The sequence below is a fragment of the Malus domestica genome, chromosome 16, assembly GCF_042453785.1.
Source record: "Malus domestica chromosome 16, GDT2T_hap1".
Taxonomy (NCBI): Eukaryota; Viridiplantae; Streptophyta; class Magnoliopsida; order Rosales; family Rosaceae; genus Malus; species Malus domestica.
In genome coordinates this window covers 21,690,444-21,831,855 of record NC_091676.1, presented here as the reverse complement: position 1 = coordinate 21,831,855, position 141,412 = coordinate 21,690,444, and the positions used below count along the sequence as shown (strand labels likewise).

At 38.6% G+C, this 141,412-nt stretch overlaps 14 protein-coding genes and 2 long non-coding RNA genes across 34 annotated transcripts in view; 7 read left to right on the top strand and 9 right to left on the bottom strand.

Moving 5' to 3' along the window:
* Positions 1-443, bottom strand: part of LOC114821916 (uncharacterized) — a 1,841-nt gene extending 1,398 nt beyond the window's left edge. For both annotated transcript variants that reach the window (XR_003769764.2, XR_011577522.1), the window contains exons 1-3: positions 306-443; positions 142-227; positions 1-41 (exon numbers count right to left, since the gene is read on the bottom strand). The exon at positions 1-41 is cut by the window's left edge. This is a non-coding gene — a long non-coding RNA (uncharacterized lncRNA). The remainder of the gene's footprint in view (positions 42-141; positions 228-305) is intronic.
* Positions 444-4,272: 3,829 nt separating this feature from the next.
* LOC103403586 (uncharacterized) lies at positions 4,273-8,360 on the top strand. 5 transcript variants are annotated; one of them, XM_029095593.2, is made up of 5 exons: positions 4,374-4,549; positions 4,708-4,782; positions 5,241-5,331; positions 5,512-7,385; positions 7,886-8,360. In XM_029095593.2, the coding sequence occupies exons 4-5, from the start codon at positions 5,652-5,654 to the stop codon at positions 8,081-8,083; spliced, it is 1,932 nt and encodes a 643-aa protein (XP_028951426.2). In that variant the 5' UTR covers positions 4,374-4,549; positions 4,708-4,782; positions 5,241-5,331; positions 5,512-5,651; the 3' UTR covers positions 8,084-8,360. The 5 variants fall into 5 exon arrangements, with proteins under 5 accessions (XP_008340654.3, XP_008340657.3, XP_008340655.3 ...); XM_008342433.4 differs by lacking the exon at positions 5,241-5,331 and having other exon boundaries at positions 4,335-4,549; XM_070815848.1 differs by having other exon boundaries at positions 4,361-4,782.
* Positions 8,361-49,711: 41,351 nt separating this feature from the next.
* On the bottom strand, positions 49,712-55,137 carry LOC139192930 (uncharacterized). Of its 2 annotated transcripts, XM_070815847.1 has the most exons (6): positions 54,963-55,137; positions 52,545-52,593; positions 51,950-52,461; positions 51,630-51,855; positions 50,541-50,899; positions 49,712-50,443 (listed from the first exon to the last, which is right to left on the bottom strand). In XM_070815847.1, the coding sequence occupies exons 3-6, from the start codon at positions 52,457-52,459 to the stop codon at positions 49,907-49,909; spliced, it is 1,632 nt and encodes a 543-aa protein (XP_070671948.1). In that variant the 5' UTR covers positions 52,460-52,461; positions 52,545-52,593; positions 54,963-55,137; the 3' UTR covers positions 49,712-49,906. The 2 variants fall into 2 exon arrangements, 1 of the variants encoding a protein (XP_070671948.1); XR_011577491.1 differs by lacking the exons at positions 49,712-50,443; positions 50,541-50,899 and adding an exon at positions 51,044-51,535 and having other exon boundaries at positions 54,963-55,103.
* Positions 55,138-56,238: 1,101 nt separating this feature from the next.
* On the top strand, positions 56,239-58,792 carry LOC103403582 (large ribosomal subunit protein uL14x/uL14z/uL14y). The gene is made up of 4 exons (XM_008342429.4): positions 56,239-56,361; positions 56,763-57,047; positions 58,366-58,407; positions 58,520-58,792. Exons 1-4 carry the CDS (start codon positions 56,349-56,351, stop codon positions 58,600-58,602), a joined length of 423 nt encoding a protein of 140 aa, XP_008340651.1. The 5' UTR covers positions 56,239-56,348; the 3' UTR covers positions 58,603-58,792.
* Positions 58,793-60,033: 1,241 nt separating this feature from the next.
* LOC103403581 (peroxygenase) lies at positions 60,034-62,407 on the bottom strand. The gene is made up of 6 exons (XM_008342428.4): positions 62,183-62,407; positions 61,540-61,689; positions 61,160-61,245; positions 60,652-60,746; positions 60,434-60,559; positions 60,034-60,341 (listed from the first exon to the last, which is right to left on the bottom strand). Exons 1-6 carry the CDS (start codon positions 62,295-62,297, stop codon positions 60,188-60,190), a joined length of 726 nt encoding a protein of 241 aa, XP_008340650.3. The 5' UTR covers positions 62,298-62,407; the 3' UTR covers positions 60,034-60,187.
* A 10,884-nt stretch (positions 62,408-73,291) lies between these two features.
* On the top strand, positions 73,292-75,757 carry LOC103403580 (eukaryotic translation initiation factor). Its single transcript, XM_008342427.4, has 5 exons — positions 73,292-73,671; positions 74,227-74,395; positions 74,769-74,894; positions 75,276-75,341; positions 75,413-75,757. Exons 1-5 carry the CDS (start codon positions 73,439-73,441, stop codon positions 75,458-75,460), a joined length of 642 nt encoding a protein of 213 aa, XP_008340649.3. The 5' UTR covers positions 73,292-73,438; the 3' UTR covers positions 75,461-75,757.
* A 453-nt stretch (positions 75,758-76,210) lies between these two features.
* On the bottom strand, positions 76,211-77,553 carry LOC103403579 (protein PROTON GRADIENT REGULATION 5, chloroplastic). Of its 2 annotated transcripts, XM_070815846.1 has the most exons (3): positions 77,128-77,502; positions 76,393-76,508; positions 76,211-76,338 (listed from the first exon to the last, which is right to left on the bottom strand). In XM_070815846.1, the coding sequence occupies exons 1-2, from the start codon at positions 77,389-77,391 to the stop codon at positions 76,404-76,406; spliced, it is 369 nt and encodes a 122-aa protein (XP_070671947.1). In that variant the 5' UTR covers positions 77,392-77,502; the 3' UTR covers positions 76,211-76,338; positions 76,393-76,403. The 2 variants fall into 2 exon arrangements, with proteins under 2 accessions (XP_070671947.1, XP_008340648.2); XM_008342426.4 differs by having other exon boundaries at positions 76,211-76,508; positions 77,128-77,553.
* An 891-nt stretch (positions 77,554-78,444) lies between these two features.
* Positions 78,445-80,584, bottom strand: LOC103403578 (pentatricopeptide repeat-containing protein At1g80550, mitochondrial). Its single transcript, XM_008342425.4, has one exon. The coding sequence runs from the start codon at positions 80,390-80,392 to the stop codon at positions 79,034-79,036; it is 1,359 nt and encodes a 452-aa protein (XP_008340647.3). The 5' UTR covers positions 80,393-80,584; the 3' UTR covers positions 78,445-79,033.
* A 3,224-nt stretch (positions 80,585-83,808) lies between these two features.
* LOC108169778 (uncharacterized) lies at positions 83,809-84,675 on the top strand. Its single transcript, XM_029096603.1, has one exon. It carries the CDS (start codon positions 83,809-83,811, stop codon positions 84,673-84,675), a length of 867 nt encoding a protein of 288 aa, XP_028952436.1.
* A 1,734-nt stretch (positions 84,676-86,409) lies between these two features.
* On the bottom strand, positions 86,410-90,149 carry LOC103403577 (actin-related protein 2/3 complex subunit 2B). Of its 5 annotated transcripts, none has more exons than XM_017323799.3 (10): positions 89,946-90,149; positions 89,129-89,195; positions 88,771-88,978; positions 88,186-88,352; positions 88,004-88,081; positions 87,670-87,802; positions 87,453-87,544; positions 87,271-87,327; positions 87,047-87,125; positions 86,410-86,833 (listed from the first exon to the last, which is right to left on the bottom strand). In XM_017323799.3, the coding sequence occupies exons 1-10, from the start codon at positions 90,032-90,034 to the stop codon at positions 86,634-86,636; spliced, it is 1,170 nt and encodes a 389-aa protein (XP_017179288.3). In that variant the 5' UTR covers positions 90,035-90,149; the 3' UTR covers positions 86,410-86,633. The 5 variants fall into 5 exon arrangements, 4 of the variants coding, with proteins under 4 accessions (XP_017179288.3, XP_008340646.3, XP_028951819.2 ...); XM_008342424.4 differs by having other exon boundaries at positions 86,410-86,824; XM_029095986.2 differs by having other exon boundaries at positions 88,004-88,075.
* Positions 90,150-99,505: 9,356 nt separating this feature from the next.
* LOC139192929 (uncharacterized) lies at positions 99,506-100,229 on the bottom strand. Its single transcript, XR_011577489.1, has 2 exons — positions 99,972-100,229; positions 99,506-99,701 (listed from the first exon to the last, which is right to left on the bottom strand). It is a non-coding gene; the product is annotated as an uncharacterized lncRNA (long non-coding RNA).
* A 1,038-nt stretch (positions 100,230-101,267) lies between these two features.
* On the top strand, positions 101,268-104,977 carry LOC103403575 (uncharacterized). The gene is made up of 2 exons (XM_008342422.4): positions 101,268-101,952; positions 104,560-104,977. Exons 1-2 carry the CDS (start codon positions 101,711-101,713, stop codon positions 104,615-104,617), a joined length of 300 nt encoding a protein of 99 aa, XP_008340644.3. The 5' UTR covers positions 101,268-101,710; the 3' UTR covers positions 104,618-104,977.
* A 531-nt stretch (positions 104,978-105,508) lies between these two features.
* On the bottom strand, positions 105,509-106,878 carry LOC103403574 (uncharacterized). Its single transcript, XM_008342421.4, has 3 exons — positions 106,602-106,878; positions 106,386-106,474; positions 105,509-106,285 (listed from the first exon to the last, which is right to left on the bottom strand). Exons 1-3 carry the CDS (start codon positions 106,683-106,685, stop codon positions 105,631-105,633), a joined length of 828 nt encoding a protein of 275 aa, XP_008340643.3. The 5' UTR covers positions 106,686-106,878; the 3' UTR covers positions 105,509-105,630.
* Positions 106,879-108,264: 1,386 nt separating this feature from the next.
* Positions 108,265-109,541, top strand: LOC103403655 (uncharacterized). Its single transcript, XM_070816013.1, has 2 exons — positions 108,265-109,138; positions 109,498-109,541. Exons 1-2 carry the CDS (start codon positions 108,265-108,267, stop codon positions 109,539-109,541), a joined length of 918 nt encoding a protein of 305 aa, XP_070672114.1.
* An 8,333-nt stretch (positions 109,542-117,874) lies between these two features.
* LOC103403573 (heterogeneous nuclear ribonucleoprotein 1) lies at positions 117,875-121,554 on the top strand. The gene is made up of 2 exons (XM_008342420.4): positions 117,875-118,515; positions 120,026-121,554. Exons 1-2 carry the CDS (start codon positions 117,919-117,921, stop codon positions 121,205-121,207), a joined length of 1,779 nt encoding a protein of 592 aa, XP_008340642.2. The 5' UTR covers positions 117,875-117,918; the 3' UTR covers positions 121,208-121,554.
* Positions 121,555-122,531: 977 nt separating this feature from the next.
* On the bottom strand, positions 122,532-132,320 carry LOC103403572 (uncharacterized). 8 transcript variants are annotated; one of them, XM_070816156.1, is made up of 26 exons: positions 132,152-132,320; positions 131,582-131,789; positions 128,884-129,101; positions 128,510-128,615; positions 128,082-128,183; positions 127,673-127,732; positions 127,495-127,573; positions 126,922-127,069; positions 126,625-126,748; positions 126,280-126,460; positions 125,972-126,000; positions 125,629-125,777; positions 125,411-125,513; positions 125,182-125,277; positions 125,038-125,093; positions 124,808-124,931; positions 124,619-124,681; positions 124,458-124,517; positions 124,210-124,371; positions 124,032-124,102; positions 123,861-123,954; positions 123,615-123,751; positions 123,440-123,520; positions 123,237-123,342; positions 123,103-123,154; positions 122,532-122,937 (listed from the first exon to the last, which is right to left on the bottom strand). In XM_070816156.1, the coding sequence occupies exons 2-26, from the start codon at positions 131,753-131,755 to the stop codon at positions 122,921-122,923; spliced, it is 2,592 nt and encodes an 863-aa protein (XP_070672257.1). In that variant the 5' UTR covers positions 131,756-131,789; positions 132,152-132,320; the 3' UTR covers positions 122,532-122,920. The 8 variants fall into 8 exon arrangements, with proteins under 8 accessions (XP_070672257.1, XP_070672258.1, XP_070672262.1 ...); XM_070816157.1 differs by having other exon boundaries at positions 131,582-131,907; positions 132,152-132,317; XM_070816161.1 differs by having other exon boundaries at positions 132,253-132,317.
* Positions 132,321-141,412: the final 9,092 nt, after the last annotated feature.

The window sequence follows — 141,412 nt, the reverse complement described above, 5'->3', positions numbered from 1 at the left end:
CGCCGGAGTCCGGCGCCGATGACCTCTGCGATTGCCGGATTCTGGAAAAACTTTAAACTTCAATATCTTATTCATTTCTTAACCAAAATTCACGAAATTTGTACCAAATTGAAGCTTAGGATGAGAGGAACAATTCCTTACCATTTTAGGAACCCAAAACCAACAGAAACTCGCCGGGAAAAGTCACGATGATCTGGCCACCCTGCAACTTGTCAAACCCGAGCTTCCTAACGTCCAAAACCTTCCAAAATTATTCCAAAGTACTAGAAGAGCAAGAATAGAGCCTTCTTAAGTCTCAAAACTACCTGAAACCTTCGCGATCACGTTGAGTCATTGTGCACCTCTTTGGGGGTTTCCTGGTTCCCGAGTTCCCGACGTCCTCACGTTCCAACCAAAAGTATTGCTCGACTCCTGAGCTTGAAATGAGCACGAAAACAACTACCAAAACCCTGATTTGTGATTAGTGAGCTAGGTTTGAGGTTGTCCGTACAGTTGTATTGAAATGGAAGAAAATTCGAGAGGGAGGAAAGAGAGAGAGGGTCAACAGGATTGGTTGGTGTGTGTGTGTGTGTGTGGTCCAGTTTGCAACCAATCAACCAAAAACTTAGGCCTTTTAGTTCTAATTAGGTCCAATTAATTAGGAATATAACTAATTGGTCCAAAACCTTAGTCTATACACACACACAACTCAACAATTAAAAGGCATAATAGAAATTTCCACGCTGTCGAGGATAAAATAATATATACGTTCGGGACGGGCTGTCACAATTTGAGTTTTTAAGGTAGGAATGAAGATTAATGCAAGCTAAATGAATTCTATTACAAATTTTTACGATTCCAAAAAGCACCAAATATGTCGATATTCTTCTTGGTTTAGGGAATCGGATTGGTAAAACCAGTACATGAATTGAAACTAAAAGATGTCGATATTATTGTGTGTGATCTAAATCTTTATACATTCAATTATTCTTTTCAAATGCTTTTGTGAGTATTCCCGAGTTCAAAATGGTGGACTGTCATTGTGAAGTCATCAGTTAGCTCATTTTTAGAAAAAAATATATTATTTTTTTCAAATTTAACGTATCATTTACTAAATATCATTATATTTAGACTTATAAAAACACTTGTTATAAGTTACATATGCATGATCATTAATAATTTGTTTAGTTTCCATGATCAATTATACAAACAAACAACCACATTAAATCGATTCAAGTTAAAACAAAGTATCATCATATATTAGAGGGAAATTTGTAACCCAATTTCCTAGTGGTGGAACCCTTAGGTCAAATTGCCATCATATATCAAGAAAAGCATACCTACATGAAAAGCTTTTTTTTTGCAAATAGGATAGGGGATAGATGCCATCCCAAATGCTTTGTGTTAGTGGGGATGCCATAAAAATCTCTTTCAAAAGATGGACTATTCATAGACTCTCTACCATCTTATGTTTTTAGTACAATGTTTTATAATGTTAACACGGAAATTAATGTTAAACTATCAAATTTCAAAGAGTTTCTGGACAATCCTACTTTAAGAGAGTCTCTTTAGCAGTTCTCTTTTATTTATTATAAGTCACTAATTCCCTTGGGAAATTAGGCATAGAGACCAACAATCACGATGTTCAATTTCAAACAACCTATGTTCAATTTGTTACATATGTAGTTATAGATATTCAATTTTTCTTTGGTTGTTATGTGAACCAGCTTTTTCTTTGTGTAGTTGGTAGTTACTAAATTATTATTGAGCACGGGGAAAACAGAGATTCAAAAGAGGGTGGTCAGAAAAATTCTGGACTCAAATTGTTTTAGTAAAATAAACTTTATTTACTTGTTTAATTCCCTTAACTTGCCTTGAAAATATTGTTTTATTTTATTCCAACCTAATATTCTATACTAAACGAGGCCTTAAGGTTGCGTTTGGTAGGTGAAGTGGGACAAAACACAGTGGGATAGAACTAGTTCGTCCCACTTTTGGTGCGACAAATAGAGTGGGACGCGCCTGTCCCTGGAACCGATTTTAAACTTCAATGCATATGGTAGAGCACAATATTCTCTACAACTTGACTAAGCTTACGTACAGTTGCATAAAATTAGAGTGTATAGACGTCTAACAATAGAAATAGGTTAATGACATTTCTTTTCAAAATGTTGAAAAAATATTATAAGTTTGAACTCGTCCCATGTTTGGAAAAATACCAAAAACATATTAATGTGTGTTAGAATAAGTTTGACCTTCACCACCTTCGTTGCTTGCATCGCCGGAATGATGCAGGTGACTGTCATGGTGGTGGCTGATGAGAGAGGAACAATAAAGATTGTGGACGGTGGATGTAAGTGTTTAGTTTTTTAAATTTTAATTGGGTATATATTCATAAGATAAGATTGTTGGGGTAGAATAAGAAGCACATATAAATTTAAAAAGTGGGTGTATTTATAAAATTGTAGGAAGTCAATAAAATAATAATTTTTGGGAATTAAGTAACCATAATTTATATTTTTGATTGCAACATCATAACCATTGAATGCTGGAAATAAATCCATTGAGGTGATAGCCGATCTAATCATTAGATTAATAAATATTATCCACCGCCTGAATAATAAATAAGTAGGGAAGGATAACATGAACACATTAAATAAACTAATATGAGTAATAAATACACAAATATATAAAAATAGAAACAAAAAAATAATATAACGGGAAAGAATGTAGTAATGCAAAGGTAGGTGGTCACTAGGAAGATCGAACCCATAGGTATGTATGTACTTAACCATCTCCTACGTTATTCTTATTTTGTATTCTTGTCAATTATATTGTTTATCTGTGTTATAACACGATACAACGATAATTTTTTATGCGAATACTCTTACAATAAATTTATTATCTTAATGGCACAATTGATGATATAAATCATTGTCTGTTAAATAGTGATCACATAGTGTCACTGATTGAAAGAAGAATTCCTTCTCTAATACATATAACAATTTTCATGGCACGAATACATAACCACTCAGCATTTTGTGTCAATTAATTGGGTAATGCTAGAAAGACTAAATTTATAAACAAAGTTTTGGAAACTAAAGAACATGGAAGTTGATAATTAATTAATTATTTAAACGTTGATAAACATGTTTATTCTTACTGATGACACATCATTTAAATTGCAAACTTAATCTCTCTAGCATTATCCATAAAATAAAAACATGTGAATAAAAAACATACACACATATTTATCTTATTGTTACAAAACATCAGCGTGACAAAGCATTCGTAGAGTGTACGCATAAATCTCTTCTTCACATGTGGACGTCCAACGCATAAAAAATGATAGCCAAAATTCGAAGCAAGCAGAGGCAATTTGCTGATGTGGCGTCTTCTTAGTTGGTTAGGAGTAGTTGGGCCCACTATGACCTACGCAGCGGAGTTCTTTGGCTTTCTCAGTATCATGCGCACCAGCTCACCCACTAAACTCCCTTTTCCCTCTCTCTATCCAACTCTCTCTTTATTTTTGAACCATACCAAACAGTAAAGGGATAAGCTCGTACCAATATTAAAAATTCAAATTGTAATGTACCAAATTCAGATTCCCACAAAATATAATATTTCAATTGACTCGTTACTGGGTAATTGCGAATTGTAATTTTGTTTGTTGGGTCTCACATAAGTGTAAATGTAATTATTCAATCCATCACACAATGATTTTTTTAATATACGCACATAAGAGAGTATAAAATATTTACGATAATTGTTTATAAAGTGAAATTATCAAACCAGACTGGTCACTAAACCAAATGTTTCATTAAACGCAATAATTTTGTTCTGTTATACCACTCTCTAATTCTTAAACTAAACAAATCAAAATCATAGGTTAGGTAAGTGATTTAACAATAACCCTCTCTTAGTTTGGAATTTGTTTGATCATGGAGCTGTATATTCACAATCTAACAAGAATAGTTGACAAATTTCAACCCTAGAACATAACAATATGATATGTTCCTCTTCAACAAAAACTCATCCGTAAACACTAAAGCAATCTTCTTCCTAAGATAGAATCAACCATGACACACAAAACTCATAAACATTTTATTATTTTTCGAACAAACGATATTATTTACACAATAATTAGCAATAATTGATTCAAATTCTCATTTGATGAAAATCTAACCTAAAATTTCTCACTTACAAACGAAGATGAATACTACTAAACTAAGTCATGAACGTTTTCTTAAGCAGCTATTTTTGTCAATGTAGTGGCTTAGAAAAATATGAAGTGGGTCCCCGCCCACATTGATGAAACCCGGGACTTTGCGAAACCCATTTCAGACCCCAAAACCAGAACATGGAAGTTCTGTTTTTTCCCCCCACGCCCGCCATTTCCTTCTTCTTTCTTCAATGGCTGCCTAGAACCGTTGCGCCATTTTCTTGAAAAAAAACCAGAGAATTCGAAACCTAGTATTGTGAGACGTGTGAGAGCATTAGTGGCGGTGGAGGTGGTAGTGGTGGTGGTGGAGGCGGCTATGTTGCTTGTCTCTGCTTTTCCATGTGCTTGGTTGGTTATTCTTTCACCTTTTTTCTTTCCCTTCCTTTATTGACCTTTCTTTCAGTCTTCTTGGTGCTTAAAGTTTGCGGTTGGGAGAATAAGCTCAAAGTTTGAAGAGCAAAACTGTGTTCATGTGTTGCAAATAAGCTGCTTTTTTTTTTTATCAGTGCTTGTGGGTGTTTGCTAATCTGTGAGCATTTGATTTCTGTGCTGCTTGCTTCTCCTCGGATCCAATTCATCTGGTAAGAGAAAACAATTGGTCCTCTAGTATTTTTTTTATTGTATATTTTATATATGGGTTGAACTGTTTTTCAGGGTGTCAGGACTCAGTGTTGCATGTTTTATGGCCACTTTGTGGCTTTTTTATTTTAATAATAGGCAACTTTGAGGCTTTAATTGTGAGTTTTATAAATATTATTTTGAATTTCCTTTCTGGGTTTTGTTTGTATGGAGGTAAGATGTGTAAAGATTGAATCTTTAGTCTTTCTGTCATCTTCCTCCTCAGTTGTTAGAGAAATTGTACTGTTCTGGGCAGAGAAAAAGAGAAATTGTAAGATGAACAGCTACAAATTAGGAGTTAAGTATTTTTGTTTTTATTGAATTAGAAGGTAAATTGTTTTGTTGGTCAGACTAAGTGGGGGGATTTTTGTTTTTTGTTTTTCCATATTAGGTGTTTCTTCTTTTTCTTGTTTTGGATTAGGGTAAGTTTAGAGCTTCTGAAGATATTTTGAAGATTGTGCTGGAGCCTTATGCTTCAAACTTCAGATTATGCAAACAGTCTCAGAAGCATGGTATTTGGCAACTTTCTTCAATTTCTGGATTTATTTCCAAAGTTTCTGAGTTGATAGATAGTTTCATTGATATTCGGATATATTCGCTTTAGAAAAACTACCAAATTCCCAATTGATATCTACTTACTTCTGCAAATTGATAGCTTACACTTACCGCTTGGAGTATGTGTTTATGTTCAGGTTACTTGTAAGATAAGACTTGGATGGTGGGAACTTATATAAGGCGGTCTACGAGCCAATCTATGTAATTCAGTTTGAGGCAGAACATAGATAAAAAAATTATCTGTCATTGATGTGTGCTATTTGGTTGGGGTCAGCAGATGGATGATAAGTTTGTTGATGCTCAGAAAGACCACCAGGGGCAAGAGGATTCGTTGCATAGATTGAACGAGGAGCGGGAATTATCAGGAGAAGGTACTTTAAGTTCTTCTGGCTCAAAATTGAAAAGGTTGGTCACATGGTCAAATCCACAGCATGCACTAATTTCAAATGTTAAGCGTTTGCAAATTAGTAAATGTTGCATAAAAGGTTCCTTGTTTCAAAGTGGTATTGGCTTGGACAGTAGTATTCCAAAGCACATACTGAGCTTAGATGAAAAATTTCGTCAAAAATGCATGGAATTGATTCATATTAGTGCATCCAAAGTAGCTCATTGTAATACAGCTGTGAAATTGAGCTCTTCAACGATCAGTGCTTTGCCCGAGTGCTTGAATGTGGCTGAAAGTAGAAGTGGAGATACGTGTAGTTCTGCTAGATTCGTGATTGAATGTCCATTGGCAACTGGTGGTGGGAGTGTAGTAATAAGCCCTGCCGGACAGTGGATTGTGGGTAGAGTTATGGGGAGCAAGAGTATGACGAATATATTAAAGAGCCCTTTGTTTCACCAATTTTGGCCCTTGGGTAGCAATACAGACTTAAGAAGAATAGACTGCAATAATGACAAAGGCTCGATATGCTATGATTTCACAGACTCACCTGGAGGATTTAGTTTCTCTTCTTCACCGATGCTAGAAAAGGAAACACCAATTAAGGGAAGCCATAAAAGTGAATCTAATGCCGGCCACAAAAGACTTATTTCTATCTGCAGCACAAACTCAGCATTGTCCGATCAATCTTCTGCTTCCACTCTTGCCACTGTTTCTCGGGGAATGCTTCAATGCACGTGGAAGGGAGGGAATCCTCATTTTGTTTTCTCCACGGATGAACAAAGGGAGGTCTATGTAGCCAACATGTGGAAAGTCGAGTCTGAAGAGGATAAGACTCTAGACTATATTTATTTGTTTCATTCAGGAAAGGGTGGGCAAAAGGACCATGAGATTCGTGATGGTGAGTCACACCTTGTCGGTAAGATGAAGGTCAATAATTTGGTCTCCCTCTGCCCAAGCAATTCAAAGATCATGGAGACTGAATTTATTTTGTTTGGTGGTGGTATTGAGATGCACACTTGTAGCCATAACCTCAGGCAGAGCAAGGGGTTATCAAAAAAAGTGGTCGAGGCGTTCAGGACAACTCACTCATCCAAACAAAGAACCATCTCCAAATTGAGTGGACCATGTTTCATAGTTGAAAATCCTTCTCAGGAGCCATGCCTTGATACAGGCAACAATCAAGATGCTCTACGTGTGCCCAATTTGTTAGAAGATCATCTCCCTCCAAATTTCGAATTGGCTTCCATTGTTGTGAAAGACCATCTCCCTGATGATCGAAAGGAGGAAGCTGGAGGTTGGGGATTGAAATTTCTAAAGAAAGTTGGGAATAAGAAAATCAGTAACTCAGTGGAGGCTTCAGTGCCTGTCGAATGTTGTCGAAATAATGGTGATTGCTCTACCAGTACGGATGTTCTAATCCCAGCAGGAATTCACGGTGGGCCAGGAACCAGAAATGGCGGTCCTTCAAGTCTTACCGAAAGATGGAGATCTGGTGGACAATGTGACTGTGGAGGTTGGGATCTGGGGTGCCCACTCACGGTACTCAAAACCAAATCAAGCAGAGAAGACATTTTGCCTCAATCCGACACTCAGGGGGAGTGCAAATCATTTGAATTAAATAGAACGGTACGCCAATCTCCTACCTCCTCACCTCTCCCTCCTCCCCCCTTTTTGTTTATTACAACGTGACATAGATCATTTATTGAGCACGTATTAAAATTGACTTCATCCACACATGTTGATAATTTTTGTGAAGCTGGTGTTTGATATGATAAGTTACTTCTCCGGTTCTAGTTGTCGAAAACTTCTCATGAGTCATGATAGACCTAATAATTTGAAAAGGTTATGTAATTCCTGAAAAAGATATTGTTTTGGACATAAAATAGATCATGCGATATTGTATTCTGAGTTGAAAGAGAAGAATGAAATGCTTTTACGACTTACATGACGGGAACTGAAACTTGGTATTTAATATTTCCCGCATATTTCCGTGTTGTGATTGTTTTTGAAGTTACTTCATGTTACCAACATCTATTCATGCTATTTCTGTTGTGCTTAACTTTTGAGCAACTATGTAATAATCTGAATTTGCACTGAGATGCTTATCTTTCATTTCAATTCCTCAGGGTTCAGAGCATGGTCCTCCTGCATGGAGGATGTTGAATGTCCACGATGATTTGTATTTTGTTCATTTTCAACCATCTCTGTCAGTTCTGCAGTCTTTCGCAATTGCAGTAGCAATTATCCATACACAGAGTCCAGCCCTCCGACCCAAATGTACAGGCATTTTAAGTACCAAAATCCAGGGTTTGAAAATTATGTAGTTTTTGTAACTTTTACTTTATACAGCAGCTGGTAATTTTACAATACATATGTTTTTATATCTTGGAACTGAGATGATTTCTGTTGAGTTTTATGGTTTTCAGTTTCCATGATATAGTGATACCACAGTTTTCTGATACTAGGTTAGTTGGTATTGGTTGGGATTTAGTCCCTTGGTTTGTAGGCTTTAAACCCTTGTAACCTGCTCCTTTCTATTGAATGTACGAGATTGTGCTATTAGATTAAGTGATGGCAAAACATCAAGCCAATTGAACAAAATTTTCATTTTATGTATACCTCCGTTCTTAACATGCTTGCTGTGGTCACCATTAGTTCGTTCAAGACCATCTTCTTACATGGAATGCATCATTCTGGTGCTCACAAAGTAAGTTTCTCTCATGCTTTCTTCCTTCTGGTGCTTGTTTTCATCAGGACATGTTTTAGTTAAAGAGCTTCCGTTTGACGTATTAGATTCTCTTGTAAAGCAGACTTTCACCCACTAAGAGTGCATCATAATCAAAAGTTAAAAGTGAAAAACATGCCAATAGAAGCAGGTCAAGAGTTCTGGATTGCTGTGATATGTCTGGATTGTTGATCTAATACGAGTTTAATAGCGTGGATATTAATTAATCTAGCATATGCGTTTAAAGTGTGGTTTTATGGTTGGAAATTTCCTTGAGACATTTTCCCTCTGAGGTATTATATCATTTATTACTGAGAAAGTTCATGTTCTGCAGTACTAGTGAGAAGTCAATAACAGGCATGATAAATTGTCATTGAACATATTCACTTACAGTCTGTTTGGTGACATTGTTGCTTATGGCTTATGGGTTTCCCTTTCGATTTAATGAGAAAAGGAGACGGAAAAGAGTGATGATGGTGTCGCACAAGTGCATTGAAACCACTGTTGGAAAGGAATGCTTTTTTTCTTTTTCACTGCACAATTTTAGAGTTTAGCGTTTTAAGTTGTATCAGACCAATCTGTCCGGCTGCTGGCTTCTAATTGTTTTGGCTTGAAAACTATAAGTGTCCTGTTTTCCACAAGTTTTGGTTTTAAGAGAAACATTTAGCTAACATCTGAGGTTTTTACATAATATTATTAGACCATCTTTGTCCAAAATGAACATCAAGTTTCTTCTGGTGATGTGGAAGTACGGCTACATCACAATCATTTAGAATTGCTTTCAATGTAGAAAGCACTGTTCCTCATTTTGTTAGAATCACATTAACATCTTTCTACCAAACACTGCCAAAAGCACTTTTAGCCATTCAATAAGCACAAGCACAGGTGCCCGCGAGCGATGTTGCGGGTTTACAATTCTATTTACACACATTTATAACTATGTTTACAACTCTATTTACATATATGTCCAACAATATTTACAATCATCTTTACGGGTTTAAAACTCTATTTACACATGTTTACAACTCTATTTATACATATATGTCTTCCATTGGAGACAGGATGGATGTCCATCTCATACACATCAACTTCATGTAACACAAGAACCCCATCCTCGTTTGCTCTTCCGAATATGACCAACTGCTTGCACCATATTAAATAAAATTGAACAACCCTAAAATTTAATTTGTAGCCTAAAAAACCAGAGGAACAGTATTCATGACATTTGATGAGTACCTATTTGAAAAATGTACCTGAAGATTGAAACTTTCATCAAATAAATCATAAAAAAGCAGAAAATTAGTAAACCCAAAAGTATAAATTGCATAAAATTACATCATCCATTTCAGTCATGCGTAAATACACCATCACACATAACAAATTTGCCTATATGACAGTGATACACAAAGTTATTGTTCAGATTCATGCGTAAATACCTGTATCACGTTCTGATGTTTGCTTGTTGAATTTGCCCCTGGAGTCCTGACTAATGTGATCTTCTTCAGTGGTGCATGAGCTCTTTTCTCCAAAGTTGCTTCCTTAAGCATCCCTCTTTCCTTACAAAATAAAACCCAAAACATATCATAAAACATCAACGCTATTACTGCTCATTAAAGAAATTAGTCACAACAGGTATCACATACATATGTTCTAAACCTAAAAGGCTTCGGATTTGTAGGCTTTGGTTTCCTATACTTCTCCCATTAAGCATTGCTGGCAACAGATGTGGAGTTTTCTTTCTGAATCTTATCTACTTGATTGACCTGCATCATTGTTCAAGCGTTAAAAGGCATAAAAAAACTATAAGGGAGAAATGAACAAACATTAACACTCTGAAGATACGTCATTCTCATATATTTGTAGCCTTCTTCAAGGCTTGGAATTATACAACTATTTTTTCCCTAATAGTTCTTATTTATACTTTTACTGGATTTGCATCACTTCTTTTACATTAATAAAATTAGAGGATTGCACATACTTCTTTTCGGACTCCAAAGACAACAATTTTTTTTAGTTATTCTAGTTCTTTGTGGTTGAATGGGATTCTAAGCTTCAGATTTTCAAAAACGGAGAGTTTTGAAAAACCTCAGAGCCAGCACCAATGAGCTTAAACATAACAGATAAGAGCTAATGAGATAGAGCTAAGCTACTTCACCTCTTCCATAATTCCACGTCTCCACCCAAGCCTAAACATTCAGACACTACCCAGATAGGTGTCCCATCTTGACCTGCAAGAGTTACACAGAATTGCAAAATTGGAAGAGGTTTAAGCATGAACAAATTGTAAAACGCAAAACTTTATAGCACCAAATTGGGTTGCAAGCAAGCAACAACCAAAAACATTACACCCAGCAGCATCTGGTTGAAAAAATTCAAATCTTTAAATAACTGAAAATTCAGTTTTATGGAATAAGATGGGAAAAACAGAAATCTCCACAGATAATGCCCACTTTATTCTCTGCTGTTTGGTGCAATCTACAGAACAACAACAACAAAGCCTTTTCCCACTAAGTGGGGTCGGCTATATGAATCCTAGAACGCCATTGCGCTCGGTTTTGTGTCATGTCCTCCGTCAGATCCAAGTACTCTAAGTCTTTTCTTAGGGTCTCTTCCAAAGTTTTCCTAGGTCTTCCTCTACCCCTTCGGCCCTGAACCTCTGTCCCGTAGTCACATCTTCAAACCGGAGCGTCAATAGGCCTTCTTTGCACATGTCCAAACCACCGTAACTGAGTTTCTCTCCTCTTTCCTTCAATTTCGGCTACTCCTACTTTACCTCAAATATCCTCATTCCTAATCTTATCCTTTCTCGTGTGCCCACACATCCAACGAAGCATCCTTATCTCCACTACACCTACTTGTTGATGCTTCACCGCCCAACATTCTGTGCCATACAGCATTGCCGGCTTTATTGCCGTCCTATAAAATTTTCCCTTGAGCTTCAGTGGCCTATGACGGTCACACAACACGCCGGATGCACTCTTCCACTTCATCCATCCAGCTTGTATTCTATGGGTGAGATCTCCATCAAATTCTCCGTTCTTTTGCAAGATAGATCCTAGGTAGCGAAAACGGTCGCTCTTTGGTATTTCCTGATCTCTGATCCTCACCCCTAACTCATTTTGGCCTGCGTTTGCACTGAACTTGCACTCCATATATTCTGTCTTTGATCGGCTTAGGCGAAGACCTTTAGATTCCAACACTTCTCTCCAAAGGTTAAGCTTCGCGTTTACCCCTAACTGCGTTTCATCTATCAACACTATATCGTTTGCGAAAAGCATACACCAAAGAATATCATCTTAAATATTAATTTTGTGATCTTCGCTAGATTGCTCAGGTCATTAGTGTGGATAAGTATGTAAATGGATAGAGACAGGAAGCAAACACAAGATGTACGTGGTTCACCCAGATTGGCTACGTCCACGGAGTAAAGGAGTTCTCATTAATTGTGAAGGGTTTACACAGTACATAGGTTCAAGCTCTCCTTTAGTGAGTACAAGTGAATGATTTAGTACAAATGACATTAGGAAATATTGTGGGAGAATGATCTCGTAATCACGAAACTTTTAAGTACTGAAGTGTGGTATCGTCTTCACTTGCCTTATCTGTCTCATAGGTAGATGTGGCATCTTCTTTGGAAGTACTCTTCCTCCCTCCAGGGGTGGTATCTTTAACTGGTGGAGATGCACAAGGTAATGTATCAATTTCACTTGACGCTTACTTGTAGTTTCAGGCTTGATCAAGCGCGATACAAACCATGTAGTAGGAGTCCCCCAAGTCACCGAGCTAGGGGATCTGCTGAAAGAGGTGACAGACAAGGTAAGCAATCAGAGCTCCAAGCAATCAGTCCCAGATCAGAAGTTTGATTTCGAGTTCCGGTTGATTGTTATCCTTCTCCTTATCTTGCGGGCAGCATGAAGGATAAAGAGAAGAAAATGAGAAAATGTGATATGAGATACTTTTGCTTTTGAAGAAGTAACTTTCCACAGGCTTATTCTTGAACTGGGCTAGAAGGTTTTCTAGTTTCCGCCAGAGTATAAGGCCGACTGAAGAATTTGAGGGTCAAAACAAGTCTATCAAATCTAGAGTACGTTCGACCCTGCTGATATGGGATACTTTTGTTGTTGACAAAGTAGTGGATGTATCGGCACGTGTTCTGTTGCGCTTGTCTCCACATGCTTCCTTGTATCATTCTCACTTGCCCTATTTGTTCTTCAGGCAGATGTGGTATCTTCTCGGGGAGCATAAGATGTTGAAGATGAGTACTCGAGAGCAATGCCAGGTAAGTAATCAGGTAAGGGGTTCCAGGCAGTCAGTTTCGAACTGGAAGCTTGATTCCAAGTGCTGACTGATTGCTCTCTTTCTCCTTGTCTTGCAGGTAAGAACAAGGCCAAAGGAAAAGACAGGGAAAAAGCATGATATGAGATACTCTTGCTTTTAACCCTGATGATATGAGATATTCTTGCTCTGGTGTAGCTTGTTTGTAGAGGTATTCTCGGGGGGAAAGAAAGCTGAGTATTTCGAGAGGTTTCGTTGGGAGTGCCCTCTCAGATATGAGGAAGGGTTGAGCATTTTTGCAGGTCTGCCTGTCCGTTGAGGATGGAGGTCGACATATATAGGAGTCTCCCTAACAACAAGGAGTAATGCTATTCTTTTACCCTGCTTGGTCATAGCACGGTAGTGGGAGCTGCCAGCTTCACGTGTTTTAACTATGTCAGAGCACTTTGAAAAAGTGGTCTGTGGTATCTGGAAAACTGATGTTACGTGTGAAGATTACAGACAAGCTTTATCCAAAGAGATCTGGCTCTCGAAGTTGAGAAAGCGGTGTGAGGATTACAAACAAGCTTTATCTAAGGGGCTTTCGAAGTTGAGAAAGCGGTGCCTCTTCGGTTTTCGAACAAGCAATCCTGTCGGGGATCTATCTCTCGAGATTCGGAGAACGATGCCTCTTCAATTTTTGAGAAAGCAATCCTGCTAGGAGTCTGGCTCTCGAGATTCGGAGAACGGTGTCTCGTCGCTTTTTGAGAAAGTAATCATGTTGGGAGTCTGGCTCTCGAGATTCGGAGGACGGTGCCTCTTCGATCTTGAAGCAAGCAATCTTGTTGGGAGTGTATTCTCGAATGTGAGTAAAGGTTAAGCCTGTTTGCTAGTCTACCTTGCCACGGAGCACAGAGGTTGACACACAGGGACTTTCCAATTATCCAGCTGTGGTCCTGTTCCTTTACCCTTGTGGGTAATAATATGGTAGCTAGACCTTCAAAATTTATGTGTCTAAACTTTGTTAGTGCTGTTTCTTTGCTATTCTTTTACCCTTCTTGGTCATAGCGATGTAATGGGAGCTGCAAGCTTCACGTGTCTAAACTTTGTCAGAGATTTTTGGCAAAGTTATCTGTGGTACCCGTGAGCTAATGTTGCGTGTGGAAAGTGGATGATTGAACAGTAACATTCACGTGCTTTCTACTTCACCAGAAATCTTCGACAGAATGCCCGTACTTTCCGCAAAGTTGAGTGTGCATGTGACAGGTGCTGACAAGGTTGAAAAAGCAGGTGCCTCTTCGATTTTTGAGATCGGCCCTCATGGTCTCTGAGCAGCCCAGCTTTTGAGAAAGCAAGCGCCTCTTCGATTTCTGCGATCGACCTTCGTGGTCTTTGAGCAGCCCAGCCTTTGGGAAAGCAAACGCCTCTTCGATTCCTGAGATCGGCCCTCGTGGTCTCTGAGCAACCCAGCTTTTGAGAAAGCAAACCCTTTTCGATTTCTGAGCAGACGCCTCTTCGATTTCTGAAGCTCCATCGAGTGCAGATTTTTATAAAGGCTGGTATTAAGTTCCAAAGCACACTTGAATCTCCACCAGTAGAAGCTCCCTTCTTACATTTCTAAGATCTTGATTTGTCCGACCTTTTCTCTCTTCAACACCTTTGAAAATGTCTGGTCCCTCCGACCGTCGTTTTGACTTGAACCTTGTTGAAGAGGCAGCCACGCCTTCTCCAGACAACATATGACGCCCATCCTTCTTATCCCCTACTGATCCTCTTACTGTTGGGGATTTCGTGATGAAGAACGATATGACCGCTGCGGTGGTGGCCAGGAACCTTCTCACTCCTAAAGATAACAGACTACTTTCCAAACGGTCTAATGAGTTGGCTGTTAAGGATTCTCTGGCTCTCAGTGTCCAGTGTGCAGGTTCTGTCTCTAATATGGCCCAACGCCTATTTGCTCGAACCCGCCAAGTTGAATCATTAGCGGCTGAAGTGATGAGTCTCAAACAGGAGATGAGAGGACTCAAGCATGAGAATAAACAGTTGCACCGGCTCGCACATGACTATGCTACAAACATGAAGAGGAAGCTTGACTAGATGAATGAATCTGATGGTCAGATTTTACATGATCATCAGAGGTTTGTGGGTTTGTTCCAAAGGCATTTATTGCCTTCGTCTTCTGGAGCTGTACAGCGTAATGAAGCTCCAAATGATCAACCTCCGATGCCTCCTCCTTCTAGGGTGCTGTCCAGTACTGAGGCTCCGAATGATCCCCCTCCGGTGCCTTCTCTTTCTGGGGCTCTACCGACTACTGAGACTTCTCCTAAGCAACCTTTGTGAAAGCTCCCTCTTGTTTGTTTATTTTGACTCATGTATATGTACATATTTGTAACTTATTGGAGATATCAATAAATAAGCTTTGTTTCATTTCAACGTATTGTGTTAAATACACCAAAGTCTTCTTCACTAAGTTCTTTGAATTTTTCTTTTGTTGAAGCTTGTATGTTGAATCTTTGTGAGTGGAGCATGTAGGTTGAGGTAGTGTTCCCTTAATTTCCCGAGTGAGGAAAACTTCTCAATTGGAGACTTGAAAAATCCAAGTCACTGAGTGGGGTCGGCTATATGAATCTTAGAACGCCATTGTGCTCGATCCTGTGTCATGTCCTCCGTTAAATCCAAGTACTCTAAGTCTTTTCTTAGAGTCTCTTCCAAAGTTTTCCTAGGTCTTCCTCTACCCCTTCGGCCCTGAACCTCTGTCCCGTAGTCGCATTTTCTAACCGGAGCGTCAGTAGGCCTTCTTTGCACATGTCCAAACCACCGTAACCGATTTTCTCTCAGCTTTCCTTCAATTTTAGCTACTCTTACTTTACCTCGGATATCCTCATTCCTAATCTTATCCTTTCTCGTGTGCCCACACATCTAACGAAGCATCCTCATCTCCGCTACACCCATTTTGTGTACGTGTTGATGCTTCACCGCCCAACATTCTGTGCCATACAGCATCGCCGGCCTTATTGTCGTCCTATAAAAATTTCCCTTAAGCTTCAGTGGCATACGACGATCACACAACACTCCGGATGCACTCTTCCACTTCATCTATCCAGCTTGTATTCTATGGTTGAGATCTCCATCTAATTCTCTGTTCTTTTGCAAGATAGATCCTAGGTAGCGAAAACGGTCGCTCTTTGGTATTTCCTGATCTCCGATCCTTACCCCTAACTCATTTTGGCCTCCATTTGCACTGAACTTACACTCCATATATTCTGTCTTTGATCGGCTTAAGCGAAGACCTTTAGATTCCAACACTTCTCTCCAAAGGTTAAGCTTCGCATTTACCCCTTCCTGAGTTTCATCTATCAACACTATATCGTCTGCGAAAAGCATACACCAAGGAATATCATCTTGAATATGTCCTGTTAACTCATCCATTACCAACGTAAAAAGGTAAGGACTTAAGGATGAGCCTTGATGTAATCCTACAGTTATGGGGAAGCTTTCGGTTTATCCTTTATGAGTTCTTACGGCAGTCTTTGCTCCTTCATACATATCCTTTATAGCTTGAATATATACTACTCGTACTCCTTTCTTCTCTAAAATCCTCCAAAGAATGTCTCTTGGGACCCTATCATACGCTTTTTCCAAATCTATAAAGACCATGTGTAAATCCTTTTTCCCATCTCTATATCTTTCCATCAATCTTCGTAAGAGATAGATTGCCTCCATGGTTGAGCGCCCTGGCATGAACCCGAATTGGTTGTCCGAAACCCGTGTCTCTTGCCTCAATCTATGCTCAATGACTCTCTCCCAGAGCTTCATTGTATGACTCATTAGCTTAATACCCCTATAGTTCATGCAATTTTGTACGTCACCTTTATTCTTGTAAATAGGCACCAAGGTGCTCTTTCGCCACTCGTTTGGCATCTTCTTCGTTTTCAAAATCCTATTGAAAAGGTCAGTGAGCCATGTTATACTTGTCTCTCCCAAGGATTTCCACACTTCAATCGATATATCGTCTAGGATCATTGCTTTTCTATGCTTCATCTTCTTCAAAGCTACAACCACTTCTTCCTTCCTGATTCGACGATAAAAGGAGTAGTTTCTACACTCTTCTGAGTTACTCAACTCCCCTAAAGAAGTACTCTTTTCATGTCATTCATTGAAAAGATTATGAAAATAACCTCTCCATCTGTCTTTGACCGCGTTCTTTGTAGCAAGAACCTTTCCATCCTCATCCTTAATGCACCTCACTTGGTTTAGGTCCATTGTCTTCTTTTCCCTTGCTCTAGCTAGTTTATAGATATCTAACTCTCCTTCTTTGGTATCTAGTCGCTTATACATATCGTCATAAGCCGCTAACTTAGCTTCTCTCACAGCTTTCTTCGCTTCTTGCTTCACTCTTCTATACCTTTCACCATTTTCATCAGTCATATCCTTGTATAAGGCTTTACAACATTCCTTCTTAGCCTTCACCTTTGTTTGTACCTCCTCATTCCACCACCAAGATTCCTTTTGGTGTGGAGCAAAGCCTTTGGACTCTCCTAATACCTCTTTTGCTACTTTTCGGATACAGCTAGCCATGGAATCCCACCTTTGGCTAGCTTCCCCCTCTCTATCCCACACACACTGGGTGATTACTTGCTCTTTGAAAATGACTTGTTTTTCTCCTTTTAGATTCCACCATCTAGTCCTTGGGCACTTCCAAGTCTTGTTCTTTTTTCTCACTCTTTTGATATGTACATCCATCACCAACAAGCGATGTTAATTAGCCAAGCTCCCCCACGGTATAACTTTGCAATCCTTACAAGTTATACGATCCCCTTTCCTCATTAGAAGAAAATCTATTTGTGTTTTTGACAATCCACTCTTGTAGGTGATCACATGTTCTTCTCTCTTCTTAAAGAAGGTGTTGGCTAAGAAGAGATCATATGCCATTGCAAAATCCAAGATAGCTTCCCCATCCTCGTTTCTCTCCCCAAAACCATGGCCACCATGAAAACCTCCATAGTTGCCTGTCTCCCTGCCCACGTGTCCATTTAAATCTCCTCCTATAAATAACTTCTCCGTCTGAGCAATTCCTTGCACCAAGTCTCCAAGGTCTTCCCAAAATTTCTCCTTCGAACTCGTATCCAACCCTACTTGAGGTGCGTACGCACTAATCACATTGATGAGTTCTTGTCCTATTACAATCTTGATTGCCATGATTCTATCTCCTACCCTCTTGACATCTACAACATCTTGTGTCAAGGTCTTGTCCACAATGATGCCAACACCGTTTCTCGTTCTATTTGTGCCCGAATACCAAAGCTTAAACCCTGAGTTTTCTAGATCCTTTGCCTTAAGACCAACCCACTTAGTTTCTTGTAGGCACATAATATTTATCCTTCTCCTCACCATAACTTCCACTACTTCCATAGATTTTCCCGTTAAGGTTCCTATATTCCACGTTCCTAAACGCATTCTACTCTCTTGAACTATACCCTTCTGTCCTAGCTTCTGCACCATCCCCCGTCTAATAGGATCAAAGTACTTCTTTTGTGTGTCCTGTGTAAAGTTGATAGGAGCATATGCTCCCAAACAACTTTGAGTGGAGTCGTTCGAAAAGAAATTTCTATGGCCCCCTTACTCATTTAACACTGCATCCGGGTGCCGATGGAGATACAGCGACCCTTGCTCACTTATCACTGTGCTCGGGCCACACAGCGCGCCCGAGAGGATTTATAGAGCTACCCTGAATTTAAGTGACTGCCCAGATGTCATTCAACTCTCAGAAGGAATCGAAAATGGTGAAAAGTTATTGAGCAAGGGAATGAGAGAAATATGAAGAGAACATTATAGCTTCTATTAATTATCGTCATGCAAAAGAAAGCTTATTAGTCATCTCAATTACTCGGCTGGTCTCTCACATACCATAGTGCAGGGTCCCATCTAAGAGAAACTGTGTTTCCTTTTATATGCCCAATATTGGACAGGGATAATACTATGATAAAACATACAAGTTTGATTAGTGAATTATCGATTGTTTAGTATCAATGTTTTAAAAGGCTCGCCTCAGGGATTTTTTTTATTTTTTTTATTTTTATAACTCCCAAACCCAAATTTTGGGTAGGGTTTTAACTGCCTCATACCTTTTCCTTGCACTATCATCTCTCTGCCTTTTTTCTAATTTTTATTTTTTTATATAATGGATGTGTGTTGTCTGCGTGCATTGTTATATGTGTGCTCATTGTGCTTTTCATGCTCTATTTTATATATATATATATATATATATGTGTGTGTGTGTGTGCTCATTGTGCTTTTCATCCTCTATTTTATATATATATATATATATATATATATATGTGTGTGTGTGTGTGTGTGTGTGTGTGTGTGTGTGTGTGTGTGTATTTATAATATATGTGTGTGCTCAGGGTGATTATTGATTAATAATCTTCTTCTTTTTTTTAATATAATATATGTGTACGCTTAGTGTATATATTAAAAAATATAGGTCCCGTGAGGCTTCGCCTCACTCCTAGGCTAGGCTATCCCTCGGACACCTCACCCATACCTCACGCTTTTAATAAATTGTTTAGTATTTCCATAATTTTTGAATTTTAGTGAAACATAGTGCCTAATAATTGTGGCATAAATTAATTTTAAATTTTCAACTGCTCGTAAATTGTAATTAAATCAAGCGAATACATAGTAATTATATCCCAATCACAGAATTAAGGATTTTCAAATGTAATAATATGTAACAACTACTATGCATAGTTCTTAAAAAAAATATATATATAAAACTAACCTATAAGTACAACAGCTATGAGTGTAAACTAATGAACATTTCCTTTAAAGACATAGTGCAGTATAAATTATGTCACATAACATCACTTCGGAGTTTACCAAAAAAAAAAAAAAACATCACTTCGGAATGGGATTTAGTTTTAGAGGCAAACCTTCCCATATCAAATCCATTCATACTGATCACATGACGTTAAGAAAGTTTGACATTAAGAGTATATAATTCAGTCAATTATATAGATGATATGTCAGTTCTATTCATGAAATACATTATACAGAAACCCACTTTGGTTAGATCAATGATTCCAACCACCATTAAATCTTCATAGTTTCCCAGTGTCGACCAAATTTGCAAACACTTGAAAGTTAAATTTTTTTGTGTGTAGTGGGTGATGGCTTACCCAACTTCCGTGTCTTGAATACCTAAGTCTGAGCAGAAATGATCTCGAAGTCAGAGTTGAAACTCAGTTTAGTGTTCAGCCCAGTAGCTCATGCTGCAGACCTGCATGACTGATAATCTGAAGAAAAACATTTTATTATTATTAGTAGTGACAGGCAGATACAAGGGTAAAACAAAAGATGGAAGACAAAATTTTGGATGGCAAAAGAATAGCAAATATGATAAACATACAAAAAAAAGCGAGAGGTAGAGTGATAGAACCTTACAACTTTGTATAGAATAGGCAGGCAATTAAAGTTACTATTCAAACAATAAAAAGATAAAGCTTGCCCTCTTCTGCTAACAAACAAAACAAAATCAAAATGTCGGTTGTCCACTCTGAATTACTGAAAAATTAGTAGATTACTGAAAGCTCAAGCTTGCCAATTGCATATGCAGATTACTGAAAGATTCAAAATTTAAGCAACTTCGACCAATTTCCCACTGACCCAGAAAATCAAAATTGGATTACTGCCAATAACAAATCGAGATCACAATAATTAACAGACGAAGCAAGAGGTGAGTTGGAAAAAGCATACCTTCACAAAGCTAACAGCTTTCGATATTCCACGACTTTCTTCTTCTTCTTCTTCCTCCTTCCGAGTATCTTCTGATTCAGGGATGGCAGTGCTGCAGCACTCATCGAGCATGACTATTTCAGTAACCCCAAATCAGTTTAAAAAAAAATTAGGTTTAAATACAAAATTGGGCATAATGAAAACTGAACCAAAAGTCTGAATTGCCTACCTAAGTGAAGAGGATTTTGGAAAACGGCGCAAGGCAGCTGCGGCGTTTGGATGTGGCCAGAAATTAGTTAATTACCCAGATGAAAAAAGAAATGAAGAGTGAATAAGAAGATTTACCAGAGAGCTTACCTCTGCAGTTGTTGCCAACTTGAACAAATCAAACTTCCGTAGCAGTCCACAGATCACAAAGCTGAGAGATGAGGTCTGCGTGAACTGGTGGCAGCGGTGATCGAACTAGCCGACGACCCGGCACCGGAATCTCTATTTTCAGCACCAGCTCCGACTCCCTTCCGCCATTGGGCAAGTGGGTCTGTCGCCCAAAGCACCTGCAGCTGCGGCAAAAGCCCAAATTTTAGCAAAAATTCGAAAACCCAGAACTTAAATAGTAAAAAGAAAGCTTCTTTGGGTCAATTGAAGAGGAAAGATCAGTACTTTTTTGGATTCGATGGTGATACCGAATGATGGGTCGAGAGAGGCAGCGATGGAGCAATCTTTCTTCAATTAATCTACCTTCGTTGGGTAACTATGATTGAGTTTTGGGTTGTGGATTTCATATTTCTCATTCGGGGAAACAAGGAGGATTCTAGGTTGGGGAAAGCAAGGAGCAGGGAGAAAAATGAGGATGCCCAAAAAAGCAAAACGATTTTTAGGGTTTGATGGAGTCTGCAGCCAGTTGGAGGAAAATTGAAGCGGTGGAAAGGAAGTAACGAAACCGTGTGAGAAGAAAATCATAAGGGAATGAAACCGTGAGAGCAAGATTTAAGCAGTGGAAATGATAAACACTGAGTCGAGGAGAGAGAGGGAAAAAGCAACAAAAACCCACGCGTCCCATTTTGTCCTCCCTTGACAACAAAGCAAACTAGCAAAATTGAAATAACAGCAAAATAGGTGGGGGTCAAATCAGAAATCCCTGTACAAGTAACACTGATCTGAGTCTAAAAGGACACAGCGGGAATTATTTTGATAGGAAGTGTGACCCGCACGTTACTTATTTGTACCATACTTGACCAATCCCGAAACTACTGAGCACCGGTCAACATTATACCGTCAAGGACCCAGAAGAGTTTCCCTCAAACCAAAAGGCCAATCATAGCGCGACACATGTTAACATCAGAAGCCAATCATAGTGCGACACGTGTCAACATCAAAAGCCAATCATAACACGACACGTGTCAATGTCAGAATGAAACTAGAAACTCTCTTCTATAAATAGAGATCATTCTCTCACAATACTTCCTAATGTCATTTGTACTAAATCATTCACTTGTGCTCACTAAAGGAGAGCTTGAACCTATGTACTTGTGTAAACCCTTCACAATTAATGAGAACTCATCTACTCCGTGGACTTAACCAATCTGGGTGAACCACGTACATCTTGTGTTTCTTTCCCTGTCTCTATCCATTTACATACTTATCCATATTAGTGACTAGAGCAATCTAGCGAAGGTCACAAACTTAACACTTTCTGTTGTACTAAAGTCCTGCATCAACATTTGGCGCCGTTTGTGGAAAACGACACTTATTCGTACTCTCTTCAGCTTTGCCAAGCTGGTTTCCACCATTCGTACACTCTTTTTTTACCAGACATCCCTCTCCAAAATGGGGAGCGAAGGAAGCCATAGCACGCAGAATGACACCCCTCTTGCACTTGGTGCGAGACAACGAAAGAAGGAAGGCAAGAGGGTTGCTCTTCAAGCTAAAGTCAATGAGCTAGAAGCTCAGAACAACAAGATAGCAATGAAGAATGAGGTCCTTCAGGAGCAGTATAAGAAGCTCTTTGAGATGCTCAATGAAACTAGGCGTACTCAAACACGCAAGCACGTTACCCCTGTGGACATTAACCATTATCTGGGTGCCCCCCAACATGGAGGGTCACCTTCCTTCGACATGAGTATCCCTGATGAGGAGCGAGCTAATCATCAAAACATTGATCAACATGAGACTTCTCTCAACCCAGCTGCTTCGACCCGAAGTAGGAGAAGTGGAGGAAGACACATCCTTACAGAAAGAGTGGAAGGATCGAAAGTCGTCTTTCACGACTGTCGAGATTTCCTAAAGCAACGTCGAGACAATCTCATCCATGTAAGCTCGAAGATCAATGACCCAAAGGTCTCTGAAAGACTCGGTCCCCTCCCATGTCTCAGACCGGCTACCAATTTGGGGAAAGGGCAACAAGTCCTAGAGAAACACGAAGGTATAGAGGACTCAGAGATATTCCGACAGACATACCTTGGAAGTCAGTACGGCGAGTCTAGGGAAAAACCATATGCTCTTGATCAAACCTTCCTACTTCCAAAAGGAGATGGAGATTTACAAAAGAAAGCTTTAGTGGTACATGACTCCACTCATGACCCTCTTGTCCTATAACTCCTTAAGGAAGTAAACAAGTTGAAGGCCGAACGACAAGCTGAGATACTTGATTGGAACCAACCTAGGCCTGGCCCTCTTACAATGAGGATCCTCGACACCCCCCTCCAAGCAAAGACAAAGCAGAAGCTTAGCTTGCAACTCTATACTGGAAAAGAGGATTCGATTGAACACCTTAACCTTTTTTAGTCCACCATGGCATACCGGATGCACACCGACAAAAAACGATGTCTTCTCTTCCCCTACACCCTCTCTGGCGGAGCTCTAAACTGGTATTGTCGTCTTCCACTTGAGACGATAGACTCATTTGAGGAATTGAGGAAACTGTTTGTTTCTCAACATTTTCCAGACTGATCGCTTGCATTATGCGAATGACTTGTACACTATTCGTCAGAAGCCAGACGAGTCATTATGTATGTATGCTGGCCGCTTCAGCCATGAGTATTCCCGTTGTGCCGAGGCAGACAACAAGGCTGCCCTCAAAGCCTTCACGGTAGGCTTACATGACTGTTTCTTCAAGTACATGATCAATGCCAACACTTGGAAGACTTACTATGAGGTGATGGCATAGGCTTACAACCATGCCTCCACCGAGGCAAGGACATATCAAGGGAAACCCCCCCACAGCCACCCTTTATCAGCAAGTAGGGAGTGAAAGCTAGATCTAACCAAATGAGAAGACCTCGACCTTCCAAACGGTAGCGGTGCCTCCCTCTGCCTTACTTAATATTTTGCCAAGTCAACAGACATATCAATCTCAGGGAAAAAGGAAAGATTTCCATCCTCACCAATCTCACTTTAGTAAAATGAGTAAGGGACACTACCGCGATAACCAAGGGTATCGCTATGATAATCCCCTACCTCGAGGTATGAGGCATACACACCTTTGAACGCCACATGCGTGGCCATTTACCCCAGCATAGCACACTTGATACCGAAGCCAAAGCCGAGACACCCGGATTACAAGCCCACGAAGAACACGGGCACATTTTGCTGTTACCACGAGCATACCGATCATGACGGCGAGAAGTGTATCACCCTTTGTGATCATATTGAAGCTTTGGCACGTGAAGGAAAAATTGATCAATTCCTCCTTCACCCTCCAAGGGGTAACCGTATCCAACGCCAGGTGAATGTGATATATTCCATAAATGGTGGCACGCCCATATCTAAATCTTTCAACAGGGCCATGAAAAATAGTGAACGAGCTTTAAGGTCTGGCCACCAAGTGTTTCACGTGGAAGACATCAGGGGAGGTAAGTATGAAAAGCCTAATTGGGATCCAATATGTTTCTACCCTGAGGAAGAAAGAGGTATCATCTACCCTTACAACGACCCACTGATCGTGGAAGCTCACATAGCCAACTTTGAAGTACGATGAATCCTTGTAGACACTGGGGCTTCCGTCAATATCATGTTTGCTGAAGCTTTCAAGGCACTTAATATAGCTGAACACTTGCTCGATCGCTCGATTTCCCCTCTGATAAGCTTTTCCGGTGATATCGTGCAACATTTGGAGAGCATACACTTACCTTTCACCATTGGTACAGGCCCTTACACAGCTACCATTACCACTAACTTCATGGTGGTTGATTGCCCAACGGCATACAATGTCATCTTCGGACGCACAGGTATCAATGATCTCAAGGCCATGGTATCCACACATATGTTGTTGATGAAATTTCCAACCTCCTATGGAAATGGTTACATCAGAGGAGATCAACTTAGTGCACGATCATATTACAACACTTCGGTCAAGCAACATCACTTAACTGTGCTTAAGGAAACCTTTTCTATACATGACCAAGTTATAAAGACCAGCCTAGACGAAGCTAACTTGGATCTTCACGGTGGCAACAGGTAACCCGACGATCCTCAAGATGACTCTTTCACCCAGCAAGCACAACCCGCTGAAAAGTTGGAGAAGGTCTCTATCTCAAAAGATTATCCGGATCACAGGGTGAAGATTGGCACCATCTTGTCACCACCAATTCGGTTGGCATTGATCTTTTTTTTTGCAAGAGAACACTGAGGTCTTCACCTGGTCATACGAGGACATGCTAGACATCTCTCCAGATATCATCTGTCATAGCTTAAGTATTGACCCCAAGACCAAGCCAGTGAGACAGAAGCGAAGATCTTATGACGCTGAACGGTACGAGGCAATGAAGGCAGAAGTTGAAAAACTCAAAGGCATAGGCTTCGTCCGCGAAGTCAATTATCCAACGTGGGTAGTAAATGTTGTCCTTGTTAAGAAGAATTCGACCAAGGAAAGTCTCCTGCTCCAAAAGGTCTTGTAGAGAATATGTGTCAATTACACCGACCTAAACAAAGGATGCTCGAATGATAGCTTTCCTCTTCCTCTCATAGACAGACTTATAGACTCTATGACAGGGTGTGAACTCCTCGGCTTCATGGATGCTTACTTAGGATACAACCAAATCCTCATGAACCCTCCGGACCAAGAACACACAGCATTCACTACTAACAGGAGATTATATTGCTATAAAGTCATGGCCTTCGGCCTAAAGAATGCAAGAGCAACTTATCAGAGACTGGTTAATTCAATGTTCGTTGAACAGATTAGGAAGAGCAAGGAAGTTTACGTTGATGATATGTTAGTCAAGAGCAAACATGCTGACCAACACATCACCAACCTATCTGAAACTTTCACCATTTTGAAGAGGTATCGAATGAGGTTGAACCCCAACAAATGTGCTTTTGGGGTAGACTCTGGCAAATTCTTAGGCTTCATGATAAGCCAACGAGGCATTGAGGCTAATCCCAAGAAGATCAAAGCAATCTTCGACATGAAGGAACCGGTAACTTCAAAAGACATCCAGAGCCTTACTGGTAAGGTGGCAACCTTAACTAGGTTTATCTCTAAGGCCACAGACAGATGTGCTCATTTCTTCAAAGCACTTAAAGGAAGTAAGAAGTGCATTACATGGACTGATGAATGTGCTGAGGCATTCAAGAACCTCAAAGACTACATGAGTAAAGCCCTTCTACTCTTCAAACTTGAGGTTGGTGACACTCTCATTATCTATTTGTCGGTATCGGCTTCAGCAGTAAGTTTCGTTCTCATTTGAAATGATGGTAATGTCCAACAGCTTGTCTGCTACGCTAGCAAAGCCTTACAAGATGTGGAGACACGATACTCTAACATTGAGAAACTGGCTCTAGCATTGGTCATGTCTACTCGAAAACTTTGCCCTTACTTCCAAACACACTCCATTATTGCACTTACCAATCATCATCTTTGACAGATACTCTAAAGTCCTGACACTTTTGGGCAAATGATCAAAAGGGCGATAGCATTGGGTGAGTTTAACATCTCCTACCAACAAAAGCCAGCTGAAAAGGGCCAAGCAGTAGCAAACTTCATCGCCAACTTCACATATCATGTTGACATTGTTTCTACGCCTAAAGAAGCGATTTCATTACCCTCCTAGCAAGTGGCGATGAAGTATGCTCTTCGTTTCAAATTCAAGGCGTCGAACAATGAGGCCGAATATGAAGCCCTCCTAGCATGGAGTTTATATATTGATGGCTCGTCCAACCAACAAGTTTGTGGAGCAGGACTAGTCCTTACGACCCCTGACAAAGTGGCGATGAAGTATGCTCTTCGTTTCAAATTCAAGGCGTCGAACAATGAGGCCGAATATGAAGCCCTCCTAGCAAGCTTACTTTTGGCTAAACACCTTGGGGTTAAACGAACTGATATCTTCAGTGACTCCCAATTGGTGGTTAACCAGGTCATCAACAACTTTGACGTTAAGGATAGCTCCATGGCAACATATCTGGCATAAACACAATTGTTGCTCAAGCACTTCCACTACCAGATCACCCAAATTCCTCGAGCGGCAAACAGTCATGCAGATGCTTTGGCTCGCCTCGCCTCAGCAGTGAAAGACAAGATTGGGAGAAAAATTCAGGTCAAATTGTTAGCAGCACCAACCACCATGGCTGCGGAAGTGTGCAACTTACAACAGGGGGATAGTTGGATTACCCCGATTTATAGATTCCTTACTCATGGCACCCTTCCAAATGACAAAGTCCAAGCTAAGCATATTCGATACAAGACTACTCGTTACTTGATCATTAATGACTAACTCTACAAGCAGGGTTTTAACCTACCATATCTAAGATGCCTTACGCCCGCAGAGGCGGAAACTGTCCTTCGGGAAATACATGAAGGAGTCTACAGAGATCATGCTGGATCTCGATCCCTAGCACACAAGGCTTTTCGCCAAGGATATTATTGGCCAACACTCCACCAAGATGCCATCAGAATATCCCGCTCATGTGATAAGTGTCAACGCTACATAACTATTCCTCACTCTCCTCCTGAGCCACTCACTTCTATGATCAGCCCTTGGCCTTTCGCCCAATGGGGACTTGATTTGATCTGCCCAATGCCTGCAGGGAAGGGCAAGGTTCGCTATGCAATCGTTGCAGTTGACTACTTCACAAAGTGGGCAGAAGTAGAACCCATGGCAACCATTACTGAGGCAAAAATAGAAGACTTCGTATGGAAGAACATCCTTTGCAGATTCGGCATTCCCAATGCGATAGTCACTGACAACGGGCGACAGTTCGACAACAATAAGTTCAGGATGTTCTGCTCTAAGTTCAACATCAACTTATGTTTTGCCTCCCCAACTCATCCCCAGTCTAATGGACAAGTTGAAGCCATCAACAAAATAATCAAGCGAACTTTGAAAACCAGCTTAGACAAGGCTAAAGGTTGTTGGCCAGAATTTGTACCCCAAGTTCTTTGGTCATACCGTACTTCGTATCGAACATCAACAGGAGAAACCCCATTCTCACTTGCCTTTGGTATAGAGGCAGTTGTCCCAGTTGAGCTTGAGCAAGCAACGTTCCGAGTCTAGAACTACATGCAAAGCGAAAATGTCAACATCATAAGCCAATCACAACACGACACGTGTCAATGTCAGAATGAAACTAGAAACTCTCTTCTATAAATAGAGATCATTCTCTCACAATACTTCCTAATGTCATTTGTACTAAATCATTCACTTGTACTCGCTAAAGGAGAGCTTGAACCTATGTACTTGTGTAAACCCTTCACAATTAATAAGAACTCCTCTACTCCGTGGACGTAGCCAATCTAGGTGAACCACGTACATCTTGTGTTTGCTTCCCTGTCTCTATCCATTTACATACTTATCCACACTAGTGACCGGAGCAATCTAGCGAAGGTCACAAACTTAACACTTTCTGTTGTACCAAAGTCCTCACTGATTTTGTGCATCAACATTACGGGATCAAAAAATTTATGACATATCATAGGTAAAACATATAAAAGATCATATATCCAATGATTGTGGACCTAATAATCATGGACTCAACACCTAACACCTAAATGTCATCAAACCAAAGTAAACTTTTATTTAACTAAGTTCTTAGCACTTCAGTAAAATCTGAAGTAAAAAAAAGTTGTTTAATTTGACTAATATTACACAGTGGAAGGGAGATAGATAGAACAAACAGTTATGGAAAGGTGTACAATGATTCTAATCCTGCAAGTCAAATATGAAAAATGTTCAAAAAAATGTAAAAGCTCAAATTATCCATAGCTTCAGTAGATTAACAATAAAGAAACAAATTTCATATGTTTATATTGTTTGTCGCTTGACAATTCAACGTGGGAAAAAATGCAAGATAAAAAATATAGTTAAATATCTGGTGAATAGGTGAATATCAGTGAACATTAAATTTAGTATAACATGAATATGCATGTGCATACTATGGAAAAAAAACTGTACAAACCCAAATCAACTAAGTTACAAAATGACTACATATGCAAACAATGCAAACGACTAAATTAGACGCAAGCCAACTAACTTCGAATTTAACCAAATCAGAAAAGCAATCACAATCAAACTAACCTCATCGTCGCATATGAGTAGACGATGTCTCATGTTTTGCCTCTGTGAATAGCACATTTTTCACCCTTTACGCACAAAAAGAACACACTAAAAATGCCTAACAACATTATAAAAACTATACATACAACAGTATATATGTATTTGGACATAAAGTATAAAGATTTACAAATAGATTCAAGCTTAAATTTAACAAAATGAGTGAATTGAAATCAAACTATATCATAGTTTAAAATAAAAAAATAAAAAATAAAGGTTTTTGAGTAAATTTTACAAATAGCATCATAAATTATTCAAAAATTTGCACCACTGAAAAAAGTCATTACTCTAAAAAATAATAGAGAATATTGTTTCATTTACATTGATAAAATATGATAAAAGTTGTCCACGGATTACCAAAAGTTTCCCTGCATATCCACCATCACACATTAGTTAAAAACCAAGACAAAACACAAAATTACACACACATAACAGAATTAAATAAAAGACCAATAAAAAACCAATACTTTACGTAAAAGAATTGCGGCAGTTAACCCAATTTACAATGAAAACGTTAAGTGGACAGTTTTGTCGAAAAGATTAGATTGACACATTCCACCTACGTAGTTCTTGTGGCTTTGGATCGATAATGGTATTTGCATACAAAAGATTTAATAAACATTGTCCTATTTACATGCAAAAAATGACAAAAATATTGTTCTATTTAGTTACCTATCAGAAAATTATAATGATAGTGAAAATGCTTATGCTATTCGGTAATATGCCAACTTGAAATCGTTGTGAGAAAAAAAAATCCTTCAAAAACTGATAGGTAACTTTGGCAGATATTTGACGACATATTACACACCAACAATAGAAGGATTTCCATCATTGTGAGAAAAAAAATCCTTCAAAAACTTGTTCATATCACTATAATTTTATTCCTAATGGCATATAGGTTGAAGAAACCGATGACATTTCTCCAAAGTATTTTGAACCAAGAAATGAGAATGACAAATAAGTGCTATGATGAGCGAGTTTATATGACTATTGAAATTTTGGATTGAAAGAAATACGGTACTTGCATAGAGAAAAGGGTCCATCTCGAACACACCATATGCAGTGGATGAGAAACTAAGAAAGTAGCAAAAGAACAATTAAATGGCATGAACTCTGCTAAATTGATACATAACCAAACCCATTTGAGTCTTACCTCGTGATCATTCACCCAAGTAACTACCACGCACCTTAAGTTTTGTTGCATAAATGCCCTTTGCAAGCAACCCAAATGGAGTGTTATGCTCTTCCAAAGTGTTGATCTATGGTTCTTCGTCAGAAGCAAATGTACCCAACATTTGCTCTAATCGACTGACACATAAGAAAGTAAAAAAAATTGGTATAATGGTTAGCATAGTACTTACATACAGAAAAATGGTCCATCTTGAACACTCAATATGCAGTGGATGAGATACTAAGAAAATAGCAAAAGAAAAGTTAAATGGCATGAACTCTATGTTGAATGAACACATAACCAAACTCATTTTAGTCTTACCTTGTGACGCGATCGTTTGCCCAAATAATTACCAGATTTCTACGTGATAAATCAAATATATAACTATTACTATCATGCACTACCATTCCAAATTACCATATCAAGAGAAGGGAAAGGAACATTGTGAGGTGAAAAATATAGCTGAGGGCAAAGTAGAATTAACCATTTTGATGTTCCTGTTAATTATGTCTAAAAGAATGTCCATATCCAATGTATTCTTTCTAATAATTGACACAATAGAAATAAATATACAGCCATGTTCATGTAATTCGAAGAGGAACAACCATATACCTGAGTTTTTTCAGATGATGGACCACCCTCTCCCCAAATCCCATGAACATAAAATTCTCATGCGCTCATTTGTTCCATGTTGTGCCTTGCTCCCATTCGAGTCCTTCTCTTTCTCCTATTTAGAGACTTTGATTCAAGTAAAATCAAACATTCAAACAACTCATCTTTCACTTGATTGACTGGTACCAAATAAAGGCCATTAATACTCCTTTGTGATTTATTTATCAAAAATATTAAAAACGCTTGAATGAATTTAACAAATCAATGAGCAGCAGTATGTTATTAATTAGTAATATTGGCAAGCAAATATATGACTGCTACTTATCCAAGATATAATTTAATGTCGAAGTTGTGGAGCCAAAAATAATCACAAATCGACATGTGGGTTTTTGGGTGAAGATGACAAATTTACCCTCGAGGCATACCGGGTCTCCTACACGCGAGCAATGAAGAATCATCCATCAACCAAATCAGGAGTATCCAAAATAGGTAACAAGTTCAAATTTGTCTCATCCATCCTCATTCCATAACCTCCAAAAACCTCCCAAAACATTTCTTTTATTATGATAATTAGCCAATTAATATATTTATACCTAATTAATATATTAATTGCTAATTGAATCACCAAATAACACCCCATTCCCTATATATATGACCCTATTTCTTCTAAAAAGCTAAGTTGATACTCTTGCAAAACTCCCAAAAATCCTCTAAACACATTTTCTCTCTAAATTCTAACTTTAGTATCGGAGGTTCTTCGGCCAAAACCCCCCCATTCAGTGTGGGCGCGTAAGGTTCTTGGCCTTGACCAAAGGTGTTGATTGTTTTGTAGGTGCAATTTCATCCAAGAAGAAGAAGACGAAAATTTGCATCCACAAATTGGTGCTTTCATTGAGAGTTGAGATTCACACTCGTAGAAGACTATCGCACAAAAAGGTTTTTTCTCTATTTTCTCTATTTACTAGTCCATTATTATTTTTCGTACGTTCTTATTATTAGAAATTTTTATTTGCAAAGATTCTTTGATAAAATGTGAAAGAGAAATACAATGGCTAGAAATTTAGAAAATTCCACAAGTGAAAATTCCAATATTCAAGAAATGGGACCGCGGCGATCCACAAGACTAAATGTAATCTTATGGGGAGCGGCACCGCCACCACAAGGCTCAACCGTGGCAACCACCGCGGTGGCCACCATGGCAATCACTCACGGCGAGGTCCATGACTCCACCACCACGGCCCGAGCCATGTCACTCCATGCCCAACGCGTGCCCTATGCGTTGCCAAGCCGAGCTCAACCCTCGCATTCATAATCATCACACGCCAAGCAGCCTGCTCTCGACGATCATCCCACTCCCGTGGCCTAGCCTGCTCTCACCGAGCAGCCCACTCTCGTGGCCCAGCCTACTCCCGACGAGCAGCCCACTCTCGTGGCCCAGCCTGTTCCCACCGAGCTGCCCACTCTCGTGGCTTAGCCTACTCCCGACGAGCAGTCCACTTCCATGGCCCAGCCTGCTCTCGTGGCCTAGCCTGCTATAGCCAAGCAGCCTACTTTCGTGGCCCAGTCTACTCCCGACGAGCAGCCCACTCCCGTGGCCTAGCCTACTCCTGACAAGTAGTCCATTTCCATGGCCCAGCCTGCTCTCGTGGCCCAGCCAGCTACAGCCAAGCAGCCCACTCTCGTGGCCCAGCCTGCTCCCGATGAACAGCCCATTCCCGTGGCCTAGCCTGCTCCCGACAAGCAGTCCACTCTCATGGCCCAGCTTGCTCTCGTGACCCAGCCTGCTCCAGCTGAGCAGCCCACTCTCGTAGCTCAAATCGGTCCAAGATTAGTTCAACCATCTTTGTTTCAAATTTTTGGGCTTACGATCGAACCGGGGGCATTTTCACCATATTTCTCCGCGGATTTGACATTTCCCAACTCAAATCTCGCGCCCGGAGTCTACCACATTTCCACTACCTAAGGAGGCACATTCCTTCCAAGTTCTTCCAATCCAAATGGTGAACAACACTTGTCTCAACAAGTCATAAAGTTGACAAGCACCCTAGCACAGTAAACGACCGTGGTGAACCAGCTCTTGCAGCGCACCAAGATGCAACGTGCCCCAAACGAGGTGTCCCAAAGTAGGACAAAGGCAGATGAAGAACCTCTCCAGCAGCATCCCGGCAAACAGCCACTCGACCATCCACGAACCGAGCATTTGGGAAGAGTACACTCCCGATTTGGCCCCCGAGATAGCGTATACTCTGGTCTTAGCGCGCGGAGGAGCATGCACTATTGACTAGGCCCACGGACGAGCATACACTCACGGTTGAGGACGCACTCCGATAATCAACATGAACAACCTTCCAAGCAAAGTATTCATTCACAGCTAGGCTCGCAATGAGTATCCTCAACATTACATTGGAGCAGGCAGCACAGCAGACGGAAAGAAGCAATCACTCAATCCAGCTTAAGTTCAACCAGTAGCCAGTGAGTTACATGCTCGCCTGCAAGTAACATACCACACCCACCGCAGCTGCGGCATAAACGAGCCGAACATATGGAATAACAGCTTAGACCAGCACATCACGATCGAGGGCAGTCGAGAGCTCTGCCACCCCAACAAAGGAAAATTCAGGAAGAAGTATAAAGGCTCCTAACCAAGCGATTGCGCAATTTCTCGTGCCAACTAACCCTCAAAAGGGTCTAGTCTCTAGTGCGAGAGGATAAACTAATTGCTCTCCAGTGCGAGTGGGTAAACCAATTCCCCAACACCAAAAAGATAAACTAATTGCTCTCTAGTGCGAGAGGGTAAACCAATTCCCCGACACCCAAAAGGGTTTGCTCTCCAGTGTGAGAGGATAAACTAATTGCTCTCCAGTGCGAGAGGGTAAACCAATTTTCTGACACCCATATGGGTTTGCTCTCCAGTGCGAGAGGGTAAACTAATTGCTCTTCAACGCGAGAGGGTAAACTAATTGCTTTCCAGCGCGAGAGGCTAAACTAATTGCTCTCCAGTGCAAGAGGGTAAACTAATTCCCTAACACCCATCTGGGTAAGCTATTCAGTGCGAGAATGCCACATAGCTTAAAAGATCAAATGCTTGAAGATCAACTAGGCAGCAGATGGTCAAGGGCAGCAGCCACTTTTTCACTTAACAGTTCACTCATCTGACATTTTATCTTCAGCAGCTCCGATCTTGGCAGCTTTATCCTTGACTGCTCCATCTACGGCAGCTAAGAAATCAAACTCAAGCAGTTTCCTTATTTTTAGCAAGCAGCCCATATATGGCAGCCTAAACCGTTGCCCATGCCGCACCACTTCTTCGGCCTATGCCGAGCTAATCCTTGGCTTTAATCAAGTCAAGCAGCACAAGCAATGGCCCCTGCCACACCACCTCATTGGCACATGCCGAGCCGACTCCTGGCATATGCTAGCCAACTTGCTGCACCACCCCGATTGCTACCTCGCAATAGCACTATCCAATAAGAAGGCAAGAAAAAATTAAGTTTTTATTACATTGGTGCTGCACGGAGAAGACGAAGAAAACTACGAAAGACAGTCATTTGCACGGGCAAGATGTAGAAGATTGCTAGAGGATAGGGAACAAATATCCTCTAAGCTCTCTCCCTCTTGTAGGGTAGAATAAATCACTCTCCAAAGTTGATTTAATAACTCACTTAAGGTGGACTTAAATAGGCTTTGAGAGAAATTTATTTCCTTTTCCTAGAATGATCTAATTTCATATTAAAGAGGGAATCTACATCAAAACAGGAAGCAGTCCTAAGTTTCCTAGAGCAAGAAGATCTCTACACCTGCTACACTTTCCTACGAGCAGCCCAGTAGGTGTGGGGGCATTTGTGGAGCCAAAATAAATCACAAAGCGACACGTGGATTTTTGGGTGAAGATGACAAATTTACCCTCAAGGCATACCGGATCTCCTACACGCGAGCAATGGAGAATCATCCATCAACCAAATCAAGAGTACCCAAAATAGGTAACAAGTTCAAATTTGTCTCATCCATTCTCATTCCATAACCTCCAAAAACCTCCCAAAACATTTCTTTTATTATGATAATTAGCCAATTAATATATTTATACTAATTAATATATTAATTGCTAATTGAATCACCAAATAACACCCCATTCCCTATATATATGACCCTATTTCTTCTAAAAAGCTAAGTTGATACTCTTGCAAAACTCCCAAAAATCCTCTAAACACTTTTCTCTCTAAATTCTAACTTTGGCATCGGAGGTTCTTTGGTCAAAGCCCCCCCATTCATTGTGGGCGCGTGAGGTTCTTGGCCTTGACCAAAGGTGTTGATTATTTTGTAAGTGCAATTTTGTCCAAGAAGAAGAAAGCGAAAATTTGCATCCACAGAAGTGAAATCAATATTGATATGAACTAATTTAAATAAGCGCAAGCATTCATAGCTCAATTGAATTTTCGGCTTATTTTTCTTGCCAAAAAACCTTGACCTACAAAACCAAATTACCTTTATCAACAAAAATGAATCAATTTAAGAAAGAAAATACAATGTAGAAAAATAGCCATTCAATTCAACTATATTTAGATTATACAAAGGTCCATTCACACAACCATAAAGACAAAATTGGAAAATTGAACAACCAACTTTTTTCAAAAACCACTGGTTACACCCTTCTAACCTCCTTGATTGATCCAGTAAGAACCAAATTAATCTGAAATGAAAAGGAATCATATTAATTAAATCAATCCATAATGTAAAACCAATACAGAACAACAGAGAAAAATTGTGACATCCCGTCCCAAATTTTATATTTTTATAAATTTTAAAAGTGTGATTTTACGAAAATACCATTAGAGGCGAGGGTTTTGACTTCCGTTGACCAATATATAACGAGGTGTATGAATTAATCCTTTAGCGTTTTCTTGAAGTACTCGACGTTACGAAACTATAAACCCAAGAAGTACTTTTGTTTAGTTACTATTTATATATTTTATACATTTTTATAATTATTATATTTTGTTATCTTTTAGTGATTTTTAAAAAGGGGAAGAAGAAGAGAAAGAAGAAGGGCGGAACAGGAGAGAGAGCAGAAAAGAAGGGTTGCTACCCAATCGAAGGAGGGGAAGAGAGAAGACTGACCAACCAAAGAGAAAAGAAAGGGGGGAAAGGATGGAAGGTGAGAATGAGGGAGAAACCGGGTTTCCCCCTTGACCCACTTGACCCGACAAGCACACGGCCAAATTCAGCCATTTTTTCGGCGATTCAAACCTTCCCACTACCTACTCTTGTATTGTTTTCACCCTTCAAGTTTTATTAGCGGAGCTTTCTTATCGTTGAAGATTGGTGGCGATTCTTAGTATTGGAGATTCTTTCAAGGGTACGATTCTTAATTCACTCTACTATACTTACTTATGCTCTAACGTCATGTGTGAAGTGGGTTCATTCCCGTTCACTAGTGCACTATGGTATTTAGGCACTCTTAGGTTTAAATTTATAAACATTTTTCCATATCATCATATTTTATGGCTTCGTCACCTTCCAGATGTCGGCCAGCGCAACTCGATTTGGAGTCCTAGTGGACATTCCGGGTTAGGATGTGTCAAAAACCAAGAACAAAAACTCTCTAAAACAATGAAAACCTTGCTTTCTATCAACTAATCAATAGTCTGAACTGTGAAAAAAAAAATTGATTTCAAAGCCTCCTTTACCAACTTAATGACACATAAAATCATTAATTCCAAAATAAGCCAACTTTCAAAAACCCAAACACGATATCACATTGCAAAAAAACCTTAAACCCTTTACTACAACAAACCTCAAATACCCAATAACTGTTTCAGATGGCACACACCAATTTTTATCATGAGAAAAAAGCAACCCAAATTAAGCATTTCATAAATCCTTTATAGTGAAAAGAATTTTTTTTTTTTTTTGAATGGGAAGCTCACCAGTGCTATCATAGGGCATGAGCAGAGAGCGGTTCCAAAACTACAAACAAAAGCCCCCAAAAGCAAAATCAAAACCAAACACCCACATACACAATCGGAGGCTACAAATTAAAAACAAAAACAAAACAAAAAGAAAATTTGAACAGAAAACCCATTTGTAATTCCAAAGAATGTCCAGGTCCAGTGCATTCTTTCTAATAATTAACAAAAGAAATAAATATATAGCCATGTTCATGTAATTCGAAGAGGAACAACCATATACCTAAGTTTTTTCAGATGATTGGTCACCCTCTCCCCAAATCCTGTGAACATAAAATTCTCATGTGCTCGTTTGTTCCATGTTGTGGCTTGCTCCCATTCGGATCCTTCTCCTTCTCCTAGTTGGAGACTCTAATTCAAGTAAAATCAAACATTCAAACAACTCATCTCTCACTTGATTGATTGCTACCAAATGAGGGCCATTAATACTTATTTGTAAGTTAATTATCACAAAAATTAAAAACGCTTGAATGTATTTAGAGCAGCAGTATGTAATTAATTAGTACTCTTGACATATATATACTTGCTGCTTATCTAAGATAGAATTCAATGTCGAATCAAAATCAATATTCACATGAACTAATTTAAACAACAAAAATAACAAACTAAATTATTTACCCAAGATATACATTAACATCACTAACTCGCCTAAATTAAAAACTTACATTGGTGAAATACACAATCCAATGGCAAAGTATTCCCTGCAGTTAATTCAAAAGACATTGACAAAAAATTCCCAAAAAATCAATATTCTTACAGCCACTTCTATCATATTTTATAAACACACAAAACTCATCAAATAAAAAGACAGGTTAAGAAAAATACCCACTAATCTCATGAATCTGCTCCAGAATGATTTCTCCAAGCATCGTAGTAGCAACAAATGGCTCCACATTGTCTGCTTCATGGCTCAAAGTAGCAACAAAAACCTACAAAAAAGTTGTATAAGGCAATTAACAACTAAAAATATAAAAAAATAAAATAAAATCAGAGAATCACCATATCCAATTTTCAATCACTTAAAATTAGATCGAGAGAAAGTATACTGTCGAGAAAAGACTCACCAGGAAACCCTAGCTTTTCAGGGTAACATTTCTTCAAACTAAACTGAAATTTTGAAGAACCTTATATTGCTTCGATGGCTACGGGGAAGTCAGATAGCGACAACGGACGACGTTTGAGAGCAAAAGAAACCTAGCATGGACAACGACAGAATGTGAGAATCGTGATAGAAAGCGAAAGAGAAAAGCGAAAGGAAAAGAAAAACGGAAAAGAAGTGGAAGCATAAGCTCCAACGTTGATCGAAATACAATCAAAACAAAAGGTGAGAGAAAGAGAGTGAGATATGAACCTGATTCGTTTACGGAGGCTAGGGTTCCGGGCTTGAGAGAGAGCTCGAGAAATTTGTGGAAGCAAATGGAAGAGCTCTACTTTTCCACCTTTCTTCCTTTCCCAAACGACTAACACGCGTAAAGTCAGCCTCTTTCCCTTACCAACACGCATAAAAAACAAAATCAGATCAAACAACCACACATAAAACACCAAAAAAAAAAAAAAAACTTGAAATAATTTGGAAACTTTCTTCTTAACCAAACAGAAGATCATGAAGTAAATAAAGCAAAGCACTTGAAACACTGTGAACGGTTTCTAGAAAACGGCGGAAAAAAAAAAACAGAGCAACTAAGTTTTTAGATAATCGGATTGAATTTGAGGCACATAGAGAAGGAAAGAAAGGGGGACGAAGAGAAGTGGAAAAGTGTTGGAACAAAATGGAAGACGTTGGAAGGGGGTCTTCCTTACCAACGACGACGACACACGGAGACCAAGTGCAAGATGACGAACGCGTGGAATCGAAAGGGCAAAACTGCCCTTCCACTATACAATAGCCGAGAGAAACCGATCTGAGACAAATATTTAAGGGCATTTTCGCCACTCCATTGTCTGTGAACAGTAACCGAGAGTTTGGGTTTTAGTATAGGAATAATATATAATATAATTTCCAAACATGCAACCATTGCTTGTTTTGTAGACATATATGGATTGGTATAAAAGCTTTTTAAATTCTTACATATGCTTAACTTGTTCAAGGTGTATGGCGTATAAAAGGATGAGTACTGATGTTTTGAGGAGTCCTTGAACGACGGTGACATAGATGACAAGGACAACACCGGTTCAGTTCCTATCGATAACAATGAGAATGGGAACGATAACGAAGTTCGTGTTCAGAATCGAGAACTAGTTAGTTCATTTTCTCAACCAATCAAATGGCTTAGCAAGTTCAAAAAGAACGGTGCTTGGAGTTCTCAAACATTTCTTAACAAAGATTTCCACAAACTTTATTGTAGGTGGACAAAAAACAATTATGCACATTTAAATCAACACGCCATAGAGCCCTTCGTGGATCCTCCGAAAAGGCACACATCCACGTTTGTTCAGAATTGTTTTGCTTATAAGCCACCCACTCATTTCCACCCTACCTCTCTGGGTGTGTTTTAGACTAGCAGCCGATGTTAGAAACTGAAAGCTACGAAAGCTTTGCTTAATATGTGATGAAGGAAATTATGTGAAAAACTGCATACAATTCATTGGAAAAAAAAGTCTGACTTAAATAGAATTACAAATAATCAAATTGTAAAAAAATAGCAACGACTATCCCATGACTAACAATCTCCTATTCAACTGGGATTCTCTTAAGGAATGGGTAAAAGCAACTGACTTCCTAGTAAATAGGAGTTTATTTGAAATAAAAAAAACAACTAAAAACTTAACACCCTCCCTTAAACTAATTTCTATGAAAACAGTTTAGGGTTTAGACACCATCATGAAGGCTTCATCATCGAGCTCGTCAGCTTCTACCATCATAAAACATGTCAATACTGCCAACCTTTCTTGCTCAAGATGTTTAAATGAACACACTCCAAGCAAACCACGCAGCTTCTCAAATGCATCCAACTTGAGTGGCTTGGTCATGATATCTGCAACCTGATCTTCACTTCTATAATAAACTAAATCAATGGTCCCTTCATTTGTAAGATCACGAAGAAAGTGGTATCTCACGTCTATGTGTTTGCTTCTTTCATGTAGAACTAGATTTTTAGAGAGCATAATTGCCGAACTGTTGTCATAATAGATTATTGTAGGTTCATGTTGCTGAAAGTGTAACTCTTCAAGAATTCTTCTCAGCCATATAGCTTGACATGTAGATGTTGTTGTAGCTATAAACTCTGCTTCAATTGTGGACAAAGTAACCACTTGCTACTTTCTTGTTGACCATGACACAGCTCCTGAACTCATCATAAAAACACTACTAGAAGTACTTCTTCTATCATCTAAGTCACCCGCATAATCATTATCAGTGAATCCAATAAGTCTTGAAACTTCTCATTTCTTATAAAAGACTCCAGAATCAGTTGTACCTTGTAGATAGCGAAACACCCTTTTTGCAGCTTGAAAATGAAGATTTGTTGGAAATTCCATGTACTTGCTTAGGAAACTTACTACATACATGACATCCGGCCTAATGGTTGTTAAGTACATCAAACTTCCAACCATCTATTTGTAATAGACTAGTAGGTGTTATCCATTCTCTGGCCACCAAGATCCTTATGCAACTTCAAACCTGGTTCAATTAGATTTTTGACCGGATTTCAATTCTAATAATTAAACATTTCCAAAATTTCTTTTGCATACTTCTTTTGTGTAATGAAAATTCATGTTGATGATTGCACCACTTCAATTCCAAGAAAATAACACATCATTCCCAAATCAGTCATCTCGAATTCAGCATTCATGGAATTTTTGAACTTTTGAAACATTGTGCAATCATTCCCTGTGTACATAAGATCATCTACATATAGACATACAATTACAAATTTACCTCCATCCTCAGACTTGACAAACAAAGCATGCTCATGTGGACATTTCTGGAATTCTGCTTTAGAGAAATAGGCATCTATACGACTAAACCAAGCTCTGGGCGCTTGTTTCAGTTCGTATAAAGCCTTCTTCAATTTGTAAACTTTCTCCTCACTTCCTTGTTGCACATATCCAAAAGACTGCTCAACATAAACTTGTTCCTGAAGATCCCCATTCAAGAAGGCTAATTTCACGTCCATTTGAAAAATAAGCCAAGAATTTTGTGCTGCCAATGAAACAACAAGACAAATATTGTCATGCCTGGCTACTGGAGCAAACACTTCTCTGTAATTAACTTCATACTGCTGCTTGTAGCCCTTTGCCACTAGTCGAGCTTTGTGCTTGTCAATTTCACCATTCTCATTCAGCTTGGTTCTATAAACCCGTTTTACACTAATAGTATTTTGCCCTTTTGGAAGATCAGTAAGCTCCCAAGTATCATTTCTTTTTATAGCTTGAATTTCTATATCCATGGCTTTCTTCCATTTTTTTTTCCTTCACTGCATCTTCGAATTTAATAGGGTCGAAGTCTGCAAATAAAGCAAACTATGCTATGGTATCCTCATCAGATATTTCATCTTCACTAACATAATCATTCATCCAGGAAGGTATCTTCCTTTGGCTTTGATTTATTGGTCTTGCTAACTGATCTTCATGTGGATTAAAAACACTTGATGAAGTATTTGATGGACCTTTATTAGATAACTGAATTGGAGGTTCAATTCTCTCACCACCAATAGGGGATTGCAGATGTTCTTCTACCTCATTATCATTATCAAATGACTAAATTGGAGGTTCAATCATCTGACCACTAGTGGGCTACTCTTCTATCTCGTCATAAACTTCATCATGATTAACTGAATTTTGATGAGTTTCTATGCTCCTCCAATCCCATGTGTTTTCTTCATCAAACTGAACATCACGACTGATGACTGTCTTCTTGGTGATGGGATTATATAGCTTGTATGCCACCAATAGGGGATTATAGTTGCTCTTCTACCTTATTATCAATTATTAGATGACTGAATTGGAGGTTCAATCCTCTGACCACTAATGGGCTACTTTTCTATCTCTTCATAAACTTCATCATGATTAACTAAATTTTAATGAGTTTCTATGCTCCTCCAATCCCATGTGCTTTCTTCATCGAACTGAACATCACGACTGATGACTATCTTCCTAGTGATGGGATTATATAGCTTGTATGCCTTAGAGTCCTCACTAACTCCAGGAAGCACACACTTCACTCCCTTGTCATCCAACTTTGTTCTTTTTATATTTGGAATATGTGCATATGTTATGCACCCAAAAATTCTGAAATGATCAACCACTGGTCTGGCTTCACTCCAAGCTTCTTCAGATGTAATATTTTGACAACAGATGTAGGACTCCGATTCAGTACATGGACATTTCGATTGATTGCTTCTGGCCAAAAAATCTTTGAAATGTTTCTTTTCACCAACATACTTCGAACCATGTTCATAATTGTGCGATTCTTTTTTCTCGCCATGCCATTTTGTTGTGGTGTATATGCATTTGTAAGTTGCCTTTGTATTCCATGCATTTCATAGAAACTTGCAAAATCATGTGAGTTGAACTCGCCACCACGATATGTTCTAAGGACTTTAATGGAGTTTCCAGATTCTTTTTCAACTTGAGCTTTAAATCTTTTCAAAAAAAAAAAAACAAAAGCTTCAGATTTTTCTTGCAAGAAATAAACCCATGTCTATAATCATCAATAAAGGTGATGAAGTACCCTTTGTTGCCATTTGATGCTGGATTGATTGGTCCACAAATGTCATAATTGAACCAATTGTAGTGTTTACTCAGCCTTCCATGCTTTTCCATTAGGAAAGGAAACCCGATGTTGTTTGCCAACAACACATTCTTCTCATACTTATGTGGGACAATGAATCTGAGGAAGGCTTGTCACCATATTTTTCTCTTGCAAAGTCTTCAAGCCATTGAAATTGAGATGTCCATAACGGAAATGCCATAACCATGTTGAATCATGCACTTTTGTAGAGAAACATTTTTGAACATTTGTCCTGCATGTATAGTGGAAACATGAGATTGCTTGTCATTCTTGCTTCCACAATTAGGCCTTTCTCTAGATGATGAATTTTGCAATAACCTGCTTGAATGATTATTGTATATCCCTTCTCTTGCAATTAGCCCATGCTAATAAGATTACTCTTCAATTCTGGAATATAAAATACACTAGAAATTGTTTACACTATGTTGTCTTTCATGTAAAATTTGATATTCCCCTTCCCCATGATAGAGATGCAAGAATCATTCCCAAGCTGCACAGTATCTTTGTAAGTTTCATCCAAGTCGGAAAATAGTGCCTTATTTCCACACTTATCTTATTGGAGTTCCTTTTTGCCAGATATGCCATTAAGAGCATTTCTTCTTCTACCTCTGCAAGATTTGCCTTCTCCTTTTCTGTGCACTCATATTGATAATGACCATATTTGTGACAGCAATAGCACTTAACTTTGGACTTGTCAAATGGTTTTTGGTCATTTGCACATTTTCTGCCTCAACCTCCGCTTCCTCGACCCCAACCACAGCCTCTGCCATATTTCTTTGAAGATTCACCACCATGCGTTGTCACCTTCAGAGCTTGTTCATCAGGTGTGGTGCTCATCATCCGCTGCTCATGCACCAACAATGAGCTCTGCAACTCCTCAATTGAACAAACTACATAATTGAACTTCGCAGACATCGACCGAAGAATCTTTTCAATTATTGTGACGTGCCCCATTTTGTCACCATGGATTCACATCTTATTTGCAATTGCAAGAGTTCTTGAAAAATAGTCATTGACTGACTCTCCCGTTTTCATGTGAAAAGTCTCAAACTCCTTACGAAGAGCTTGAAGCTGTGCCCTTTTCACCTTTGTTGAGCCTTGATACTTTTTCTTCATGGAATCCCAGATTGACTTAGAAGTATCTTTGTGAAAAATAGTCTCTAAAATTGCACGATGAATAACTTAGAACAAATCATTTTTGGCCTTGAGATACTTCAACCTCTGATTGTCCAATGTTTTTCGTTGTGCTTCTATCATCACAGCACCACTGGATGGTTCAACAACGCTAGTTTCTTCGAGACTCCAATACTCTTTCAACCTCAGAAAATTCTCCATCAACATACTCCAATGGTCATAGTAACCATCAAAGCGTGGAATTGCAGGTTACACATAGTTGTTCTCAGAAGCCATCAAATCATGTTGTTGCAAGAAGAAAAAAGTTGCTGCTTTCTCAAATTAGGCCCCCAATGGTGGCTCTGATGCCACTTGTTAGAAACTGAAAGCTATGAAAGATTTGCTTAATATGTGATGAAGGAAATTATGTGAAAAAACTGCATACAATTCATTGAAAAAGAGTGACTTGAATAGAATTACAAATAATCAAATTGCAAAAAAATAGAAACGACTATCCCATAACTAACAATCTCCTATTCAACTAGGATTCTCCTAAGGAATGGGTAAAAGCAACTGACTTCCTAATAAATAGGAATTTATTTAAAATAAAAAACATCTAAAAACTTAACAGCCGGCTGATGATCATCAAATGCTTCGATCCATTAGATTGAATGTTGTCATGATTTTATGTTTGCCAAACAGATGTATTAGAATAAGTGAATGTTTGCAGCCTTTGAAAGCATTTTCGTGGGTTTTTTGAAGTCAGAGAGCAGCGATGCCTTCGTAAAACTCCAAGTATTTGTGTAAGATCTGCACCTATAACTCTATCTTCAAACACTTTTATGTAAACTTTTCAAATGACTGTCTGCCATTTTTAAAACAAAGTGAAAAATGAAATGAGGGCTCAAACTTTGCCAACTGGCCCATATAGCCCCCCCCCCCCATTTTTTATACCCTTCGATAGGCCATTACCGAAGACGAGTGTAAGTATGGACCAGTTAGATTTTAGAATGTTATGGCAAGAAGATTATGTTGCTGGAATTCTTGACTGATCCATCAGTCATATGATATTCATCCATTTAAAAACCAAGGGTTGATGGGGGCAAGCACATGAAGGTCCCCACACCTCCTCAAGAGCCTTCTACTTTACATATTATTGATTCCTTTGAAGATGATTGTGTAGATGATTGGATTGATTTAAGTAGTGGGAGATGAGGTGGATTCATATTTGTTAGATCCTTTGGAGAAGGTCGACAAAAAAACCAAGGGCGCTTTTAAAATTCTTTCATGGTGGAAGACTAGTGGTTGCAAGTATTATATATTAACGGCGATTGCAAAAAATATATTTGCTATTCAAGTATCAATCGTGGCTTTGGAGAGTGCATTTAGTATTTGGGAGAGTAGTTTCGGATTTTAGGAGTTCTTTAACTCCTAAATCAGTGGAGGCATTAATTTGCATGCATAATTAGATGAGGGGTGATGGTCATGGGCGAAGCTACATAGGGGCAAGGAAGGGTGGACACCCTTCCCCTCGCCGGAAATCAAACTTAGATGCGGTGGTTCCGCCCCTCCGATCTTGTTGGAAGTGATGAAGTTGGTCTATTTTTCTGGGTTCTATTGCTACTATGCAGCTCTGCTGCACAAGAGTTCTATTTTTGTTCCCTTAAAAACCAGGTCAACGACGTCGTTTGGTCTTGGTTAAAAAAAATAAAAAATTCCCTTTAGTGGGACGACATCGTTTTAGTTAATGAAATATAAATAATAATTAATTAAAGGGAACCACATGTCCCCCCATTGCCTTCACTCTTTGCGACCCCGTTCCATTCACTCCTTTCCCACTTTGAAAACCAATTAGACAGGAAACCCCAGCAGCGCAACCGCCCGTTTGGCCTTCCTTGCTTAAAGACTTCAAGCTAACCCAGCCCAACCGCCATCTTCGGCCCCTTTTCTCCAAATTTTTAGGTAAAATTTTTAATTTCTAAATTTATGCCATCCCTAACCCTAATTGATTATATAATACGACATTTTATTTAATTGATATAGAACTACAAAGTAATTAGCTAACATGGTTATTGATTATTGATATGAAATCTTATAATTATTGATGAATGAAATTGTTATTTACGGTAAACTTTGAATTATTGATTATTGATATTGAATTGAATTGAATTTTAGCTACTTAATATTTATATGATTATTACTATTGATTAATGAATTGTTGGTTTAATTAGTTATTAGTCATATAGTATATGAAGATGCATAGTGAATTTTCATCATTGAAAAAAATTAGTGAACTTGTAAAGGAGTCGGTGAAGACCGAAAGATGTGCAAGCTACAAGTTAGTGTATAAGCTTCTTAAATTGACTTTGGTGTTATCGGTTGCAACCGCTTAGTGGATAGAGCTTTTTTTGCTATGAAGATTGTGAAAAGACCATTGCGTAACAAAATATGAGATCAATGGTTGGGTGATAGTATGGTTGTTTACATTGAGAGATATGTGTTTATTTTTATTGATAATGAGCTTATTTTGCAACGTTTTTATGACATGAAACCTCACCAACAACAATTGTAACTTATTTATATTGATAAATTATGAACAATACTACTATATAAAAAGATAAGAAAACTAATGAAAAGGGCTTGAAAACTTTGAGTTTTAATGATAAGGACAAAATAAAGGGTAAAGTGAATAGTGCTTGGATTGACTTTTTAGTGTAAAAATGTGGTTTTTCGTTAAAGTGAACAGTACCGGATGCTTTTCGTTAAAGTTCCCTAAAAAGATTTGGTTGTTGCCATTTTTTCTTAACCTGACACTCTTTTAAATTCATCTATCCCCCTGAAAATTCCTGACTTCGCCACTGGTGATGGTATTATCACCTTAGAGGATGATGCACCTTCGTTGGAGCACCTAGAGTTCTACGAAGGTATTGAAGCATGTAAGATAAGATTCTTATTTCTTCTTAGTTCTTATTTGTTATAATTTTTTTCTAAATTTTATTCTTTTGTATTTACAAGTTGTGTATATTTTTGTATTATGTACAGTTGTTGACATCTAGCATCTCTTCTCTCTCTATTAATAATCCGAAACAACAAGCGTCATTTTCACATCCTCCTACCCTACCTTCTCAAGCATCCGCTTCACAAGCTCCTACCCAACCTCCTCGAGCTTCAAAAAGTGCTCAACCAAAGGCCCCTTCTCCCAAACCTCCAACCACTAGAGTGTCAAATGTAAGGGTCCTAAGGTGTAATTGCTTTTATTTTAAATGAATTGAACTTATTAAGGCATTAAGTCGAACTTTGCTATTACATTTGGGTTGTATTACTACCATAAGGCTTTGACATATATTTTGATTTTTCATTTGGGTTTGTACTAATTTCATAAGGCATTTACTTGAACTTTGTTATCGGATTGAATTTGTATATGTTTGATGTTGTTACAAAAATTTGAACTTGACACTAGCTAGAGTCATGAAATTGGATGTTTGAATTTTGATGTCCGTTGGATTGAGAAATAGGATACTCGTGTTGTGCACTGTGCATTTGGACCAATCATACAGAACCTTTTGTTTGATATTTGCAAACAATGACTCATGCTGTGCTTTGTGCATTTGGACCAACCAAAGCTGATTTGGTCCTATTTTTTTAATTTGTAATAATTTGGGCCAAAACTGATTTGGGCCTCTTTTTTTTTTTTTACAATAGCAGGCCTTGGTCGAAACAAATTGTTCCTTAAAGGTTCAGAACCAAATTGGACCTGCAATTGGAACCGTATCGAATTTTTGTTACAAGTTTGGTTTTGGTACCACCCTTGTACCGAACCGTGCCCAGGCCTAAATTGGCCCAATTTAATGAATGTACTAAACCCAAGTAAAACTTGAAAAATGAAACATTGGCCTTAGGGATGGGCAAAATACCCGCGGTTACCCGCCCATTTAAACCTCATGGTTACAGTTATAGGTAACCGTTTAGATAAATAAACGGTTATGGGTATAACCATTTACCCGTGAAATTTAAATGGGTGGTTTTGGGTATTAACCGCGGTTATAAACGGGTAACTGTTTACCCATTTATTTTATAGAGTAAATTACATAGTAACCCCTCATGTTTGAGGTCTATTACAACCTCATACAACATCTTTAAAACATTTCACTTTCATATCTCACGTACTGTTTTATTTCAAAATAATACCTCCGTTACATTTTCCATCCATTGATCCGTTAAGTGCTGACGTGGCTGCCGCATTTGTGCCACATGGCTGCCAAGTGTGTGCCATGTGGCAAAAAAAAATTTTAATTTTTTTTAAAAACTTGAATCTTCTAAATTAAATTTTTTTTTTTTTTAAAAAAGAAGCTAAAACCTTATCCCCCTCTTCCTCCTCTCTTCTCCCCACAACCCCCAAACCCAAAAACCTTATCTCCCCTCCTCCTCCTCCTCTCATCTCTTCTCCCCCATCTTCATCTTCTTCCCCCTGCAACCCAGAAAAAAAAAAAAAAAAAAAAGTCCTTCAGTTCGTCTTCCCCACCCCTCCTCCTCCTCCTGTCTTCTCCCCCATCTTCATCTTCTTCCCCCTGCAACCTAGAAAAAAAAAACAAAAAAAAAACCCCATCAGTTCATCTTTCCCCCCTTCCTCCTCCCTTCCTCCTCCCCCATCTTCATCTTCTTCCCCCAACCCCCCACCTACAACCTAGAAAAAAAAATAAAAAAAAAAAAACTCAGATCTCGTTTACTCCGAGTTCGTGAGGTGAAGATGGGAGGAATGGGTGTTAGATTTAAGGAGTGGGGTGTGTAGAGGAGGGAAGAGGGTGGGTGCGGAGGGAGAGATGTGGGTTTCTGAGTGTGGAGGGGGGATAATCGGGAATGGAGGTGGGGTGAGGGGGTAGGGGTCAGTCGCAGCAGGAGGAGGAGGGGGGAGGGTGGGGTTCAGTCGCTACAGCAGGAAGGGGAGAGGGGAGAGGGGAGAGGGGAGGGTGGGGGGAATAATCGACAGGGAGGTTTTTTTCTTCCTGGGTTTGGGGGGGTTGCGGGCATTTGTTTCAACTTTTGCTTTTTTTTTTTTAAGAAAATTCAGTTTTAAAAAAAATTAAAAAATTAATTTTTTTTTGCCACGTGGCACACATTTGGCAGCCACGTGGCACAAATATAGCAGCCACGTCAGCATTTAACGGATTAATTGATGAAAAATCTAACGGATGTATTATATTGAAATAAAATAGTACTTGATGTATGAAAGTGAAATGTTTTAAAGTTGTTGTATGGGGTTGTAATAGACCTTAAAACATGAGGGGCTACTGTGTAATTTACCCTATTTTATATATGTAAAATTAACACAAACCATATTCTTTAGGGGTGGGAAAAAATACTGAAAATTCCAAACTGAACTGAAAAAAATCCGAAACCAAACCGAAAATCCCAAAAATTTCGATACCTAATCCCTGAACCGATCCCGAAATTTTGGTACAGGTCTCACATTTTCATTCGTTTGATAATTCCAAACTAAACCGAAAAAAAATATATTATTTAATTTTAAATATATATTTAGAATTGTAATAACCATCAGATTTGGTTGAGATTTAATCTCAACCGTTGAATTCAAATAAAACCCTCACTTAGCCGTCCTTAGATCAATGTCTGCACCTAAGACTATTAAATCCAACATACTGAACACTTAGAGTGCGTTTGTTGTGCCGGACTGTCTCGGACTGGACTAGCTGCCGGGACTAAGCTGGACTGGCTTAGACTGGACTAAGCTGGACTAACTTAGTGAAGCGTTTGGTGCAGTCTCGGACTAAGAAGCAGGATAAGAAAAACAGTACTGTTCACCAGATTTGTGTTTGCTTAGACTAGGACTACAAATTTTTGCCATTGTGTAATAGAGTAATGCTACAAATCTCATGATATGGGTTAATTGGAGCATATTTTTACCATGTATATTATGAATCTTAAAAAAAATTGACAATTGTTTTGTTTCTATTACCTGCTAATAGAATTGGGTTTAATTTGCAAATGTAGCTTGATTTAAACTCTATCACCCAACAGAAGAAAAATAATAGTGGCCAATACATGCAACTTCAACAAATACAAGTACATAAGATCTCCATAATTTAGAAAATCCTAGTTAACATTAGTTAACATTAGCCAAAATAGATCTCCATAATTTACAAAATGGCTAGTTAACATAAGCCAAAATACTAGTGCAAAGCTAAGTTATAAGTCATAACATAAGATTGTATGATTAATAAAATACATCCATGTTAACGTTAATAAAATACATCCATGTTAACATTAGCCAAAATCCTCATCCGCTTGCGTTGTCGCTTAAAAGCCTTTGGACGAACACTTTCTTGAGTTCCGGTTTGATTGCCCTGAACACTCCCACATTTTTTGGTTTATCCAAAATAAGAGACAATGCATCAATTTGATCCATAGGAGAGAGACCCATTGCTTCAAGTTCATTAGCTATGTCAGTATGATCTGCAGTACCTTGAACTAAAGCTTCAGTTACCATTTGCATCCTCTTCCCACTTTCAACATAAAAATCTTTCAGTCCACTGATAATTGCCTCGGTTCCATCACTTGAACTTCCCACAGCTCTTTTCCTCTTTCTTTGGCTATTTTCAGATGGGGTGCTTTGTTGGCTTTGTTGGTTCATTGAAGAAACAAAATTATCACCTCCAATATCACTTTCACCAACATGATCATGACTTTGTTCATCCACCATTTGAGCAGGGGTTTCGGCTACATTACCCGTAGCCCGATCTTTTCCAAATATATATGCAAATCTATCAAACAGTGGAAAAGGTTTGCTTCTCCATCCATCGGCTTCTTTATTTCTCTAAGATTATATCAACATAGCAAAACTAAAATTTAGCATGCGTAACAAATATAGCAGCAAGAATATAACTAATGCATAAATAAAATAGGATATGAACCTGCACATAAGTTTGCCATGCGTCATCACTATCAACTTCAACGCACTTTTTGACATCATTCCATGCAAATCCACTTGTGTTTATCATGTCAACGACCATACTATATGTTTTTTTCCATTTCTTCAACTTGGACTCAATATGTGGATTTGCCTTTATATTTGAATGAGGACATAAAACATTGACAGCTTTTGCTATTTCAACCAAAGTACCTTGTTTGAAAGCACCGGTGTCACACCGTTGCTTCCGAGCAACAAAATCCTCAAGAACTCCTAGTAATACTTCTTCCTCAAATGCTTCCCATTTACGCCTTCTTCCTTTTGGCTCTTGAGTAGCATTCAAAAAATTTTCGTTATCCATACCTAAACAAAAAATATTTTAATGAAGGAAAATACCATACAAATAATCAATTTGCATAATATCCAATCAACTTGCATAATATCCAATTAATTTGCATACCATCCAATCATTGTGCTAATATCTAACAAATGCATGATAAAAAGGAATACTAAAATAAAATGTTATCATTAACACATATAGCTAGTTCGGTTGCTGGTTCCTAATTGCTCTCCACTCATTATACATTTCCTGAGCCATATCATTCCTCATTGCAGTCCACTGGTCCGATGTTTGAACACTACCAACATATTCACCTTCTTCTGTATTTTGTCCATCTTCTATTATTGGCAAATTCTCCATTGGATCTACAGACATCTCTTACCTAATAAGATTGTGTAGTAGGCAACAAGCGGTAATTATTCGACCTTGTGTCCTTATCGGATAGAAAGATGGACTCCTTAGTATCGACCACCTTCCTTTTAGCAAGCCAAAACAGCGTTCAATTACATTCCTTGCCTTAGAATGCTTCATGTTAAAATATTCTTCCTTATTAGAAGGTGTTCGTCCCTTCCATTCAGATAAATGATAAGGTATTCCTCTATAGGGTGCAAGGAATCCTTCACCATTTGTATAACCACCATCTACAAGGTAATAACAACCTAATGAAAAAAAAAACAGACCTTATTAGTGTTTTGTAGTTGACAAACAGAACTAAACCTAACTTACAAAGTTGAGACTAAGTAATAGTCTTACCCGCTGGTACCTTAAAACCATTAGGCCTACTAATTGCATCATGTAGCACTCTAGAGTCTGATGCGGAACCCTCCCACCCCGGAAACACATATATGAACTGCATATCTCCTGAACACACACCTAACACATTAGTTGCGACTCGACCCTTTCTTGTTCGGTATCTTGGTTTGTCAATTTCAGGTACATGCACATCAATGTGTGTTCCATCCAATGCTCCCAAGCAATTCTTAAAAATAAAAAATAAAAAAGTTTTTGTTAATTTATACAAAGGGAATGAAGAGTTAAAGCTTAGGGAAAATGAAAAAAAATTCTCATCATACCTTAAAACATCGCCACCTAGGATCTGTAGAATCAATAGGCACAGGCTGGGGGACTTTTAGTAGGATACCTTGTAATCGCAAAATTCCTTGCAATACGCTATTGAAATACCTACTTATAGTCTCTCCCGACCTATAAAATCTACCGCCAACACTACGATTCTTAGTATGATGTGCTAATATTTGTAAAGTCATACACACCTGTTCCTCTACAGACACCAAACCATCAGTTTTTACCCTCCCATCTTGACGAAGTAAGTCGCATAATATGCCAAAAGTCCTTCTATCCATTCTCAATTCGTTGACACATTCAGTATCAGTATTCCCTATTATACCATTCAGATAACACAAACTAATCTCTCGTCTAATAAGTGAACGGTTAGTCAATGTGGGTCGTTCAACATGTCTCTGTTTGCCACGTAGCATCATCACCACAAGAATCGTACAAATACAAATTGTCTCCAAATAAGACATCTCTAACAATAAGATCAATAAAAGCTTCCTTCGATCCATATCTATCCAAACAAAAAAAAAACAATAGTATGAGGATTGCTATCATTCCTAGGCATTGCATGTGAAGAGGGAAATTAAAGGACACCTGTAATGCAGTAGCCTTAGCCTTAGCCTTCTGTTTATGCTCCTCTTCTCTGCAACAAACAACCACAAAAAATTGCAATTCAGCATCAACCCCACACCATACAAAACATTCACATTGTAATATCATGGTTATAAACCAAGTACATACACACACACTCATGGACAAATGTGCAAAATACACATACATACTCACACTCACACTCACACTAACACACACACACGGACATACACACTCTCACACACTGACATAGACTCACACACACCCTGCATACATACATACACACACACACACACACACTGCACACACACACACACTGCATACATACATACACACACACACACACTGCACACACACACACACTGCATACACACTCACACACACACACTGCACACACACACACACTGCACACACACACACACTGCATATATACACTGCACACACACACACTGCATACATACTTATACACACACTGCACACACACACACACTGCACACTGCATACATACACACACACACACACTGCACACACACACTGCATACATACACACACTGCATACATACTGCATACATACACACACACACATTGCACACACACACACACACTGCATACATACACACACACACACACACTGCATACACACTCACACACACACTGCACACACACACACACACTGCACACACACTGCACACACACTGCACACTGCATACATACACACACTGCATACATACTGCATACATACACACACACACACACACTGCACACACACACACACACTGCATACATACACACACACACACTGCATACACACACACACCATACATACACACACACACACTGCACACACACACACACTATACATACACACACACACACTTCACACACACACACACTGCATACACTCTTACCCTCACACACACACTCTGTTTGTATACTCACACACACACACACACACACACACACACTGCATGCATACATACTCACACACACACACACTGCACACACACACACTGCATACATACACACACTGCATACATACACACACTGCATACATACTGCATACATACACACACACACACACACTGCACACACACACACTGCATACATACTGCATACATACATACACACACACACACACACTGCACACACACACACACACTGCACACACACACTGCATACATACACACACTGCATACATACTGCATACATACACACACACACACACACACACACACTGCACACACACACACTGCATACATACACACACACACACACACACTGCACACACACACACACTGCATACATACACACACACACACACACACTGCATACACACTCACACACACACTGCACACACACACACACACTGCACACACACTGCACACACACTGCACACTGCACACACACTGCACACTGCATACATACACATACTGCATACATACACACACACACACACTGCATACATACACACACACACACACACACTGCATACACACACACACCATACATACACACACACACTGCACACACACACACACACACTTCACACACACACACACACACTGCATACACACACACACTGCACACACACTGCACACACACTGCACACTGCATACATACACACACACACACACTGCATACATACACACACACACACACTGCACACACACACACACACTGCATACATACACACACTGCACACACACACACACACTGCATACATACTGCATACATACTGCATACATACATACATACACACACACACTACATACACACACACACACACACTGCACACACACATTGCGCACACACACACACACACTGCATACATACTGCATACACACACACACACACACTGCATACACACACACACACTGCACACACACACTGCACACACACACACACACTGCATACATACTGCATACACACACACACACACTGCATACATACATACACACACACACACACTACATACATACACACACACACACTGCATACATACACACACACACACACACATTGCATACACACACACACACACACACACTACATACATACACACACACACACACTGCATACATACACACACACACACATTGCATACACACACACACACACATTGCACACACACACACACTACATACATACATACACACACACACTGCATACATACACACACACACACACATTGCATACACACACACACACACTGCATACATACACATACACACACACACACATTGCATACACACACACACACACATTGCATACACACACACACACACACACTGCATACATACATACACACACACACACTGCATACATACATACACACACACTGCATACATACACACACACACACACATTACTGCAAATTCAAAAGAACCAGAGTAAGAGTGAGAGACAGAGAGAGAGGGTTACTTTGACTGGGATCGAACAGGGGAGGAGGAGGGGCGATTTGGTTGGAGTGTTCCTGAGAGGTCGCCTGAGAAGAAGGTGGAGGAGCAGGGCGAGCAGGATCTGCAATTTGACCCTAAAAATCAAAACTCTAATTTGTTCAACTACAGAGGTATATTATTGAAAATTTCTCAAACCCAAAACAATTAAATCAAATAAAGCTTAGTAATATCACGATCTGCAAAACAAATTGAAGAAATAAATCGAAGATTCGAAGTTTACCAAGCAAGAGGAGCAGATAAGGGCGAGCAAGATGCAGATGAAGGCAAGCAAGACGCAGAAATGAGGGTGAAGAGGACGAGGATGAGGGAGCAAAGCAAGCAGGGAGCGATGGCGACAACTCTCTCTCTCGCAAGATGAGCGAGGTTTTCTCTCGCGGAAGGTCTTGCGAGTCCGGCCGAATTTGGGGTTCTCGGCTAAGAACTCCTAGCGAACCCATTAATCCGAGCGAGTCCCATTTAATCCCATTAAACCTAATCCTGGTGCAGAACAAACAAGGGACTACAATCTAGTCCAATCCAGTCCCCCCTAATCCGGTCAAACAAACGGGTCCTTAGAGTTTCAAGAAGTTCTCCAAAGTTGAAAGATGTAGAGATTGTAGCTGCTTACAAGTCTTTATCCTTTGAAATATACAAGATATTTTGGGAGCACCATGGAGCACCCCAAAGTATGTTTTGTAGTCTTTTATGATCGTTTTATCATTAACTAACTTCATCTTCTACCTTCAAGATCTAACTTCTAGTAAAGATTGTGGGGAACTGGGGATTCTGATTTGAAGAACAATTCATAATTTCATATTTTAATTTGGGATTTCCGATTTGTCTTGAAATCCTATAAATATTTGAGATTCTTGAAAATTAAGTTTGGGGTTGGCAAAAAAAAAAAACATGTAGACGGGTGAAAAATGAGTAATAGTAAAAAAAGGAGATAAATGGGTTAAAAAGGGTAAATGGGTAAACAACAGTTATGAGTATGGTTAACCGTTTATAAATGGTTATGGGTATGGGTATAACCGTTTAGGTAATTACCCAACGGGTAAACGGTTATGCGAGTATGAGCATAAACGGTTATGGGTAAATAATCACGGTTACCCGCCCGCCATAACCGTTGCCCATCCCTAGTTGGGCTTCTTGTGGATATCTTCAACAAGGATGAAGAAAGAAGGCCTGTAAAATTCCCAAAAGCCCACTACACATCGAGGCCACAATGTTAAAGAGGCCCACGATCTATTTGGTATTTTAACAAAAGTTTTACCCGGCAGAAAACCCTACGCCGCTCTCCCTCAGTCCCTCTATATATACATATGCTAAACCCTAACGCTCCCTCAGTCTCCATTTCGCCGCAGCTAAGATGTCGAAGCGAGGTCAGTTCTTCGCCGCCCCACCTTCGTTGATACTCTCTGTGCTTAATTTTCTGCTTGGTTCCTAGGATTTTCGCTCTTTTTGTCTGTCATTGATCAATTTTAGCTTCTTACTTGCTGATTCCTTTGATTTCTCTAGGAAAATGAAATGTTTATTGCTTCGATTGAACGTTTTCCATGTTGATTTAACAAATCAGATTTTAGCCATGAAAACGTTATAAACTCCATCTGTGCATTTTGTCTAATAAGATTTAGATTGTGGGGTATGATTATTTGAAGTGAAATTTTGATTTTTGGGTCTTTGATTTCTTTCCGTATAGCAAAACATATGAATCTGAGGTTAAAAATTGTGGGTGTTTGATTGTATAGTATGATATGGTTCTGATGTTGGTTTTCTGGCCCAGGGCGTGGAGGGTCCGCTGGAAACAAGTTTAGGATGTCACTGGGTCTTCCAGTGGCAGCCACTGTGAACTGTGCCGATAACACCGGAGCTAAGAATCTTTACATCATATCCGTGAAGGGAATCAAGGGTCGTTTGAATAGGTTGCCATCTGCCTGCGTTGGTGACATGGTCATGGCCACTGTCAAGAAGGGAAAGCCTGACCTCAGGAAGAAGGTCCTACCTGCTGTCATCGTGAGGCAGCGCAAGCCATGGCGCCGAAAGGATGGTGTCTTCATGTACTTTGAAGGTCAATATTATTACCTTTGTTCATTAATTTGTCATAATGTTTCTGATTGTGTTATTATCCAATAGGTGTTGCAGTCTAATTGTCTTGTTGGTTTGTTCTCTTGTTTAGATGATATGATATGTATCTTGGGATGTGTACTCTGTTTTTTGAGCGGATCATCTTGCATAATTGTTGATCTTGATATTGAGTTGACTAATTGTAAATTTGATGACTGTATGGAATGAGAAACAGAATGCTGGTTAAGCAGTGTCATGATGGGCACATAACTCCATTAGTGGAGTTATGTGTGCACAATGATTTGGTACATCCTAATACCAGCTACACTAATGAAACTTATCTGTCGAATAATTTTCGATTGGATTCTATTCTGTATGGAATCTTATCTTTCGCCATTCGATACATGTCTTTTATTTTGTTCGAATGCACCTTTAGGACCAGACATAAGTCAAGTGTCCTCTTTTTTAGTAGTTGATGCCGTTACATTTCTGGAAAATCAATAGTGCCCATCGTTACAGGTGTGCTTGCATTTATGCTCACATCTGCTCCATTTGGGGACTACATTTTTGTTTTGGAATTGATATGGATTAATGTTTGTAGAATTTGTCTGGTTATAGTGTAGTAAGACTATCATACGTATTGTATTGTGTTGGGCATTGTTCGTTTATTACCAATAGTGTTTTAAACATAACTGTAAGATAACCACACAGAAGTCCAGCATTCCCTTTATTTGGTGGTTGATGCTGTTACATTTCTGGCCTCGTATTTAGTTCCAATGCATCTTTAGGATGACCAGACATAAGTCAAGTGTCCTCTTTATCCAATGGTTGATGCTGTTACACGTCTGGGAAATCAATAGTGCCCATCGTTACAGGCGTGCTTGCCCTTATGCTCACATCTGCTCCATTTGGTCACTACATACTTGTTTTGGCATTGAAATTGATTAATCTTTGTAGGATTTGACCGGTTATAGTGTAGTATAATTATTCTTACATATTGTGTGTGGTATTATTTGATTAGTTCCAAGTGTTCTAAACATAGCTGTAAGATAACCAGACAGAAGTCAAGTATCCTCTTTATTTGATGGTTGATGCTGTTACACGTCTGGAAAATCGACAGTGCCCATCGTTACAGGCGTACCTTGCTTTACATGCTCACATCTGTTACATCTGGTCCCTACATATTTGTTATTGCTAATACACATTTGATTGATTTCATTTGTTGTGAGATTTTTAATACATACTGTGTCACAAAACATTGTCTTGTATGCATTTCATTGTTAATCACTGTATCTTACTGAGACTGTTTGCTTTATCTGCAGATAATGCTGGTGTTATTGTGAATCCGAAGGGAGAAATGAAAGGTACATCCCAAATCGTATCCATTTACTGTTTCCTCAGCTGTAAAGTTTGGTAACACTTTGATAGGTTAATTGAGTCACCCTTTCTTATCGGTTGCTCTGCGTGTTTGTTTAGGGTCTGCTATTACCGGTCCAATCGGGAAGGAGTGCGCTGATCTCTGGCCTAGGATTGCAAGTGCTGCCAATGCCATCGTCTAAACGTTACTCGCCGCGCTCTTGAATAGGACAGATATATGATTGAGTTATGGTTGTTTTTGTTATTAGAAGGGAGGTCGTTCCTGAAATATGACTAAATTTTGTTTCATCTTGTTGATGTGTTGTGCAAACTTAAATGGATGTTGTTTTGTTCTAGACATTACTATTATGCTTATTTTTCAGAGTTTAGAAATTGCATTTTGTTAATCTCTTGAAATATTACCTTCCTACTGATCTATAAGAGGGTGCAAAATCGATTTGTCAAAATTGTGTCGACATGAGTCATGTTAAAATGACTATTGTTACCATTGGGTTAAAGCTGGATAATTATTGTTTCAATTGGATTAAAGTTAAGGGATCATTTCACAATCGGGCTAAGGTTAGGGACATTGCTACAATTTTTTTCATTTGTTTTTCATACTAGTCCCTTGATTCACTCTCGCGTGCGTGGCCATGCACGCGGCTAATTTTAATGCAAGTTCTAACAAAGTTGATGAAAAAGATCATAGCTACAAGTTTTGATGAGTTAAATGAAGATTTTTAGTTGATGAACCATTACTCTAATTTAGTTAAAGTTGATAAATTATTACTACAATTTCTTCAATTCTAAAATTGGTTAAAATTATAACCGCTCGCTTGTGAAAACAATGTGCAAGGAAGAATTTCCTAACGACAGGCGTGAATGATTAGTGCAATTTGACTTTAATCTAGTGCAAATTGTTGTTAGTACAGCGAAGGTTTTTTTTTTTTTTTCTTTTTCATCTGAAGCAAAGGTTTCTAGTGAGTCGTAATGTATGTGCTGACAGAATAATCAAAATAATTATGTATAAAATTTCAAAACAAACAACGAAAGCATGGAATATATAATAAAAATTATATCAAACATAAAGCATTTGCCAGCCCGACCACCATGTGATTTGTACAAGATGCCAAACAAACCACAACTAGTCGTTCCAAAACCCATGTTACCAAGTCACATTTTCTTGCTCCAATTTCCCCATACAATTCCTACTAAAACCCACTTTCCATCTCCCTCTCCTTGTACTTCAAGCCATTGAAAATGGATAGAAATCAAGGCTTCTTCTTTTGTTTTTTGATTCTTTCTGTTGCGATTGCAGCCGCGGAGTCTTGCGGTGGAACATATTGGATCACAGAACCAAGAACGGACGGGACATCAGCTTGAGAAACTAGTGCCAGAGTTGGAGGATGAATGTCGAGCTCCACAACATCAGAGAGTTCGAAACTGTGCCTCAAGAGTGCATTGGATACGTTGGAAGACCAATACAGCAGCATCAATGGACTTCCTACCGCCCAAAGGACATTCAAACTCCCAAACCCAATGTACTACACTTTCTGAAGATTTACCACATTTTACTTTATGTCCCTTCAATTTTATTGGAATTTCATGCAACTAAATAGGCTTTAAATGAAGAATTATAAATGAAAAGGTGAAATTATGATCATTTCATCATGTACGAAACAGTGAAGGATCCTCCCTCAATTTATTACAGTTCCAACATCTCAAACAAAGGCTGAATCGTTACACGCACACATCTACTGCATTTTGGTACATAGCTTCCATATTGTTCTAGCCCATCTTGGCTCTACCGACGGTATTCATCCCAGCGCAATACTCGAACAAGCTTCCATCGAAGCAGCGTCTAACGGCTTCTTTTGACAGCATACCCTCTTCATCCCTAGCAAGCACATACAATAGCCCCCATTCCAACTTATTCGCGATCCTGCCCGAACCACACTCCGTAAGTCAGCCAAGTGAAGAAGAAAAACTAATTTGTACCATAGAGTAGTGTCTTAGGGACCCGAAAGGGCTTACCATCCAATGAAGTCATATCCAAGTCTGTTCCCCTCGGTCATGTTCCAAAGCTCCCCCAGCGTGAACTTGTCAGGCGCGGTATGGGCATACTTGCTAAACATGTTCTCCAAGTTGGCTGGGCTAAACCTGCAAAATGATTGAACATGAATTCTAGTGATTTCTTTACGAGCCATTATCGAAGATCGTTACTTTGTCGCATTTAATTTATAATTACATACCTTCCTTCTGTGTCATAAGTCCCGGAATCACTACCATGCTTTGCCTTGTGAATGTTGTAAATGTGTATGGGAAAGAAAGGAGAAGGAATCCACCCCTGTGTAAATTAGAAATTCAAGAGATGCAAAGCAGCTTTGATTAGTCACGCTTTTCACTCAAGTAGCTTTTCTTCTCTACCACATTTACTCACTTTCACCGCGCTTTGAGACACACTGATCATCGCATAATGCAGGTAAACGGATTGCAGTAACTAAGCACATGATATGGCAGTTAACAACATCATCTGGTGTGTGGTCTAAAATGTGAGCACTGCTCAGCCAACTATCTATCGAAAATTGTCTTTTTGTGACGGCATCAGAGCAGCGCGTTGATACTTTAGGATATAGTAGTGATACTCATAACCGTCGGGATTGGCGGCACAAGTTAATTACTCATAAAACGCCTATTAGTAATTAAATAATTAACATCTCCTTTCTTATAAAGAAGTTTGGAAATCAATATGCAACTTACAGGCAGAGTGGGATAACTCAAAGCCCCATTGATAAGAACAGTCATAACAACGGAGGCGATAAGATTGAAACCGATGGCTCGCAATCCTGATTATTTAAGGGAAAGAAATAAAGAATACATTAGAACCAATTAAATCCACTACAATGGTGCTTAATGTACAATTGAGGAAGGAAAGATTGAAGCCAGTAGACAAAATGTTGTAAACTAAATGACTTGAAAGTCGATGATTAGATTATCACTTAAGTGTTAATAAATGTGCTCATTTGCTATTGGTGACACATCATTTGGTTTGCAAATTTTGTCTACAAATTTAGTATCTCTAGCATTACTCTTAAGGAAAGGTAAGTTGAAGGCAGCAGACACATAACATGAAGATTTACCAGCAAAAGTTTCCCAAGGATAGACAATGCCATTATAGTCGTGGTCGAAGAAAGCGACATGCTGCTGAAGAACACTCATGTCACGGTGCTGATGGCCGACCGTTCCCGTTGGATGGTCTGTGTCTGGAGCAACCAATGCTCTGGGCATATCTGCAGTTGGATATGTGTTAAAGTCTTAAAGATGATTAAATATGAATTAGTGTGCTGGAGGGCTGTATTAGCATTTTATTTTCTAGCCACCAGAACATGTCACAACTACCATCATTTTTGTCATGGAAAGTTTCGAATAGTAAGAAATTAAAAATTTATCAAAGTAAAAAAATAAAATAAATGAAACACACCTTTACCTCAGCCTCCACACCTCTGTTAAATTTTGTTCTTTGTTTTCGTTTCATTAATTTATTCAATTCAATTACTAAAAATAAAGAGCGGTGCATAAAAGCAAACAAAACAAAAAAATGGTGTGCAACTAGTCCTCTCATCGAGATCATTGATTCCTGTTATGGAATCTCCGTGTGCATATTGGTATTGGAAGAAGAATAAAGAGTAATAAGCTTATAAATATATACAAAAGTGAAAGAGAGGGATATATTTATATATATATATAGCAAGAAAGAAAGAAAATGAAATTGGTCTGACATACATGGTTTAGGAAGTTTGGTTTCCAAGTTACTCCTGACTCTCCTCTCAATAGTGACAGGTGCATATGGAGCTTGTGTGGCCAGTGCTTCATTCTCCGTCACAGCACTCGCAGCCATAATCGATACGGTTTTGTGCGATCTTCTCTGACCTTCTTGCTCTCTCTTTCTCTCTCTCACTCTCTTTCTCTCGCATATGGAGGAGGTGCAGAAATATACAAGACTAGCTAGGTGATGAATATTTTGGTTATAAAGAGCCGTGGTAGAGAGAGAAAATTACTATGGGAAAGGCAAATAAGGAGGAAAAGTCGTCCTCCCCAGTCAGCAGCAAGTATATGCGTGGCAAGAAATGCAAACACCACCTGATTTTGGAGGGTAAGTTGTGGCTCAATGTGAGAAGTGCATGCAAACCTTGTTTCACTCCCTTCTTACACTTGGACACCATGCACGTATCTCTTTCTCTTTGTGCTATTATCTTATGCTTAACTTCATCAGCCATGCCTGCCCTTCTGCACAAATCATAATTAAAGCTACAGAGTTGATGAGTAGATTTTATATTATATATTTTACCCTAATCTTAGTATATTTTGGTTAATATATTGGAAGAATTTTGATACTTTGAATTGTATTTTCAATATAGGATTTTCGACTTCCTCTGGAGCAAAACAGGATCAAATGGACGAATTTTGGAGTAATTCCAGTTGGAGGACGTTCGTGAGTCACTTAGCTTGATCGTATCAAAATTTGGGATTTTTCCACCAAGCGGTTATTTTCTGGCGATGAAATAAAGAAGCAGTGCGCAATGCTGGAAAGTGACGTTTTTGGGCTTTAATTGCGTTTTTGGAGCCCAAAATGACCTCGGATGGGTTCGTGGCCTTCTGGAAAAGTGTTCAGAATATTCCAAACATTAAATCCAGCTATATTGGGCCAGTTTTGGAGCAGCTTATGGGCCAAAACGTGGCTGTTCAGATTTTAGACGAATTTTACTATTTTTATTTTAGGGTTTTTATTAATTTTAGTTTGCTAGGGTTTGTGTGGGGGCTTAGCAAATATATTGCTTAGCTGTCTACAGTTTTAGGGAACGCTTTATTTTGTGCAATATTGGAGACAGAGAGAAGTGCTAGGGTTTTGAAGATTTTCCACTTGAAGGTGTTTTCAATCCTTTTCTTAAGAGATATTTCTATGATTTCAATTATGAATATGCGGAACTAATTTCTTTTGCTAGGGCGAAGCCTTGAGCCTTAGCAGGAATATGTGATTTTTATTTAATTGCTTATGATTGATTGCATGCATACTTTGAATTGTTAATCACCGGGATAAAAACTATCTAATTGTTTTAATGCCTGATCACCATTGGGATTTTTAGAAAAGTAATTTGATGCAATTTTGGTCGGAAGGTTCCCTGAAATTGACGCTGGCTTCTTGTGATTAATAATTGTAATTTCTCTTAGGATGAATATCACGTCTTAAGGATTGCATGGTTTTTCAAAGGATTTTCATAAAGCATAATGAGTCTTTCATGTTTAGATTTGATCCGAACGTCCGGATGGGTTGCATGTTAGATATACGTTCTATGTTGGAGGTTCCAAGTAGAATATGAATTAGGAAAATCTAACCTTCAAAATGGCATGTGTAGATCATAAGTAATTGGTAAAAATTCATAGGATTGCTAGGTGATGGTGGAACCCTAGTGCTTTCTTAATTTTATTCTCCCAAAACGGTTTTCTTTCTCTCTAGCTCTAATATTGCAGATTGTTTATTTTAATTCATTAAATTCGTTTTTTATTTTAATTAGGTTATAAAATCAATCACTTCAATTTCTACTTTACAATAATTAAATGTGTTGATGCACAAAACCGGAGGTCTTGGAACAACGTAAATCCGACCGTGAATCTGCAAGTAATGTAAATAACACAAGAGTTATCGTGGTTCACCCCAAGATTTGGGCTACGTCCACACTAATTGTATTGTATTTCTCTGTTGAAGAGGGAGAGAGAGCTTAGAGCTTAGGGGATGTGAGGAGGCTCTGAGGGTGAGAGAGGGGATCTCAGGCCTAGGAATTGGCCTCCTCTAGAATGAGGGTAGGAGTCCCCTTTTATAGAATAAGGGGCTCCTCCTCTTTTACAAAGTATGGGCTTTAGTGTGAGGCCCAAATACAAGGCCCAAGGCCCAAATATACGAGGCCCTAAATATGGTATAAACAGTAGTCCCCCAAGTCTTCAGTCAAGAGAGTCTTTTGGCTGGAGACTTGAAATTCAGTCCATGTGTGGGCCGAAGTAACTAAATGTCGTCTAGAACTGATGCTCGATATGAGGCGGTGCCCAATCTGAAATGATGCTCAACTAGAAGTAGCACATGTTGTGAGGCCGCTTTGCTTGTAGCTTATGTTGCCTTGGTTGGCTTGGCTTGTGGCGTTTGAAGGTGAGGGAGTCCCTTTTATAGAATAAGGGTTCACTCCTCAGTACATGAATAATGGGTGCTCTTTAATGAAAGTGAGGGATTCCCTTTTATAGAATAAGGGCTCACTCCTCAATACATAAGTGATGGGCTAGAGTCCCCCAAGTATTTTTCATGAGTGCTCTCTAAAAGTGAAGGAGTCCCTTTTATAGAATAAGGGCTCGCTCCTCAATACATAAGTGATGGGCTAGAGTCCCCCAAGTATTTTTCATGAGTGCTCTCTAAAAGTGAAGGAGTCCCTTTTATAGAATAAGGGCTCGCTCCTCAATACATAAGTGATGGGCTAGAGTCTCCCAAGTATTTTTTATGAGGCCCAGTTGAGGCCCAATATATGGTACATAATGTAGTCCCTCAAGTCTTCGGTCAATAGAGTCTGTTGGCTGGAGACTTCAAATTGAATCCATGTATGGGCCGAAGTGGTGGTTGTTCAGATGCGGTATTTGTATACCCTGCACTGAAGCTTTGTAGGTGAAGCTTTGCAAGTGAAGCTTTGAAGCTAGAGCTCTGTAAATGAAGCTTTTAAAGCTAGAGCTTTTGTAAATGAAGCTTTTGAAGCTAGAGCTCTGTAAATGAAGTCTTTGAAAGCTAGAGCTTTTGTAAATGAAGCTTTTGAAGCTAGAGCTCTGTAAATGAAGTCTTTGAAGCTAGAGCTCTGTAAATGAAGCTTTTAAAGCTAGAGCTTTTGTAAATGAAGCTTTTGAAGCTAGAGCTCTTGTAAATGAAGCTTTTGAAGCTAGAGCTCTGTAAATGAAGTCTTTGAAGCTGATTTGACATGAGTGATGCTCATGCATGTTTATGTTGATTGACATGAGTGATGCTCATGGATGTTGACATGAGTGATGCTTATGGATGTTGACATGAGTGATGCTCATGAATGTTTATGTATGATTGGATGAGTGATGCTTATGGATGTTGACATGAGTAGTGTTCATGTATAATTTGGAGTACTAGGCGTACTTTTGATCGCCTGGTTGGAGCTTTTTTTGGGCTTATGGGCCTTCGCCCTCCACAACATGCCAGCCCATTTATTTTGGGCTTTGCCTTTTTTTTTTTTTTTTTTTTTATACCCTCTGATGGGGTTTATACAGATGTCTCCAACAGATAAGAAAAATAAATTACATCATATAAAAACAAGAGAAGTAAATCACATCATTCTGTTGAGGTGTTTTATTTCTTGCTTTTGCTTTTGCTTTCTTGGAGGACCACTTTTTTTAGGAATAATGGTGCTCGGTGTCTTGTCAATCCAACGTCCCAAGGCACTGACACAATGAGATGCTGGGACCTTGTAGTGGGATGGCAACAGCTTGGCATCATTTGATGTTTGAATTCCTTTATGATTGTGGTTGTGGGACCATTTTCCAGCTTTGTGTTTAAAGAAACCTGCTCTACTTTTACTGCTTTTGTTTCTGTTTCTTTTGACAAGCTGATGGACGAACAGGATGGCATGGGTCAGATTTAGCACATGCAAAAAGTTATTCCCTTTGTCCAAGTGGGTTGTTGAAGATAACCCATTACTGCATTATTCTCAAGGTTATGATGATGATGCAGTTGAAGATTGTGCAGAGATACGGAAGACCAAGAAGAAGACGTGGCTCTTAGCTTTGTACAAAATGGGATTATCACTGCAATAGGCAAGCTTTGCAGTAGAAACATATAAAACTCCCATGACTGGACTGATGTGGACAAGTAACATGCAAATGAATTTGGAAGTTGCTCATCGGGAGTTGCCTCAAAGGTTGATCGAAAAATCTTCTCGTAACCGCCTTCTGCTAGAACCTTTGTTCCTTGTGCAATTTTTTCCATGGCAGCATCAGCAAAACTGGGGCTTGTTTTTAAGTGCTGCCACGTGTTTTCGACGAGATCATCCCCCTTCTTTGTAGGTTCCCTCACTAATTTCCTTCACTTCCCAAACATGTTCTGCACAGTTTCCACCGAATCATTGAATGAGAGAGATTGTGAGAGCGTAAAGGAGGATACAATCTGGGTGGTATATGTGCTTGCACGATATTTCTTTGGCCTCCGACCCGAGTTCGAATGCTTCTCTGCAAACGGCGCACTGTGAGTCCGACCCGACGTGGGTATCGGTGATTTGAATATCGGGCATAGATTTCACAGCGGATTTAGACGCAGATGGGTTTTCAAGTCGGCCCAAACCGTTAATTTCAATCTGGGAGAGCTGTTCAAAGAAGTGGTTGAAGCCCTAACCCATTAAAAGGTCGGACATGGTGGGCGGAAGTGGTCGGAGCCCCCGACCTTGCGGCGTCATTATAGTACAGTTAGGCTGCAGTAGTGGCTGTGGCATCGTCTCGATCTCTTCGAGGAAGCTGGTTTCGCAGTGGGGGCATGAGAGGACGGAGTCCAGAGAAAACACGCCGACGAAGCGAGTGCATCTGTAATACTAATGCGACGTCGTTGGTGGCGATGAAGGCATGGCCATGAGGTTTAGAGATCTGAAGGGGAAGAGAGAGAATTTTCATGAGGCTTTTCTGTTTTCCCTGCTTCAAGTCAATCAAATCAGTCTTCAAAGCAATATGCCACCGCCAAAGCCTTACAGAGAAAAGGCGCGTCGGGAGGGTATCGGGAATCGGCTTCATGCAGCCTTACTGATGTGAATCTCCTTCCCGCGATCGACCTGACTTCGACGGTGGAAGGTGTCGGGAAGTGTAGCAAGCCGGAGGTAGAGGTTGGGGTACAACACGTGACAAATCCCAGATCTCAAAGTGCCTAAATTAAGCTGCTTTTGGTGGCGAAAACGCATGACAGATGACTGAGCCGGCTGAGTCGACGCCGACGACGACGTCGTTGTGGAGGCAGAAGCTGATACGGTGGATGGGTCAGCTGTGATCAGATCCATCAACTTCATCCCTCACGAGTCTGCCATAGCTAAAGTTGAGATGGGGTTCTATCCCTGGGCTCACGTATGGGACTCTGAGCACGAAACGCTCTGCAATTGTGACCTCGTGGCTCCGTATCTGCTTGAAGAGGCCGGGTTTGAGGGTTTGGTTTTCTCAGATAGGTCGTAAGCTCGAGCCTCCTTGTCGTGAGCTCGGGCCGTCTCAATCAAATTTTGAAACAGCAGCACTTGGGTTATGAGCTCCAGACTCTGACGTATCCATTGCTTGAGGCAGATCTGAGATGGGATCTTCGATGATGTCCATTGAAGCGGCGCCGGTTCTCTTTCCCACTCGAAATCGCCTTTACTCTGCTGTTCATCTCTTTCCCCCATAGCTTCGGGGTCGGACTGGATGTGAACATCTGCAGGGAATAATTTGCACTCCTCGGAGAATATTTGAGCTTGTTTTTCAGCTATGGAATCAATTGGACTGGGATTCAAAATCGTCGCAAAAACTGAAAAATGTTTTGGTGAATTTTCAGGTTTTAGTTGGGGCGTTTGAATCAATCAACAATTTGAGATGTTGGATTTTGATGGGATGTGATGTGATGGGATGGGATCGAGGAGATGGAGTGTGGGTGGTGGTTCTGTCACTGTTCTCTGAAATGTGCCCAAATTGAGGAGAGAGGAACTGGGTTGTGGAGGAGAGAAGTGGGCATCCAGGAGAGGCGGTGCTGTTTTCTGCAGATTCACGGTGGAGGTTGTGAGGTTTGATGAAAAAAATGAAAGAGAACCGACATAGCTTTTCGTGTCGTTTCCCACAGACGGCGCCAAATGTTGATGCACAAAACCGGAGGTCTTGGAACAACGTAAATCCGACCGTGAATCTGCAAGTAATGTAAATAACACAAGAGTTATCGTGGTTCACCCCAAGATTTGGGCTACGTCCACACTAATTGTATTGTATTTCTCTGTTGAAGAGGGAGAGAGAGCTTAGAGCTTAGGGGATGTGAGGAGGCTCTGAGGGTGAGAGAGGGGATCTCAGGCCTAGGAATCGGCCTCCTCTAGAATGAGGGTAGGAGTCCCCTTTTATAGAATAAGGGGCTCCTCCTCTTTTACAAAGTATGGGCTTTAGTGTGAGGCCCAAATACAAGGCCCAAGGCCCAAATATACGAGGCCCTAAATATGGTATAAACAAAATGGAATCTGATTAGTTCGAATTATTTAATAATCCCTGTGGAGATGACCTTGCGAAATCCGTTTATACTACAATAACCTTGTGATTCTTGCAAGTAAAATAGGAGATTTAAACCCGTTCATCAGCCATGCCTGCCCTTCTGCACAAATCATAATTAAAGCTACAGAGTCTTATACTAAATATAACAATAGATACTGCAAAATTTTTGACATGTGTGAGAGAAGGTTTTCAGTTAACATTTCAAAGTTTGAATCTAACGTATTTTTATACTAATAATGCTAGAGAAATCAAAATTTTCAAATTAAATTTACAAACCAAATGATGTGGTTGTTGATGATTGAATTATTACTTAAACGTTGATTAACATATTTATTTTATATTGGTGATATATCATTTGATTTGTAAACTTGGTTTAAAATTTTGGTCTCCCTCATTACTCATTCTTATACACCCTCACTATTAGTGACGAAGTCAAAAATTATAAGAGAAATGGGCAAAACGTTTAGGTTTTATTGTCATTTTAAATACATTGGACAATTCAGAAAAAGTTAAAAAATAGACAGTGTAGTCAATGAAGAGATTGAAACAAGAGTGGCTCAAGTGAATAGAAGGTGAAAAAATTGAACACGAAATCACAAGCATAAGTATCACTTCTAATGCAAGATTCACATTGTTCAGCATAAAATCTCGATGCACATTACACTTAGTAGTACTAAACAGTATAAAACCTATCTATCCACCATAACGCACATAAGAAGATATTAAAAAACTCCAAAAAAAAAAAACTATGATAACTAAAAGAAAATCTTTTGTTATTAAATATTTTTAACCTCATGCTTAAGGGTTTTAACATTTCAAAAGTAGTTTCAAAACACGCGTCCAGTCTAAAGACGATAAATTTAGCCAAAGTTATACAATTAGGTATAATTATATTATTTGGTACAAAGCTTGATAAAAGAACTGAATTGACGTGGTCTTAAAAAGATAAAGAAACTAATACAACATCACTCAAAAATGAAAAAACAAAAGTCAGAAGATTGATTAAGAGAAAAAAAAAAGTAGTATAAAAGTGAGGAAAGAAAAGATGGTGGGACCATTTTAAAGAGGAAAAAAGGTATACGGGATTAGTTAAAGATAAAAAATAAAAAAAGATAAAAAAAAAAGGAAGATAAAAAAAGGTTACCATCTTCTTTCCCACGCACACCAACTTTGCAACAAAAACATTTTCAAATTCTGGCCTTCTCCACAAACTGTCCCCTAGCACCTGCCCAACCCTGTCCAGACTTGCGTAGCTCCATCTAGAACAATGGCCGCATAAGTGCAACAACAGTCTAGCAGAGAGGCGAATTCTCGCACTTAGAGTCAATTTCCGATGATCTAAAGCAGTGGCGGATCTAGAATTTTAGTATGGGATGGTCCTAACTTTAAAGCTCAAAAAAAAAAGACCAAAATAATATTGAAAAAAAAATAAAAACGACAAAGTCACTATCTGTCTATCAAAATAAAATAAATATTTTTGTTGTCTTAAGTATAACTACATAATGTGTAACTCTTATTGTGAATGCGAGACTATCAAAACTCTTGTTGTTAATACAAGGACAAACACTATGTTCGATCACTTGAGTGACAAGTCCTCACAACATGCACTAATAAATAAACTAGGCATCAAAAACTTGCATAACTAAACTCTAATTAGGGTTTTGGGATCGAAGAGAAGAATGGAAGATGTATGCAAACTAAAGGCTAAACCCAAATGCCAACAAAGATTATAGGCCCACTGCCACTGGGCAGCAGTCAGCAATAAGCATAGAGGAGGAGGGTAAGTTTAAAGTTTTTACTGGTTGGAAGAGTTGAGGAATCCCAAGGACAAAACGAAATGATTACTTAATGAGATTACGACTCCCTTGATATAATCTTTTTATTTTTCAAGGTCTTTAAATTGATTTTTACTTTGAAGTGGGTCCCACCTCGGCCACCAGTGTGCATGGCCATGGATTGATGAACCTCATGTGGAGTCTAAACCAAAGGGATGTGACCGGATGTCCAATCACAATAAAAAATGTACGCTTTCCTTTTTTTTTAATGGTTTGGCCCAAAACAGTCGTTTTGGCGAAGTAATTTGAAAGAAAATGAGTCTTCTTCTTTCTCCTTCTATTTTGCAGAAGGTGCTCAGCAACCATGGCTGCTTTTCTCCCCCACCACAGCCCAGATTTAGGTGGTCTTTAGAGATTTTCATAGCTACTTTTCTGAGTTTTTGGGTGGTCCTGGGACCATCTTAGTCCCTTAATAGATCCGCCTCTGACCTAAGATATGGTCGCACTTCCTTGCACTAAGTGATATAAAGGTTTCCAAGCTGTACTCTTCTTTTTCATATGCAAGAGTGTTCATGGAATACCGATGAAATAGTTTGTTACTTTACAATTAAAGTAGTTAAAATAAGTTTGTTTTGAATTATTCAGGACAAACCTCCCCTTACTGAAGCAAAGACGAGGCGATCTTTACCAGTTGGTACATGTTGAGAGGTTAAATTCTCAATGATTAGATACGGGTAGAAGATTCATATTGTGCCTCAAGGAAGGAAAGTGTCAAAGAAAATATAGAAAGTTTGGTGTGTGAAATGAGATTTTAAGTGTTAATAACAATTCCCAAAAAAAAAGGATATCATCTTCTTTCTTACGCACACTGGCTCTGCAACAAAAACATTTTCACATTCTGGCTTCTCTACATACCCCTTAGTGCTTGTCTAACCCTGTCCAGACTTGCATAGCTCAGCCTAGAACAATGGTCGCATAAGCGCAACAACAGTCCAATAGAGGGGTGAATTCTCGCTCTTAAGGTCAATTTCTGACGAAAGGTGTGCTCGGAACAATAGTCACATGAGCGCAACAATAGTCTAGTAGAAGGGTGAATTCTCTATCTCAATTTTCGACGGAAGGTGTGCTCGCACCTTCTTGCACCTCAGTAGCTTCGCCACTGCTCACCACTATGTTATCCCAATAACTAAATAGTATATATTTTCGAATGGGTATTTTAATTTTTTATGGTCAGAAAGCTCTTAGTGGTGGAATATAAATTATTCATTTTGCCAAAAGATGTAAATAAAAACATGTTCTTCTACGGTGATGGTTTTGATGATCAGAACAAGCTGCCATGTTTTCTGTGTGAAGATGAGTTGTCGGTGGTTTCCTTCTCGGCTTAGTTGAAGTTTGTGTTTATTTGTGCCGCCCAAAGGTTGTGTGGCCTCATTTTCGTGATGGTTTTGTGTATTCCTCAATTTGGGATCTGTCACTACTGATCTATTGCGGAAGATTTACACCACTGATTCTTGTGTATTGTGTTGTTTGTGGTGGTTACGTAGAGAATGTACTATGTTTGTTTGTTGTGCTTTACTCTTTTCAGATCAAGGATTTGATCATTGAAAAAATACACCCAGTTTAACGTACACCCAGCTGAACGTACCTTTTAAAATCATGTTATAATCTTTAATGAAATATCGCCATTGCTTCGGATAAAAAAAAACCCCCCAATTTTCTCATTCAGTAACATGGACGAATGTCAACACCACGACAAGTGACAGACACCTCATCTATTCATAAACGAAAGAGAAGAAAAAGAGACTCTATGCGAGTCACGATCGTCCAATACTATGGCCATCACGCTGCATCCAACACCTGCCACCAGATGCAAAATGGGTTTGATTTGAACGGGGTCGATAACCATCGGAAGAACGTTAATTAAGGGTGCGTTTGGTACGTGGGACAGGACGGGACGGAACGGGACGAGGCGTTCCGTCCCGCGTTTGGTGCGCCAAAAATGGGTGGAACGGGCTGTTCCACGGGACAGATTTTGGATGTTTTTGCGTTCCACCTCCCCCCCCTGGAACGGGTTTGTTCCACGTCTGTGGAACACAATGTTTTACCATTTTAAGACAAATATACCCCATGTCTTTTTAAAAAATTACACATTCGTTCCGTCCCGTCCCGTTCCGTCCCGTCCCGTCTGCGTACCAAACGCACCTGCGAGGGTTATGTGATGAGGATGAAAATTTTCAACCGTGATAAGAGTTGAGAGATTTAAGTGTCATTTTGCTCCATGTGCCTTTAATCTAGAAATTTCATCAACTATCAAATTTATACTTCAATTTGCGTAGTATTTTTATGCCACGAATGTTTGATTAGCATCTTCTTAAAAGACTAATGCTAGGCAGATTGAACCTTTAGGAAGATTCTAATCAAACAATCACGACATATCAAACATATTGAAGTACTAAATTTAAGAAAATATGATAATTTTTTTATTTCAAATTTGGGAGAGAGATTGTACATACACCATCTTCCAAGCTTTATTTACCCGCTCATTTTGTAAGAATTTAACTAAATCTCAACTGTTGCCGCATTCCACTCCTTTAGGCTTTTGTTTGGGATAAGAATCTTCTTTCTTTGTACTAAATTGTAAGATGTGTAGTTTGAATTTGATGATTTGGAGAGTAATTTATAGGTACGTTACTACGGCGATATTTTGCCTAATAATACAATGACGTGTGTTACAAATTTCTTCAAACAACATTGGATTGTTGTCGGCCCACCTAGTTGGGCTCATGCGAGCCTACCCATCGGGTCAGACCAGGGGAACATAACGTAACACCGGCCCGGCGGATCCTCCAAATATAAGGACCCGATTCCAAATCCGTATGCTCTCTCCTTTCTCCTCCTCCTTCCAATCAACAAAACCCAGACACACAGACGGCTCAAAAGGTTTCCACAAGTGACAACAATGGCGACAGAGGTAGCAGCAGCGGTGCCGCGACCAGAGGTGGACACACAGGAGAATATTGCGGCTGAGGCGGCGGCCTCTGATACCAAGATACAGGCAAGCAGCGGCCCCCACAAGCTGGAGAGAAAGTGGACCTTTTGGTTCGATAACCAATCCAAGCCCAAGCAAGGTGCTGCGTGGGGCTCCTCGCTCCGCAAAGCCTACACCTTCGAAACCGTCCAGGAGTTTTGGTGGTAAGAATTAGATTACATGACCTAAACCTAATGCCCCATTTCTTCCCCTTTGTTAATTTGGGATTTTCAATTTTGGGTTTGAATATTAATTAATTTTATTTCTCTGTATTTTTTTCCATTCGGTTTTGTTTTCGTATTTGTGATATGTGGGTGTTTGCTGACTTTTGCTTGTTTGTTGATTGTATGTGATTTGTAATTAGATCGTGTTTGTTTGAAGAGAAAATTTAGTGGATTTTTTCTGTAAATCCAAGTATTGTACCAGAGTATTTGGTCTTTTTGTTTCAACAAATTGAGCTTTAACGTTTCTAACTTTGTAATTAGACTATGCTTGGCTGATGACAAAATTTAGTGGAGAATTCTTTAAGTCCAGACAATTAAGTTACCCAGCTGCATTTAGTTAATTTTTTAATATTTTCGGTTCTTTTCCTTCCGAATTATAGTTTCATTGTGGACCTACAAACTCTGATTATATGCAACTTCACTTGATTCAAGTTCTGAATGTTAATCTGATTCCAATCCGGAAATTTGATGTTGAGATGCAAAATCTGTTTGCAGTCTGTATGATCACGTATTCAAACCCAGCAAGTTGACGGTTCATGCAGACTTCCACTTGTTCCGGGCTGGGGTTGAACCAAAGTGGGAGGATCCTGAGTGTGCTAATGGAGGGAAGTGGACTGTCACCAGCAGCAGGAAGGCTAACCTTGATACCATGTGGCTAGAGACTGTGAGATTTCGATTTCCATATAGTTAAACATCATACTGATTCACGCACACACGCGCACTTACACAATACACATATAGAGGAATCATAGTTTAGGATACTTTTTTCGAGACGTTGAATCAAGACATACAATTAGACTTGATTTCACCTAATTAACGGTTTTGATTGATATTGCCACATAGCATGTGCTAAACTATATGGACACTGAATATTGTTCTATGTATAATCTTGATCTCCTCAGCAGTAAGAATGGTTGGTTCTTGCTCACTGTGGCAGAAGATTATTGTGTGCATTGGACTAGTCACTTAGGTTGATTCATGTTACGTTAGGGTTTACTTGAAAATTGATACTAAGGGGTTTCTATTTTATTGGACAGTTGATGGCACTGATTGGAGAGCAATTTGATGAGGCTGATGAGATATGCGGAGTGGTAGCAAGTGTGCGCCAGAGGCAGGACAAACTTGCACTATGGACTAGGAATGCTGCAAACGAGGCTGCACAGGTGTCATTCAAACTTGCACTTTAAATAGGATGTTTTAAGCTTTGTGGGTTTGCTTTATCTATATTCCTGTTTGGGTGAATTTTAATCTGCTCTGATGTTAACAATGATATAGTTAAAGCCCCAGCTTATCTGTGAACTATTTTATAGATATCTGCATATCCTAAGAAGCGAAAGCATCCATGAAAAATTGTTGATCTTTATTAATCAACTGAACTATGATTCTTAATACGAGATTGACTTTATATCATATACTCGATTGACCTCTGCCCCATCAGCAATAGGTGGATCCATTAATTATTGATTATATTTCCTTGAATTTTTGCATGTGATCTGTTGCAACTTTGTGGACAAGTGGCTGAATTTTTTTATCTTGTCATGCAGATGAGCATTGGGAGAAAGTGGAAGGAGGTAATCGATGTTACCGATAAGATCACCTACAGCTTCCATGTAAGTTTCAGTCGGTATTATTTGTGTTGGAGTTATCTTAATTCTATTTCTCACTTCTTCTGTCATTGCAGGACGATTCTAAAAGGGAAAGATCAGCAAAGCCTCGATACTATGTGTAATTGATTTGGTGCCGGGTCTTCACTCTTCATTACCAAAGTTGTGAACACCATCACAAATTTTCTGTTGAGAAAAGCTAGAGGAGATGTTTGTCTACTTGCATTTATTAGCATAGTATGATCTTGTTCTTTATGTTACGATTTGGAAAATTTTCTCAAGTACGCAGAAACTAAGATTTGTTTGTAACATTCAAAATTTCTCAGAGTACACCTAAAATTAAGTTTTGTTTGTAATACACCCATGATTTACTTGAGTTGACAATCAAATGATTCAAATCTGCATGATTGCTAGATTTCTTATTTCTCGCTCCTGTAGATGGATATTGTGTATCTGATTAGCCATAGCGTTTGATTTCACGAATGGTTAATCGAGGTTCAATTACAAGGTTAACTTGCAGATTTATAGCAGTTTCAGTTTGGGAAGATGTTACTTGTAGGGTTCTGTTGTTGTTCCAGCTTCTATCAAGTAGGCCAGGCAGATAATATTGGGGTGGATATCGTGACTGCCAATTTCCGATACTGGTGGTATCGGTGGCTGCCAGTTTTAATGTTGAGGTTTGTAGTTGCCCTTCCTCTTTCTTTATATTTCAAATCGATGTTGTAGGAAATTCGGCATTTATGCTCTATTGAAGGCCGATATTGGGGAAATTTCGAGGATACGGGGGGCGGACACACAATCCTAGCCAACCGGCCCAGCTCAGATTTGCGTTTTCTGATGATTTAGAAATGAAACAGTGCAACTAGACTGAAGAATGATCACGAAAAGTGCATATATTATGGAGAGCAGACATCAAATTATACATTGTGGTGATGTTGAAGGAATCCCAGCTGGTGGGGAGTATATGCATGTGGAAGTCGTTTTAGAATGAAGTATGAAAATTACACTATAGCATCAAATTTCTACTTGTGACAACAAAATGGAGGTGTCCATGCTCTACTGATTCTATCATGCCAGGAACCCCAGCCGTTCTCCGTTCTTCTTCGCCAGCCGGATCAGTCCTTGCCTTTGTTTCGCGTCTGCTCCGATCGATTTGCAGAATTCGGTAATCACCTGCAGGGAAACTAGAGTTTCTTAATAATTCAACAACATCTATATACTACCACCCTTTTTCTTTTGGTTCAAATGAAGGCTATGATCCTGGAGAGGAAAAACTTTATATGCTTATCAAGGTATACAATTCCGTAATTCCATAATTTGAGGAAACCGAACATGAAACTATCACAGTCTTAACTCGTTACTATACTTTGTCTCTCTCACCACTTGGTTTTGTGAGGTAAAAAGAGAAGGTGAACAAAAAGAAAATAAGTGAAATTACTTTCAAACAAAAAGCCTCATGTTTTCAACGATTTGTCTTTTTACCTACCAATAATGTTTTCATCTTAAAATTTTGAAAAAGAAACTGAAAATTTGATGGTTACTAATTTAAAGCATTTTCAAAGTGGTATATGTGACTTTTTTTCTCTTGCTTCAAGCGGAATTCTAATTATTTTTAAAGTAAACTATGAGAAAGGGTATTCAAACTTGAGTTCGTATAGAGACGCACACTGATATAAATAATTATACCCAGAATTGAATATCAACAACGCTAATGGTTGATCAAGAATGACACATAACTTAAACAAAGTTTAATCATGGATAGACACAAAGAGAAGATTTACATATTAATTACCTGCGAGTGCAAAGCAATAGCTTTGCCTCTAATCTGATTGAACCTCTTCTTGCCAACAATGTTACGTGTGACAACAACAAGAGGTGCAAAGACACCTTTGCCTTCATTGATGTTCTTCATCATCGGCTGCGCTCTCACTGCCTTCCCAACTCTCACTTGGTTCGGGACCGCCTTCACCAGCGTCCCATAATCTTCTCCGACAACCGAACTCCCCCAGCTTCCATGGAACGACGAACTCAAACTTGCAGAAACTGAGGTTGCCATTGAAACAACACAAAAGAAACAGAAACCGTGGCTCTAGTTTCTGAGAAAGTTGCGGACTTTAATGTTTGTGACTCAACTTGTGATACTTGTGAGCCTTTGGTTTCCTTTATTGGATAGCAGTTAGGAGCCACATATATTTATGGCCTTAGATTTTTGTTCAATTGTTTTATTTTAAAATTTTTTTTCCACAATATGTGTATGATTTGTAGTCTTTTTGGGCACTGACGGTCCCTGTTTGTTTGGAGGATCTGAATCTGAATTGGGTTTGGTCCACTTGTCACCTTCTTGGAAGCCACTCTGTCATGCGTGGGATGATCCTAGCCGTTGGTTTGAGAAACCCTTTTTTGAAACTTTTCATACAGGGACATTTTAGAAAGCAAACTTTGAATTAAATAGAATGGTGCATAATAACCACGAACTTCATCGGTTTGAACTAGACTGTTGAAATTTGTAAAGGTAGGTGACGGGTTGGCGCGGACTATGCGTCCGGCTCCAACACTCAAGTTCGGATTTCCTTCTTCATAATGTAGAGTAGGTTAGACTACTGTATTGTTAAAAAGAACTAGTCTGTTGAAATTTGACATACGACACAAGATTTTTGTTGTTTTTGTGATTCAATGAGTTGCTTTTGCCCGTGACTGATTGACTCTCCTTACATGTAAAGAATGAGACGATGTTTATTACAAAATTGTATGTCAACAATTCAACTAGTTCCCAGTACGTGCATGTGAAGAGCATGAATTTTCAACTTTCCATGGTTGAAGTCATAAGAAGAAGAAGATTCTGGAGAAAGGTTTCAGAGTTGCTTCCTTCGGACGGTGCTTGATGCACATCAGAAGTGTCCCTATAGGTAAAAAGTGGCAAAAGCTTTAACAATGAGGAAAATTAGAATTTGGAAGCCATAAACAAAAACAGCATGATTCAAAAACTACGAAAAGTATTTCTTCCACACATGTTTTTATTCGATTAAAATGAAGTTTCGGAAGCCTAGTTCTCTAATTTCGATTCTTCGAAACACGAAAATCTACAAGCAAAGAAGAATTTCTAAAACAGTTGGTAATGACATGAATTTTTATTATTTCTTTTAGGAACTCTAATTGTATGCCTGAAAGGCTGAAAAGAGAAGAAAAGGACTGAAGAAGAAATTAGACTTGCAGGAAGGAGAATCAAGAAAATTAAACAGTTCGAATAAATAACACTTCCGGCATGAGATGAACACTGAACTTCTGGAACTCGGTAAACCATGGAAGATATAACCGATGGCATTTCACAAGATGAGTTCTTCCAGCTCGTCCAGCATGTTGAAGAACATGTACCGATCATATGTATCTTTATTTACTAGAATTCAGTTTGCAACCAAAGATAATCTCAGGGGATAACACCACAAAGACATGATATCTTGCCCATCTCTTTAGAACGGACACGCAATGGTTTAAAGTTATCACTAGTTCCTTAGGTGAGAACTACACATTTTGGTAGCTGAAGCTGCTAATACTGATTCCTCAGGTGGTATTCCTTGGCTTCCATTTGCATTTCGATAGAAAGATGCAGGTGGAAAACTGTGTATTCCAGATACTCATGTCAGTAATTTAGATGCTGAAGAAATCATATTGGGATTGCTGGTGTAGAAATCATATTGCAACTACCCATCACTGGTCACGAGTTTCGTTCCCAACTCCTTCCTTGGCTTAGCTGAAAGCCCCCTTGCTAGCATCTCTTCCTCATAATGCCTAGCCATGTCTAACATACCTTTCTCCACCAGAGCATCAATTAAAGCATTGTAAGCAGACCCATCAGGACTACACCCAAGTTTATCCATCCTATCCCACACAAGAAACATTGGTCTGAGGAATCCCCATCTCCCAAACTTCCTCATAAGCATCACAAAAGTGTCCATCCTTGGTTGAACCCCACTTTCAATCATCCTGTCAAATAGTCTAAGAATCTCATTTGGCTTCTCTAGATGCTTAAAAATGCAATGATAAGTGATCACGTCCGGAACACAACCCAACTTAGGCATTTGATAAAGCATCGAGAACGCCTCCTTATATCTCCCATTCTCGCACAAAAGCTTTACAACTGTATTATACGTCCCAACATTGGGTTCACACCCCAGTTCCTTCATCTCCCTCAACAGCCTCTTTGAAAAATCAACACCGTCAGAAAGACCAATGGCACGAATAACCGTATTATACGCCACCACATCCAGTTTGATCCCTTTGCTCTTCATCTCCTTATACAACTTCACAGCCTTCCACGGCTTTCCACTCTTGCACAATATATCCATATATACTGAATACGAATGCAAATCTTTACACACACCTCTCCGATCCATCTCCTCCCAAAAGTCCCTACACTTGCGCCACCACCCCATTCGAAACCACCCGCGAAGAAGTAAATTATGTATCTTAGTACTCTTATCAAAACCCAAATCTTTGTTCTTCCAAAAACACAATTCTTGGGCCTCAATCACATGCTTATACTCGCAAAGCGCATCAATAAGAATACAATAAGAAGTCTCATCCTTCAAACCAAACTCTTCCAATCTATTATAAACATCTATAGCTTCATTCACAAGGTGGGCAGACACATATCTCTTAAACAATACACGAAATGTAGTATAATTCGGAACAGTTTCTGGGTTGTGCTTCATTTTGTTAATCAAGTTCCATGAAAGCTCGAATTCGAAGAACTTACCGAGAATGTCGAGCATCCGATTGTATGTCTCGGTGGTGTGCTGGAAGTGGCAGTCAGTTTCCAGCCAGGTGAAGAAGTCCAGGGCTTTCTTCCAGTCGTTGCAGTATGAAGAAAGCGTCTCGCGGACGGCGGTGTGGTCGTATATAGTGGGTTGTGATTGGGGTTCCGGGTCGGTGGGGGTGTGAGTTGAAAAGGGTTTGGAGGAAACAGGGTGAGGAACCGAGGAATGCAAGAGGATTTGAGCTTGGCGGAGACGGAGGAGAAGGAAAGGTCTCAGGAGTCGAGAGGTTGCTGAAGAGAGCATTTCTGTAGTTTTCGGCTCCAAAGGTCCGAACTTTGTAGAGGGATTTGAATGGAAAATACAAAAAAATAATAATAATAATCAGGGTTTTAGGAAATTTTGAGCCGTTTGTTCGTCAGGGAAAAGAGTGACCCGGAGTGAGAAATTGCAGACTGACTTGGGGTTGACGATGAGTATGTGGGCCGAACATGGGCTTTTTATGTTGAGGTCAGTAATACATTGTCGTCTTATGTAGTATTGGAGTTGGATGAGGAGGGACATTAATTTGCCATTGATTTTGGTGAGATATTAAATAATAAGCACTTCCAATTCAACCAAAAAAAAAAAATTGAGAGAATGCTAAGAGGGTTCTCTCAAAAGTGGGACTCTCTACAGACTCTGACATGTCCCGACCCCGATATTCTCTGAATACCCATAGGCACGTGCTGGTCGACACTTGACGAAAGCCATTTATTGATTACAAGAGTAATGATTAGGAGGAAATATTCATGAATAAACATTAAAATCTAGAAGGAATAAACAAAGTTTAAGGAAATGTCTAGAGTGCCCAGAACACGTTCTAAAACAAGATCACAAAAAGAAAGATCATTACAGGATATCACACAAGTGGGTGATAGATTGCTACTGGTAGGGGAATGCCTCGTACATCGTGTCGTAGTCCTCATTTCTAAGACCTGAATGGGGGCGCAAAATAAAGGTGAGTGAACCAAGTTCATATATACAATAATAATAAAACAGTTATCAAGATACTAACTCCAACAGTTTATATAAAGAAAACTACTAGCATAATAAGTGATGGTTTTACTGAAAACCCTAGCATGCAAAAAATATCTCAAAAGTCATCATGAAAAATAAAATATCAAACGTCTCACAGATCATCTCGTCGTGTGATGTACTACTAGTAAGATCATTGAAATAAATATATCTCCCGGCCTTATGCCAGCACCGTGGTCTCTGCGCCCGTAGCCAGAGATTACCAACTCTCGGCCCAATGCCTGCTCCGTGTCCCTCAGCCCGTAGCTAGAGATTATTTCTCCCGACCTATCTACCAACACCCGATCCTCGCCCCAAGCGGCATAGTGTCCACTAGGTACGCACAAGTAGTTACGCCTCTCATAAATAACCACTTCATAATATAAAGTCATCAATCGTCTATACTATAAAGAGGGGTTTCTAAAACATGTTTTAGCATCCTATCGTCATCCATTCGATAGTCTACAAGTTCATGGTTTTTATAGAAAATATGATATTTTAAAAATATAGCTCAATATAGGCCAACAATTAATTTCTTACAAAATAACGAGATGATAATCAATATTTCAGTAAATATGCTTAACATACAATCAGCTCATAAACTCGCAAGGCATGCATTTCATTTATGCAAATAAACTATAAAATTATGCAAATTTTAGAAGGGGTCCACTCACAGATACTCCGTAGCAGCAGAGTTGTGCGGAAAATGATTAAGGAAATCCCCACTAGCAACTTCACCTAAGCACAAAAATGTACAATTTATTCAAAATTCCCAACTATAGAATTTTAAGAAATGGAAATGGGTCTTGGGTTTGGATTTGGATTTGGATTAGGGTTTAGGTTTAGGTTAAATAGGGTTAGAACCTAATGGGTTTAGGTAAAGGGTTTTGGTTTTGGATATGTCTAGGAATAAAAAGGGTGGTTTGGGCTTGAGCCCAAATCCACACAACACACACATACTCACGCTAGCACACACACACACACATGTATGCACAACACATGCATGCACAACACACATGCACACACACACGCACACACATACGTACAACACACACACACACGTACACACGTGCACCACACACATGTGCACCACACTCACCATACACACACACCCACACGGACACACACGCACAACATAACACACACATCACACATACAATCAGCCCAACACACACAAACACAATCCACACACATGCACGGCCCAAAACACACACACACACACACACTCCATGCACATGCACGGGCCGCATGCCAACTAACCAAAAGGGAAGAAAATGGGCTGGTCCAAGAATGGGCTAAGGCCCGTGGGTGTTTGAGAAGGCCTGGTGGCCAGGGTGTTGTCGGGGAAGAACACAGGAGCTGTTATAGCTCCGGTCGACGGCGAACAAATAAATCATTACTCAAACCAAGTACTAAAATGAAGAGGGAAGAGAGTGGAGTATTTTTCATACCCTAGCTTCGCCGTGAGAGCTCAGAAAGAATCCTCGAAAGTCACGGTTTCGTCAGAAAATGCGGGTGAGTTTCCCCCGTGCCGTTGCCTTCCTTAAAACCTTGGAAAAACAACATAACTTTCAATACCCAACGTCCCACAACAACAATGGGAAATTAAAAAGGTAAACAAACTTACCTAGCCGGAAGGAATTGAGAGATCCGTTGGAGATCCTTTCTCTAGGTTCCCCGACCTTGCTGCAACGGAGAGAGATAGAAACGGCGCAAGGAAGATGATGATGATGATGATGATGATAATGGTCTACAACAGGAGCTGCATGCAGATTTGCTAGGTTAGTCACGGTGCATGGAATGAAGGGAGAGAGAGGAAAGTTCCCGTTCTCGTGAGAGAGAGAGAGAGAGAGAGAGATATATATATATATATATATATATATATATATATATATATATATATATATATGTGCAAGGGAACACTCGCGATGAGAGGGAAGAGAAGAGAGCATGAGAACCTGCCACTTGGCAGTTTAGGAGATGTGGAATCTAGATCAACGGCTAGGATTAAAAGAGATAAGGGATTAAATTGATAGATTTAAATATGTTCTAGTTCTAGGGGAAAATAGAAATAAAATAAAAATATAGGGGTGTTTGTAACAGACTCTATGTCACATCATGCTTTTGACACAACATTTTCTAATGTTGGCATATGAACTGACGTTAAACTGCAAGGTGGTAGAGAGTTCCACTTTCTAATGTATAACTAAAAGGTAATTAAATTTTTAGTTTTAGGTGCTAGCAGAGTACACGTGATATGAGTAGAAGTGAGAATATTAAAATAAGAAGTTAAGTGAAAAAGTTGGTAGCATTCTCCTTTAATATAAACCAACTTTCACTGAAATAAAGAAAACGAGGAAAGCTAAAGTGAAAAGTGTTATTTGGCAGTGTGATTTATTAAGACGCAACTTTAGTTCTTAATATTAACGTTTAAATTTTGGATGGTTCGAACTTGGATAGTTTAATAAAGCATCCAACTGAATAAAAAAAATCTTCTGTGAGAGTGAAGGACAAAGGGCAAAAGATGTGTCTCTGAATTTCACAGTTTTCCTCACAAGTTCACAAGAATCACAACGTCAACGAACGAAACGAAACCAAAGAAGGCAGGAAGAGCAGAAACAAACACATACCAGAAGAAGCAAACATCAGAAAATTCATAAATTCACATGGCATCACTAGCAACCCATTTCTCCGCCTTCGCCCTCCTCTTCCCCATAGGCCTCCGCCGCCTCATCTGCTCCTCCGCCCTCTACCTCAAGAACCCATCTCTCTACCGATCCAAAGCTTGGTACTTTTCAGAACCCAAATGGAAAAACTTCGATTTGTACTCTCTCACCATCGCCCTCCCCATCGCCTCCTTCTCCGAAATCTTCATCTTTCTGGCCTTTTCCGGCCACCCCACCTACCGCTTCGCCTTCTTCCAGCAATCAGCCGCCATTTTCATGTTCTGGGCACTCGTCCTTCTGATCATCTTCCGTGAAAACATCGACCCTTTGAATTTCAATGAAGGGTTCGTCTTCGTTTTTGCAGCGGTTTCCTTTTTCGTTGAGTACTCTGTGATCGGCAAGGGAATTTCGGGTCTTGGTGGCGCTGTGTATGATATGCTAGCTGCATTGACTCTAATTTGTGCATTTTCTTGCCTGTATTTGTCGATTAGGCCATGTTCGTTTTTCGCCGAGTTTTTCTTGTCCTCTGGATTGGTTTTTAAGGGCACTTGGATTTTGCAACTGGGGTTGTCCTTGTACACTGATGCATTTGGGTTAAACGGGTGTAAGAAAATGTCAGTGTGGCCTAACCAGGACAATGCTGAGTGGAAATGTAACCTTGAGGAGGACGGGTTAAGGGGTGTTGCTGTGATGAAGCTCTTGTTCATCGGGCATGCGATTGCGGTCTTGGTATTGAGTTTTGTGTTGTTTGCTTTGCTGGCAAGTAACTGGAACTTGCAGGTTGGCAAGGGCAGTGGTCAGTTGCTAGCACAGCTAGATTCGGAGCATGTGTTGATGCCTCCTGGCGGTGAGATTGGGCTTGAATGAAATGCTTGTTCTGTTTTCGTTAACTGTCAATTTTGGTACAAAGTTTCAGATATAATGGAGATTTTATTCATTTGTTCATTCTTTCACTTCAGTTTGTAGTGTTTTCCTATTTTTTATATGGCATGCCGTCATTTAGTTTTTAGATTGTCTCCAGTTGAGATTAATTATTATATGGATAACTTGGTTTTTTTCGATGTATCAGTAATCCTCATAAAGAGTTTACGACCTGTGTTTGTGTGCATTTTCACAAATTAGCGCTAGTTGTGTAGCTACAACTCTAAGGTTCCCTTACTTTCGATATGCCTTTTATCTTCATTAGTGATGCTTTAATAAACTTAGAAATGGTAAAATACTCGGGCACATTTGGAACCACCTTCAAGATCTTCCTTTCTGCAAGTGCCAATTGCAGTGTACAAATTGGTTTTTCTCTTTGATGATTGGAAATAAAACTGCTTCAATTTAAGAGCATGATCAAAGTGAATTCATTGATGACAGCTACCTCTTGTTCCATTTATCAAATTTGAATTGGTTTTTCTAAACAATATATCAAGCTTTTCAGTGTTTGGATATTCACACTCAGGCTGCAATTTTTAAGTAACAGAGAACCAAACAGAAATATTTTGTCAACGAGGACCAGATACAAGTGAAGATCTCACATTTGTTCAATGGTAAGGGAATAGTATCAGTCTATGTTGTATTTTTCCATATCCATAAAAAATGAGATTTCCTCGATTCTGGTTGCATCGTCTATTTATCTGTTCAACATACCATGTTTTGGTTGATCTTCAAGCTTTAGGAATTAGGATCTAGAAAAAAAGGATAGGTGAAGGCTAAAAACAGAAAACGTTTGACTCTAATGGTTATCTTCTGAAAGTTAACAATTGGAGAGCTCAATGACAATGGCATCAAATGGATTTAAAACAGCAGCTTTTCATAAACATAACAAGCACTGTAATCTGTCTTTGTTGATACTGTTTACCTTGTGGCTTCAATTTTGTTTGCTTCTCTTTATAAGGTAGCTTACCCAGACATGTTTTAGGATGAAATAAGTATTGGCAATGCATTTGGTGGACTGGTTGCCTAATGTTTAAACTTTTATAATCTGCACTGTTGCATCTTGGCTACATATGCGCCTTGGTACAGAAATCAGTTGTTTCCATAGTTTATCAATAATTTACTATCCACATACAATGTTCTTCCCCTCCTTCAAAATGTACAGTGAACCACATGCATTTTATGGGAGGAGAATCAAAGTTGAAATTTGAAAGGATTCCTTAGAATTTGGAGATGCAATTAACAACTGACAGTTTAAAGGCCTCCTATGATCAGGATTCATTGTGGAAGCTGGTAAATTAAGTCAATCCTCAACCTCTTAATAGTATCTCAGTAATCCAGCACAAAATAACGTATTACTATTTTTCTTGCTATTTATTTTCACATCTTTCTGTTTAAATGTTCAGAACACACAAATTACTTATTTCCGCAGCAAGTAAACCAGCTACACCAAACTTATCTAGCTATCGTCTCACTGGTTGATTCTAATTTTCAAATTTATGACTATACTATTAATGTTTCAAGTTTCGAATTTATACATAACTGCTGTCTTGGTGCTCGTTGTTTATTTTTCCTTTCACGGATGTTGCCATAACTTTGTACAGCAAATGTCTGTGAGTATTGTCTTATTTTCTTAAATTTTAAAACAAACTGAATCATTTGATTGTTTTGGACAACATGTTATCAATCTGGTCTGTTTATCTGACTTTCACAGAATTACATATCAAGACATACAAATTAAGCTACGATAGGGTTCCAGTTTAAAACACATGAAGGTTTATAAACAGTACTCACTTGGTATCTACAGTCTTTGTATTGTTTCTGCATAAGTAGCAGTAACGGGGGCATTGTTCATTATTCCAATTGCTGTCATAAATAGCTAACATATAAGGTAGGGAAATAACTTATTCTAATCTGATATATCCCATTGAAGAAGAAAACTTTGGCATTTTCAACCATCGACGACGAAAACGCCCAAAGCCATGGATTTTAATCCGCCAACGGATTCTCTTGATTTTCGTGCTCAAGGCATCATATCTTCGCTGTAGGACTTTAGGTTTTGATATCTTGATCAGTTTTCTCATGTTCATGCATCCTGCATTTGCTTGAAAGAAAGCAATGAGAGAGTTATAACCAGGAATCAAGAAAATGTGAATTGTTGTTGGTCTGAAATAGTTTGCTTACAGAAGTCAGTAAGAATATATCATTGTAATGCTTCTATTGTGAAATTAGTGAGTGGTAATGAAATTAGCTAAGTTGTTTTTAAATACTTATAGTAGTTGGTGAGTTTGTCAAAGTATACAGGCTTAAAGCACACCTGGAACCTTGTGATTTCCCTCTTTTTCCTCTTCCTCGTCCTTTTCTTCTTCTTCTGTGTTTCTTCGCTTACCCAGGACCTGCAAGCATGTAAAGAATATCAGTTTTCTCGTCTTGTTGGGGTATTCCTCCAAAATGACTTTTGTATATGGGAGAAGGGAAATAGATTGTTTACTGGTAAAAAAGAGTCTTGAGTTGATTTGGTAATTAAGGGTTTAGTTTTACCTCAACCAGTCCTTCAAGACGCTTTCTCATCCTTCTCTGAATAAAACTTCTGGTGCTCTGCTTGAACAAACTTGTTAACTAAATATGTAACCATGCATGCATTGGTTGAAAATTTCTAGAAGAAGGCCAGAATTTTCTCAACAAGGAAAAGTAGAAACCCGATAAAATAGTAGAGTTTTTACCTTTACATGGTATTTAACATAGGCATAGAAATTCAGTAAACTCCATACTGTCTTGTCCAGTCTTTTACCTTCGACATGACGTGAAGTAATCTCTGTATATAAGTCAATACCAAATGTGTTAGACTGAGTCTACCTGATGTTCATCTCATATGTGGAACACCAACCATAAGCGGAAAGTTTATACTTGGACTACTTAGATTGGAGTCTAAGACGATACCAAAAGAGACAAATCCTCCATTCGTACTCAAATCTTCAAAAGTTTCTCCTCTTAACTCTGGAGGTGGAATGGGTGACCAGCAACAAGGAGGCACTTTCCTCCATTTTTCACAACTTCCGACATCCGTAAGCTCCTGTCTCCATTCCCCAGAAGGAGATCAAAATAGAAAATCAAGAAAAATAAAATGTAAACGAGTTATTGCAAGGAATAGCAGCAAGGGTGAGATCATTGACTGTACTAATAAGAATCTTTACATTAGCAGGAATAGTATGATTTCATCAACTGTACTAATAAGAAAATCTTTACTTCACTGTATCAGTCGTCAGTGACAAACCTGAAAGAATGCTGTTGCAATAATGACATCTGTTTTGTCTTTGAAACGTATCGGGAATACTGCTATGATTTTCTGCGGCTGTCAAACATGAATATCTTCATTGTGCATTAGAACTATAGAGTAAATTAATTAGAATAAGTTCAGTTGAATCAGCACTCTTCTTAATTTTGCTAATGATTTACCTGTCTAATAATAAAGAAAGGCTCTCTTGGGTGATATTCGAGTTTGAGTGGCTTATACATTCCTTGCGATGCATCTTGAGGGTTAACATTCATCAACATTTCTTTCAGCTGAGAACTTAAGATTACTGCTTGCACGGCAGCAATGTCTGCAATTACCTTCACAGAATCTAGAGAGAGAAAAATGCATGCATAATTACAATGTTAGCATCAACAGTACTGTACGAATATGGTTTTACTATCATACTGATTAAATATGCAGGACGTAGCTGCTTTCCATACTATTCAGACTTGTTTTGAGACGTTCACTGCAGCAGCTCGTGGTGTGTTGCCATATTGACAAGTTATGTCATCTTTATTTATAGGGATGGGAGGAAAAAGAAGCTTGGAATTCAAGAAAGCATTGTTAGCGTAATTGGTTACAGAGTTTCATTATTTTGCTTCTTTTTGTTCTTTTGGCTATCAAGGAGAGCAGTCATCTAAACAAAATGAAATTTGCAAGCATCTTGGTAACAAGCTATGTTTGACATAAATGATTTGAATAAATTTTTGTATATTATTGGGATGATGTGTGAAAGAATATCGAACCTTTTCCATTTGGAATCTCAGAAAAATCAAGTCTTAAAGTAAGCTGGTATCCTTCTTTTGCAGGTTCAACAATCTCCACAATGTCAGGACGAATTCCCTTTACCATCTGTTTAGTATATTGCGAAATCCCATACGGACGCATGACTCCCTGGGAAAGGAGCGGGGTTGACACTGACAAGTAGATATAATGCGTATCTGATGCCGAAGACTGTTTTATTACACGAAAATCATCGGAAGAGATATCAAAATGCCTGCTTAAAAAACCATATGATGAGGTATTTTCCACCCACACATTATTACTAGCTTCACATCTTGGCTACAATATTTGAAATTCAGTCTGTACACACTGAGGACTCACCTGGATATGGTATTCAACAGAACCGAATTCGTATAAGTGATGATCAATCTCCATGAAATTGCTGTCACTGTTATGAAAGCAACAATACTAATTATCAGAATGCGTTTTTGTTTGTAAAATACTGACAGCTTCAACCATCCTCGAGCTGGGAAAAAGCTTTTAGTAATTTATCATTCCATTATTAATTAAACACCACAGAAACAGCGCTGTTTAGGAATTCTTCTATTCAACCATCTTCGAGTTTGGAGGATAAGATGCTGAACGTGATGTTTCTCTTCAATTTGGTGAAATATGTCGCAGGTACTGGTTTTAGTGGGAGAAGCATATATACAGGTTTGTCTAACTGGAAACCACATCTCCCTGTTACCAAATTCCTACCATTTATACATTTTTGTAATAATTTCTGTCTAAGACATTTTTCTGTTCCATTGTCAAAAATGTTGTTAAATCTCTTGCATTTGCTCTACATTTTTACTGAAGAGGTTTACGATGGCAAATTTTCTTCCCGTATTTCTCGGTCTTAATTTTCGCTCTTTTTAGTTTTTAGCTTTTACGCTTTGTAAAACGTCACCGGATGATGGCTTGCTTGACACTGATGGATGGAGATAATGCTGCCTTACATGCACACAGATTATAACTGATTAACAGCAGTAACAGTTTACTGTTTCAACTCTTTTCAGGACTGCAGACATCTAAATTTCTATATGATTATTGCTAAGCAGCTGTTTATAATCTGTGAAGAACATAACGTAACAAATTTGGTACAATACGTATCTCGAATCAAGTATTGTAAGCACGAAAACTCGAATGTACTTACCGGTACCGTTTGAGCAGAATTCCCTTCAAAGCTGGGGATGCCCTCTCTAAGCATGCCATCCTGACTCCCGGAAATTTTCTACCTCTCATATCTCCTCCTAATTTCAAATGGGTGGGTGGTATGTAAATATATACAATGTCACAGCCAACAACTGCTTTTGGACAAACTGGATTTGGAGTAAAAATTAAGTTCAATGTTGCAATCAAGTTTAGCAACTTCTGAAGCAACTTGCCTACTCACTCTTCTTTGCTGCTAACTTGTCAGTGAATAAAATACAAAGTAAAAGCACTTTTCTGTCAGTGTGCTCATTTGGATTTATTTAAGTTGTACCTTTGCATGCAATCCAAGTCACTGAAGAAACATAGTAAAGTAATATCTTCTATGTTAAATCCTCGATGCAATCGTCTCATAAAAACTTTGTTGTGGGGTAAATCTAAAATGGTTTGCACTATGATAGGTTATTTATGGTGTATAATTAGAAAATTATGTGCAAATCTGATATATCAGTTGTTCATGCGTCTGAACAAGTTTAGATTATTGAGCTTAGCTAAATCCATTTGCAATTTTTGCAATGTTCCATATACGCACGGGTTGTGGTTCTAATATATATGATGGATATCTTCATGTTGATATTTTGGCCCCGAGTCAAACTATGGCTGTACCATTTAATTTTAATGTTTATACTGTAATATAAAAACCTCTAATTATAATCTAATACATGTTGACCTTAAAAACTACTAAATATACGTGGCGCGCAGGTCAAGTAGCTAATGAGCTAACTACGTTCTTCAGTCAAGATTCTAAAAGACGCTAGGTTCTAGTCGGGTTGTGAGTTGGGGCTTAGGGCCTAGGCGGCTAAGGGGCGTGTAGACGGGCTCTTAGGCAGATTTAGTAAAATAGTATAAATAAGTGTTTCTTTACACTTAAAAAATATATAATTGTATCGAGATACATAAATTACAAAATAAAATGACATATAAATTAATTTACTATATATGTTATAAAATATGAGTATATACGTAAAATTTTAGGGTTCTTTCTCTTGGTTTTGTAACATTTTTTCTAAGCCTGTATATTTTAATAATTGATGAGCCTTATTTTTCATTCAAAAAAGGATTGGGCCTCGTTTTCACATCATATAAATAATATAATTTATTCCCTAATTTTAAAAGACATATCAGCCAATTTAAAAACCCTAACTCTAACCCTAGTCAACACAACCTTTGCGCCGTCTCACTTTTTCTTCTCTGCAATTTCAAATTTACAGAGGTCTCTCATTAAATGTTTTATGCCGACTCCTCTTCTATGCATGCAGGAGGGGACAAGACGCAGGACACGATGAAAACGCAGCGTGACGCGGAGATGCACAACTTTGCAGCCATAACTTTTTATTTTTTTAAGTTACAAAACTGCCCAGAGGCCGCCTAGCCCTCCCAGTTGGCCGTCTAGGCGCCGACTAATTGAACGCTTTTGATATAATCGCAACGGTCGGTCGCCGTCGACCGTCTAGACGGCCACCTATGTCAATTTTAGAATATTACTTTCGGTTGAATGTAGGGCGTGCCAACTCGACAACCGAGTTTGGTCGGTGAGTAAATGATGTGGTGGTGGTGGTGTCGAATGCGCTGCTAACTTCTTATCTGAGTGATTACACGAGGAAGGAACTCATCGCGGCCTCTGGGTCCTAGAGCCTGAAGACGAGGCTGCTAATCATTGCGAAGTTCACGAATCGTTTGCACCGAGCTCAACTACTTCAATTGTATTTATGCAAATATAAGTGCGCCGAATCGGTACTAAACTGTATGGACACAAATACTCGAAAGATATAAGTGTCTTGATCATAAATGTGGTTCGGCCGTCGGAATGCCGAACTCTGAAGTGTACTTATGAGTATCTAATTATAAAATGGGTTCGGCTTTTAATGTGGCGAACAATGAAACCCGGTAACACCTCACTCCACCAAAAAAGTTAATGAAGTGACATCTTCCAATAAGGACTCAAAGAACCCTTGTTGACAAAGACTTGGATAGGTAGTCAACCGAACTTGGAGTAGAGTTGTTTACATGAACTATGAGATGCTCATCGATCGCCTGACTCAACGGCTCTATAGTTGTTTAACATAAACTAGAGATGTTGCCGGTTGTCAGTCACAAAGTTGTTTAACACAAATTGAGAGGTATGCGTGATGAAGTTAGAGAGGTCAATTGTATTCTCAAAAGCAAGAGCGCTCTCATAGAGCAAGAAATTGCGCAAGGCAAATTTATGTATTGATTTGAAGGTCCCTTCAAATTGACTATCTTGTTGTACTTATAGGAGCGGATACCTTCGATGATAGGTTGTATGATGTATTTCGATTCTATCATGCCTCTTGGAATTTATCTTGTTAATGCACAAAATTAGTGAGGACTTTGGTACAACAGAAAGTGTCAGGTTTTATGACCTTCGCTTGGTTGCTTCGGTCACTAGTGAGGATAAGTATGTAAATGAATAGAGACAGAGAAGCAAACACAAGATATACGTGGTTCACCCAAATTGGCTACGTCCATGGAGTAGGGGAGTTCTCATTAATTGTGAAGGGTTTACACAAATACATAGGTTCAAGCTCTCATTTGGTGAGTTCTAGTGAATAGTTTAGTACAAAATGACATTAGAGGTTATTGTGGAAGAATGATCCCTATTTATAGAAGAGAGTTTCTAGTTTTGTTCTGACATTAACACGTGTCGTGTTGTGATTAGCTTCTGATGTTGACACATGTCGCGCTGTGATTGGCTTCTGATGTCAACACGTGTCGCATTGTGATTGGCCTCCTGGTTGAAGGGAAGCTCTTCTAGGTCCTTGACGGTATAACGTTAACCGGTGCTCAGTAGTTTCGGGATTGGTCAAGTATGGTAAAAACAGTGCTCCCCTAAGTTCCTGAGTGAGGGAAGCTCTTTGGTTGGGGACTTGCAAGATCCAAGCCGCTGAGTAATCACGAAACTTCTAAGTACCGAGGTGTGGTATCGTCTTCACTTACCTTATCTGTCTCAAAGACCCAGAAGAGCTTCCCTTCAACCAGGAAGCCAATCACAATGCAACACGTGTCGACATCAGAAGCCAATCACAACGGGACACGTGTCAACATCAGAAGCCAATCACAACACGACACGTGTCAATGTCAGAACAAAACTAGAAACTCTCTTCTATAAATAGGGATCATTCTCCCACAATAATCTCTAATGTCATTTTGTACTAAACTATTCACTAGAACTCACAAAATGAGAGCTTGAACCTATGTATTTGTGTAAACCCTTCACAATTAATGAGAACTCCTCTACTTCGTGGACGTAGCCAATCTGGGTAAACCACGTATATCTTGTGTTTGCTTTCTCTGTCTCTATTCATTTACATACTTATCCTCACTAGTGACCGAAGCAACCAAGCGAAGGTCACAAAACCATGTTGATGCACAAAATCAGTGAAGACTTTGGTACAACAGAAAGTGTCAGGTTTTGTGACATTCGCTTGGTTGCTTTGGTCACTAGTGAGGATAAGTATGTAAATGAATAGAGACAGAGAAAGCAAACACAAGATATACGTGGTTCATCCAGATTGGCTACGTCCACAGAGTAGAGGAGTTCTCATTAATTGTGAAGGGTTTACACAAATACATAGGTTCAAGCTCTCCTTTTGTGAGTTCTAGTGAATAGTTTAGTACAAAATGACATTAAAGATTATTGTGGGAGAATGATCCCTATTTATAGAAGAGAGTTTTTAGTTTTGTTCTGACATTGACACGTGTCGTGTTGTGATTAGCTTCTGATGTTGACATGTGTCGCGCTGTGATTGGCTTCTGATGTCGACACGTGTGCATTGTGATTGGCCTCCTGGTTGAAGGGAAGCTCTTATGGGTCCTTGACGGTATAACGTTGACCGGTGCTCAGTAGTTTCGGGATTGGTCAAGTATGGTACAAACATATCTCATCATTTCCCTTTTGATAATTATGTGGCTATCCTCGATATAATCTCGACCGCTGCTGTTATCCAAGTCACCATATCATATTTGCGGACCAAGATTATCTCCACTCCTACTTTTCATCTTTTTCCATCCCCTCCTACTTTATTAGTTGTTCATTCCATGACAAGTTAGTTTAAGGCTCCAGATTTAGCCACGTCACCAATAACACTCAAGTTCTTTAAAACCCAAATTTTCTGGCTTTTCCGCTGCATTTCCCTCCCACTCCAATTTTCCTACCATAAAACCACTCTTACTTTTGTCTTAGCAACAATATTTGACGATTTTCAAGAACAATACAGGGAATCCCTTGATTTAAGAATAAAAAGTACCATTGATGATGGTGAGGATGTTGTGTGCAGAATTTTGCACCTTATGCTGCTTTTATGGAACGACATGTGAGGAGGAAGAGAGATTCAAAGCACTCATACTGTTGGTTTCTGCATAACAAATAATTTTTGTGAAATTTTGAATCTGCAGTTTTTGGTGCTGCAGTCCAAGCGTGTAATTTTGAATCTGCAGAGTTTGATGTTGCAACCCAGGCTTATTACTTTTGAATAAGTAGTCCAAGCTTATTACTTTTGATTTTGAATAAGCATTCCAGGCTTACGAAATTTCGTTTTCCAGCAAAAGGACTCTTACTTTCGTATTAGCAACAAAAACATAGTATATAACAAAACAAATTGTTTATACCATACTTAGGGCCTTCGTATTTAGACCTCGTATAAATACTCGAAGGACTCAAATGTAATTATGTAATAAATGGAGGGGCAAATATATAATAAGTGAAGAGCTCTTATTCTATAAAAGGACTCCTCACCCTCACAATTAGAGGAGGCCAACTCTTAGGCCTTAAGCTCCCTCATCCTCTCAAAACTCTCACTCTCATATTCAGAGCTCTTTTTCTCCCTTAGAAATACAATATCAGTGTGGATGTAGCCCAAACCTTGGGGTGAACCACAATACTTCTTGTGTTATTTACTTTCATATAGATTCACGGTCAGATTTACGTTGTTTCAAGACCTTCGGTTTTGTGCATTAACATTTGGCGTCGTCTGTGAGAATCGACACGAAAAGCTATGTCGGTTCTCTTTCATTTTTTTCATCTCACCACTGTGAAAAATCCACCACCTCCACTGTACTTACACTTTCATGTCATGCATCCATTTTTCTCTTATCTGTTCATATTTTCTGAGTGATCAGACATTAGTCGTGGCTACCAGCTTGTACATTTTTAGTTCACCGTTTCTTTTTGTTTCCTTTTCTCTGCTGCTTAATCATACAAGTCGAGCTCAAGAGCTAGCTCCTTTTGTCTCTATTGATATTTCTTTTTCTGTTTTATCTTCTTCTGCCTTGGCTGCAATACTATTTTAAGAGAGAAAGAGAGATGGGACATCACTCATGCTGCAACAAACAGAAAGTGAAGAGAAGGCTATGGTCTCCAGAGGAAGATGAAAAACTCATCAACTACATCACAACACATGGCCATGGCTGCTGGAGCTCAGTTCCTAAACTTGCAGGCCTTCAGAGATGTGGAAAGAGTTGTAAACTGAGATGGATAAATTATCTGAGACCTGACTTAAAATGTGGGAGACTCACGTTATGGGGCACTCTGCCGCTTCTCACCCTCCAATCTCTACAACTATGACAAGTTCTCCGTCAAACAAATGCCTGAAACAGGCATGCAAAACGTCCAAAATAATCAACCATTTCCTTGGCAAAACCAAGCACAAGTCCTTTTTCATAAACGAACAACCGCCACTTCGGCCCATACATGGATTCAATTTGAAGTCTTCAGCCAACAGACTCTATTGACCGAAGACTTGGGGGACTACATTATGTACCATATATTAGGCCTCAACTGGGCCTCATGAAAAATACTTGGGGCACTCTAGCCCATTATTTATGTATTGAGGAGCGATCCCTTATTCTATAAAAGGGACTCCCTCATCACTATTAGAGAGCATTAACTCTAGCCCATATTTATGTATTGAGGAGTGAGCCCTTATTATATAAAAGGGACTCCCTCACCTTTAAACACCACAAGCCGAGCCAACCAAGACAACATAAGCCACAAGCAGAGTAGCCTCGCAACATGTGCTACTTCTAGTTGAGCATCATTTCAGATTGGATACCGCCTCATATCGAGTATCAATTTTAGACGACATCTAGCTACTTCGGCCCACACATGGACTGAATTTCAAGTCTCCAGCCAAAAGACTCTCTTGACTGAAGACTTGGGGGACTACTATTTATACCATACTTAGGACCTCCGTATTTAGACCTCGTATAAATACTCGGGGGACTCAAATGTAATTATGTAATAAATGAAGGGGCAAATATGTAATAAGTGAGGAGCCCTTATTCTATAAAATGACTCCTCACCCTCACAATTAAAGGAGGCTAACTCTTAGGCCTTAAGCTCCCTCATCCTCTCAAAACTTTCACTCTCATATTCAGAGCTCTCTCTCTCCCTCAGAAATACAATATCAGTGTGGACGTAGCCCAAACCTTGGGGTGAACCACGATATATCTTGTGTTATTTACTTTCATGCAGATTCACGGTAGGATTTACGTTATTTCAAGACCTCCAATTTTATGCTTCAACACAAATATATAAAGAGAGCTACTAGACCCACTCCATTGTCTTATTTTTCCACCCATGTTATAACCTCACCCACCTTAAAAAGTTAAAAAATCAAAATGCTATTTCTCCACCCACTATTATTCTCAAAATAACCTTTAATATATGCATACATATGAAATTATAAAATTGTCTCTTAGAAAAATATAAACAAAAAATAATACGTAAATGAAAACCACTAAGGTCTGCAAATTCAAATGGAAATGAAAGAGGTATCCAAATCCAAAAGAATTCGACGACAAATTCAAAAATACGATGGTCAAATTCAAATGACCCACACACAAATTATTCTTCTACCTTTTCAATGGCAACATAATCTTCTACCTCTTCCGTAGAAGCGTCATCTTCCACCTCTTCAATGAAAAAGTCATCTTTTAAGTCCATTGATATTTTTTTTTTAACTTTCTTTGAATGAAAGGAGATGAAAATATGAGTTAGGGTTTAAGGTAGACAAATTGTCTCCCATGCCCAAGGTCTAAAATATCGATATTATCCCGATATTTCCATCGAAATTTCCGTGTTTTTGGACTACTGATATTGCCGATATTATCGATATTTGGGACCTTGATAGGAACTCTATGTGGTACTAAGTCACTCATGTATCTTACTATGCAATGTATAAAGTGTAAAATATTGTACTAATTCATTATATATAAATGATTATGGTGTGTTTAAATTTCTTTCATTAATTACTACATATTTTCTACACTCACAATGTTTGCCAGCTCGCTATATAATCAACTTAAATCAGTTAAATCCATCATGCAATGTACTTCCTTCCAATTTTTTGTGATAAACTAATAGATAATTAACTAAATAAACATCCTGCAAAGTTTCAATAAAAATTTCCAAGTTTTTCTTACAATTTCCGTGGTTTTTATTCAATTTTTATCGATATCAATAATTTCCTGATATTTTCATCGAAATTTCCGTGTTTTTGGACTACTGATATTTCCGATATCATCGATATTTTAGACCTTGCCCACGTCCAACCTTTTTTTTTTTAAATTAAGCAAAACAAGATAATTACTGTCCTTATCAATATTTTTACAAATGGACAAATTTGTAATTAAAAAATTCATTAAAAGATAGATGGGAAGATAAGATATTAGGATGAGAATAACATCACTTTATATAAAAGGTTTCAGAAACAAAGGCAATGCCCAAGGCAGATTGGAGGGGGCGGGAATGGCAGCGTAAGACTCAAGAAAATTGGGCTTAAAGAAACTTGAGTGTTGTTGGTGACGTGGCGTAATCTGGAGCCTTAAATTATCTTGGCAAGGAATGGACGGCTATAAAGTAGGAGGGATAAAAAGTAGGAGAAGATACAATCTTAGTCTATTTTTTTTATGCAAAATTATGCTCTTGTGTCTTCCTCTTTCCTCTGTAAGAACATGTAGAATGGTCCCCATCAAGATTCCTTTTAAAAAATAAAGTCTGACACATGAAATTAGCTCCAGTACTATGAGGTCAATTATCATGTTACCTCTTATTTAATGGTATGAGTTTTACTCAAATTCAGCCGGTGTAAATATTCATTAGATCTTTATATACAAGATTTAACCGTTACTTTTCAAACCACAAAATAATACATATCATGTTACGTTTTATTTAACGGTATGAGTTTTATTCAAATTCAACCAGTATAAATATTCATTAGATCTCTATATACAAGATTTAACAGTTACTTTTCAAACCACTCAATAATACATATTAAGAAAAAATTTAGAGTGAATTAGCAAACTTATGTAGGACAATAAGACAACGTTAATATTGCTAAGTTGGTGTGCCTAACCCTTTCAAAAGTTGACATGCATTGAAAGGCAAGCCATTTTCTTTTTTACAATTTTTTATTTGTGACAAATTCATAAAAAAGGCCACTAACTTTTTTATGTGGGTGAGGTTGTTTCTTCTGAATTTTTTATTTAACAACTATTTTCTACTTTGCACTTATTTACTTAATTTTTTATTTTGATTTTTAAAAGCTGAAAGAAGAAGAAGCATTTTTGGCATTATGAATGGTATTGTTATACAATGGCACCAATTATAAAGAAAAAAAAAGTTTGGTGATATATCACTCAATTAATTTATACAGTCCTGAATCCTGATCAAAGTTTAATATTGTCCACACTTCCCCTAAAGATTGTAAATAAATAAAATGTGGATCATGCTTGTACGTATTCTTAGCATCTCAAGGAATACTTGGTATTGTTGTTTAATGATATTATTTTATTTTATTTATAAGTGAAATTCTTAAATATAAATTTTGTTAATGACAAGTTTGATCTAATCATTTCTCCCATCTCTTAGTATAAATATATTTCATATACAAAAAATGAATATCACACATTTCAAAAAATAAAGCAAAAAAAAAAGATAATGCTATCAATACACCTATTTTTCTTTCTCACGCACCCTTTTCAATTTTGAGTTGTTTGATCGAACGAATTAAAGAAAATTGATGGACAAAAATGAACATAACACTATCCAAAAAATAAAAAAAAGGGGTAAACTGCTGATTTCTCCTTGAACTCTCACTTTCAATTTACCCCCTAAACTTTTTAATTGGAACATCAAGGACTTAAACTAATTTTTTGCCGATTTCCCCTTACCATTAGTTTTCCATAGATTTCATCCAAATTAACGCTAACTCTAAAGCATCACTTCGCTAGACCTTTATACATAAAAACTATATAATCACACAGATTTGCACATGTCGACATTTTAGCCTCGAGTTTTCAATTATTTAAAAAAAAGACAAAGTAACCGAACTACTCTTATATGTTGTGCACATGCTTTCATATAACATAAATTTGGATGGAATGAATGAAAAACTTGAAGAAAAAAAAAATCGGCCAAAAAAAAATTGAAATCCTTAATTTAAAAAAAATGAAAACTAAGTCAAAGGCAAAAGAAATCAGCAATTTACTCAAATAAAAAATAAAAAATATCATTATCTGATTAAAAAAAAGGGACTAAATTCCAAAATAGAGAAAAGGACGATAAAACATGTCGGCTTTACAGTTGTACTGTTTGGCTGCATTCACAGTGTTTGAGTGTTGAAACCGCCAACCCTCGCTGCTACAACAACAGTAACTACCACACACATACCCTCATATCCTGCCACGTGTTAGCCCATAAAGAAATTAAACTCATGTAAATTATGAGTTGTTTACTTTTACTGTTGAGTTCTCTCATCTCATCCGTCCCTTTTAAATCAATCAAATAAGATTTTTATCGTAGGTGACAAAAAGTAATATTGTCAGGGTCGTTTTAAAAAAATATAAAAATGTAAAACAAATCGACACTGAAATATTTTAAATTGGATTAATGGTGGTCCTGACTTCTGAATCGCACGATAATGGTTGAAAAAGATTGAAACGCCTTTACCAATGAAGGTTGGTTGGAAAGAGGCTCTGGTCTCTTAAGCAAGTCATCCTCATCCTCCTCCGTGAAGAAAGCCTCATCTCCACCTCCACTTCCACCTTCCTCGAGATTGGCCAATTCTGCCTGTTGTGCCAACAACCTTTGTTGTTGCTCCTGCAACTGTTTATACACCCTTCTTGAAGAAGATATTGTAATAAGAACTTAAGATTTGAAAACGATGAACAAGGATTCTGAGCTAAAAAGAAGGATTGAGCTTGGTGTGAGGATGGATGTAGGGATGTAGGGTTTATAAGGACAAAAAAAGAAAGGATGAGGTTCTGGACAATGCCACGTGGCACTACGTGATTGGTTGAAAATCTTATCGAAATCTTGGCTAGATTATTGTAAACCGGAAGTGACACGTGGCATGTCGGGATTGGTCGAAAATATTATCGGAAATCTATCCACAAAATAGTACGTTCAGATAATGACACGTGGCATGACGTGATTGGTTGAAAATCTTATCGAAATCTTGGCTAAATTATTGTAAAACGGAAGTGACACGTGGCGTGTCGGGATTGGTTGAAAATCTTAGCGGAAATCTATTCACAAAATAGTACGTTCAGATAATGACATGTGGCGTGACGAGATTGGTTAAAAATCCTATCCGAAATTAAAACTATTTTATTTTTTTATTCTTTTAGACAAAATTTAAAAATATCTTAAATGGGCTGGGTGCCAGCGCATTTTGTAGGGATGGAGATCGTTTGTGCCAGCGCATACTAGGTGCCAGCGCATTTTTTTAGGGGTGGAGATGCCTTGGCCTATTACTGTTCACTGGAGTATGTTACTGTTAATTTGAGTGGATAAATGCGCTGGGTGCTGGCGCAAAGTCCTTAGGGGTGGAATTGCTCTTATGGATGCAGAAAACTTTCTTGGGAAAGGTCCCCGCATATGCGCACGACCGTACCTCGAAGCATTAGTCCTGGGTTTTCCTGGGGACACCTTGGGAAACCTAAAAATGATTGAACTGCTTTGTTTCTGTGAGTCTTTCTGATCTTAAAAAAAATTAGATTACTTTAACAAAGTTCCCAGCTAGTTAATTTAAAAATAAATAATAAAAAAAATTCTGGTATTATTCTTCAGTAGTTGGTTCAGAGGGGAAGAGATCTTCTCCGAATATATTTTCACCGGATCAAATGATTTAGATATTTAAAATTTCATTTAATGATAAAAAATTATTATAACTTTTAAAAACTTAAAACAATTGAGCCGTTGGATGATATTTTAAAGGCATAAATCTGTTGGTCCCCTGAACTTTGGTGATTCTCGGTTCAGAGTATTCATTATTAGACCACGTTTTCCTATTCCTGCAAGAGGATCTAATAAGAAAAAGAAACTGTACATTTTCCGTCACTTTCTCTGGAAAATGTCAGGATTTTCCCAGTGAAATATTTTCCTAGTTTTTAATAATTGCCAGGCATTCCTTCTTCTCTCTTTCGATTTCGTCGCCTTTTCGATTTCATCCCATTGCTGTTCGAAGCCCTGCGTCGAGGATGGGCGTTGACTTTTCGCGGAAATGGCGATTCACGTCCGCTACGACCTGCAAGATTTGAACTTCAGGGGTTAGTTTTGCGAATTTATCCAAACCAGGGATTTGTATCAACTGGGTGTTTGATAAATTTCAGAAATTGGAAGGGTTTCTGGTTGAATTTGGATTGTTTTGGGGTGCGATTTTGTTGGGTCGGGCTGTGAATTTGTTGATGGATACGGATGCTAAGGATGCCAGTACTGCTAATGGGTGTAAAACTGAGACGAAGTCGGATACCGGAGACTCTCAGAAAGTTGAGGAAAATGTTAATGGAGATGAAGACAGTGAGTCTAATTCTTTGTTGCCTCCTCGGAGAGGGGGCATGTCGAGGAAAACGAATAAGACTCGGCGAAAAGTGCAGTGGAATGATAGGAATGGGAATAAGCTTGTTGAGGTCCTGGAATTCGAACCAAGGTAATGCATTTGCTGAATTCTATCTCCTTACATGTGCATTCCTTTGATCAAATTGTTGCAATTTCTTTTTTTTTTTTTTGGTGATCTGGTTGTTGGAATTTTGATTGACTGTTGGCCAATATCTTTGTCTCTTAATTTCACTTCGCTGTTATACTCTTCGTATTGACTTTGATTCTGGCGTCACTGAAGCTCAAGCGAAAATTTTATAGGACGGCAATAAGGCCAGCGATGTTGTATGACACAGAATGTTGGGCGGTGAAGCATCAACACGTACACAAAATGGGTGTAGCGGAGATAAGGATGCTTCATGGGATGTGTGGGCACACGAGGAAGGATAAGATTGTGAATGAGGATATCCGAGGTAAAGTAAGAGTAGCCGAAGTTGAAGGAAAGATGAGAGAAAATCGGTTACGGTGGTTTGGACATGTGCAAAGAAGGCCTACTGACGCTCCGGTTCGAAGATGTGACTACGGAACAGAGGTTCGGGGCCGAAAGGGTAGAGGAAGACCTAGGAAAACTTTGGAAGAGACCCTAAGAAAAGACTTAGAGTACTTGGATCTAACAGAGGACATGACACAAAACCGAGGGCAATGGCATTCTAGGATTCATATAACCGACCCCACTTAGTAGGAAAAGGCTTTGTTGTTGTTGTTGTTGTTGTGGTTTCTTATTTAATTGTCCCTTCCGTCCGTGATGACACTTTCCAATTCTGCTATCCAACATTATCTATTTACAGGGGCCGGCTTTCTAGTTTACTTTTTGTAATTACCGTTACCAGCCAGCTGCACTTCTTTGCGGTTTGGGTTTCTCCGTTGTCCCTATAGGCATCTGCCCTCGTCCAAGCCTGCAGCCACCCGTTTTGTTTATAATGTTGTAGTCCTTCTTAGCTTGGTTGCCTGACAGCATCGGTTACATGGTTTTTCGAAAAAAGATATTTGGCATCATTTTGGATAGACTACAGAAGTGAATTTAGCATGTGATTCTACTAATTAGTTAATTACTTGACTTGTATTGCCACACAAGTGAGTTGAAGTGATTATCAACTCTTCCTACCCTTGTAAGCTATTTGATTTTGAGGCATGAGACTTTAAGAGTCGAAAAATTCAGGTTCCATTCTACTACACTGAACGAGTGTTTATTGTTATATCGTTATAGTAGGTTTGGTTAGTTGAATATTTGAGGTTTTGTTTAATTTTCTGTAAATGAGCTCTGGAAAAGTTTCCATTATATCCATCTTTGTCAAGTCACAATCTTCGTTCAGTTTTTGTTTGGGAGCTGTTATTGGCACTCCAAAATAGACATCGTGCACTCCTCAATATGAAATGTTAAAGGAGGAATGATTATAAGATTACTATTTTGGAGTGCTAATACAATTCCCTTTTTCTTTTAAGAAATAGTTATCAATGCCAAAGGTTAGACCTCCCATGAATACCATATAATATCAAAACCTTGTAATTCACCCTTTCAGTGTCAATTCAGTTAGGTGAATAGATCTCCTTTCATCTCATCGAGAATCTTACCTTCATAATATAAGGCACCTGCTCTGATCCTCTCTGCCTAGATTTCTTGTTGTGAAGTTAAGTTAATACAAAACAAGGCATTTGATGAATTGTTTTTCTTTGTTTTATGTGTGTGTGTATAGTATATGAATAATATTGCCAAACATGGCCAGGCAGATGAAATGCCTAAGCCAAGTTTGCATGGGCTACAAATTCCTGATGATCTGGGTCATTTTTTACAATGTTTTCTGGTCCATGATTCTAGAGCAATGTTTTGCGGTCGTTAAATAACGGGAAATTATGTTGGAGGCATTTGGTCTCTGCCTCTGTTAAGTTAGACTTATTAAATTTAATAAATTATAGGCATTTTAGTGGTCTTTATCACGAGCGGGGTTGACTAATATGACTATTAGCACATTATCTAATCTTGACTATGAAATGTGATACTTTAGTAGATGACATCCATATTTGTGTGGATATGCAGGTGTGCGTGAGTAAATGCTTGAATGTGCTCTTGACGTCAAGTTCTTTTTGACTTTATCGTGATATATTGACTTTTTTTCTTTTGCCCTAAATGATTGTAAAGTCGATTAATCGTTACTTCACAACTTTTTGGCCTGTTATGGAACTGCTGAGAATGGGTACCTTCATGTTTCTGGTCTGTTATGAACATGGTAACCTTCATTTTCGTGCTATCGATACTGAAATATCCTTTTATCTAGCGCACAATTGTCTGCATAAACATAATGACTCTCTGCAATTCACATAGGAAGTAACTTCTCACCGGTGTCTTAGTATGTGAGTGTGTGTGCATGCACGTCTGCACTCAAGGAATTGGAAAAACAAATTATCACAAAGTGTTGTTTTAGCACATCTTTTATTGATTGCTCAAATGAAAATATGTACACTCTGCTTTGCTACATTTTGCTAGATTGAAGTAAGAAGTCTCTCATGGCGTACCTATGTGCTTGTAATCCAGTTAAAGTTGGAAAAAAAATTACTAATGGAGTATTAACTATTTATGATGGTATTTGCACCCGTATGAAATAACTGTTACATTTATTTTCGACTTACTAGTTTCTGACCCTGTATCATTGTTCATGTGCAGCGATGTTAGTGATTCTGATGATGACGATGCAGATTCTTGCATATGTACTATCATGTAGATGTCATTCGGTACACCATTTATCAGGATACGTTTGCTGGGTAATTTTACTGCCTCTGTTATAGCACAGTGTGTCAAGGATGGACCAAAGGTCCTGAGACCAAAGCATAGTACCATTTTTGGGTTAGGTTTCCATGACTGCCGTTATAACCAGATGCAAACTGAGTGGACCATCTTCCGGGGATGAAAGCAGACACAGATGACGGCAATTTGGCTTCCACATTATGTAATATATCAAACACAGTCGAGAATTATTTTGTTTTACGATATACATAATTTGTACTTTGTATGTAATTAGAATCACAGCATACTTTGATAACCATATCATGTTAAATAAACGTGCTTCGATTCTGTTTGTTCCTTCTGTTCTCTATTCCTTGAGCACTTGACAGAAAGGAGAAAAGACATCATCCATCCTGCATCCTTGCATTATTTGGTCGAGTGAATTTTAAAACTCATCCCACCAACTTGGCCCACCCAGCTTCTGTCTTGCAACCGGTTGTATATTCTCTTATGTCTCTCTCCACATGACATAGAGAGAGAGAGAGAGATACACAAGGGGGGTGCAAGAACGGAGCTACGTACAAGGTTCCCCGGACATTTTGGGGTGAGAAAAAGTTTATCCCTACTATTCTGCTTATTTTAAGTTTTGTTTAGTGTGGTGGCACTAACTCACGTACGTTACTAAGATACTCCAAATGTAAGGTTCAAAATTAGGTAGCCCACCCCCTCGAAAATTCCTGACTCCGCCGTTGAATGGAAGATTTGCTAAGACCATTGTTCAGTAATCTGGACACAAACAACCAATCCCCCCAATACGAGCACAAATCTATCAGACATCCTCTTTTACAAGAATCAAGACACTCAGAAACAAATGCACAAACACATCCTCTTTTACAAGTATCAAATTATCTTTTTTGCCATGAATGAAATGTAATCTGTCCAATGTACTAATTTCCAGTTACAGAAACTGCGCAACTATTGATGATCAAGATTCAATCCGGTCTCCTCCGACTAATTACTACTTTGTGAATTTAACCAACTCGAAAGACTGGCATGAACTGGGATTTGTTGCAGTAGAGGTTTCGTGGACCGGTTAACATTCGACCTGCTGCTATAAGGCATCTGGGGTTGTTGAAATATTGCAATATTCTCCTTTTGGTGCTTTTGTGGTGCTGCTGTTTTCGCTTTCGCTGCTTTCCACTGTATGAGATTCTCTACTGGACTCAGTACAGAATGTACATACTTATAATCTCTAGCATTTGGATACTCCGATTCTCCATTTCTAGAGGCAGAACATAGTTCCTCCGAAAACCCTTCTCGGCTTGTTCGTCGTTCATCGATATCACTCTCTTCATCGTCATCATAGTAGTCATCCTCATCATCAACGTCAATATCATTGTCATCTGAATCGCCTTCCTCTTCTTCGTAGCTGTCCCGTACATTTTGGTACCTGTAGTTTGAGGGAAACAGTCCCAATCTCAATGTAGTTGAATCCCTTTTAGGTGCTGAAGTGGAAGGGCTTTTGACATTCTTTTCTTCCAAGTCTTCCTCCTCATAGCTCTCCAAGGAACGGTAATCGGTCGCAATAGGCTCATAGGTCTGCACATTCGGATTGAAGCTAACTTTCTTTCGGGTTTTCAACCTTGTCTGCTCCTTTGCCTTGTCTCTGAAACAACAAAATATTCAACGAAAATGAATGCCGGTAAAATACTCGTTCCAAAGATCAAATCTCAATACAAAGTCGGAGATTAAAAGCAAGAACTGACCTGCATAGTTCAGATTTCGAACATTCTTTTGCACCATCAATACCAATAATTGTGACAGATGAATCGAGTGGTACATAACTCACACGTCTCTACAGCAACATCATAAAATATAAAATAAAACATCCCGACTTTGGGCTAATATTGTGACACCAACACATCAAAACACAAAAACTGAAACTTGAAAGCACGGATTGAGGTTAAGATAAAGAAATGTACATGGTCACCACCGGCGGCTTTAGTAGCGGGTTTTCGCCGCTTTTTCTTCTTAGAGAAACCGAAACAGGCAAGAAAACACCCCATAGTAGAAGTCCCCTAGCTACCAGCTCCTCATTAGTTTTTGCAGCAGTGAGGAATGTGGTTTGATATAGGCACACAGATAAAAGGAAAAGGGGGTTAGGAGGTGACGGTGGACATGGGAAATTTTGAAATCCGTTTGGCTCCAAGTCCAAAGGGTTTTTGAAAATAGTAACGTTGGGGAGTCGAATGATGATGAAAGGGATGTGGTGGGTGCATGAGTTTAATAAAGGAGGGAGGCAGAGACAACAAACAAAGCTTTTTGGTTTATTATTTGTTTGCCTTTTTGCTTCATGGGAATTTATGGAAGGAGTCATGTTTCTTTGGTAATTTGGACAAGGAATCCGTTGTATAGTACAAAATTCGAATCTACTTTATTGGAGGTTGATCATTGAGAGATGCTAAATTTACTTGACATCTTAAAATGTTTTTCTTCTCGAGACTGCTCGTCTATATACCACCACATAGTAGCATATGGATTATTGAGTCCTGATCAACGAATCATATGACATGTGATGTATGACAAATTATTCGTTCAATCTTATAGTGGGTGGTGTGAATAGTGACAAAACAATTTGTTCAAGCTTTCAAGGCTGGTGGTGATAAAACGGAGAAGCAAAAAAGTGAAATTTGGTTATGGCACAATACACTAACATAATTTAGATGCCTTAGGAAATTACTTTGGTCCTTATCTGCTCATATTTGTGGAGTTGATTTAAGTGTGATATCGATGTTATTGGAAAGCTTTTAAGGCCGTGTCTCAACCTTAGTAACCACGTTCCCTCCAATATCTTAAACTTTCGATCTCCTATTCAAGTCTCCTCCAACACTTAGAAGTTCACCACGTCTTAATCCTCAAGCACCAAAAAGTAACTTGAACTCACGTGTCGCGAAGTGTATATTTATATAAAATATGTTCATGATCAAACAGAAAATGTTCATGATCAAACCGGGTAGCATTGCTATGATCTAAGACCTCTCAACTTTGCCCATTCCGGGGGAGATTTAGGAGCAGCACCAGCCCATTGGAAATTGGGAAGTTATTGCCCAAATTTTTTAAAAATCCTACTCCAACCCAGCCCTGAAACAAAGGCAATTGGTGAGCCCAGCTGTGCCGCACTACCCACCCAGCCAATTCATGCCCGACCGTGTACCCTAGTGGATTTGTGTTATGGTGACGTCAGCTGTTAAAGGAAAGAAAATAAGTCAACTATTCATTTAGGGTGATTACAGGATCGTAATGTAATTAGCAAACAATCAAGATATATTTACCAAGAGTAGCCTTCCCTTTACTGTATAAAGCCATGTATCATTGTATGATTCAAGATCAAGTCAATTACGCAAGAAATTATTCATCTGCAAACTCCATTTCCCTTCCAGTTTTCATATGGCATTAGAACGCCGATCTTGGTGCCTCTAGGAACCCAACCACACCTTCCGCTGCAAACAAAACCAGATGGGTGAAAGTGAGACGAAATTCACAGAGGTGTCAATCGACATCTTAGACCCGCTCACTTTGCACCACTTAAATAATCCGGGACTCATCTTGGTCTCAAAAACCTCTTGACAGACATAATTACGGACAATGGAGCGTGCCATGCGCATTGGTCTTAGCGCAAAGAATAAGATCGGGTTGATCGATGAATCCATCACAACCCCAAAACCCACAGAGGCAAAATACGCTACATGGAAGCGATGCAATGACATGGTGTTGCTTTGGATCGTGAATTCAGTCCACTCGGACATTGCTGGCAGCATTCTCTATACCGACACGGCAGCTGGCATTTGGAATGATCTCAAAGACAAGTTTTCACAAGGTAATGACTCTAGGATTTACCAAATTCGACAAGAAATCGTCGAACACCGACAAGGACAACAGTCTGTGTCTGCCTATTACACCAAGATGAAGGCGTTTTGGGATGAACTAGCCTCCTACCACGATCTTCTCACTTGCACCTGTGAAGGACTACAGCAACTTGCGGAACGAGAAGAAAAGGAAATAGTCATGCAGTTCCTTATGAGATTGAACGACTCTTACACCACCGTTCATGGATCGATCTTGATGATGAGCCCGCTTCCTGACACACGCAAGGTCCATGCCTTGGGCCTTCAGCAAGAGAGACAAGTCGAAGTAGCCTCTTGGCGTGAAAATTTAAGCAACCATCATGCGATGCAGACAAGCCATTCCACCACCACTCAGGGAACGACGTCTTCAAAGAAACTGCTCAAGTGCATCTACTGTGACAAAGGACATCTTGTAGATGATTGTTTTTTCCTGAATGGCTTTCCGGTGGACCACAAATTTCATGGCAAGAATGTGAAGCCAAAAGGCAAGAAACCATTAGCTCATAATGCACAGACAAATCCACTTCAGCTGGTCAAAACAATGCTTACTGAGGGACCCACATTCACCACCGAAGAATACAATCAGATCATGGCTATGCTCCGAAAAGGAAATGGTAATACCCAATCGTTCGCCAATGCTACATGTATAATCACACCAACCTGTAATATTACTCACCATGACTCACATTCAACATTATATTGGATTGTGGATAGTGGATAGTGGAGCGACAGATCATATATCAAAATCATTGCCAACACATAATACATCAGACACACAACATGATTTTGTGGGATTACCAGATGGGAGCCAAACTGAAATCAAATCAATTGGATCTGTCAAATTGTCTTCTGATTTGATTATTGATGGAGTACTTCATGTACCAAAGTTTAAAGTTAATTTGTTATCTGTTAGCAAACTCACTCAAGCATTGGAATGTATCGTAATATTTTTCCTGATTTTTGTGTTATACAGGACGTGGCTACGAGGAGGATGATTGGCCTGGGCAAGCAATATAATGGGCTATACTACCTCAAGCCAAGCCAAAACCCACACCTATTGCATAGCGTGAACCGTACCTCAAGCTTGTGGCACAACCGCCTAGTACATCCGTCCATTGCACCTCTCTAAGCCTTATCCAAAACCATCCCAGAAATATTTTTTGATTCTTTGATTCCAAGCATGTTTGTGATATTTGTCCATTAGCGAAACAAACTCGTTTATTTTTTTCCCTAAGTTTAATAAAATCAATTGCACCTTTTGATTTAATCCATTGTGATATTTGGGGGCCTTATAAAGTTACTTCACATTTTGGGGCACGATATTTTTTAACTATTGTGGACGATTTTTCTCGTTTCACATGGATTCATCTTATGTCTTTTAAGTCTGAGACACAATCTTTATTGAAATCATTCTTCTCTTGGGTCAAAACCCAATTTAATTGTACCATTAAGGCCTTACGTGCTGATAATGGGACAGAATTCACCTTCATGCCTTCATTTTTAAATGACTGTGGCATTATTTTTCAACACTCTTGCCCTCACACACCCCAACCAAATGGAGTTGTGGAACGCAAACACCGTCACCTCTTGAATGTGGGGCGAGCTCTTCGTTTTCAAGCAAATTTTCCTTTAAAATTCTGGGGAGAAAGTCTTCAAACAGCTTGTTACCTTATAAATCATTTTCCTACCCCCTTGTTGTCGCACCCCTCGCCCTATGAAAAATTACATGGCATGCCACCTCATTACTCTCATATTCGAACTTTTGGGTGTCTCTGCTATGCAACCAATCTCATACCCACTCACAAATTTGATTCCCGGGCATAACAATGTGTTTTTATTGGCTATCCACTTGGACAAAGAGGCTATCGAGTTTATGACCTCAATACCAAGAAAATTTTCTCATCTCGGGATGTAATTTTTCATGAGCATGTTTTTCCATTCTCCACCTCACCACCAGAAATTCAAACTGATGAGCCCACTTTTCCACTTCCTCATGATGACATCACCCCACATTTATCACCTCAATCCCAAACTTCCCACGGCCTACCAACCATTACCCCATCACCTGTTGACCTAATCCATCCCACCAATTCCTCAATCCCACTTAATCTCATCCATACCATTGAAATCACACCTCATTCCTCTTCACTCCCAGATTTTCCAGCCACCAATCCCATACCTCCACCGACTCTTGACCCTGCTACTAATTCATTCCCCTCATCACACAACCAACCCATACCCTCACAACCTAATGATGCCCTCATCTCTACCACACCAACATCACCACTCACCCTCTCTAATCCCCAACCCCCACTTCGCCAATCTAGTCGAACCACACGACCTCCCATTCACTTTAAACACTATCAAGCACACCATGTCTCTCTGCTTACTACCGGCAATATCCCTGCCACGTCTGGTACGCGGTACCCCCTTCATCTGTATGTCTCTTACTCTAATTTGTCTTCTGCTTATCAACACTTCGTACACAATATTTCCCATTTGGTGGAACCAGTGTCTTATGAGCAGGTCAGTTAAGACCCGTAGTGGGTTGAAGCTATACAGGCTGAAATTTATGCTCTTGAAGCCAACAACACTTGGATCATGGTTTCTCTTCCTCCTAGCCATCACCCGATTGGCTGTAAATGGATATTCAAAATTAAATATCAAGTTGACGGATCCGTTGAAAGGTACAAAGCCTGCCTCGTCGCTAAAGGATTCACTCAACGTGAAAGCATTGATTATAAAGAAACTTTTGCCCCTGTAGCCAAACTCATCACCGTCCATTGTCTCTTAACGGTTGCTGCAGTTCGCCATTGTAGCCTTCACCAAATGGATGTCCATAACGCCTTTCTTCATGGGGATCTCCATGAGGAGGTCTACAAGCTTCCTCCACCTGGTTATTGTTGACAAAGGGAATGAGTTGTTTGTCGACTCAACAAGTCCTTGTATGGACTGAAGCAAACCTCAAGAAGTTGGTTTCACAAGTTCTCATCTGCAATCTAAAACATTGGCCTTCAACAATCACGGGCAAACTATTCATTATTCACTCAGGTCCGTGGAAATTCATTTACAGTGATACTATTATACATTGATGATATGATCATTACAGGGAACAATAAAGAGGCAATCAGTGACCTTAAAAAATTTCTCAGTAATTGTTTTCGGATTAAAGACCTTGGCCCATTGAAATACTTCCTTGGGGTTGAAGTTTCACGATCGAAGGCAGGGATTTCAATATGCCAACGAAAATATACATTGGACATATTGGAAGAGAATAGTTTACTTGGTGTGAAGCCTGCCAAATTTCCTATGGATCCAGAACTAAAGTTGAATCCAAACGATGATGACCTTCTCAAGGATCCAACTCGTTATAGCAGGTTAGTTGGGAAATTGATTTACCTTACTATCACAAGACCGGAAATCACGTATTCGGTTAATACCCTTAGTCAATTCATGCAGCACCCAGAAAGCCTTATCTCGATGCCGTCAATAGGTTACTTCAATACTTAAAGGCAGCTCTGGGTCAAGGATTACTCTTTCCATCACATGGCCAATTAAATTTGGTCGACTATTATGATGCAATTTGGGCTCATTGTCCAACTACACGACGATCTGTCACAGGTTACTGTGTATTCCTTGGACAAGCACTTGTATCATGGAAAAGCAAGAAGTAGGCAATTGTTTCTAGGTCCTCAGCTGAAGCGGAGTACATGTCCATGGCAGCTGCTACATGTGAACTCACTTGGCTAAGGTATTTGTTACATGATTTGAGGGTTAATCATCATGAACCTGCAAAACTACTCTATGACAACCAAGCAGCCTTGTAAATTGCAAAAATCCAGTATATCATGAACGAACCAAACACATTGAGTTGGATTGTCATACAGTACGTGAAAGAATTCAAAATGGAGAGATCAAAACTGCATATGTGCAAACCGGAGAACAAATTGCCGACATATTCACAAAGCCGACAAGGGAAGCCATCTTTCGAACGCATCTTCACAAGTTGGGTGTTATTGACATCCATACTCCAACTTAAGAGGGAATGTTAAAGGAAAGAAAATAAGTCAACTATTCATTTAGGGTGATTATGGGATCGTAATGTAATTAACAAATAATCAGGATTTATTTACCTAGAGTAGCCTTCCCTTTACTGTATAAAGCCGTGTATCATTGTATGATTCAAGATCAAGTCAATTACGCAATAAATTATTCATCTGCAAACTCCATTTCCCTCCCAGTTTTCACATCAGCTATGTTCAATTTTTTATCTGATATGTTGAATAAGGCGACATTGTCGTCTTCATCGAAGAGGAAGTCAAGGTCATTATTAACGTAAGGTCCTTTCTGATCCTAACACGCCCAAGGAATGGCCAAGGCTCGATGGGATTGGGAAGATAGTCCCGAGTGTTACAGAATACTGCTCGGCAATCCAGATTTCCTATCAACGATTAGGCCGAACGCTTCCCAACAAAGTACTTTTCGATCGTTGAAAGACAAATTGGTGAACTGACAGCTTTACAGCACGAATAACTAGGAATAGACGACAATGCCTACTTAGACGTCAATTCCAAGTTGTGTTGCAGCTATTTAAGAGAACATAAGCCTATGAAGGGACATAACAACTGATAGATAAGGCGCTCGGGTGCGGGTTCCTACCAACTCCAAAGCTGAGCAAGGTGTTCGGCATGTGTTGTCCCAAGAAAACATGCAAGTGGATCTACACAAATGTCACTTCGTTGCCACATGTTGGCCAAATAATGAATTGACGACTAACATGTCAAATATATGCATTTTGCTCATTAAATGGAAATGCGGTAAAATGTTTGACTTCGGGAACTAGGAGCTCATTGAGAGCCTATTTGTAACATTGCATTCAATATATTTAAGATATTCAATGGACATAGCCCAATTTTTAGGAGTAAACCACTTAATCATTGTTGTTGTTGTTAAGTTGTTACTATCCTAAATCTTGAGCCCACCAAAGGCTGACATATGACCATTATAGTCTTTGTTAACCTCACCAGTTTTGAGAGTTAATAGTCATCACGGACCAGAATGTCTTCGTCATCAAACCAGACAGCGCAGCAAACGAAAATGCTTCGCCACTGCAATTAACGCTAAAGAACACAAATATTCAAGAGACCCAAGTGAAGTAACTGGAGATTTTGGCAATTGCAAGCCTTTGAACCGGATCCAGATTAGATCCATGAGCACTCATATGACATATACTCTAATTTTGTTAAAATTTGCCATGGTGGCGCCAAAGATGATATGGAGAAAATGTCGTTGTGACGGGAGTGTGGAGGTGGGATAGGCAATTGGTATCGTATGAGAGGGATTGAAAGAGGAATGATGATGAGTTGGAGTTAGGCGGTGGTGGGTTGTTAAAAGGTGCAGAGGTTTGTGAAGTCGGAGAAGAATGAGAGATGAGAGAGAGATTAAAAATGATGAAGCGTGAGAAAGATAGTCTAGTGGGCCATCTTTTTCTTTTTGTTTGATATGTTAGATACGTGGGTCATCTTTTGTTAATTTTTTAATACCAATTGTTTGGGAAAATCATTTGCCTATTGCGTAATTGCCTGGACAATTATTTCCTTAAATGGTGGAATTGCTTTATGACCTTTCAACACTCCCCAATCTTACTCTAATTAATACCATCATAATCAAACAATTGCCTCCTGAAGATTCTCTTTCTGATGAAGACAACATTTGTGTACACATTTATGTTGAAATTATGATGGAACCCTAACTTCCTTCACCTATTGTTCAAAATAGATATAGTCTTGACTTTAGGTTGTCTTTAACGCCTCGAGGGGGGATGAGATAAATAAAAAAAAACCCAAAATTTGGGCCAAATGGGATTTTGGGTTTAGGGTGGGAATTTGGGTCTGCAACCCCCTTAGATGGATAAGGGAAGCAAATGGGCTAAGGGCCCCTAGCCCCCTAGCTTGTAGTTGCATCATGTGAAGACAAGACAAGGGCGAGCCCTACGTGTCAAATGCAATATGTCAAATAGATTGTCTATGGGGGAGTGCACGATAAGCATCCCTTCTACAGCCCAATCAATGTCGCATACGGAATTTAGAAGCTCCAAAAGTAAGGTGGAGAATGAAGTAGTCGTTCAGGAGGTTCTCATGCCAAATTTATCTTTCACGATCAACAACTTCATGACTAGCAACCAAACCGCCATGTTTCGCTTATCATGAGCCTCCAACAATGCCTAGTGACGAGCAACAACAACAACGTTTTGATGGTTGTCTTCTTCTATATCAAATTCTTCTAGTATATGAATTCGCTTCTCATGACTGAACCCATTGAAAAATGAAAGTGCTTAAACAAAAGTATGAGATTTAAGAAGGAGATGTGTGTTTGCCTAGAATTCCTTCTTCTTATATGTAGGAAATCAGATAAGATAAGATAAAAGAAGATATGAAATCAGAAAAGTAAGAGAAAAAAATCTTAAAATATTAAATTTTTAGTATGTAGGTGTTGACCCTAAAAACTACCAAGCCTACGTGGCGCGCATGCCGAGTAACTAATGAGCTAACTACGTCTTTCGGTTGTGTGCGGGGCGTGCCAACTCGACAACCGAGCTCGGTCGGGGAGTAAAATTTATTGATGTTGCGTTGAGCGCGCTGCTAACTTCTTGATCTTGTGACTGCGGCCGAGGAAGGAACACGTCTCGGCCTTCAGGTTCTAGAGCCTGAAGACAAGTCTGCTAGTTCTGCGAAGTTCATGAATTATCGCGCCGGGTTCGGTGGCGGTGATTATATTCGTAAGAGTATAAGCATGCCGAACTGGCACCAAACTATACAGACACAAGTACTCAAAATAGATGTATGTCTTGATGGTGAATGTGGTTCGGCCGTCAGAATGCTAAACTCTAAAACTTACTTGTGAATATCCTATTATAAAACAACTCGGCGTTCAATGTGCCGAGCCTAGTAACTTGTAACACCTCACTTCGTTGAGAAGGCTAATGAGATGACCTCTACCAATAAGGATTCGAAAATTCGTCTCGATCGAGACTTGGATAGGTAACCAGTCGGTTTCGACGCAATGCTGTTTATCCAAACTGAAGGTGCTTCGCAGTCGGCTAATTCTACGACAACAGTTCTGTTTATCCAAACTGAAGATGTTCGCCGGTTGCCTTCACAGTGCTGTTTATCCAAACTAAAGATGTGTCGGCAAAAAAGAAAATAAAAAAATCTCAAGGTTGTTGAGAGGTTTCACGTAGAGTGAAAGTTTGCGCAGGGCAGTTTGTGTGTTTTATTGGAAGGGCTTTCAATGTTGCACAACCTCATGTATTTATAGTACTGATTGCTTGCTAGCCATGCTGAAGATTATCTGCTGTGGCATCAAAGCAATCAAAATAATATTCCTTAGAATATTATCTTTAATAACCTCACGGATTGCCATCCTCCTGAATTTGTTTGCGAGATCGAGACCACATGCATGCTTGAATGATAAGTGGTGATTATTTTGTGCTATTAGAGACCACGTGAGGACTCTGCATACTAATCCTATCAAAAACCTTGCCTTATCCAATCCAAAGTCACTCAAAGTTAAAGACTCCCAATGTAACTACAAACTTTCTTCTTCCACCATGTATGTTCATGTGCATGCAAGGTAAATTGCAATATCACTGGAGATATCATCATTTAATTATTCTCATTTCTTATCTTTTGCATGCCCCATAAGAGACCATGTCCATTTCGAACTATACTTCCCTTCAGACGGCACCATGATTATCACTTTTCGATGATAATCATCAACAACTCTTTGCTTGGTCAAGTTCCAACTTCATCCATTCTCATTCATGCAGAACATGCTAATCCCTTTTAAGTGTCTTTGAGCTGATCACTCCACACATGCACAAATTGCATGGAAAGTCTCTCACCCACACTCATATGCATGACGCATGGAAGAAAATCTATAACGCCTTGGACTACAAATCAAACCAGCTAGATTTTAAGATAAAACCAAGTCTAAATAATTTAATATGTTATTAAGGGATATTATCATGACAAAAAAAATCATAATATTATTCCTTAATAACAACTAAAAATTGTCCCGACTAAGCCATCTAACGGTTAGAACTTCACTCACTCAACGGCCTCGATCGCTCGGGCCAATTGTGTAATTTTGGATCTAAACAGTAGGACATCCAAACAAATAGTTCACATTATGTAAAAAATAGTTGTCATATTGAATCCAATGATGCCTAACTCAAAAGTATCTCAACAATTTTTTTTGAATTTGAATTTGAATTTTTTTACATATCAAAATGTTCGTAAAAACAAGATAAATTATACAAAAACTAATTCCAAAACTACTAGTGAAAACAAGATCAAAGAAATACAAAAGTTTAACAAATTATCAAGTTGAGGATGGAATTATAGGTCCTTTACCTTGTAGGAAAAAACTGACTAAACTTATACATATCGTTGAATAGTTGAAAATATGGGGCTAAATATTGAAATTTCTCACCCTTGAGTTGGAAATAGCCTTACAAGTTCACAAAATAAAACATCAAATTCATTTTAATTATTTTCTTTTTAAAAGGGGGACTAGCTGGTGGCTTTGCCACATCAGTTCACCCTTCAAGGGTCATGAAGACTCACAGGGGCATTTTTGCCTCCTTTTGGTCACCATCGTGCGATTCACCAGCACTAATATGAGCCAAATTTTGGAATTTCTCACCCTTGAGTTGGAGATAGCCTTAAAAGTTCACAAAAGAAAACCTAAAATTCATTTTAATTATTTTATATTTAAAAAGGGGACCAGCTAGTGGTGTCGCCACGACATTCACCATTCCAGGTGCTGAGAAGACTCATAGAGACATTTCAGCCTCTCATGGCCATCATCGTGCTTCACAAGCACCAGAAATTGAACCCAAGACGTGTCGTGTGGAACATAGGTCTGGAATTTGTCCCAACCACTAAGCCACCCCATGGTGGTTTCATTTTAATTTATTAGCTTTCATAGCACAAACCATTGGACAGGAAGCGATTGAACTAATTTTGGTGCATAAACTATATTTTGAGGAGGATGATACTTCCTCTCTAACTCGACATTATTTTAGCTTACAAATATTATAATCAAAATCATTTAGTTTCTTTATTATCATCTAAAGATCATTTAAATTTTTTTTTCGCTTTAAAGAACATTTATAGTCATTCACCTGTGTAAAACAAATTAATGATTACAATAACAAACATCATCCAAATGATGAACTGTCAATTTCTTTGATTTATATGAATAACTAAATAGTCTTTAAATTAATTGAAATTTTTTTTTCTAAAACAATTATTAGATGATGCTAAAAAAATAAACAATTCGAAAATGAAATGATGTCATGTTAGTGTGACGATTTTCCCACTTACTATGAATGAGGTGTCTTCTCTGTGCATCTCACGTGACAATGAACCAATTCACCGGCGGATTTCGACTTACATCAAATCCAAACCGTACAAAACATCAAAGTCTTCCAGACCAACCAATGCAGCAAATCTCATCCGTCCAAACGCGTACTTCCATCTACCAAGTCCCAAACTTCCCCCAATCTCGAAGCATACATACACACTGGAACCCCGTTCTCTCTCTCTCTCTCTCTCTCTCTCTAGTCGGCCACAAACCCTTCCTTTCTCTCCCAAATCCCAAACCCCCAAAATCCAAAAACACACCTCCGAAATTACATAAAGATCGAAGCTTTCATTCTCACACGCAGTCAGTGAGAAGGAGAGGCAGTGAAGTGAAAACCCGCATGGATTCAGATCAGGGAAAGCTTTTTATTGGTGGGATTTCATGGGAGACCTCGGAGGATAAGCTTAAAGAGTACTTCAGCAACTACGGCGACGTTTTGCAGACGGTGGTCATGAGGGACAAGGTATCCGGCCGCCCCAGGGGTTTTGGGTTTGTGGTTTTTGTAGATCCTGCTGTTCTCGATAGGGTTCTTCAGGATAAGCACACCATCGATGGTAGAACGGTGAGATTCAGATTCTCATTTTTTATTTGTTTTTTATTTTTAGTGGGTTTTTGTTTAATTTGGTGTTAAGCTAATTGGGCCTCTCTTTTTTTAGTGTGCTTAAGCTGGTCATTGTTAATTTTATTTGATTTTTTGAGATTTAGTTTCTAGGTTTTGTAATTCTGCTAGTCCGGTTGTGAATGTATTCATTCTCGTGTCCAGCTTTATTTTATTTGACATTGAAGTATGTATAGTTGCAGTTTTTCTGGTTTGTTGGTTGCTAATATGTTTGCAAGTAAGACTTTGATTGAATTTGTAAAAGTACGGCTTGGCTGCTAAATATAACATAACGTTTGCTTGTTAAGAGCTTTAGTCTTTGATTAATTGTGTTCACTGTATTTATACCAAGGAGCAAGAGTAAAAAACATTTGTATTGGTAGCTTCTAATGTGTTTTTCTAAGCTGATGGTATACATGTTGTTCTGTTGTTCTTCTGTTGGTTTGGAGTAGTGAGCAATAAGTTATTCTTGTGAACAAATGTCTGGATGTGTATTTATTTACATGCTGTGAAATCATTCTTTGTTATGTCTGTGACTGGGTTAAGGGTTTAGGATTTACGACTGGTTTGCATGTCAAGTGTTTTACATCCCACAATGATAATGATGCTAACATTTGAGCTTGTAACAGTTCTGGAAACTTTTTTATGGATTGTATGTGGTCTCCTTGTACCACTCTTCAGTTGCTGAGGGTGAATCCCTGAGAAAGGATTCGTGTATAACTGTGGGTGCTTTCTATGGTTATAGTTGGTTGGAGATCGCATGAATTTAAGTAATCAGAAGAATTAAAGAGAAAAGAAGATAAAAATTAAAAAGATGTTAAATAAAAATGAGAAGAGAGAGGACAATATAGATGGAAAAAAAATTAGAAAAGATATGACAACATAATTTTGATGACTCTTAATAACTTATGATATTGACCCTGATTATATTTTGTAGACAAACTCCTAGATTGTTCAGGACTAGTAAGGCCTCTGTCGGACTTAGGCCCAATGGACAATTTGGTATAAGATTTAGCTAGTTAGGTTTTTAGTATGGTCATATCAATCGTATAAAGAAAATCGTGTAGAAAGAGAAATGTGCCATACTTCAGTGTGTTAGGCTTCCAAAGAGGATATATCTTTCTTGCCTCAGAAGAGGATATGACTTTCTAACCTAGTTGTTCTGCTGCAGCGATGCTACATTTTATATATCTAAAGTGGTTCTTGTATGAGCCATGCCACTATAAGTCACCTTTTAACCATTTTGTACTGGCTGCACATGTTTGGGTCGGTAACTAATTTAAAAAATGGTCCTTATGGACAATATTTTCTTGTCAGTGTTGCTTATGATACCCATTGATATATGGACACCATTGAAGCTTTGAGTATTATTTCTATAAAGTTGCTTTGGCTCTTGCTTGTTATTTAAGATCCACACCCGTGACACTCAAGGTGTTTTTACTTCTGCTGCATAACCACTGGTTTGAATTTTCAGGTTGAGGCTAAGAGGGCCCTATCAAGAGAGGAGCAGCAAACCACTGGAAGAGTTGGAAATGCTAATCCTACTAGAAGTGCTGGAAGTGGGGGAAATGTTAGGACCAAGAAGATATTTGTTGGAGGGTTGCCCCCCACTCTTAGTGAGGAAGGATTCCGTGAGTATTTTGAATCTTTTGGCCATGTAACTGATGTAGTAGTAATGTATGACCAAAGTACTGGACGTCCTCGTGGTTTTGGGTTTATTTCATTTGACACTGAAGAAGCTGTTGATAGGGTTTTGCACAAGACATTTCATGATTTAAATGGTAAGCAAGTGGAAGTTAAGCGGGCTCTTCCCAAAGATGCCAACCCCGGTGGGGGTAGCCGTAGCATGGGTGGCGGTCAAGGTGGCGGCGGTGCTGCTGGAGGTGGTTATCAAGGCTATGGGGTATCTACTGGCAACCCAAATTCATATGATGTCCGAATGGACTCCAATAGGTACATGCAATCCCAGAGTGCTGGAGGTGGGTTTCCACCTTATGGTTCTTCTGGGTATAGTGCACCCAGTTACGGGTATGGTCCTACCAGTAATGGAATTGGCTATGGCAGTTATGGAAGTTATGGAGGTACCAATACTGGTTATGGAGGGCCAGCAGCTGCTGCATATGGAAACCCTAATGCCCCAAATGCCAGTTATGCTAGTGGTCCGCCAGGTGGCCCTAGAAGTGCGTGGAGCTCTCAAGCTCCCTCTGGATATGGTGCTATGGGTTATGGGAATACTGCTCCTTGGGGTGTTTCAAGTGGCAGTGCAGGTACAGGCAGTGGTGGCCCTGGTTCTGCACCTGCTGGTCAATCACCTAGTGCAGCGGCTGGGTATGGAACTCAAGGTTATGGTTATGGTGGGTACAGTGGAATGGATGTGTCCTATGCAAATCCGTCTGGATATGGAGTTGTTGGAGGACGTTCGGGGAGTGTCCCAAATAACAATGTTGGTGCTCCAGGTGGGGAGCAAGGTAGTACTGGTGGCTACGGTGGAAGTGGCTATGGCGATTCAAATGGAAATGCTGGTTATGGAAATGCTGGTTGGAGATCTGATCCATCACAAGCTTCTGGAAATTATGGTGGTCAGGCAAATGGTGGACAAGTTGGTTATGGTGGTGGGTATGGAAGTGCTCAGGCACGACAATCCCAGCAGCAGTAATTTTGATGGATGACTGTTTCAATTGAAATTGCATCCTGTTTTATGGATCTGTATCTCTTTATGCATGAGCTAGTAATGGTTTCTCATGACCAGCGGCAGTAGCAAGAACAGCTCAAGTTGGATGACAATGCTTTGGGACTGGTTGGATTGCTTAAGTTCTAGTAGTTTGCAGTTTCTATTTTGGTAGCCTATAATAAATAGTATTTTAGTGCACACTAGATGCTCCTATTTAATTTTTGCTTGCGAGTGGTGTTAAATTTGGCGTGCTTATAATTGTCTACAAGCTGCTAGTAGCATTTACCTTTTTGGCCGTAGTGTTAAAGCTAAAAGTATTCTGTTGTTTGACATCTTATCATTGCTTTATTTTCCGTTTATTTTTTGCTGAAGGTTAGATGCTTTAGGAAGTTTGGCCACTAGGTGCTATGCTTGATTTGATATGACAAGTAGGAATTACAAAGATGTAGTGAGGGTAGTTCTCTGATAGCAATGGAGCTATGGGCTGTTCACTTCGTAATGGGTAGCGATAGTCGTAGTGGTAGTTGACACTTTGACGATGGCATAATCATTTTCCCCCTGTATTTGGCCTTGTGTTGTACAGGAGGAAGTGCACGAGTTGTAAAGTGAAGTGTCCATCATGGCTGAAGACAAGCTTCATGGTGGGGCATGTTCATTGAGGGTGTGTTCGACATGGAATGAAATCTTGGGAAGTTTGTTCACTTGAAATTAATCAGGTCATTCTCCAGTCAGGCCAAGCCAACACTGTCAAATTCTGTAGAGTCCTCGAGCTCACGTCATTGGTATCATAAACGTCACTCAGGTTTGTGGTTGCATGACAGATTGTGAGGTGAACAGCCTTGGCCTACGGTATGTTGACTTGAGCAGCTTACCCAGTATCACTATTTGATTGTGGAAGTCTGTTGATCGTAGGATAATTAGAGAAGCAGTATTTACAACTTTAGAATGAAGTAGAAGAGCCATTGCTTTTTTATTCATTTATTTATCCAAATTCGAGATCACGGTAGATTTCGTTCTGCACTATTTGAGTAAGAATCATGACTGTTTGTAACAGTACAGGCTGTTTTGTTTTTCTCCTGTCCTTGTTTTAGAGTACCCTGCCCTATTTCTTGCCTTGTTCCATGTCTTGTGGTGAGCGTTTTGTGCTTCGAAAAGCCGGAGGTTTTGCGGTGAGGGAGATGTCTTGTTTCTATGTACAACAGTGCTTCCTATGTTTTAGATTCCTTAAATGTTGCAGGTCGCGTTAGTTGTGTCCCGTACTCCTTTAAGCAGCTCAAGTTGCAGCGCGTGTTTTGCTCATGCAAACAAATTGGGCAAAGGAAAAGATGGTAAATTTCAGTTGTGTTTACTTGATCACTATATTGGCACAAACTTGTGCACATAACGTGACCGAGTTGGATTTAAACGAGCCCATCCGACATGTTTTACGCCTCTAATGGTACCACCTCACCAAAAGAGTTTTGATACACCGGAGGGATTTCGATCTGCTGAGTCGATTCATTGCTTTAGTATCTTCAAAAGATGTAGACGATGGTTCTCAACCTTTCGATCACAAACCGAAGCTGATAGTTTTTGTTTTCAATCTTTGCCGTGAAGGTGCTAGGTTGCGCCACTCATTAAAGGACTAGCATGCAACGGGGACGTGCATGATTGGGCTTGATACTGCTACCATTGCATCCCCGTTGCAAGTAAGCTTCTTTAAGAAACAAGGCGGCCTTGACACCGTATAAATAAATAAAAGAAAACGGTTTTATTATGGAAAAATAACAATTAAAATTAAAGCAAGTCAGCTTGAGCTTGATTGTGAGAAATTAAAATGAAAGCAAGGACAAATTAAAATGAAAGCAAGGACAAATAAAAGGAAAATCAGCAACACTTGCCTTTGTACGGATTGCTGAATGCCGGAACATTGCCGGGGCGTGAAAACACGATCTGCATCGCATATCTTTACTTTTAGCTGTGCTTGTAGCTTCAAACAGCATTCATCAATGTGTTGCGAAGTGTAGAAATGTACCTGGTAATTTCCAAGAGTATACGTCCTAAAACCGGCCGCGCAATAATCAAAATAATACTCCCATGTCCGGATGAACTTTTCATCAAATCCAAGAGCGAGTATTTCACTACACATCCAAAGTATTTCATCAACATTTTCACTAAGTCATGCTTACTCTAAAATGCCTTTGGGGAGGATTCAGAGTTTAGATCAAATCTTCTTACCCTTGTCTGTCCAAGAAATTTTTTCTCCAATATCTGAGTGTTTGGAAGTAATGGATTCCAATGTTTTCCAGGTGCTCCACACTGCAGGAATGAAGTTTGCGAAAGTCAAAACAAAAATCGCATACCACCAAGTTAAACCGAATGATGGAATTGTTCCCGTGATAACAGATCATACCAGAGTCTGGAAGAAGCAGCCATTGCCGATGTTACCCTACTTAACGAAGGTAGACATCCACCCGGAAAAATATATTCCTTTATGAAGTCTGAACTTCGCCTGTACTCATCGTAGCGCTGATCTGGTATTGATATGAACTGTAAGGAAAAATAAACCACCCTTAACTATTAGCAACATATTGGATGTTACAGTTTATAGGAGTTACAATTTATCAGTCAATGAACTAACAACTTGTTGCAATGTTACCTGTAGAACAAGAAGGCCATTTTCTGCTAGCACAGATTCACAGCACGAAAAGAATTCGTCCATAAATTCATGCCCCACGCTTTCTAGCATCTCGCTGCAAAATTCCACCACGGATCAAGTTATTTCCAGTAGTATTATTCATGAACTAAACTTGGTCGGAGCAACACTAACCAAGATATAATTCTGTCATATTTGTAGCTAGCAAGCTGGCGGTAATCGCACAGAAGAAATTTGATGCGGTCCTGGTAGAAATTCAACCGAAATTACGTATAGTTTGCGTACACGCACATGCATTCAAAACCCTTGATATATGCTTATATATATACATGCTATTCACAACATTTGATACCTGAAGGCCAGCCTCTTTCACTTTCTCTTGTGCATATTTCAGTTGTTCCTCGGACAGAGTGATGCCGGTGTATTTGCAACCTGTTTGTTTGACGACTTTAATAGCTAAGCTTCCCCAACCGCATCCAATCTCTAGAACTTCATGGTTCTTTTCAATTCTAGCCTGAATTATCGAAAGGAAAAACTAATTGAAATAGCACAGAAAGACGGACAAACACTTGACGGAGTTGTTATATAAAAGAGACTCACCTTTTCAATCAGAATGGAGATTTTCCTCAGCTGAGCAACCTTTAAATCTTCATCTTCTGTCTATAGAACGATTTAACATAGAAACCGAGATATAAGTTAAACTACAGTGTACTTTCTTTCTTTCATGCAGTGTAAACTGATTGGAAACCAATTATTCTGACCTTAAATACAGCACTGGAATACGTCATTGTCTCGTCCAAGAACTGCGAGAATAGTTCATTACTCTGGAACACACAGAAAGCTAATCGTGAGCTGTGACGAGATCCTAGGCTCCGTTCCAAATACTTTGAAGATCATCAATGGGAAAAGATAGAAAATAATAATGAATTTCAAGGTCATAATCTGTATACCAGGTCATAATGACGAGAGATGTTCCTGCGAGCCTGAGTGAGAGTATTTTGCCTCGAAACATGCTGGAAAAAATATTTTGCTGATGCTATACTAGCTGTGAATAACAATGGCGTCCACCATCCCCTACAGCGAAAGTAGGTGAGTCCGCATTGTATTGAGATTTCATTAACTACTAGATAAAAGCTATATCATTATTCAAGTTTAAGCTAGTAACCAAGTCTCATCACACCTTTTCTTGGTCAGTTTTGAGTCGGAAGAATTTGCGTCTCTGTTGGCGATGAGAATCTGGAAAATGAATTAGCAAGACGATCATTTCTGTGAATCTGCAAAGTACACAAATGATTTTGCACCGGACACTGATGAATTATCTTACCATTATAAGATTTAAAAGACCTTTGTCTTTGTCAACGAATGAAAAATCCCCATTGATATATGCATCTGCTAGGCCTAAATCAGCCTGTGTCATTACCTGCCAAACAAATCGTACTGCTTATCAGTGAAAGTGATTTCTTGCTTTCACAACGAGATCATTTCCCTTGACGTTAATTTAGTGCAGCACATAATCACACAAAAAGTGTCAAAATCATAGTAACAAAACTTACCTTCCAGTAAAACTGAGGATTATGAACTTTAATAACACATTTCAGAGAACACCCTTTTCTGGTTCCCTCAAAGGTGAAAATTGTTCCTCCTTCCTCCAAGAAACTATTCGACCACAATGATATATTAATTATCTTGATTAAGTATATAACTTATTCGACACAATAAAAGAAAGGAAGCAATAACTGGAAGATTCTTATGAAACAAAAGTACTACTCACATCAAACATCCGGTAGAGATAAAATGTGTAAGAAATCTAGTAACAAAAAGGCGTGCCCCTGTTTCTGTCAGAGACGGAACCATGTGTTTTGGGTTGTCCAAGAGGGCACAACCTTTTCCAAGCAAACCATGTGCTGCATCCATTCCAGCCTGCAAAGTAGTACACTTCACTGTTAAGCTGAAATCCACCAATTTGATAGATTCTTAGCCAGCACTGTATCACTTAACCAAAAACGAATAAATATGTAGGATCATGTCAATCAATTTTGAATCTTTTTACATAACATATTGAATTGGTTAATACAGTAAAATGATCTTTAAGTACTTATTTTGTCATACCGTACCTTTAGTCCATCCTCATGGAAGCCATACCCTGAAGAGAAAAAGAAATGTAACATAGAAGCTCAGATGATTCGGAACACAAAAATATCAGCTCTGAGCCATGAAAATTAAGGTAATCCTGAATATGGTACTCATCTAGTTAATTCATTAGCAAGAAACATGGTTTCATACTTGAGTAGCAAGATATTCATCTAAACACATTTTCGGTCAATATGAAGGAGTAATGACATTCAATTGTGTCTGTATGCAAGATAGAGAAAATATTTGATAGCTGAAAAACTGTTAACTTCTCCCGAGCAGTAAAACTCACCCAGATATGCTCCACAAAACCAAATTCCTCTTTTTCCTTGAATACGAGGAAGCTCAAGCGAAGCCTTCGATGCAGCAACAGATGGGACTGGATGGCTTGTCGACCACTTAAGCAAGGTATGTTTTGGTGTGTGTTCTGGATTCAGGGTCACAAGAAATGGAAGACCGGTTTCATCAATGTTCTGCACATTCCGAAATTCCAGACTGGTTAAATCATTGAACAGCAAAGTGAACAATTTTTTCGAGTTCCACAACTTCCTTCAAATCTTAACCACACAAGGAACAATATAGAACATATTCGATCAAAGTCCATGTTTCTAATGTTAAGTCTAACACACTATTTTACCTGGAGCACATTGAGCCAGTATGTCAAACAAACTTTGTTGCCATTACTTCCGAGAAAATTCCACGCACTCCATGCTGCTGGGTTGCGGGGCATTAAATTTTTGTCACGATGCAGAAAAATGTCACTGCCAATAGAGAGTGCAACAATGATAGTGTATTGATTGAATTAGCTCCAGGAGCAGCAATTGCCATCCTCCAACAGAATGACAATTATCCAATAGTTATTAGGATAGTCACTTGGAAACTGAAATTAATTGTCACTGCAAATGATAATTCAGTGGGGGGAAATAAAGTGTACCTGTACACATATTGGAAAGCACCAAGAACTCTCAACTCATCCGATGTGGCCTGGTCACCTAGAATTCTCACGGCATCAGGAGCGTGGACAGCAATTATGCATCCATTGAATACTTCCTCCAAACCATCACCAGAGATTACAGTGCAACCTGATATATCTCATATAAACTCTGTTAATACTTAAGTTTTAAGAAATCCACACAAAAATAAGCCATACCAAGTTTATACTAACAAGTTAAACCAAGAAAAATTGTAGTACTGCAAGAACTCATACAAGATAAAATCAAGAAATGGAAACAAACAGACACGAAGTTGGATAGTGCAATTAAAGTGTTTGAATTGTATACCCTCCGACAATGTATAGAATGAGAAATCTTAATTCCACAGGAGGAATCTGGTTGCCCCCGATTCCTGATTATGTTATTATGTAGAGCAACGGCTAGCCCCAAAAGCTAAACCCGTCAAGGAAATGGGGCAACAATGTATATCAAGCCAACAAATGAGTCATCACATGAGAAACAAGTTCATATATAAGGAAGAAAATGGAGTCTCAACTATCAATGTAACTACCGACCCTCATCAGATGTGGAAACCCTATGTACTTCAGAGCTAGTTCTTATGTGACAGCCTTTACTCTCCAGAACTTCTCTGACCTGAAATGTAATCCAAATTACTTTAAATTAGAACCCTAAAACTAGGGAAATAAGGCAAACAATATATATAGGTTATTCCCAGAAGCAACAAATTAGCACCTTCTTCACATAACAATGTGAACGCCATCTGACAGTAAGCCACTGTGGACGCCCAAATAGCTGCAAATAAACCAGGGCAAAGCCAAAAGAGTAAGTACTTAGTTAGGTTTCTAACTCGCTATTCATGTGAGTCTAACCTAAGACCCTTCACTTACAAGTAAAGAGAAATATCACTAGACATAGTGCTACTGACTCAGATTGGTTTTGATTTAGATCTCACATTCTAGCTAAACTATGGTATCATAGGAGATACTTTTTCTTGATCACTTGTCGAGAGGGGATTTGAACCTAAAACCTCTTCCAACATCGAAAGAGAGAACCACTAGTTTCTAAAAGAGTTCATATGTTCTGCTACATTTTAAAAATAGTCTTTTGGGGTTAACTGAAGGGGAGAAATATATGAACGTACCTGAAGTAGATGATGATTGCGACAAAATGAAAGAACAGAGAAGGCTGAGAAGCTCATAACTCCTTCTGAAGGACAAGACCAGATTGACCCACATACTGGAACCTGCACTCACAATAATGAATGTCATTGCCATTGCAATGCCCATCAAGTAACTTAATAAACTTAACTCGCACATGCAAGTAATTTCTTTCGTTTTTGAAGTTCAAAAGGCGTGGGCAACGTCTGTGTGGTAGTGACATACGATAAACATGATTGATTGTTATGGTAAATATAAGTAGATATTTATTGATATTGTACCGTAAAATGAAGATATGATCAATCACGTCGTGTACTGGTATTTTACCATGTAACTATATTTCAGTACTGCAAAATAATTTTTCGAAAAAAGTGAACCGAAAGGATCAAATTTGCTCAAGTAGTAGTCTCACAAAATAAGCCTTCTGAAATAATTCAGAGTAGCCGCGTGACTTGATAAACTGCCCCAAGGTTTCACTGCGATCAATGTCCTGGTTGTTCTCAAGCTCCTCAAGATAACTGTAACAAAAAGCATAAAAATCATATGTCATCATTTAGATGTATAACTGCAATAAAACAATCTTTTTTTTTGTTTTTTTTACTTGCCTAAGATACTTATGCTGTTAAACTCAGAATTTAGATCATTCGTGATACTTGTCAGTATCTAAACGATTAGATTAGATTCACAATGTATATGATAGGATAAACATATTCTAGTACGGGAAAATTACCCTAATATATAAATTATAACGTGACGGTGAAGGATGACCATTTAGTTGTTACTTACTTGATTGCATCATGTTTAAACTTTGTTATTTCTCGAAGCATTTGCCAGAAGTATGGATTGATCAAGTTGGTCTTTTGTGCAAACAAGCTCGACAAACCATTTCTGCTGCCCCATTCACACCCCCGTCCATTGTCTAAGCTCGCTGAGAAGGACATGTCAGATGTCTCCATATCAACCCCAAGGCTCTCAAAGAACTCCATCATATTTGGATAAGTTACCTGCAGTCCAGTTTTCAAAAATACAGGAATTGTAAGCCTTGCATCATACTATATAAGCTCCTTGACGTCTGTATTATTTTCAATTGATTTTGAGTTAAATGCTCTAGTTTGAACACGTTATAGCTAATGTTGTTGTATGGCTCAATACAAGTCAAGGATTTAGAACAAAATCTGATATGAGAAATTCTTAGTAATCTACAAGTTAATGTTCTGCTACTAATAGCACCAAAACCTTTTAACATGAAACCCCATGCTGGCCTGACCAACCGCCAAGGTATTAGATCTATTGACTAAGTTGTGAACAATATCATATCATAAAATAAAATAAATATTAATTGTTAGGTAACAAAATGAAAGGATATAAAATGCACAAGCGACCATATTAATCATTTAGCTCCTTATTGTGCATTTTTTCTACATTCAAAGTTATTTTCCATTACCATTAATCGTATAGGTTAAGCTAATAGCTTTCGTAGTTGCCAAACGCTACATTAGCTCGGGCTACACTGGGCTAGGTTGATAGCAATGACAGTTTTACGTCGGTCCCGCAATACTCGAGCTACTTTGCCTTATTTGCAAGTTTAAAAAAATAAAGAACTAATAAACTTAAAAACTTTGAGTTTTAATTAAAATAACAAAATAAATGGTAAAATAAATAGTACTAAAATTAAAATTTTCATATAAAAATGTAATTTTTCATTAAAATAAACGGTATTATTATCTTTCCGTTAAAATTTCTCTTAAAAAAGGGTACCACCCACCACCTGCACCGCTGCTGAATGGCGGGGGCCATGTGTCCTTATCAGTACCCCATTGTTTCAAATCCCGGAGCAAAATGACAATTACTCCAGCAACCCACTCCCATGCTGTGTCTATAATTTCCTCTTAATTTCTTCACCGAAAAAAAAAATAAAGACATAAATAATTTCAATATTTACGACAGTAAAATTGTCTGAACCGAAGTGTAAGAACCGAAGGGTAGTGCCATTGCACAGGGAGGATTGGGAGAAATATATATATATATATATTTTTTTTTTTTAATTTTAAACAAACGATATTAAGCTTAGCTTTATAATGGGTTAACAATAATGTGATTTTAATTCGTTTTTGATTAGAATCAAATCTAAGACATTTCACTTGCAAATGAAGATGAATACATCGTAGTACTAGGTGACAAGATTAGAATTATAAGTAAAGTTTTTTGTTTTTTTTTGATTGAAATCGATAGATCATTAATGCTAAAAACATTAATACAAACCAATAAATTGGTAAACAACCAGAAACACAGAGTACAAATATTCCGAACACCTCTGTTCGTCGTAGAGAGATTTTTCAAACTATACACATACAAGAACTAAAATTACATCACCTCATAATTTTTCTTTTGGGTTTCATCAGTGTCTAATTATTAATCAGTCTAATTTTTTTAGCTAGCATTTCTGGAGACCTTATTATTGACATTCCAAACTAAATTGATTTACTCTCACTAAAAAAAAAAAAAAAGCAAAACGAACTTAATAATTATTTAAACGTTAACCTTTTGATTTTTTTTTAAATCTATTTCACTGGGCAAGTACAAGTTGATTTTTTTTAGTGTCAATAATAGCTCTAAATAAATTGATGAACTAAACTAAATTAACTAATTTTATTTATTTACTTTGAAATTACATTTTGTGAAATGTCATTGGTGATCCAAAAAATTTATATGCCTCATGGAATAAAACTTAAAATATAAGCTTTAAAACTCCCCAAACCATCTCCAACCATTGGATTAAAATAAGTTCTGAAGAGAATATATCTTTGGGCTAGATTCCCTCAAGGATTTAAGCCAGCTTAAATTATTCTAGACCTACCAATCTGTTAAATATCAAAACCTATTTTTTTTTTGTTTTTTACTTGTAATCTAATGGCTATGATCAAAGGAGATCAAATCTAATATTAAAAAAAAAAAGATTTGACGGTCCAAAATTAAATCTAACGTCTAAAATAATTTAAGATAATTATTTAAATCAAATTTAAGTTAAAACTTTATAAATACCTATGTATTTGTATGATTTTTAATTACTTATTGGAATTTAAATATTTTTAGATTAAAATGTTTAGAAAAATAAATTAGGATAATCTACACAAATTTTATTTTAAAAACAATTACCGAAAAATAAAAATTATGTTATCTCGGGCTAAAAATTTTAAACCATAAGGTTAGAAGAGAAAAATAATTTCTGAGTTATAATTTAAAATTTTATGGCTTAAATTTTTATGCTTGATCCCAAGGTTGGAGATTCTCTTGTAAGAAAATACAAGGGAGTATATGTGCAGAAGTGCCGATAGCAAGTTTGTTTACAGAACATAAGTTCGAGGATTAATCTTAGCTAAGATTTGACTACTTACCAAGCAAGAGAACGGAGAGAGAGAGAGAGAGAGAGAGAGAGAGAGGCTAATTTTCAAAAGCAAGTTTCAGAGAACAAGAAAATACTTACACGATTGAAGACCATGAAACCGAGGTCCAAATCAACACCATCAAATGTGACAGTCCTGGCATGGCCGCCCAAGTAGTCATCCTTCTCATACACCACCACTTCCACCCCTTCCTTTGCAAGAACATAGGCAGACACCAACCCACTAATCCCAGCACCAATCACTGCCACTCTCATCTTTTCACTCAGTTTTTCACTTCAAATAATCCTCCTGCGGAAAAAATTAACCCAGAAAAAATGCGAAGCTGCTTTAAAGGAGCAAAGATAAAATTTGTAAACTTGAGCACGAAAAAAAGTAAGAAAACGATTCCCGCACTCCTTTTTATCTTCTGCACAAAAACATATACGAGTAGAAATCACTTCCATGAATAAAAAAGAACTTGAATGAAAGACCTAAATTCACCCACATTAACCTTCCAATGCTATCATTTTCATGGACTCAAAACACATAAATTCCACCATTTTTCCTCAAGTGTAAACACTTCGTACTGGTGGGAAATTTTGACAGCAATGTCATTAAACTAGTTCACTAGAATTCCGAGAGGAAGAGAAGTTTAAAACAGTATATGTTACCACAATGTTTGAAGAGCTTCCGAGTTTTTGAAAGATTTGCGGATAATGCAGAAACTGATAAGATGGAAGCAGATAGGTCACCATTAAGTTTGCAACTTTACCCTCTCATCCTCAGTCCCAGAAAAGAACAGAAAACAGATAAGCCATGTAAGGTCTAGGTCCATATAATACTGACAATGCGCCATGCTGGTCCATTTATACTTGCGATGAGATAATTAATTATTTAGAGTGTTAGGACTATTTATTAAATTAACTAATTACTTCATGATCTCATTACTTCACAAATATTGCATCTGCAACTAACAAGGAATCAGAACATTTTGTGTGCGTGTATTAGAGAATAATATTAATGAAATAAACAAGTTCTTAAGATATAATTTTCAAAAAGATGGAGCATGGACAGTCGTAGTTGTCTTCTGTCAGTTTTGTCTCAAAGACATAAAGATTCTAAATAACTTGTTACCGTCCACACATTTTGGTAGCTGGTTTTTGCCAAGTTTCCATGAAACTTGGTCAATTAGACACCATATATATGAGTCCTAATCCAAATCGGCCTCTCCTCAATCAAACGTTTTACGTTTAATTTTCTTCCTTCAAGAAAATCATGCATGTGTATGGAAATGGGATGAAATAGTTAGATACAAGTTTGTAGTGCATAATGAAATTTTTTAAGTACTAATAATAATTTCCCAAAATTTAAATTCATTAAAAATTATTAAGTATTAGTTTAAACCGGTTCCGCTATTGTTGGTCATCTTTATCCTCAATCTTGTATATGTTTCAATAATTTGTCAGTTATTTCTAGATTAAATTTTGACATGTATGATTTTAAACTCCTTCAAGAATTTTTGTTATAATTTATGTTTGCATCAAACCCATTGTGGCTTTTTGATTTTGTTCCTTTTCAGTACCAGTAATATTCTACATTAATCTACACTAAGAGGTAGAGGTGGGCATAAAAACCACCGAACCAGAAAACCGAATTGAACCATGACAAAAAAAAACCCAAAAAAAAACCCAAAAAAATACGTTGACCAAAAAAGTCAAAATCGGAACAAAAACCGAAGCTAACCATCTCAAATTGGTTTCGGTTTGAAAATATTAGGAACCGGAGGAACCAGACCGAACCTATTTTATTTTATATTATTGTTTAATTATTATTTTTATATAAATAAGACATTTTTTCAAGAAGGCCATATGCATAACCCCACTATTTTTTTTTTCACTCCTCTCATCCTACTTTGTTGTTTTATGACTTATCTCCCCCTACTTTACTTTTCTCCATTCTTTACAAGTACATTATGCACTATGTACACTTTAGTTTTAGTTTAAGATGTACACTTTAGCCTTGATTTAAGGCTTTCTATTTTTTGATTTATATTTACACTACTACAAAAAACACTTTGGGCGACGAAATAAGTTTGTTGCGCAAAGCATGATTTCGTCACTCAAAACCTTGCACGATGAAATTTTGGTCGAGCAAAGCTCGTGAAGATAGGGTTTGCGCGACGAAAAATAATCTTTGTCTCGCAAAGTTTTTTTGGTTTTTAATTTTTTAATTTAATTAAATTAATTTAATATTTTGCACTACGGAATATTTTGTCACGCAAGGTTTTTGACTCTTTTCTTAATTATTTCTCTTATTTTAATTTAATTATATTAATTGTTTGCACGAAGAAACATTTGGTAGCGCAAGATTTTTCAAACTTTTACTTTTTAATTTAATTAATTGCATAAATTTATTTTTTAATTACTTTAATTTAAATTGACATATCAAAATAAAACTACATATGAAAAATAGTGATCAAATTTTCTAATATATATAATATATTTAACATGTATACATAAATTAACAAAGTACAATAATAAAATCCTAATACAAGTCTATTGTGGTGGTAGTGGCGAGGGATATGGTCCGATAGCTTCCTAATCCTCAACTTTCACTGTCAAAGTCCCACGATTTCCTACGAAAAAACAAACATGGTCAAATACAAAAAAAAACAACATAAAATAATACCAAAAAATCGACATAATCTCCCCTTAAATTGGCAACCCCAAATCCGACCCAAAACTAACTCCAAAAACACGTATTAATGAAAAAAAATTAAAATTTCGGGAGAAAATACCTTTTAGCAAGATTGAGAGTTAGTGAGAAAGGGAGAGAGGAGTGAATGTGAGAGAGTTAGAGAAGATAGTGAGAGAGAGAGACGAGAGAGTGAGTGAGAGTGAGAGATAGAGAAAACAGAGAGAGATGAGAGATTGAGTGAGAGGAGTAAGTGTGAGAGAGAAAGAATCGGATTTGGGGAGAGGGAAAGAAAGAGGAGAGGTAAGAGAATAGAGAGAGGCATTGAGAAAATTGTGGAGGAGTTATTTTGGTTTTAAAAACCGTATCACATTGCGTGATGAAGGAAAAGACTTTACTAGACAAAATATTGGTTGCGCAAAGTCTTAAAAAAAAAATTTCCCGTCCCGTTTTTGGCACCCCCCAATTTTTTGGGTTTTGTGAGACGAAGTGAAGAATTGGTTGCACAAAGTTTTAAAAAAAAAAAAAAAAAAAAATTCCCGCATCCCTTTTTTGGTGCCTATCCAAATTTAAGAATTTTGTGCGATACAATATAGGTTTGTCGCGCAAAAATTTATAAAAATAATTTATTATACGATTTAAAATTTAAAATATATAATTAAAAATAAAAAATAAACAAGTTTACGTTTAATTTTCTTCCTTCAAGAAAATCATGCATGTGTTTGGAAATGGGATGAAATAGTTAGATATAAGTTTGGAATGCATAATGAAAATTTTGGAGTGCTAATAATAATTTTTTAAAATTTAAATTCATTAGGAATTATTAAGTATTAGTTTAAACCGGTTCTGCTATTGTTGGTCATCTTTATCCTCAATCTTGTATATGATTCAATAATTTGTCAGTTATTTCTGGATTAAATATTTACATGTATGATTTTAAAATCCTTTAAGAATTTTCGTTATAATTTATGTTTGCATCCAACCCATTGTGGCTTTTTTGATTTTTTTCCTTTTTAGTACCAGCAATATTTTACATTAATCTACACTAAGAGGTAGGGATGTGCATAAAAACCGTTGAACCGGAAAATTGAATTGAACTGTGACAAAAAAACCTGTAAAAAAATGCGTTGATCAAAAAAATCAAAATTGAAACAAAAACCGAACCAAATGAGCATGCGATAGTCGAATTCACAGTAGGCTCAGGAGGAGCCTGTGTGTGGGTTTCCTCTTCTGGTGGTGTGAATCCTTTGAACCAAGAGGTCTGCCACGTTTTTGTGTAGGGGCATAGGATTGACTAGCTGCTAATGTACGTGTATTGGTCAAAGTGGCGTCCCGGGCCTCCAGGAGGGAAATCCGTTGTACATTTGGTACATCCATATTTGCAGGCACATACACAACTGGAATATGTGATCTTGTCACTCACTCTAAATTGGTGAAAACATCTGGCATGCTCTGAGTTACGCTCTGAAGATCTAATATGCGATGCACTTCAATTTTAGATTGAGCGGTGAGGGGATCTAAATGAGATAAGGTGGGAACCGTCCATGATAATTCACAACGTTCTTATCTCCCCATAAGGACGTGAAGACTGTCTTATATAACTGACAATCCGTGAAACGAGCGGTAAACAGATCGTCTGTCAAAGGTTCTAAGTAACAAATAATTGAAGTAGGATCATATTTGACATAAATTCCCATTCTTCGTTGAGACCCCATTTTTGACCGTAACGGCAAAATCGGCACATAGACCGCACAACCAAAAACACGCAAATGCGATATATCGAGTTCATATTCGGTAACTAATTGATGGGCATTATATGGTTGGGTCGTAATAGGCCTCAGGCAGACTAACATGGCTGCGTGCAATATTGCATGGCCCTAAGCAGCAATCGGGAGCTTGGTACGTATGACCAACGATCGAGCAATCATTTGTAAACGCTTAATGAATGCTTTTGCCAGGTCATTTTGGGTGTGAACATAGGGTGTTGAATGTTCAACTTCAACCCCAACTAATATGCAATAGTCATCAAATGTTTTAGATGTGAATTCTCCAGCATTATCCAATCGAATAGATTTAATTGGATAATTAGGGTGGTGAGCCTTGAGCTTGTTAATCTAAGCCAACAGTTTGGAGAATGCAGCGTTCCTTATGGACAACAAGCACATGTGTGACCAACGTGTGGAAGTGTCAACCAAAACCATAAAATAACTAAATGGTTCGCAGGGAGGGTGAATCGGTCGACAAATGTCCCCTTGAATCCTTTGTAGAAAAAATAGGAGGATTCGAACAAATCTTGTCATAAGAAGTCATAATAATAGGCATTCCAATGGAGCATGTTTGACATGCGATTCCTTGAATCGAACCTAAACTTCGGGTTAGTGAATGCCCATGTGATGATTTAAGGATACGGCGCATCGGTGTTCATCCAGGGTGTCCCAAATGATCATGCCAAAGTGTAATTTCATGCGTGGTCCCAAAGGTAGGGCCGACCACATAATGGCTCTCTATAGGGTGTATGGTTGTAGTATACATGTATGGTTGTAGTATATAGACCACTCGGGATACGCTCTATCTTCTCTATAATGCATTTCTGGCCATATTCATAAGAAGAGATGCACATAATTCAACTCCATTTTCTGCATAGGTTTCAGCGTGATAATTATTATCTCTAATGTCCTTGAAACTCAATAACGTTCTTTCGGAATGTGGAGAATAAAGTGCCTCATCAATGGTCAAGATTGTACCATTGGAAAACATTATACATGCCTTATTGTATCGTTCGATCAGGTTGGATGGCCCTACGAGGGTTGTTAGAGGTGCTTTCTTAGGTATGAAGTTAGTGAAATAGATGCGTTCAAGCAAAACGGTGTGCGTGGTTGCACTATCTGCCAGTTAACTAACTTTCCCACTAATCATACCTAGAAATAAAATTAATTGAACCGGTCATAAGCATAAAAGTTCGAAAAACTTAAATCCATTCAATTAATTTTTTTTCGAAAAAAGTTTATGAACTTCAGGTTTATAGTACTTGCAAACAAACGCATATATATACAGAAATATGCAACAAATATATACAAGTAGGTCTTCGGGGCCTATGATTATAATTGAATTAATTATTTGGACGTCGGGCCAAAATTAAAGTTTGGGTGAAAAATTTATAAAATCCAAATTGTCTCAAAATATGGACAATTAAACTCGGGGCCCAAAATAATAGACCAAAGCCCACATGGGCTTAAAAAATTTGGTGTCGTGGACTAGGCCCAAATATGGGCTGGATTTAAAGCGGGTTAAGCCAGGGCAATAAGCCAATATGCATAGAGATGGGCTGCAGGCACAGGCTTATATGACAGAGGCTCAAAAGAGGGCAACAATCCTGTGTATCGCGTACACTGATGCACCAACACAGAGGCTGGGATCCAGTATGGTGCGATGCAGGAAATCCACAACAGCTATACATGCTGGGTTCTAATGCAACGCGGGACACAGGAATACCAAAGCCCAATTGGGCTGGTGTTTTTTGCTGGCCAAACAGTTGGTTATGGGCTACAATCTGTGAGCCCAAAGAAGCAAATCTCTTCACTGGGCTGAGAGAAACACTAAAGCCCAAATGGTTGGTATTTTGGACCGAGGGTTAGCCAAGCCCAGATGGGCTCGGGTGAGGACCAAAGAATATTCCAGCGTTGCTGGGTGATGTCGCTGAAGGTGAGGCCAGCGTCACCGTTTCTGGAGGCCATGTTATGGGTCGAAAAAATGTCGGTGCTAATTGGGGTTCTAACAAGGAACCTCAATTATGACGGAGAAACGAATTCGAAAAAAGAGAAATTTTGGTGATATTTCAAAGAATCTCGGCCAAGGCCATGTCGGTGACGTGCCATTGTTTCTGCTTCTGGGTTTGGAGCCCAGGGGGCCTTATGGTCTCGGCTTGCTCGCGGGTTGGATTTTCAGAAAACCCTAATTTTTTTTAATTTAATTTTTTTTCAATTTCTAGATTATAAAATTAATTCAATTTCATGCATATTCATCATCTAATTCAATGCATAGACATATATGTGATGCAATTCATGGCAACATCAATTCACATAATTCAACAATTATGGATATAGTGCATACTCAATTTATGTAGAATCTAAAATTTGAAAAACGTAAAGTTGGGTCATTCATTATGGTGAATGTTCATGCTATCAGGGTTGCAAAAATGTCGAGATAAAGATTGTTGTTTTGAAAGAACCTGATTGCGTTATGATATTGATGAACTGGTTTGATGCAAAAAAACTATCACGTTAGATTCCTAAGCGTAACGGTAGGAGCGTGCTATAATGTGTTGTGACTTATATTAATCTAACAAGGAAAGAGAGGAGGTGCGGTAGAGAGAGTAGAGAGAGATGTATTTGTAGGGTTGTGTAGAGAATATGTTATTCCTTCTACGCAGTGCCTTTATTTATAGTAATAAGGGAGGGAATAATCATTCTCCTCCAAGTAATACAAATCCTAGTAAGGAAGAATAACTAGTATTAGATCTAATTTAGGATTAACATAATCACACTTAAATACAAAGTTTATAACATGTTTATTATTATTGTTATTATTATACGTAAACATAGATAAGCAAATTTTGAATCAGATAACAAGAAGTTATTGCAATGGTAAATTTACCTATATTATTATTATTATTATTATTATTATTATTATTATTATTATTAATTGTTATTTATTATTAATTTACGGTTGTTGGTCTCACTGGTAGTGCCACTGCAAAATGAATCTAAAAAAGGAATGAGGATCCTTTTCGGATCATCTTTGTGAGGATTCAGAAAATCCTTCAATTACATCCGTTCATCATATATCATGCGGTCAGAAATTATTGTAATTTTTTTATTTAAAATTAAACAGTACCTGATGAAAGATCACCCACCACCACTGCAACTGAAGAGTGGGGACCATGTGTCCTTATCCATACCCACCATTGTTTCACATCTAAGAGCAAAAGGACAATTACTCCAGCAAACCACCTCCATGCTTTGTGTCTGTATCCTCTTAATTTCTTGACCATAAAAAAGAAACATATTTCACTATTTACAACATTCAAAGTTGTCAGAACCAAAGTGTAAGAACCGTGGGTAGTGCCATGAGCATGGGAGATATCAAAACGCGTGATTGTGAGATAAATGAGTTTCCTTACCAACCTTTGATACTCGACATTGGAAAGTGCTTAACTATGAGTAGTGAGTTGTAGCTGACTATCCAGATGAGTGCGCGTAGGTTTGCAATCCATTAAGCCAGATTCCTTCAAGAGATCAAGGATATATATCCTTTGATTGAGAAAAAGGCCTTGCTGTAAAGTGGCAAGCTCAATACCAAGGAAATATTTGAGAGTCCCCTAATCTTTGATTGCAAATTTGCTTTGAAGAGCAAGCTTAAGAGAATGGACTTCTTCAACGTTGTCACCAGTCACTATAAGATCATCAACATAGATTAAAACAATTAATTTCCCAACTGAGCCAACACGAACAAATAGCGAGGAGTTAACACTGCTTCTTTGAAAACCAAACTGTTCAAGGATAGAGCTTTTTTTGCATACCATGTACGTGGAGATTGTTTGAATCCATAAATGGATTTGTGCATTTACAAACATGTCAGGATCACCAGATTGATGATGACCTTGTGGTAGTTTCATGTACACTTCATCCTCTAATTCCCCATGCAAAAAGGCATTCTTCACATCCATTTGATAAAGAGGCCAAGATTGATTTACAGCAACCGACAATAGAACCCTTACAATGTTCATTTTGGCGACTAGAGCAAAGGTTTCCTTGTAATCCAAGCCATAAGTCGGGGTAAAACCACGAGCCACCAAACAAGCTTTGTGTCTTTCAACCTACTGCTTTCTTCCTTTTGGGAAGTTTAACTACACTCTAGGTTTTGTTGTCATGAAGGATTTGCAGTTCATCTCTCATCGCATTTTGCCAAATTTCAAGTCCATTTGCTTCTTGAAATGTTTGTGGTTCATGAGTACTATCCAAGGTACTAAGAAATGAGATATGAGAAGGTGACAATTGCTTATAGGAAACTAAATATGTGAAAGGACACCTAGAAGTATAGGTGACATAATCATGTAGTCGAAGTGGGGGGTTGTCGTACCCTAGAAGGATTTCGACGAATTGGGACTTGAGGTTCAATGTCTGTAGCTTAAGGTGAAGATAGCTCTGGCGATAAGGTTGAAGTGTCAAGTGATGTAGGGCTTTCTTGGTAGTGAGGGACATTGGGCAAAGGAAACATGTCACTGAAAACTTCCCCTCGATCTACATCACTTAGTTTCTTTGAGAAGTAGGGCATGTTTTCATCAAACCTTACATCTCTTGAAACCATAAGCTTCCTTGTGATTGGATTGTAACACTTGTAACCTTTATGGGTGGATGAGTAACCCAAGAAGACACATTTGGTTGCTCTGAGATCAAGCTTATCACGATGGGGATATTGGTTGTGAACGAAGCAAGTGGAACCAAAAACTTTCAAGTGTGAGAGATCAATTTTTCTATCTTTCAACACTTCATATGGAGACTTGAAATTTAGTAGTTTACTTGGCAATCTATTGATAAGATAGGTAGTTGTAAGTACTCCTTGTGACCAAAATTTCTTTGGCACATTCATATGGAACATGATTGATCTTGTCTTCTCAAGGTCTCTATTTTCCTCTTGGCAACCCTATTTTGTTGGGGTGCCAACACATGTTGTTTGATGCAGAATGCCATGAATACTCAGATATTGAGACATGTTATGGGACATGTACTTAGTGCCATTGTTGGACCTTAATATATGGATTTTTGATGCAAATTAAGTACCAACCAGTTTATGAAAATCTTGAAAAACATTTGGAAGTTCACTTTTAAATTTCAAAAGATACAACCCAGCCATTCTTGTAAAATCATTAGCAAATGTTACAAAATACCTGTATCCATCAAAGGACTCTAGTATTGGACCCTAAATGTTTGAATGAATGATTTCAAAAGGATGACTAACTCTAGAAGTGGAAGAATCAAAAGGCAACCTAGAAAACTTAGACAAACGACAAATATCATAGTGTAACTTGTCTTTACATAGTTTTGAAAACAAAAAAGACATCACTTTCTCAGAAGGATGTGCCAAACGTTGATGCCAAAGTTATTGATCTTGAGAAACACTTGACTGACTTGAAAAAACTTGGGATCCTTGGTGTTTTTAGCTAAGTAGTAGAGGCCATT

What these genes read in the sequence shown, in the direction of transcription:
- LOC103403586 (XM_008342432.4), top strand. Translation starts at nt 5,652, where the DNA reads ATGGATGATAAGTTTGTTGATGCTCAGAAAGACCACCAGGGGCAAGAG. An exon ending in CATTTGAATTAAATAGAACG is followed by an intron (nt 7,386 to 7,885) that starts GTACGCCAATCT and finishes TCAATTCCTCAG; the next exon opens with GGTTCAGAGCATGGTCCTCC.
- LOC139192930 (XM_070815847.1), bottom strand. Translation starts at nt 52,459, where the DNA reads ATGGATCGAAGGAAGCTTTTATTGATCTTATTGTTAGAGATGTCTTAT. An exon ending in TGGTTTTAAGGTACCAGCGG is followed by an intron (nt 50,900 to 51,629) that starts GTAAGACTATTA and finishes TTTTTTGTTTAG; the next exon opens with GTATGGATAACGAAAATTTT. An exon ending in CATGGCAAACTTATGTGCAG is followed by an intron (nt 50,444 to 50,540) that starts GTTCATATCCTA and finishes ATATAATCTTAG; the next exon opens with AGAAATAAAGAAGCCGATGG.
- LOC103403582 (XM_008342429.4), top strand. An exon ending in TGTCTTCATGTACTTTGAAG is followed by an intron (nt 57,048 to 58,365) that starts GTCAATATTATT and finishes CTTTATCTGCAG; the next exon opens with ATAATGCTGGTGTTATTGTG. An exon ending in TCCGAAGGGAGAAATGAAAG is followed by an intron (nt 58,408 to 58,519) that starts GTACATCCCAAA and finishes GTGTTTGTTTAG; the next exon opens with GGTCTGCTATTACCGGTCCA.
- LOC103403581 (XM_008342428.4), bottom strand. Translation starts at nt 62,297, where the DNA reads ATGGCTGCGAGTGCTGTGACGGAGAATGAAGCACTGGCCACACAAGCT. An exon ending in AACCAAACTTCCTAAACCAT is followed by an intron (nt 61,690 to 62,182) that starts GTATGTCAGACC and finishes ATCCAACTGCAG; the next exon opens with ATATGCCCAGAGCATTGGTT. An exon ending in ACTTATGACACAGAAGGAAG is followed by an intron (nt 60,560 to 60,651) that starts GTATGTAATTAT and finishes ATCATTTTGCAG; the next exon opens with GTTTAGCCCAGCCAACTTGG.
- LOC103403580 (XM_008342427.4), top strand. Translation starts at nt 73,439, where the DNA reads ATGGCGACAGAGGTAGCAGCAGCGGTGCCGCGACCAGAGGTGGACACA. An exon ending in ACCGTCCAGGAGTTTTGGTG is followed by an intron (nt 73,672 to 74,226) that starts GTAAGAATTAGA and finishes ATCTGTTTGCAG; the next exon opens with TCTGTATGATCACGTATTCA. An exon ending in ATACCATGTGGCTAGAGACT is followed by an intron (nt 74,396 to 74,768) that starts GTGAGATTTCGA and finishes TTTATTGGACAG; the next exon opens with TTGATGGCACTGATTGGAGA.
- LOC103403579 (XM_008342426.4), bottom strand. Translation starts at nt 77,391, where the DNA reads ATGGCAACCTCAGTTTCTGCAAGTTTGAGTTCGTCGTTCCATGGAAGC. An exon ending in CTATTGCTTTGCACTCGCAG is followed by an intron (nt 76,509 to 77,127) that starts GTAATTAATATG and finishes GTTTCCCTGCAG; the next exon opens with GTGATTACCGAATTCTGCAA.
- LOC103403578 (XM_008342425.4), bottom strand. Translation starts at nt 80,392, where the DNA reads ATGCTCTCTTCAGCAACCTCTCGACTCCTGAGACCTTTCCTTCTCCTC.
- LOC108169778 (XM_029096603.1), top strand. Translation starts at nt 83,809, where the DNA reads ATGGCATCACTAGCAACCCATTTCTCCGCCTTCGCCCTCCTCTTCCCC.
- LOC103403577 (XM_017323799.3), bottom strand. Translation starts at nt 90,034, where the DNA reads ATGAGAGGTAGAAAATTTCCGGGAGTCAGGATGGCATGCTTAGAGAGG. An exon ending in CTTTCTTTATTATTAGACAG is followed by an intron (nt 88,082 to 88,185) that starts GTAAATCATTAG and finishes CATGTTTGACAG; the next exon opens with CCGCAGAAAATCATAGCAGT. An exon ending in GGGAAATCACAAGGTTCCAG is followed by an intron (nt 86,834 to 87,046) that starts GTGTGCTTTAAG and finishes CTTTCTTTCAAG; the next exon opens with CAAATGCAGGATGCATGAAC.
- LOC103403575 (XM_008342422.4), top strand. Translation starts at nt 101,711, where the DNA reads ATGGATACGGATGCTAAGGATGCCAGTACTGCTAATGGGTGTAAAACT. An exon ending in GTCCTGGAATTCGAACCAAG is followed by an intron (nt 101,953 to 104,559) that starts GTAATGCATTTG and finishes GTTCATGTGCAG; the next exon opens with CGATGTTAGTGATTCTGATG.
- LOC103403574 (XM_008342421.4), bottom strand. Translation starts at nt 106,685, where the DNA reads ATGGGGTGTTTTCTTGCCTGTTTCGGTTTCTCTAAGAAGAAAAAGCGG. An exon ending in AAGCCGCCGGTGGTGACCAT is followed by an intron (nt 106,475 to 106,601) that starts GTACATTTCTTT and finishes ATGTTGCTGTAG; the next exon opens with AGACGTGTGAGTTATGTACC. An exon ending in TCGAAATCTGAACTATGCAG is followed by an intron (nt 106,286 to 106,385) that starts GTCAGTTCTTGC and finishes TTGTTGTTTCAG; the next exon opens with AGACAAGGCAAAGGAGCAGA.
- LOC103403655 (XM_070816013.1), top strand. Translation starts at nt 108,265, where the DNA reads ATGGAGCGTGCCATGCGCATTGGTCTTAGCGCAAAGAATAAGATCGGG. An exon ending in TATGCTCCGAAAAGGAAATG is followed by an intron (nt 109,139 to 109,497) that starts GTAATACCCAAT and finishes TGTGTTATACAG; the next exon opens with GACGTGGCTACGAGGAGGAT.
- LOC103403573 (XM_008342420.4), top strand. Translation starts at nt 117,919, where the DNA reads ATGAGGTGTCTTCTCTGTGCATCTCACGTGACAATGAACCAATTCACC. An exon ending in ACACCATCGATGGTAGAACG is followed by an intron (nt 118,516 to 120,025) that starts GTGAGATTCAGA and finishes TTGAATTTTCAG; the next exon opens with GTTGAGGCTAAGAGGGCCCT.
- LOC103403572 (XM_070816156.1), bottom strand. Translation starts at nt 131,755, where the DNA reads ATGAGAGTGGCAGTGATTGGTGCTGGGATTAGTGGGTTGGTGTCTGCC. An exon ending in ACTGGCTCAATGTGCTCCAG is followed by an intron (nt 126,461 to 126,624) that starts GTAAAATAGTGT and finishes CGGAATGTGCAG; the next exon opens with AACATTGATGAAACCGGTCT. An exon ending in TCCATGAGGATGGACTAAAG is followed by an intron (nt 125,778 to 125,971) that starts GTACGGTATGAC and finishes ACTACTTTGCAG; the next exon opens with GCTGGAATGGATGCAGCACA.